This window comes from Hippoglossus stenolepis, chromosome 18, assembly GCF_022539355.2.
Source record: "Hippoglossus stenolepis isolate QCI-W04-F060 chromosome 18, HSTE1.2, whole genome shotgun sequence".
Lineage (NCBI taxonomy): Eukaryota > Metazoa > Chordata > Actinopteri > Pleuronectiformes > Pleuronectidae > Hippoglossus > Hippoglossus stenolepis.
In genome coordinates, this window is record NC_061500.1 from 9,865,297 (window position 1) to 10,009,475 (window position 144,179).

General features: G+C 42.7%; 2 protein-coding genes and 1 long non-coding RNA gene across 4 annotated transcripts; 1 reads left to right on the top strand and 2 right to left on the bottom strand.

Moving 5' to 3' along the window:
• Positions 1-24,668: 24,668 nt before the first annotated feature.
• tbx5a (T-box transcription factor 5a) lies at positions 24,669-44,555 on the bottom strand. Its single transcript, XM_035183913.2, has 9 exons — positions 44,040-44,555; positions 43,127-43,302; positions 42,249-42,343; positions 40,782-40,901; positions 39,676-39,823; positions 33,162-33,314; positions 30,004-30,095; positions 28,286-28,518; positions 24,669-27,786 (listed from the first exon to the last, which is right to left on the bottom strand). The coding sequence occupies exons 2-9, from the start codon at positions 43,268-43,270 to the stop codon at positions 27,194-27,196; spliced, it is 1,578 nt and encodes a 525-aa protein (XP_035039804.1). The 5' UTR covers positions 43,271-43,302; positions 44,040-44,555; the 3' UTR covers positions 24,669-27,193.
• Positions 44,556-52,291: 7,736 nt separating this feature from the next.
• On the top strand, positions 52,292-88,378 carry LOC118098192. The gene is made up of 3 exons (XR_004694130.1): positions 52,292-52,425; positions 84,314-84,535; positions 88,078-88,378. It is a non-coding gene; the product is annotated as an uncharacterized LOC118098192 (long non-coding RNA).
• tbx3a (T-box transcription factor 3a) lies at positions 61,725-70,984 on the bottom strand. 2 transcript variants are annotated; one of them, XM_035141793.2, is made up of 7 exons: positions 69,847-70,984; positions 68,508-68,775; positions 67,735-67,881; positions 66,622-66,698; positions 65,972-66,129; positions 64,772-65,415; positions 61,725-63,681 (listed from the first exon to the last, which is right to left on the bottom strand). In XM_035141793.2, the coding sequence occupies exons 1-7, from the start codon at positions 70,236-70,238 to the stop codon at positions 63,238-63,240; spliced, it is 2,130 nt and encodes a 709-aa protein (XP_034997684.1). In that variant the 5' UTR covers positions 70,239-70,984; the 3' UTR covers positions 61,725-63,237. The 2 variants fall into 2 exon arrangements, with proteins under 2 accessions (XP_034997684.1, XP_034997683.1); XM_035141792.2 differs by having other exon boundaries at positions 68,493-68,775.
• Positions 88,379-144,179: the final 55,801 nt, after the last annotated feature.

Consider the following 144,179-nt stretch of genomic DNA (forward strand, 5'->3'; position numbering starts at 1 on the left):
CTTTAAAAACATGACATTTTATAAGTCCTCGTTGTATCAGCGGAAACCTCTGACCCCCAGCGTGCCCCCTAACCTGGCTCACCAACCTACACGTGCACTCCCTCACGTGCCCTCCACCATGAACCTCCACCTCTCATTTGTTATCATTACGTTGTGATGTTCAGTTAAAAGGCTGGGATGCCAAGAGAACTCCACAGTAATGATCATTTTAATATGTCAGGCACATCCGGGACAATTTAGGATCTGAAACTCACAGATGTTTGTCATAAATACTCTTAGTGTCTCATTTTAATTCCCTCCTCTAATTCTCAAATCATCCAATCCAATGCTTGTGGATCGAACGGGGGGAGGGGGAACTAACCGCAACCTGCCAATTGTAATTAAAGGACATCCTTCAAGTCCTGAAAGCTGCGTCTCTGCTGTGATCTGTTGCTGCCGTCAAGCCATAAATCTGGATGCACCCTCGGAGAATGGAGAGGGGCTTTTCAGCAGGGACTGTTACGTGTAACGTCAAGCTGCAAGACAGTGTTTCCGCTGCTTGAAACACAGTCGGCACACAAAGATGCCTTTTTTCAGTTTTGCACCTATTTTTCTTCTCTTTTTTACTTCTCTACTCCCAGCATCTTCCTGACCACAAACAATGAAAGAAGAGGATGCTGGGATTGATGTGTGCATTGCGAAGTGGAAAAGTTGGTTAAATATACAACTAGAGGGCAGAGTTCAATAAAGTCTCTTGAAAATGGAAATTGTATCATTAAAAACACACGAAATGCTGTATTTGTAGAGTTCCAAATCAAAATTCATCCATTTTTAAATCCATATAATTAAGTAAATCGGCATTAAATGAGAGGATGTGTTTGTATGAATGGGTGAAGGTGCAGGAGGGACTGTGTGTTGTGCTGTTAGAGGGAAACGTGTTGGCCTACAGAGCCACAGCTCACTGGTTATTTCGGGGGATGTTCAGGTGCCCGGGGGCCGCAGCAGAAAGTCCTTATAAAGAGCTCCTCTCCGGGTTAGGGTGGAAAGTGGGTTATCAGCTCCACTGTCACTCCTCGAGGAGGCCGACTCGTTTGCATCTAGTCAACACCTTCCGCCCCCTTCGTGGCACACATCTGACCCCGGCTTCCTGAAGCGACCCTTGGCCTTATCCAGGCGCTTTCAATACTTTCTACCACGTTCTACCCGCTCATGCTCTCTTCTCCAAATCCATCTCTAATCATGTTCTCATCCACGGTTTGCCTGCTTTGTGGAGCTCCCCCGCCCCATCTCTGTACATTATTGATGAGCAGCAGGAGCCACGTGTTGTGTTTTGACCATTTCGTGACAACACATTGGGGTTAATGGGATTTCAGTGTAAAGCTGAACTGAAATCGTTGTGCTTATTTTATTATGCACGTGTAGAATAAGTGTGATTCTGTGCAACGTCAAACCGCTGATAGTTCATTTGTATTACATTTGTATTACAGCAGTGAAAGTGTTGCACCCAAAATCAAGTTGGAGTAAGATTCTATTCATTCATCTTTTTTCTTTGACTACTAATCTGGCCTTTACAATTTTTTGTTTGATATTGTACAAGTCTGGGCATATTGAAAAATGTCATTACCACATCTTTCCGTTCCTCCTCTTCTTTTTTTTTTTTTTTTCTTCGTTACCCTCTCTCCTTTCCTCGTCTAAGGAATGTTTTCCCAGACTCTCTCTTCACCCTGTGTGAGCGCTCTGTCTCTCTGTGGCCACGCACTTCATTTGTCTTCGGACGGATCAGAGGAACACAGAAAATCCAAATAATCACATGGACGCTGAAGTAGTAGAAGTCTTTAAGACAAACCCCGGATAACAAGATGACAAAGCTTGTTAAGACAGAGGCCTTGAAAGGTTATTTTATTTGGTCCTATTTAACCAGTATTAGGACACTTTAAGGACATTTCATTATTTTCACATTGGAGATGAGTTATGTTTGAGGTAGCAGAGCTTTGGAAAGATTTAATTATTTAGTTGTGAGCAGAATATTTAAGTAAAGTATTTTAGTTTTGTGCCATAATTTAATACTAAAATAGAGTATAACACATTGTTCATAAAACTTTTCATTTGTTCTAATATTGCCTGTAATTATCAACTTATCCCTTGTTGCAAAAATGTAACATAGAATGAATTAATAATTTCTTTAAATATAAGTATTTTATAGCCCTATATATACATATATACAAATAGCTGTAATCATCTTATTTCCTCCTTCTGATATAAAGTTTTATTGCTGTGGCCACATAATCCAATCTAATATCTTTTTATGAATAATTCCAGTATGTTTTATAGTATTTCTCCAAACGCTTATCTAAAAGACTTTAAGGTTTTGTTTGAGTTTAGGCCTAAAGAAAAAGCAGCTTCACACATCTGTCACATCATTTACTGCTGCACTTACCTTACTTACCAGAAGATGGCGCTGCAGCCATTGTCCAAGGTCAGACATAAGACGCCTGAAGGCCGGAGAGCTCTTCCGGGCCTCTCATCGAGGTTTGAGCTCTGGAAGCTTGTAATGTCACAAGTGGCCGTCGCAGAAATGTTTGTATTTAGAACCACTGATCAAAAATATGCCGCAGCTTCGGAAATTGGCTGCAAACTTTCAGAAACATTTTGTAGGGTCAAGGTGGTTTTAGGAATTTGGTGAACGCCTTCTGCTTGGACTTAGTAGATAAACCATATACACATAGAGAGCCAGGTGCAGCTATGCTATACATCTGGTGTGTTGAGTAATATAGATGTGAAAGGCAGAATGACCCAAAATTACAGTTAAAGTGACTGGGGGGGGGACGGGGGAGACGGGGTGTCGTAACCTTTTCCATAAGGAGAATTGAGGGTTGTGATTGGTTGAAGACTATTTTCCCATCTCTCTCCCTCCTGCTTCCTGCCGTCCCCCCCTCTCACGCCAGACCCTGAATGGCACGCAAGGCCCTGACCACCACCGCAGCGTGGCGCCAAGGGGGCACAGAGTTTGTGTGTGTGTGTGTGTGTGTGTGTGTGTGCGTGTGTGCGTGTGTGTGTGTGTGGTGTGTGCGTGCCAGCCAGTTTGCAGGGCCGAGACCCCGGATATGTTGTGGGAATGTGCAGTGGACAGGGGCCAGACAGGACGTGACCTTCTGGAGGAAGCTCAGCCGGCCCTATAGGCCAAGCGGCTATCAATCAACACCCTTGTCCCGCCCCCGACTGACCACTTCAAACACACGGGAGGATTAGAGCCATGACCAGCGCTTTTAATTTTATATAAATTAGCAAATAAATTAAGAGACACTCACCGTGAAACGAAACCAATTCAACCAATTAATTCATTCCTCTATGATAAAATAAATAACAAACACATTTTTTGCTAAAACCTTCAAAAGAAATGCTTCTTTCTCAAGTTGGCTCAAACATTTCCCCCCAGTTTAAAGCAGTGCAAGTATTAATTTAATAATATCATCAGTAATCTCTGCTGTCTAATTACAGAATGTGACCTAGATCTGTACCGGTCACCTGTAACTGGTGGACATGATTATTTATTAGTCTTTTGAACCCCACTGTAATTTAGCAGGGGCACTTTCATTACTCCCTATGCCCGGTATCAGCAGATCAAAGCTCCATGTTGATTTTTCTCCCCTGCAGGCTGTCCAGGGCCCAACCTGCACCTCGGACAAATGACCAACAGGTCAGGAACTCAGTTCCGCTGGGGGTAGAGGCCGAGGGCCCCGGACTGACCCTGGACTGATGCCACTTCGTGTCTTGCGGCTTTCAGTTTCAGACGAAGCAGATTTAACATCTTTTTTTTGGTGTGGTGGTGCAGCACAGATGGAGGAAGTGGCGATCACAATGATGAGATGATGGATTTCTAATGACCATGTTTCAGCTTATTATTGTCTGTATCGTGTCAGTGTAAGTATCTACTGCTCTTTAATCATATCATTGTTAATAATGACAATAAAGGGCTCAAAATGAAAAATGCTGCCATGGGTTTGTCAATGTTCCCCTTCACTGTGGGAATTGCAGCAAACATCTGGACGCAATGGAGAGTTCAATTCAAGTTTGTTACGAAACTAATTTGCACAAGTGTTTCTGTGTGTTGTGAGAGGAAGGAAAGCTTTTTTTATCATCAACAAAGAGAAAATCATCAGTTCCGTAACTCAAACAGATTTCCTTATTTGTAATTATACACTTAAGTCGCACATGAGGATTTTTTATTATATTCCTCTTTAATTCTGACCAGGAACTACAAACAAGACAGTTATTGACTGAGGGGAAAAGTCTTTTCAGATTTCCTCTAATCAGGCATTTTTTCACAGAACAGAAAATCAAAGAAAATCCAAAACGGATCAACCAGATAAAGATGCAAGACGAGAATTAAGAGACAAATGAACGTGTTGTCCGTGTCTGGGAGAAAATGGCTAAAGGTGCTAATTAACAGAGCTGTCAGTGGTTCCTTGAAGTGAAGTGAACTTGCCGATAAGCAGAGTGGCTGGTGGGGTGGGGGTGTTGACGGTGGAGGGGCCCCCCCCAAGCCATCTGGACCTTGTTCTCCCAGAGAGCGGGGCCGTGGCACAAAAAAAACATGGTGTCGTTGGCGAAGACTGGAGAAGAACGTTTTTAAAGGAAAATATGGTTTGAATGTGTTTTTTAAGAAAACCGGTGTTGACAGGTGCTGATGGTAAACAGGTTGTAAAGTTTGGTAAAGTAAAGATGGCTGTAGGATTAACAGGTTCAGGCAAAATGTGAGTTTTTGAAAAAAAACCAGAATTAGCTTGATAAAACTATATCTGGTTGTGAATGTTTCCGTCTTTAAAAAAGCAGTTTATGCATTTTTGGTGATGTGATGTCATTAGGTTTAGTCAGAAATCAAATATGCACAGAAAGTAAATCTGAAAACGCAAACATTTTGTTTAAATCCAATTAGAATCCCAACAGGTATAAGACACCAGACATATTGGAGCTCATTAAATGCGTGAGGTCTTGTTTTCCGGACGCCTCTCGCAACAAATGGACGGATCTTCTCCTTCCCGCTTCCTCCGTCACCTTCGGGCGGCGCAGCTAAAGTGCTGCCCTGTGACCGCGTATATAGCTCATCTCCTGCAGGTAATCAACCATCATTCTTTCATGAGGCTGTGAGTGTTCAGGAGAGACTCTGGATCTCCCCTGCTGCTTCTGCCAGCAATACATCCTGCTACACGTCAGGGAACATGACAAGCGCACTCCCTCCCAGCTCATTGCACCTGAACACACTCCTCCGTCCCATGACATGATAGGTCAAATCGGATCTCTCACGGCTCCGCTTTTGGTAAGTCGGGCCGCGTCGAAAACGAGGGAGCTGAGGTAGGATTTATAGAGATGATTAATTTCTAACACATTCTAACCCGTTATTCTTCAGTGTGTTTGGTTCATGGTTTTTCACACAGAACAAAATTGATTACTTTGCGTAGTGGTTTGTGTAAAATAGTTGTAAAAATACATTAAGGTTATAATTTAATGTATCTAAATATAAATGCTGGGCCGATTAAAATGCTGCACAAGTTTTGGAAATGGTTGTTTTGTTCGACTTCCCAAATTTTACAACAAAAGGTAAAGAAATTTCCACCACCAGAGGGCAACTGGATAACTTTCCTTCCTCCATCAACAAAGAGAAAGTCAGTGTTTCTTCCCCAGATTTAGCAGAGACCTCTGTAAATCCACACATTTATCTTTATGGAGCTCTGAAGATGCCACAGTTATAATATTGGGTTGCTGCTTATGACACGATTCCTGGTGTTGTGGCTATAACTGTGTCTTTTCCTCTGATTTGGAAACTCCAACACTATTGGCTGTCTTAAGATCAGAGCAAATGCAACACTCGCTATATTAGCAATACTCACATGGCATATTAAACTGTTTCTGCCCACAAAATGTCATCTGGCTGGTACTTCAGTGAGTCCAAAGAGTACGGTACAAGAGAGATGACAAAAAACATGTTATTATAATGGCAGTCAAAGCACAACCGTCCCCTTGAATTGAATAAAGCTGCACCAAATTTCACACACTCATAGATTTTAGTTTCCTAATTATGCTGATTTTTTTTTACCTCAAGATCCATTAACTTGTCCCTGGGAAATTTGTGGAAATGTCAAAAAGCTGAATGTTTGGTCCAGATGTGTTTCAAGATTTAAAGGTGTTTTTCTAAGCTCATACCCCCCCCCCCCTTCCTCCTAGTTTCAGTAGTTTGTTTCCTGATCCTAACAGACATTAAACTTTAATAAACTCAGATAAAAATTATTGCTAGAAATAATTGCATCTTAAAGTGTCTGGCACACTTGATGCTCTATACACCTGAAAGATTAACAGGTAGGACAAACCTGATGTAAATGATCTTCTCTTATATCTGTAGTATAATCAATTAAACATGTTTGTTGTAATGAAAACTGTGAAACCCCGTTATCACATTAGTTTTATCCTTTTTCTTTGGAAAATGTCTCAAATTACTGAAAGTTGTCGTCGGTCTTTCACTGAAATTAATTTATTAAGATTAAAAATACTGCAGATTAGTTTTACTGTATTTTTGGGAGAATTTGTGCACATTTCTCCAACCGCGGGACTTTACTCACTGGAGGTTTCTCGAGCAGGTGAAGAAATTCTAAGCGTTGGTCGCAGGAGGTTATTGGACTGCTGAAGTGCCTTTGAGCAGTGCTCTATCAATGAGAGTTTTATGAAAATGAGCCATTGCTGAATTTTTTGTGAGATCCTAATTTCTAAGTCAACACTGGAATAACTGAAACAGAAACTTTCTTAGTCTGACGTTCAGATGTGGTGAAATGAGACTAAACTGAACCACGGCCCACTGATCAAAATGGCGTCCCTCCCTTCCCGTCACATCTTCCTTTCATGTAATGACATCGCTTTCTTTACAAAGTTGGCGTTTTACCATTACATGGTTTAAATTTTTTATCTGCTCAGTATTATTTCTCTGTTTGTGCTTTACAGAGCAGAGGACATTTGACACGTCGTCCACAGTTTTCAGGCCTTCTGTGTATGAAGAATTACTGCAGTCTCCTTTTCTTTTCCACATCATCCCTCTGTCTCAACGTATTTTTTATATATGTGCAGTTTGTGTGTGTGTGTGTGTGTGTGTCAACATTTGTGCGTGTGCATGCACCCGTCATTTGCACGCCTGCGTTCCGTGAGACATGGTATTATCAGTGCGGTTCACTGGTTCAACGAAAAATGGCTGAAATGATATCCAGAGCTCAGACATCAAACACCAGAGGCCACGTGAGTTATGGTGCATCGATCGACTGCGAGAACAAAGGGAGCGATGGTTAAAGGGATGGAAATCGTGGAAAAGAGAGAGAAAAAAAAAGAAGAGATAGATGAAGCAGACAGAAGACAAGCAGCCCGGGGTCTGCAGCAGATTCTGTTCGGGGGTCTGAGCCTCTGGGGTTTATGTCAGTCAGGATCTGGAGGAGAAGTTGCTCCCTTGAGAAAAACAGTGGAGAGGAAAGGAGAGCGAAGGATGCAAGGGGATGTGTGGGGCACCGAGAGGCTGGATGATAGGTGACGTTAACCAGGTGCCCTCGTGGCCCAGCTGCCAATCCATCGCTTTCCCTTCTGCTCCTCTACAGTAAAACTCTACAGTGAGTGCTTCTTTTTTTTTTTTCTAACAGGGCTCAAAGTCAGGTGCTGCTTTGGAGCATGCATGGCTGGTGAGTTTCCGTCCGACTGCGTCTGTTTCTCTAAGTTGTTACAGTTGTGTACGGGCACATGTCTGGATGTTGATGAATAACCAGGCCCTCCTTGGTTATCTCCACTTCCTTTAGAGTTTCAAGTGAGAGCCAGATGTAGCTATCCATCTTAATCTTTCCTCTCATTTAGTCTGCTGGATGCAGTCGGAGCCTGTTTTACTTTTCATTACGTTATCAAACACTGGACGGACGACTTGTTACGGGGGGGGGGGTAATCTGGATGTGTTGAGTATATTGTCAGCGTCGCATATCAAATCTGTGCAGTAATAACTCTAAACCGAAGCAATCTAGACACTGTCTGACAAAAGATGTGTGACCCCAGGAAGCCTCTTCATGTACCCATAAAGATTTAATTTCCTCTAGTCATATTAATGCTAATGCATTTGAGATGTACTGGAGTAAAAAGCTTTTGAGGAAAAAGACTCCCTGAGTGTTGAGTCAGTGGAGATGGGGCTCCTCACACCAGTGTACATGTCATGCTGGGATTTCTATTAAGTGACTATACGTTACATGATAAAATATTCAACACAGTCTACGTCCCACTGATCTATGGTCTTCTGGACTGGACCAACAAAAACCTGCCTGTAAATCTAAAACCTCAACCTATGATGAGTCTAACAAAACCTTGTTAAAATGTTTGTTTTACCACAAGTGGAAAGAAAAATGTAATTATGGACCAGAAATGTATTTTCACGGTGGGGCAGCCGAGGCCCAACAAGCGCCACTTCCTGCCAGAGGTCATTAATTTGCCTCCTGCACCGCAGATTGACAGCGTGCGCCCTTGTGTGTTCGCAATTAACGGATTTCAAACAGTGTCTTCCCCGTCGATGACAGACCACGAGCTGCGAAGCTTCTGTCAAACTGTGGTAAATACAACACGCGGCCTCGGATACAGAGATGGACACACACACTCGTGCCAGCTGTTTGTGTTGCTACAAGATAATCCGAACCATGCTTTAATTAAAGAGGGAAGTGATGAAGGGTCCAAACTGATCGAGTCACCCGTGTCGTCTCTGACCGTGAGCTTGTGAGATTCAGTCGCTACCTCAGGACTGACCCAACATGAAAACAGCAACACCAAAGAAACTGTCGCTCTCTGACTCTTGTCGTGCAGTTTTTCCATTTTCCATTTTGATAGCTACAGGAACGTCTTTGCATGAATGTGCAGGTATTTAAACGATATAAGTTTGACATATCTAAATGTTGAAATGTAATTATGAAGCGAAACCATCATAATTTGATGAATTGTATGATTCCGTCGCCAACACAGCTTTGCCCATTTGGATCATTCCTCTCCTGTCATTGATCCTTTCTTCCAAACTGATAATTAAAACAAAGGCGTCCTGTACCTAACACTGCCATGTTTCCCGTCGCATTACACATCGAGTGTCGTGTCCGAGAGCTTTGCAGAAAAGCACAGAGGTGTGTCCAGACAGCAGTAATGAAGCGGGCGAGTGAAGGACTCTGTGCACTGGGCATGTGCACATGCCAAGCGGCCTCTGCAGAGACAGGCACACGGCTGCGGTGCATGTGCGCATGTTCACAGGGCAGCATGCATTGCGCTGCAGTAATTGATAATAAACAGGTCTCGTAGCAGGGATTTTTTTTATTGCTTTTCCAGTCTTGTTAATTCAGAGAAGAAATGCATTGGTTCTTTCCTCCCTGACTCAACTGGTGCTTTCATTGGCTCGTTCCATGAACATACCTTTTGTTATGGGCACCGGCGGCCAGGGGGCTTTGAGCTGTGTCAATAGCAGAGACGGAAATCAGGTGGCTGCCATGTCAGGCCCAACACTGGACGGAGTGTTCGATTGGGAACGGCCCAGTCACAGAGCCGAGCCGTAATTTTCTCTTTCAACAGCCAGTTTCTGTTGAAATAATGTTCTGAAATATAGAAATGAAAATATACGTCGCTGCAGTTAAAGCCATGACATCAACTAATGACAGCTCTTTAGTTTGGTATGACACGGAACATATTCTTCACGTGACACAGTGTGAATCAAACAATATTTCTAATTAAATATTTTTGTCCTGTGTCATGCAACTGTATAAATGCAGTTCTGTTTTCCCTCAATTAGGCATGTAGCAGTCATTATCATATACTCTGCAGCTTGAATGGCTTGAGTTGCATGCATGAATAATTTCAAACAATTCCGTGCAATCACATGAATTTTCACACGCCGAAAATCCGAGCCCCGCGTGGTTACCTTACGCGGTTGCGCTGTTAAAAAACCCCGACATTTTGAAACATATACAGTCGTAGCCAGCCAGCAGGGGGCATTTGTTCTTTGCGGTAGCCAACTATTTTGTGTGAAATGAACCATCCAGATCACAGCCTAACCTGGCCCTTTGTGTAGGGGAGAGAGGTTGAACAGTGGTGAGTGGGGCGGCAGGAGGAGGGAGGGCTGGGAGTGAATTCTTGTCCAAACATTCTGCACGCGGATTTGTATTCATTGCACCCCTGCTGCTATTGATATCATTACGCAGGGTGCTCATGCTGCGCGGAGGGGGCAGGGACTGGCAACGGGGAGGTCATGGAGCTGCAGGCCCTAACGAGAAGTGACACTGGCTCCAGGTCGGCCAAGCATCCACCGGATTTCAATGGGAGCCGCACTTTCCCAGTCAGCGCATTAGATCAAAGATCATTACCTGCTAATCAAAACACATGGACGTAAAGGGGCTTCCCTTCTTCCCCTCCGCTTTTTCGTTAGTCTTTGCTGAGCCGAGGGCGTTTGAGGAGATGGAAGGGGGAAAACAAAAGAGGGGATGGCACCAGCCACGGGACGGGATGGACCCCGTGAAAATGGAAGAACCCCCATCACTTCCTGGGACTCTCTCACTAAATAAGTTTGAGATGAAATGGTCTGAAGCAGTAGATCAATCAAATCAGGTCACACAATCTGGTGCTAAACTATAATTATGCAAAAAGTTGAACACAAAACTCTTTGGTCCCATTCTCGAAACATTATCAGGATCTTCCACCGTGCTTGTGGCTGGAAAGTGTATCCGATGGGACCTTTGGGGGTGCACCTCTGTGTGGACTCTGCTCTGGATCTTTTCCCAGGCCCTGTTGTCTCACTTGCTGCTGCGTCACCCTTGTTAGGTCACTCTCTCCAGTTGGAGGCCGGACAAGGCTGAGCCGCTCTCTACCAGAAGACATGATCACAGGACTGTTGTTCTCCAGATAAGGACAGAACCCCTCGTCTCCTGCTCCTTGAAACCCAGCTTATGATAAGTTGGATGTTTTGCCTTCCATGGCAGTTAAAAAGTTCTTCGGTGTGAAGCTTAAAACACAGAATAGCAACCGATTGAAGACATGAAACAGCCGTGAAGGGGTTTCACCGGCTGCTAAATCGCTCTTCTCCTGACATGCTAACGATTCTGATGCTCTGTTGTTCACTTGCTTCTCAGTAGAATTGGGGTAAGGGGGTGGCAGAAACATGTCGCCTCGGGGTAGAGGCCTGGGTCTTGAAATGTCCGACCCCCTCGGCCAACATGGGACAGAGCGAGAGCGAGGGAGCGCAGAGAGGGGGAGCAGTGGAGCGTATTTTGCTGCTGCACTGAAGGCTCCATGGCCCATTAATCGTTTGTTTGAGTTTCCGCCCCAGCGAGCATGTCATGTCTCCATTAGAGAGGGTTTGTTTCTTCTTCCTGTCCGTCTCTTGGCAGCAGGGGGCTCTCACACATCTCATTTGGCCGTGCACTGCTGTCTGGTGCCAGGCAGACTGTCCTGCGTTTGTGCGTGTGCACACATGTGTGTGTGTGTGTGTGTGTGTGTGTGTGTGTGTGTGTGTGCGTGCATGTGCAAATGGCTACTCATCTCCTGGAGGTGAACGTTAATGCTAATCAAGTTAGGAGGGTGCTGATTCCAATGTGATCTGTTGTACAAACCAAATCCCTCCTAAAGACTGTTGTCAGTTAGTTAAGCCCTCCGACAACAGCGATTCGTGGATTACTCATAATTGGATTACTTTAGTTATTTTTGTAGTCCTTTCCTCGTAATGCAGGAAACAAAGAATCACCATGTCTTACTGACTCAAGTCACAATTATGTTTTTATCGTGTATTAAAATCTAATGTTTGGTATAACATTAGTGAAACAGAGCAGTACACAAGTTATCAGCTGCCTGCCTCCTGCAGAGATACTGTTACTTGTAGATCTTATGTGTTTAGCTAATAAAAAGCACAAAACACTGATGAACTCTTTGTCTTAATTAATACTTAAGCTTCGGTGATAAAACCTGGGACAGAAAATGATCTTTAGGCTGCTTATAAACAACAGGTGACATTATATTGTGTCAAATTTCTGTTAAAATAACAAGATTATGATTTTCAGTATTTAAGGATCGTGATGATTTCGTCCTTTCAAGGTCATGAATTCAATAATCAGATATAATGTACATTAAAGGCAATGGGCAGGACTTTTCAGAAAAGTTCAAACCTGTAAAGTTTCAATTTGTCAGTTTCAAAACTTCATGGAGCCCATCTGAAACCAAATGAGTCAGGATGGTGGTTCACACTGAGCAGTTTTTAGGTACAACATTCCAGTCCGTCTGCTGACTTACTTACTGGGCTCTCTGGTGTAGGAGCTGACCCACACTGCCACGGCCTATCTTGATGTTAGTTTGACCTTTGACCCAAGACTACGCTGTAGACATCAGCCTGCTGACCTGTCAAATGGGTCTCTTTATTCCCGTGACCCATGGAGCCTTCTCCTTTAAACTGAAATATGGCCGCCAAGCCTACAGAAGCCAGCCAATTAGGAAGTAGAAAGAAATCAGAGTGGCACAATGAGCCGAGACTAATAGAGTCGTCTTTATCTGCCGCCCGTCCGTCTGCTCGCGGCGGTGTCTTAATGCCCTCACCGCTGCCGCTGCCGCCGTCCGGCTGCTTATGATGGCGCAGCACTGAAACAATGACGATCATGTCTGTGACTTATGATGACAATAACACTTGAGGGAAAATGAATTTAGGGCTGAAGAAACCAAACAACAATTACAAGCGCTATTGTTTTTATCTGTGGTTTCAGCAGTGGTATTTTCTGATGTGAGTTTTCAGGGTTGAGATTGGGATGATGTATGTAAACACAATGTTAAACAAAGTGGTCAAATTGTTTAACTTAAGTAGAAATGACATTGATGACCTAACATGGCCTCTCTTTGTTGCACCGGTTGCAAAGGTGATTGGGTTACTTACTTTAAAGTTCCTCTTCAATAATCAGTCAATTATTGATTATGACGTTTTTGTCCATTTTCTGGTGTTACACTTGTTACTGATGAATAACTGTTGTCAGTTTTAGTATGGAAGCCCATTTCTGCCAGTAATAGAAATAAAAGGAGAATGCTAAATCAGTAGTAGATCATTTTGAGATACTTAGTCATTATTACGAGTTAGTATGTAATTATTTTGAGTTAGTGAGTCATTATTTTGAGATAGTTTCCGTCTATAATAATTTACAGGATTACTTTTTCAAAAAGTGGCAGGAATGGGCTTCCATAGTTTTGACATTTAGGAAACATTCTGGTACCTTTGCTTTCTCTGTAAAGAAAAAAAAAAGAAAACGAAGCCAGAAGGACATATTGCAATATGAAGAAGGGCTTATAAAGAACCACACAACAGGACAACAACATAAAACTATAAAATTGTGTTACTCCTGCAGTTGTAGTGTGTTATTCTATTATGGTGACGACACCTGTGCGTGCACGTCTGTCCTGTTTATTCACTGACTCAAGGATGATACACTTAAATACTCTAAAAGTACTTACATATCCAGGTATCTGAGGTGCTTCTGGTCACAGAAAGTTCTTTGCATGTCACCGACTCTACCTCACATGTGTGTTGCACTTATTGCGTTTTTCATTTTTCCTCCCTCCCGCCCCATCTGTTTTCCGGTCCTTGTCTCTTTCTCTTTGCACTTGACCGACTCAAAGCAAGTGTTCACATCCCCGAGCAGCTCAGAGACGGCGCAGAAAAACAAAGAGGACCATTGTCTCAGTTTAAAAACAAGGACAGCCATCTCTGGAGGTGTTTCCCTGAACGATTTGCCACACATTTGAGTTACTTGTTCAGTGGCGGCGTCCTCTCATCCCGCGTCCCAGAGGAGGACGAGAGAGTGGCACCGAGGGCCGCAGAGTGTCCCGAGCCCTCGGAAAACTGGGGACAAAATCAATAGCTCACCAGAGTGGAACTATTGTCGACTGCGAGCTGCAATTTCTCACTTTGTCATCCTGAAACACAGCTAATGTTCCCGCTTGTCCTCTGCCTGTGCTGGATTGATATCTGTTGCGCTTTCGAAGATGGAGATGGTTGCTCCTATGAATACTTTCACTTTGTCTGACAGTCAGAGGAATAAACTTTACTTAGTTTCGTCAAAATGTTTTTCAACGAAGTGAAAAACACATAAAAACGACTTTCTTTGTTGAAACAAATCCCAAATTTAAAACATTTTAACACCATCATCAAATAATGCTTGGGTATGTGAAGCATTTTTATTTGATTTAGATGTGATTAAATCGTCTCTAGCTATTTCAGCTGAAAATATTAAATTTCCTGTCTTCTTTGAGTCACTTTCGTATAGACAACAAAACCCAAATTGTTAATTCCTGTAATTGCATTATAATTTGTAATGTCAACAAACTTAACATTCTTTGTCATCCTGCATGTGGCACCTCTAAAATCCAAATTCTCTGTCTGTAGCTTCCCCGGTGTTTAAAAACTTTGATTACAAATAAAGTACAACACACAAAATGTGTATAAAAACAAGTTCTATAATTAGTCAGTTGCTTCAGTAAAATATCTGAGGAATTTAAAACATATTTCCAGGTATTTTGAGTGAGTATAAAAATCAAATTCAAGAGGCATTGTAGAAAGATTTGAGCTTGAAAACAGCCTGAGATCTATTTACACGTACACCATGTATGAATTCAGTAGACACGTCCCAGCCGTGGCTCCATTCATCATGCGCCCGCTCATCCTGCTGAATGTATTTCAGATGTCAGATAAGAGCATCACTCTGATGAGAAGCAGGCTCGGGTATTTTTACTCCAGGATCCACTTCTATCCATTGACCAAGATAATAAAGATGGACTCAAGCGAAGATTACCAACAGCTCCTGCCCCCGACCCGCCCCCATTATATTTCACTGAGCACTCTCGCCGAGCAGAAGGTACTTTGTTAAGTACTTGTTAAGTGTGTTATCCTTTGTACACACAAACATCACCTTGGTAATAACACACCACTGGATGATTTGTATTCTGCACATTTGTGCCTCAAGGTGTTTCGGACACTTTTATCCAGACGTCGTGCTCATTCGGGTTTACATGTCAAATAATGATTTCATAATATCTAAGTATTCTCATTTATTTCACACTTGGCCACCACCTGGGTCCGAGCCAATTGACAGAGGTATAGAGGGTTTTCCACTATCCAGAAGGTCGCCGGTCCGATTCCTGGCTCCTCCAGTCTGCATTCCGAAGTGTCCTTGGGCAAGATACTGAACCTCAAGTTGCCCCCGACAGCCGTGCATGTGACGACAGTGTATGAATGGCGTGGTAGAAAAAGCGCTTTGTGTAGCAGCGCTGTATGAATGTATGCGTGAATGCGGCTGATGCTGTAAAGTGCTTTGAGAGGTCAAGACGACTGGAAAAGCTCAACTTATTTACACTCCATTTACCCTTAACGATTGTCCCTTTAAAGCTGACCTATGCTCTTACTGCTTCTGGAGGTAGAGCGGGTTGTCCACTCTATGAGACTGAACACCAAATTAGCCCTGATATCTGTGTCAGCCAGTGTGTGAATGGTTGAATGCCAGCTCTGAGTGGTCAGTAAGACTAGAAAAGGTGTTATATACTATTTACCTTTACGCCATTTTTTACTGAATCACAAATTAGAGTGAGTTCTTTATCTTTGCAGTTCTTTAGAAGACTTTGGATCATTTTGACCCTAATTCGTGGTCAGTTATCTCCCTCCTGATCTTTTAATCTTCTCATGTTATCAAAAAACTACCAACGTCAGCCCTCAAACTTGCAAAGCTGTAAAAAGAAATGTTTGGTTTGTTTTTGTTTGCCCGTAAGCTCAATTTTAATTTGTGCTAAAGGCCCCACTCCGTCTGTGCTCCACTTGCTACCTGCAGTGTCCTGTGAAGAGTGCATGGCTGGTATTCTACAGCAGGATTCACCTTGTGAACTGTGATTTTTGAAAAACTGTTACACCAACCCTGGAAAAATGAACGTTTTAATTTTGATTCTAAAAATAATTTTAGAAATGATGCCCCAGTAAAAACGTAATCATCAACAATCCTGCTGCACAAAAATAAATTAGATGAATCCACCTCATTTCCTCTCCTAATCCACCTGCAGCTAAAACACATATTTATTGATCTTCAAGCTCCTAATACCTGTTCACCTCCTAATACCTTTTTTTGTGTCATATAGTGCCAGCGGTTCCACATGTTCTATTGCCCTTTCCACTTTCTCTCTGTTTTACTTTTCGGCAGAGTGGCCCCTGTTTCAGCGCCTAAACTTCAGAACAGATCCAACCGCGAGACGGAGGGTCAAGAGGGAAAGTGAGCTTTGAAAGAGTGTACCGCTTAACCTTGACCTTGAGTTTGCATTTCTCTAAATGTGTGTGTGTCTGTGTGTGTGTGTGAGAGAGTGTGTGTGTGCGTCTACAGCTGCCCTGCTCGCCACTTCAGAGAATGTTTACATTTTAGGAGAGGTCTTTATCTCCCCCAAGCCTGGAGTCCCTCTGGGTGAGTTTATACAGCCAGCCACACACACACACACACACACACACACACACACACACACACACACACACACACACACACACACACACACACACACACACACACACACACACACACACACACACACACACACACACACACACACACACACACACACACACACACACACACACACACACACACACACACACACACACACTGCAGCTCAGTGCGAGCCTCCCATAGAGAGAGTAAAGGGAGAGTGCTGTCACACACTCATCAATCTCAGCTACGTTCTGGACCGACGCCGGGAGCAGCAGTTCTCTCCCTGAGAGCTCAAACACTGCAGAAGTAGGTTACCTTCCTTCAGTGTGGATCTTGGAAGGAGAGGACCAAAAAGATTGTATAAACTACAGCAGCAAAGGTATACATAGACATAGAGGTGACCATGATGGAAACTTGTGTAACATCATACCTTAACCTAGACTTTAATGGCGGTAACTGAATCACCGAATTCCACATTTGCGGCACTCAATTTTTCACGTTTCTTCCAAGAGTCTCCAGCGGTTACTTCTTTGGTCACTTGCAGCGTGAAAACCAGTGGCTCATGTATCACCGAGCCCAGTCTAGATTATACTGTAAATGACACTTGGAGATTGCAGCTATGTGTGTGTGTGTGCAGTATTTTTAAAGACCTGGCTATCATGGCTGGTGTCTGTCTGTTGTCCTATCAGTCAGTTTAGCCATTTAGTGTCCTTTCAGACTCATCCGTCGTGATACAGCGCTCCGTTAAGATATGAGACCACGGGGTGTCTTCCATACTGTTACTGTCACCTGTCAAGTGTTAGCTTCACACTGCTGACCACTGAGCAAAGCTTTCAACCTGGAAATTAACCGACAAAAGAGGTGATTGTTTTCCCCCCCAATTTTGATTTGTATCTATACTCTAAACCCTGGCCTCATATGGCCTTTAATAACAAAAGACATTTTTGTAGGTGGCAACTTGATGCTTGATCCTGTAAAAGTGCTGTGAACAACGTTTTTTCATTGACTAAGGTCGGATCCAAAGACGTGGCGTGTTAGTTTGTTTTTCAAGTGTGAGAAAGAAGAAGACCACCTACATGATATCACAGCCTCTCTCCCTCTCTTTTTGACACACGCACGCACGCACGCACGCACGCACGCACGCACGCACGCACGCACGCACGCACACACACACACACACCTTAAACATCACAACTAAATGTCCAACCCCAACCTTAACCCAACCCCAACTTAACCATAACCCTGAAACTAAATCTTGACCCTCAAACATCTTTTTAAAAAAGTGAGAACCGCTCAAAATGTTCTCACTTTCCCAAAATGTCCTCACAGCCTAAGGTTTATATGCTCAAAATTGTCCTCACAAAGATGTAAGTACACCCACCCACCCACACACACACACACACACACACAGACACACACACACTCAAAAGTGTGACCTTTTGTCACGTGTGTAGATAATAAGCTGTTACACAAACCAAACAACCTGTCAGGAGAAAGATAAAAACAGAACAGCTGATTCACAGACACAAACGTCTGCAGCCAAGTCTCAGTCTTCCTGCACTGCACCTTTTACAGCTCTAAACTTCCCTAACGCTCTAACAAACTCCATCTAGCTGTTCCACTTTTCAGACATTCCTCAAAGCAACAACTTCTGGGTCCACGTTTTATTCCACTTTAGAATAAGTCATCTCTGCGTGACTTTTACCTGTCATTCATCCACGGCTCACTTTTAACCTCAGTCATTTTCAAACCCGCTCTGCCCTTTTGTGGTGAGTGCTGCTGCTGACTAACCCAGAGCCCCAAAGACCTAGAGTACAAAGCAGAAGGGGGAAAAAAACAAAAAAACTGAAAGAAAAGCAGAAACATGAACTGGTATGGATCTGAGGAAACCTACTGGTGAGATATTGAGTGTTTGTCTCCTCGAGGGCCTGCCTCTATCAAGGTGATTCATTGCAGAGGGCCTGGGTAACTGTGCGGGGCGCGATGGAAGTCCATCTCGGATGATGGTTTTATTGATGGCATCAAGTCACACATCGGCCTCTGCGGAGGCGCTACGCTGGCTGCTTAGCCTGGGTGGCGAGAAAGAGAGAGAGGGAGACGGGGAGTGAAAGCTTAGGGCAAAGGGGTGGGGGTGGGGGTGTGGTGGGGGGGGGGGGCTACTTACTGGCACACAGACAGGCCACAGTGTCTCTCCAAGAGCAACATGCAGACACCTGCATTTAGGGAGATCGATACCCTGCCAAACCGCTAAGAGTGCCTCAGGAGAGTAACGTTTATTGATCTGGAACTGGTGTTAATAGAAAGAGCCGATATCTCTGATAGTCTCTGCTAAAGTCAGCTCTCTTTACGTTTCCAAAGCAAAACTGTTGTAATCCCATAAGAGACTCCGCCATCGCTGTCACCTTGTCATGTAATAGTTACGCTGTTGACGCCATTAAAGACAATATAATCAAGTTGATGCATTTAAATCAATGGAATTTTAATGGCATGTCATTTTAATAATAGAGAAAAATGTCTCTGTAACTATATTCAAAGCACAAACTACTTTTTCTAAATTTCATTTAAGTTATAATTAAGGATCTGAGAGATTTGACACGATTAAAAGTTTCCGAATCACCAGGAGACTGTCTGTGGCACGCATGATAGGTCAACTTGCTGTCCCAAAATGTGATGGCCCCATACTGCTGCCTCTAGACGTATTGACCTGCTGTGTTGGCACATCGTCTCCGAAGGCACAGAGGGGTCAGGGGGGGGGCTGTTGCCTCGCTACCCCTGGGCTCAGTTACTCTGTAGGTATGGTATCGATCCCCCCAGCAGTTACAGAGCTCCCTGCTGAGTATTCCTATAGAGCCACGGCTGCGATCGTGGGCAGAGGTATCCCATAGCTGCCGCATATACGTGCAGCACGGTTTTTGCACGAGAGGGTGTGGTACACTCCTGTCGCTGCGCTGCTCAATCGACAGCTTTGTACGACCAGGTTATTCGCGCCCACTGACGTCCTGCTGGTATCGGATTAGGTGTGATCAGTGTTCACGCGACCTTGTTTCACCAAGATCGCAAAATCAATTTGAAAATGTACAATGTGGCCGTGGGCTTGGTCTAAATTAACCCAGTAACTGAAAAATAAACTGGAATATTTGTAATAATTTGGCAGAACATTAAACCGTCCAAGCTTATATATATGTGTGTTTATTTCTTCATCATCTTTAATTCCTATTAGCAGACTCTCCTCCTCTTGTGCATAACAAACTAGACATTAAAGAAACAACTGTTTCTGATAAGAAAATAAAAATAAAAAAAAGCTGGAAAGACCATTTATGGCCAAACATACAGATAGATAGATGAATGGATGGATGGATGGATGGATGGAACATTGCAACACAAATGTGGTCAACAATATAAGAGATTATAAACAGCAGTCTTGTGAGCGACAACTTCATGAATACGAACATGAATACAAATACTTATATTATGTGAAGTCTTGATACAATCATTTACTATTTGTAGGCATAGCTATGGAAAGTATGGTAGGTCAAAGGTGAACGATCAAATAATAAAATGCACAAATAATTGTTTGCACCTCCAGAAAAACCTGCCAGGGGTTGTATAATATCTGTCTGATCATTTGCAGCTTTTCCAGGTTCTAGTAATTACTTCAATGAAAGCGATGGTCAAACCTATGAAAAAAGGAGGTTGTGATTAATTTCAATCAAATTCATTTAAGGTAATTTTATGGTATTTTTTAATTAAAAAAATGTATCATTAAACTGTTCAGATTTCTTCATTATCAGCTACAGTAAGAGTTTTGGTCTTTTATTTCCCGTTGAGTGTGTAACATCTCTTGGGTTTTGTGTGAATACAGTGTAACCTGTGACTGCGCCGTGGAGATCTTCCCAGGTCAAAGCGGATAGAGATGTTTATAGTGAAACAAACCAGCAGGATCTCAAAGGACTGACACGAGTCCAAATGTGTTCCATATGGGGAAACTACCCAGGTGGAAGAGAGGAAGGATTGCTTTCTACTGACAGTCTGTACCTGTAATTCCCACAGACTGAGTGAGGAATGGAGAGAGCCTGGCCGCGGTGCCTTATCAGCTCTAATGATGAGGAGGCCATTTTGCAGCTGGGCCCGGCTCTGACATTGAAACGCTTATGGTCTACCCTGCCCAGTCTCCCCGTGACAAGGATGGATGGCACTTCTTAACCATCCGTTCAAATCTGATACGATGGTTTTACTGAGCAAATGCTATAATTTCCCTCAGTCTTGGTTATCTTCCGCGCAGAGCTACACTTGAGAGCAGCCTTTGGGTTAAAAATGGTCTGTCATTGCGGCAGAGTGAATCCTTTTTTTATCTGATGAAAATATAATGTTCAAATCAAATCCTGATTAATGTGGGCTATGATTAAAAAGTGTCTCTATACCGAGATGCATTTGTGTAATTGATGAATACATGTGTGTTCTTTGCACTAAACTGGATAGCATGGTTGGTACGGCACGATTCTTCACTCTACTGAACAGGCTTTTGGGATAAGAACTGCTCAACAGTCATAATTTACCTGTCAGGGAAAGACTTTTCTCCCATTGCTGAAAATTGTTTTGGCTCACAATCACATAGAAATTCTAAATACTTTCACGAGATGAAAAACTATTTTTCTCATCGTTCCCATCTGTTTCTTGTCAAATGTCAGTGAATTGAGACTCTGTCCCTTTTCTTCTCTTTCATTTCTGTCTTCATAACTCTGTCATGCAGTTACTTACTTCAACTTTACCAATTCAGGGATCTTGATCATTCAGATTAAGATCAGGCATTGAAAAGAAATCGCTCAATATCACTCACTAAATCACCGATATAATTAAAAATATCGGCAAACAGAACAGAATTATTGGCTCTCGTGTAAATCCATTTTGCAGTTCAGTTCTGTTGAAGGGTGCTGTAACAAGATCAATCTGTTATCCCCATTAGTATGTGGAACTTTGAAGGTGTCATGGCCATTCCCGGCAACAGATTAAAACATAGTGAGTGCTGATTCCTTTTAGATGATGACGTCCATCCAACCTTTCAGATCATTTACAGTGGTTTATTGTGTGGTAAATTGAATGGCATTATATCAAATATCCTCCAGGGCTTAAAGAATAATGAAAATAGCATGAGTTTAGAGGTTAGGTCATTAAATCTAACTTTTTCTCTGTTAAAAAGAGAAACAACATAAATAATTTGCTAACATCATAAATGATTCTTGCTTCTTTGAAATTTATACATTTTGTCTTGTCATTCTTAAGATCAAGCTTAACCTTGAGAAGAGAGGTGTAGCAGTCATGAAAAAAAATCTCACACACAAAATGGTATCATCAGCATAAAGATGGAGATTTCAATATTCTGTTTGAAATGGATATTATTTTAATACATTTATAAATGTAATTTCTGTTGTAAATAGCAGGGAGCCTGATATTGATCCATGAGGAACACCTTGAGTGACCGTAGCTGAAGGATATTATCCTCTGGCAAAAGGTTGTTGTGAGTCGACCATTGGTTTTAAGATTTTACATCGAGTACAAATATTTAACTCAGACATGTAGATACAGTATGTACAAAAATGCACAGGCAGCAGTTCCTGTTCAAACTCACACAGCTTTTCCAGCTTTGCTCTGAGACTCTCTCCCGTTCGCACCCTATCAACACTGCCCCATCCCTCTCTGCCTCTTCCCCAAGACGCTTGTTGGCCTCCCCCTTCTCCTCCCACTCTCTTTTAAAAGACTCTGGCCAGGAGTGGTGCTGAAAGACCGACTGGTGGGAGATGGAAAGGTCTGTGCTCCCATTTCAGCGCTCCTGTCCCAAGCCGTGGAGGTAAAAACTGTCCGCCGTGCACAGGCGCAGATTTCACATCACGGTGATGCATGCCTCCGTTGATGTGGTGGGCAGTTTTACATGAACCAGAAAATGTGTTATCTGATGGAGGACTCCCCTAATTCCAGACCGTCCTCCACTACCATCCCTCAACAAGCGTACGGCCGGGAATCAAACATCTGTCCTGGGAACGTGTCAAGAAACGACTTTATTTTATCTCCCAGCAAGAGCAATATTAGCGTTTGCCTCCTCGTGAGGACGTTCCAGATGTTCTGTCGATTGAGGCCAAGAATGACACCTTCTCTATTAGAAGTGCGTGGAGAATCACAATCTGTGGTTATAAGAAGAAATCACCTCATTGTCCGTTACAATCTTTTGTCCTTTCAAGCCAAGACGGACTCCTCTGACATTGATGCCTTATCCTGTTATCTAAAGGTTTTCAAAAGGGGGCTCCCAGTTTCTAATGAAAGACCTACAGTTGTAGTTACTTTGACTTTTCAAACAGATGTTTGTAACTCCTGCATGAGATGGATTTGATTTTGTGAAACCCCTCTTTGTGCGAGGCGCTCATCCATCTGTGGTGATCTGTGTTTCAGTACATCTTAATAAAGTAATCCCCTCCCTCGTTTTTCTACCCCTAGGAATGCTCTTGTTCTTGCACTCTTCTCCTTCGTCATGTGGGGCACCCAGACTATGATTTGTTTAGGTTTCCGATTTAAGGTTGACTGAGATCATGACTCATCATTACTCTGCGATGACTTGTTTTAATTTTCTTTCTGCTAATCTATATATAAAACAAAAACAATTTGCAGAAAGATTCTCGATGTCGTTGGAAGGAATTCAGTGTTGTTCAGTTTGCATTTAAACGTCAACATGTTGTAGCAATCAGTTTCCTAACATGCATATCTTCCCTCCATTTTATCAAATTCAATCACTTAGTAGAAAAATAAACATGGTTTCTTTTCATCCTATCTGTGCCTATCGTTCCAAGTATGGCAAAGATATACACTCATAATCCAAATAAACCAAAAATGTACCTGTGTCAAGTTTCATTCATCATCCAGGCTTTCCCCTCATTGGACATTCATTTGTTTTCCTTCTGACATATCACCAGACTTTCAACCGCTGACTATGATAACTGAAGCGGTGGCCAAAGGTTCCCGCTCCTCCCTTTGAAAAGCTGACCCGTTCTTTAAATGTTTAAAGGGCCTATTGCATCATCGGCCCCTCGCCCACGCATGCATGTTTGGGTGAATCCGAGGGAGATGCATGGGGGTGGGTGTTGTGATACATCATGTGTTTAAGCAGTGGATGGGAGGCCCGGGTTGTATGGGGTTAATGACCGGCCCTCTCTGTGGGCTGTGCCGGCTCTCGGAGAGGATAAGACTGGCGGTGTAGGGGCATCTGGAGCGCAGGGGTCACATCACTCACATCAAAGCAGGCTGGGGAGTCTAGGTCAGTGTGTTTGGGCCACGGGGTGCTAGAGAGAGAGAGAGTGGAGGAGTTGATGGAGGGATCGGGAGAAGGATGGGTGCAGAGTAAAAGGAGCTGATGAAGCAGAGGGGATGGGTAGAACAGTGAAAGACAAACAGAAGAAGAAACCAAGAAAAACTGTACAGGTCAAGTCAGGGGGGGAAGGGAAACGGACACTTTTCTGAGATGAACCATATTGTTCAAGCAAAAATGTCCATAAACAGACCTAAGATATAGGAGCTGATAAAAGATTGTAATGCACGCTCACATTTTGTCTTCTACTATAGTACTTTAAATGACACTGTGACATGTTATGCTGTGAAAACCTTCCATCATACCTCTCACTACATTCATACATGTCCCTTGTGTGTTAAAGGGATAGTTCACCCGAAAGTGAAAATTCGCTCATTATCTACTCACCACCACTAAAGATGAATCGGCTGGGAGCTCTCGAGGAGGACAAGGTTTACCCCAGAGACGGTTGCGATGCCAAAGTGTAACCATACTTGCTGCCAATTACTGCATTTAACTGATGTGAACGTGTGTCTATTACATACAAACTCATTTACTACAAACTGCACCATTTAAAAAGGGTCCTGCTGTTTATCCAGTTTTTCTGATTCAACCTCTGCTCCGGCTGAGGGTAGATAATGTGAGGTCACCACCTTCAATGCATCAACTCGACAGATGAAGATATGATTTTACTTGCACGAGAGTCAGTGAAATATTAGCGAAGCTCATTCGTGGAATTGCCAGCACTACACACGTGTGGTCCAAGTGTGTCAGAGATAATAAATTCACCCGATTTCATAACAGCAATGCCTCTGGACAAAAAGACAAAAAAGAACAATGTGTTATTGTTTTTGAATTTATTGCAGGTATTCTGTTATGTACATGTTTATTTACAAAGTTTATTCATGTGTTTTAATCTTATTTTGATACCTGTTGATGGCCGTCTAACAATCTCCTGTTTTCTATATAAGTATGATTAGAAAATCCTATAAACAATCATAAAAAAAAGAGCTATAAAAAAAAAAGAAAGAAAGAAAGAAATTGGACCTTCCATCTTTGATACATGCAGAAGCAGGCTGATGTACATGGTTGGAAAATAAATACTATTGACAAATAACATTCTATTGACTACAAACCTTTAAAAAATGTTGCCTTTGTCCACATGTAAAAACGTACCTCTAACATACACTCATTTGTACGGTGAAACCGACCTCTGCTTTAACGTGTAGAGTAAAATTTAGTTTGAGTTTTCCGATTTACATTCTACGTTGTATCCAACTGCTACTTTACATGTCGATTGAGTTAGATTGTCAGAGAAGTGCCACTTTGAGGGTTAATACTTAAAATGTGAGAGCACACACATTCACTGGGTACAACATGAGACTGCATGAAACACACAATCAGAGCTTACGCAAAGATAGGAAAAAAAAAAAATCTCCTTCACAAAATTGCAGGGCTGAAACACGGCAAAAATATTTGTGGTGTTTTAGATGAACAGTGATGCAATATTTATGTCTACATATCAAAATAAGATGTGGATGATCCAGAGCAACTAACAGACATTTCCCTACGAGGGACGACCAATGTTTCTCTGTCAGGTATGTGGAGTGTGTTACAGGAGACAATCCCAATAAATAACAAGCAGTTATTTTACAGTTTAAACCACATTTTCCTTGTGATCACAACATAACAATTGGTAGAAAGTTGATTTTGTAATATTTCAATTTTTATACAAGACTGTTTCCGCTTTAAATGTTTTTCAACAAAGCTTTTTTTGCAGATTAGAAAACCAGAACAGGTCCAGGACTTAACCAATTTATTCTCAACTAATATTGATTAGGGGGCATTGAATATTGATAATAAAGCTTTAGGTAAATTTAGTTGGGTTCACACTGTGAATTATGGCAATGTGATGTTTCGCCATTAGGACCTGGATGGTGTAGGCTACACGTAACTGCCGAGATGTTGTGAGTGAAATGATGGAAGATTAACCTATTTTCAAAGTAGTTAAAATGGTGGACGATGGTCGTAACGGCCAACACATACATCCGTCCATCACCTTGACCACTTATACTTTGAGGGTGGAGCCCATTCCACTTTTTGGCGGGATAATGGTGAACACGGCACCAAACAATTTCAAGTTATAAATGTCTAAACACAACTTTTTTTCCACTTCATACCACTGTACTGTTGTTGTGGTTGTATTGAAGCCATCAGTATATTTAGTGGGTTAGTTTAGCAGTCTATGATTATTTGGTACCATGAATGATAATGCAAATACTTAACAGCTATTTCGTGATTTGAGGTGTGCACAACGGCCATGTTTCAAGATTCACATACTACACAAGTCCATAGTGAAGAGTGTACGATGTGGAAGTACCTAAAATTGGACACTGCAAAGATTTTGTATTAATTTTGCTGCAACGTCAAAAAAGGATTCATTATATTTACGTTAATAGAGAGAGCTGGATGTAGGGTCAAAAAACTAAAATCACTTTGGCTCTTGACTGGACTAATTTAAATGCAACGCACCCTGCAAACTTATATATTAGTTAATTATGGTAATTCTTGCATGAGGAAAATATATGGGAAATAAGGTCCAGTTTACAGATCTGGGTTTTCTCTCCTTTAGTGTCATGTTAATGATATTGTCTATGCAGTTGCACGTCATGATCTTATATATCTATGTTTCTGTTTTGCAGCATTAAGATGAATTTATTTGACGTGCAGGTACATGTACCCTGCAGCAGGAAACCAAATAACCGCTCTTACAGATTTAAGAGCGCGCAAATTCACCAAAGAGCCACAACGAAAGCTCCCATTTGCTTATTCATATAAAAACAAAAACAAAAAAACAACTCATAGCAATGTTACTACAAAGTAAGTTGTAAACTACAAACACTTTAAAGAAATTGAGAACTCAAGCTAATGTGACAGAAGACAATGTTCTTTTAAAAAAATGATAAAACATATTCCCTTGTCTCTGAAGAAAAACTCCACTGCATGAAGACACACTCTACCAGACGCCTGGAAAAGCATCTGAAGCGTTTCCCTCTTCTGATCAGTGTCTGCATTTGTCTGCACTCGAGAAGTCTTTCGTGTTCGTTCTGGTCCGGCTCCTCTTTCTTCATGTTTCTGTCATTTTCTTAAGTGCAGACGCTGTCACAACAAAGTTAAGTAAGAAGATGCTTGCTCTCCTATAGTCAACACCTCATCTCACAAATATCCACGGCCGTCAGTGAACCAACACTGATCTCAATACGATGGACAGCATCTCTAAAGAGTATAAATATAAATTCATCTAAAACCTTCCGGATTTTGGTCCTTTTTTTTTTTCCTTTCACCTGTAGAGGGTAAATAAGCTCTTTTAGCTGTTCTCGTTCCACTCTGGCATGATGCTGACACTATGTACAGTGTGGTACTGGTGTGGGGATAATGTACGTGGGATGCCGTGTGTATAGAGGTACTCGTTTCCCTGTAGGCCGGACGTTGGCGACTGGATCCCAGCACCTGGGCTGCACTGGCGGCCCAGAGTCGGGTGGGCCATGGAGCTCTGGTACATGGCCGCGTGGTGGCCGTCGCCCAGCTGCGGTGAGGCGTGGCCCCCGACTCCGCCAAGTCTGGACACCAGAGACCCTGAGGTGAAGTGAGCGGAGAAGTGCTGGTAGGGCAGCCTCTCCATCGGCTGCATGGTGGTGACGGAGCAACTCCCATAGGGTGACACACTTGCCCAGGTGTTGCAGCTGATATCCTCCAAACTGGGAACGGGCTCGGCCCCCTGCGATGCGCTGGCGTACATGCAGGCCTGCCGTTGGCTGGATTCGCTGCGGTAGGGCCCCCCGGCCAGGCCGAGGCTCTGGGCGTAGCCGACAGGACGGTAGTAATGGTCCTCCTCACTGGACGAGCTCTCCGGGTAGGCTTTCTTATAGCTGTGCTCACTGGAGTGACAGTCATCCTCCACTGCAGGTAGAAGGACACAGTGAAAGAACAGTGTCACTCACTTGTTCTCTCTCAGTTATAGAGAGTAAAACATTTGCAGTCACAAAACCTTTTTAGAATAATGTAATAGTTTTATTTTGTTCATTAACACCAAAACAAATGATGATTTCTATTATTCTACTAATAATTAATGAATATCATGAAGACAAACATAAATATACATTTTGTGTATAAACAGACAATGTTTGACATGATATTTTGCATTGATGATTATTGTCCCTTTTATGCACATATGTATATATATCTGTTTTTTGTTTGACTTGTAAAAAACATGATAAAAACTTTCCAGCAAGAGACCAAAGATTCAATTTGTCATTTGGCAAATTCGGGCACATGTACAGTTTAAAAATTATTGTCAGATCTCTCATGTTCTTGGTGAATCTGTGTTTCCCATATCAAACAAAACCCCTCACACACAGTCACGTTTTCATTTCCATCTTTCAGAGTAGAGTCTCCTTACCTTTCCTCTTGATGCAGTGGAACTCCTGGCCGTGCTCGTGTGGCAGGGGATAGGAGCCCGACTGGGGCTGCAAGTCCTGTGAGGTGCTGGTGACCCCGTTCTCACACTGGGAGTACTGGGAGCTCAGGGTGCTCGGGGTGCCCAGGCCCTGGACCTCCCCTCTGAACGGACTCTGGCTGGAGCCCACCCTCTGTCGCACTGTGCTGCGAGGCACGACTGGATACTCCTTGGTGCTGTGGATGTGCAGACAGACAGACAGACAGACGTAAGCCAATATTTGGAACTCACCGGAAATATTATTGCATGTTATAAATAGTGCATATTAAAGATTTCCGGAAATTCTAAAATCCATTTTCAGAGACAACTGCGTTCACCATGAGTGAATCGCACAGACTCAGGACACACAGGGTGCGATGCTCCTCTGGGGAAAACCCTCTTCAGTGAAAATGCCATGCATGCTTTTCACTCCCATTAATCCACCGCATCCATCAATAGATCACTTTGCTACTTTTGGGTCTTTGATTTCAGGGATCGCTTCAGTCGGAACAGTGACCTGGTTTCGCAATAAGCTCTCCCTTCGAAAAACTGTAACCAAGAGCAGACGTGCATGGCTTACTGTACTTTGGCAGGAGCGGACAATGGCGTGTAAGACTGATAGTGCGGTTTGGCCTCCCACCAACCTCCATCTATTTGCGAGTTTTGATAGGTGAAATTCGTTTCACTTAAAATGTCGTATTATCTTGTGGCACGCACCTACTTAAAGTAACTTAACGTGCGTCGGATACAATCAAGCGCGCAATTTTTGAAAGAATTGCAGCGACAGAACAATCGTCCAGGGATTCTTCTTTGCAGCATAAATCATGACGTTAATCTGAAATGCTTAATTACGGAAAGCCCTTTATTCTGACTGTGGCTCAGAATGAAAGGTTATGGGAAGGAAGCAGGATTTTCGCACCTTGTGGACACGCCAAGCAGCTTTTCCAGTATGGTACGATATGGGATTTCTGTATTTGAATACACGCACACACACAACGTCTGTATTGGCTGCCCAAAGGCGGGGAGGTGGGTGGGCTGTATAAGTTAAGAAACCAGATTTTGTCCTTTGAAAAAGTGTTTTCCGAGCAGTATGGACTCCATCCCTCATCTGGACTGAATAACAGAGAGAGAGAGAGCAATGTGGTCGTGTACTGACTTGGCTGCTGGACCAAACGATACCACCGGTTCAGCACACACGCAAACACACACACACACACAGCAGACGCATGAGCTGTTGGAACATCCTGGTATAGAAGGAGTGCGGAAAGGAGATGTTGCAGCCGTGTGTCAGAGGTTCTTCCAAATGGACCATAAAAGTCTTCGGCATGAAAACTGGCCGAGGATCAAGAACTACATTCACATCTTTCAACCCACAACTGGGCTTGACAATGGGCTGACATGAAACGGGGCTCAGTGGGACCATGCATTTAGTGGGACCATGGATGTCAGTTAATGCCCGTCTAATTGTGGCGACATTTATCTACTCATTTGACATCATTGAGTTTGTTTCAGCGTCTCCATTTATCACAGGCCAGCATCAATTAGATCAAAGGTTCTCAAACATTAAAGAACCAAAATCTTGGGGTTCCATGGTCAAGTTTCCTTAAAAACTCCTAAAAAACTTATGAAAACTGCAGAGTTAAAGACAGAATTTCCAAATGCATCGAAAATGCTGTAGCTACCTTTGCATCCTGGACATCCTGTGCAGCTCCATGTCGTCACTTCCACGAAAACCTTTTGCAAACGGGTTGTTCTCAATCTTCAGCTGAGTTATCTGCAAAACACAAAAACACACTCGACATTAGTGACACATCCTCTGCAATGAAAACCATTCGTTACGAGATCTTACACTAAAAGTAGTGTTTTAAAAAAAGCTCTACACACACAAAAGTAGCAGCTATTTAAAAGGCAACATTTCTGTCTTCCTCCTACTAGACTATCAACAGTCAGGTCCTCTTCAGCTTGAGATTTATATGATGGCCTTGTGACAAGATGTTTGTGTGGAGCTTAGTTTTGAAGTTTCTTTGGAAGCACCTAGCTGCTTTACAAGTCACTGGAGGGAACCAAACAATAGATCACGTTTCCAGAAACCTAAGAGTCCTTTAGGGATCCTGAGCTAAACAATTCAATAAAAGCAATAAGACATATTTTTCTTTCACAATTTATTATGTCACATTTGATGCTCTCTGGCTCGGCAGATAGTTGGCAAGCGCCTGACAGACGCGAATAATGTGATCCATTATATGATTTGGTGTTTTTCAGAATAAAACAAATAAGCAGAAGTCTTTTTTTTTTGAGAGCCACCCCGAAGCAGTGAGTGAATCCCAAAGAGGTAATAAGTACAATCCAGGGATATCCCTCTCATGAGCGGGGGTTTCTGGCAGGTAATTAGTTGGCAGCTCTCGTGTGCTCGGAGTTCTCCGACTAGAGTGGAGGTTTGTCTGCAAGCTGGCTGACACTTTTACCAAAACTTGTAAAAATCTCTCATCACGTGACACTCTTGCTTCAGCTTCTCCTCCTAATGCAGCCTGGCAGAGCATTTGCATATTGTTTTTGTCTTTGGAATAAAAACTTCAGGGTCTTGTTGTGCTCTCTTGTAACCTTTCCAAGAAGAAATACCAATGACCCGCTCCAGAGTGATAGCCTGAGCTCAGTTTACAGAAAAAGAAAAGTAACATATTTTGCAAAACACATGTGTTATCTCCTGCTGACATGGGCCCAGAGGATGGAAATAATAAGAATGGAAAATATAAAAAACTGTTAAATATAATTTGGGAGTATGGACTCAAGACAATCAGGCAAAGTTCACTCACAACTTCAAAGACTAGACTGTGTCCAAACTATGCTCATTAAAAATAACCAAGGCCTCCAGATGTACTCAAATTATTTTATTATGTTTAAATTGGATATAAGCAAATTAGTTTTTTTTTCCCAGTTTGACCAAAATCTGTAGAAAACATTATTATTTCAGAAATCACAGAATAGAAGAAAATGCTTTGATTAAAGCTGTGACAGGAAACGTTGAGCGTTTTCATGAGCTGAGAGTGAAACAGGTGAATTGGACGCAGGCCCGCAGCTCATATTGTTCCAGCAGATGTTTGGACTGTTTGATTAGACAGTCGTGCCAAAGCGCCAGGAAATCAGAAATGCTGTGTTTTTCCTGCAGCCCTGCAAAGCCCCAATAATTAGCCCCGAGGTTACGATCTCAGTCCCCCAATAACATGTTTGAAAATAATGAATGGTTCCTTCAGAATGTCGGTCATTTGCGCTTCCTGTTCCCAGAAAGCGCGGGGGCCTCTGATTGGCTCCGGGGACATTATGAGCGCTCGCCCCCTTTTTCTGCCATATCCTCCCCAAACTAAAAACATGTAGGCCAACATGGTTAAATGATGTTAAACAGACGCTGTTTACAGATATCTGGGATCCCGAGGTTTTTCTTTCCTCTGCAGAAATTTTGGACACAGAGTAAATACCGAGTTTTATTTCTGCTTCTTTCCCCAGAGTCTTAAAAAGCAAAATCCAACTAAAGATATAAACAACTGGGAGGCTGCACGGCCTCGAGAAATCACTCATAGGCTTAGACATTTAACTTTAATTCTGTGTTATTATAGTTAATACCCGTTTCTAAATCATTGTGTGAAAAGAACAACAACCAACCCGTCCAGAATTTCAGCTTTTACGCACACATTACGCGCAGAAGTTAACGTTCTACTAATGAAAATAACACGTTACGCCTGCAAGAAACTAAACAAACAAACCAGCCCCCGACAAAGAATAAGTGAAATAATATTATTATTGCTTTATCAATTATATTTAATACATAATTAGCCTGAACTTTCGTTTTCTTTTAAATCTTTTTCACCAACCAGAACCGGTAATAACCTGTAGTTCTATGTTGCGCATCCATCACCAGCACACTAACGGCTATTCTGAGGAATAAACAAGATCAATAAAAGACTGAAAATAACCCATCGATCTGATAATAAACTAAATACAACCTGCACAGTTGTCCTGCTACTTTGCAAGTATAAGACTAAACAATTAAGTGGCACAAACTTTTCAGTGTTTTCAAATTAAATTCAAGATTTTTTTTGCAGATTCGTATGATAAGCAAAGGTGTTTCTATTCATTGTTATTATTTATTTAGATCCATAATAACAACCTAGTATTAAAAATACAGTATTATTATATCACAACTTATCATATAAGTATTATTATTATTAGTAGTAGTAATAGTAGTTTGCCTTTTAATATTAGAAGTAGGCTATAGTTTTTATTATTATCTTTACAAATAATTGTAGAAGTATATTATTATTATTATTTGGTGGCAGTAGTACTAGTAATAATAGTTGTAGTATCACTCTAAGTATTAGTAGTAGTTGGGGTCTGTCTGTTTATGCTGCAGTGTTTTACCCGCAGCTTGTCCCTGTCCACAAAGCGCTGCAGGACTGTGACTGGGACAAAGTCTCCTGAGGTCAGACGTGGTCTCGTCGAGTACCTGCAGCTTTGTCTCGTCTGCCAGAGACTTCACGTGAAATCAGACGTTTCCAGCCGACAGCGACAAGGCTTCACCGCTGCACCTCACAAACAATCCGGTTTACCGTCAGCAAAATGGGCTTAATTCAAACGAAGTCTTGTGTGAATGATATAATTAACCATAGGTGATTTAGTTTAGCTGGAAAAAGAAATTAGATATTTATCCAATCTGCGTTTCTTCTGTTTTTAAAATGTGCAACAGGACTCTGTTTGTACTTGGATTTAATGAATGTTCCTCATAAAACGCGCTTTGAATTAAAAACTAAAACTAAATCCAAAAGTGGCCCATGCACGAAGCACGTACCTTATGGTTCTGATAGGACGTGACCGCGATGAAGGCAGTCTCCGGGAAGACGTGCGTGCAGAAGGCCGTGTTTTTGGAGCCAAAGCCGTTGTTTTCATCCGCCTTCACGATGTGGATCCGGGGCTGGTACTTGTGCATCGAATTTAAGATGATCTGCAAGAAAGACAACGTGGAGCTTATAGTCACACATTTAGTTGAAGAAATTGAATTAAAATGAAATATACAAGTATAAAATAAAACTTCTCTTCAGGTCTGTTTGAAGGAAGAAATTAGGAAGTGAAGTCCAGATGCTTTGACAGCATTCTCGAGTAGTGTAAGAATTTAATGAAGAAAAAAATATAACCACCATTTCCCCAGAAGTCCTTATTTTGGCAAAATGTGCAATAACTTTAATAAATTGTTTGTTGTTTTATTGGTTTGGTTTTTGATGCTGTTTTGTTGCCCTGGCAAATGTTCTAGATTTTCATTTCAGATGAAGACACACTGGTGAAACGCCCATAGGGTAAAAATACTGAAAATGTTCCTTAATATAAGCAGAATGATGATATGCACCACTAAGATAAAACGATGTGAGTCATTCATTGCAGCAAAGTGACATTTTACAGCCATATTTCCTTTTTGCATGACAAGAAGAACGGGCTTGACAGCCCCTTATTAAAAATATATAATTCTTCAATCTCAAAGAACCTTAATAAATCAACTTGAATGGGACATTTTCAATCGAAAACTGAGTAACTAGTTATTTTTTGAAAAAAAATACATGTTTGACCAAAGGTAAAACTTTTATCGTTTCATAGAAAAATTCCTCATTTGAACTTTCTACTCATTTACAGAAGTGAAAAGCTCTGACTAGTTCTCATTCAGCCTGAAAACTAAATTAAATCTTATACGTTATAATTATTACAGGGGTGTTCCCATGGTAACGGGGATGCCTGAGGAGTCAAGCAGAAGAGTAACAGGCTGACAGGAGCATGTCCTCTCTCTAGTTGCCTGTAACCTGACTAACCCAGTCCGCTCTAAGTGATGACTGCTACCAGTGGCGACATGGAGACGCGGTCCACACAGCTGAACTTGAGCCTTGAACTTCTCTTTTGAGGCCCTCTCATCCGTGGGTCTTAAGTCTAATTGTTTTGACGGAACAGGGGGTCATGGTTGTCGGCCCTGTGGAAATCTAATGGTTTATATTTTCACCAGATCCACTTACGTTTCCAGATTAAAAAAAAGAGGTTTTTTTCTCCTTCTCCTCCTCTTAACTCCCCCTCCTCTTTACACCCAGCCCCCTCACGTCTCTTCTCCCATAGGCATTCCTCTTATCTGTTATCTCAAAGCTTGTTTTTGTACCTGCCTTTCACTGCCAGCCCGAGAAGAGACAAGGGTTTCGCCCTGACCCCCGAGTACCTGTGGGGGCATCCTGCGTTATTGCACAGCCATAACCCCAGAGTGCTTTTTTTTGGAGCCAAGTGAACCATAGAGGCCTACACAGATGATACAATGGTCATCCATTATTAATTTCCAGTCGAACTTGATCTAATTACATGGTGCAGTAGGTTTTTGTGATGGGTAAAAATGTGTGTCAACTGCCCGCCATGCACCACGTAGATGCAAGGATGATTTAATGGTGCAGAACATATCAGTGAGGATTTGCTGGGTGTATCTCTGCGGATACGCAGGCTGTTGAGGAGCGGGTGACTTGCAGATGGAAAACAAACTTTTGCAAATTTTACAACCTGCCAAAAATGAAATATTTGCAGCAAACTCGGATCTGAGGTGAGGATAGTTTCTAGACTGAGAAAAATTCCATCTTGCAGCAGTGTTCCTGTTAAATGTTTCCTGATTTTCATAATAACATGTGGCATAAGATTAGATCCTGTGTTGTAAAGCTGTGCCAGTGTGCAAATGAAAGCTATTCTTCTATATATACAGCACTTCCATCCTGTTTGGATGCACATAAGAGGCTTTAACTTCCTATTAGAGGACTTCTCGGAACACAGTGCAGTTAAAAAGTAGGTTAAACTGGAGATTTCCCCATGCATGCATTCATTTCTGACTTATTTGAGGCCTGCAGCCGTGCGTCCGAGATTTGGACAAACCACAACAACAGGCCCATCAATGCAAACTCATCACTCGGCACATTACAAGGTTTTAGAGGTTAAAGATGTCGGTCGCTATGTGACACAGCACAAGTTGCATGGGAATTTTCAAGGCCCACTGACTGTGGGTTCCCAAAGTCCAGTGTTAGTAGAGGGGTTGTGTGTGTGTGTGTGTGTGTGTGTGTGTGTGTGTGTGTGTGTGTGTGTGTGTGTGTGTGTGTGTGTGGGGGGGTAGTGGTGGAGCTGCAGACCACCCACTGGGGCCCCAGCACACGCCTCGTCTCCCCAGCCCAGCCGCTGCCCTGCCTGGGTCTCAGTATCTCTGCGCCCCCCCCCCACCCTGCCTCTAGATGATAGTATTTAATGATAGTGAGGGATCACTTTGGGTCTCGTGCCGCTGCCCTTTGCTTTCAAGTTCCACCACATCAGAGAGTTTCCACCGAGCCTCGGGATTAGCAGGCTTTGTACACCATCATCTATTGCTCATCGCACACTGCCATTCGAATATAAACAGTGCGATCCTCACACTCCACCCTCCTGGCCAAAACATGTGTGGGAAGACAGGGAGACGAGTGCGGGAGCAGAGTGAGGGAGGAGGAGGGGGGGGGGAGAGATGAATAACACGGACAAATATTCCTGGAGTTGAGGGGAAGATCAAAGTAGGAGCTACAGCTTGGTATGAAACCTGAGACAAAAACAAATGATTTTTGAGGAATTTAAGAAAACAACACCAATTTGCTTATCTAGGCCCATAACGATGAGACTGGAGGTTCTGCACAGTGGTATTTATATAGGAGTACAAATGGATTCACAGGAAATGTAGTTAAGTTTCAAAAGTAGGACTAGTTATTAAGCAGAATGTCCCCCTCCAGAGTATTGTTATCATATATGATGTACTACTACCATTACTTTTAGCAATGCATTAAGCAGCCAGTTGTATGAAACTCACTCAAACCACACATTTTATCACGATACTTTAATCGAGAAGGAAATCATATTTTACTATATTATTACCCGTTTTGTAAAGCGCTTTGTTTGTTAAAAACTACAAAATTTAAATGTAATGCAATGGAAGAAAAAGTATTAAGTGGAAATACTAAAGTACAAATAGCCCAGTAGTTGAGTAAATGTACTGAGTTACTTCCCACAACTGTTGTAGTGTTTTTTTACGAACATGCACGAACATTACAATGTCACATGAAAGCATTTTTCTCTATAAAACCAGATCAACTATCAGTGAATTCAACTGTGCGGAGAAATTGACAATCACCTCAAAACTACAATATGATCAATATGTAAAATACTGGCAAAAACAGACTATGTGCATCTATACATGCAATAATGAAACATGTGTTGTGCAGAAGTACATCTGAGATGTAGCTGATGTGTGTATGTGTATGTAAACTCTGTCTGCCTGAAAATATCAATAAAAAAGAAGTTACAAAAAACAAACAAAGCGCTTGAAGAAAATATAATTTGTGTTTCTTCCAATAAGCTTCTGCAAATATAAATATTTTTCAGGGGACTGTTGCACCTGAACCTGAACCTCTTCATCTGAATTTTTAAAAACGTTTGCACAATCAACCCTGTACACAAACACTCAGGCCTCATGTGGCGTCGCCTCCCTCGCTTCCTATTAGACGCTGGCCTCCAGTGCTGAGCTGTGAGCTCGGCCCGGCTCACTCCGCTGACATGTGTCTAATTACCAGACATTTCTGGAGAACAGCGTCTGCTATACAGGCCCCTGTCCCGAGCGGTTCCAATCTGCATCAGCAATATGTTTCGCTCTCATGTCTCACTCCTGGTAATTATAAATCATCTACAAGTTATTTCAACCAGCTGCACCAACAAGCTGATGGAGGAGGTTTCTGGCCGGCCACCAGCATTTCATTTATGAATCCCCTGGTGCTGTCTCCCAGCACAAAAGGGGGCGAGCCAGGAACCACTGCAGCCAATCAAAAATGCACTCTAACCCAAAATTTACAATTGTGCGCACATTCCGACCGAGCTCCACTTTTATTTCACCAGCTGGGCCTTGGCAGGGCAACAAGCATTAAAGGTGCCATGTGGGTAGATAAAGGCTTTAGTGTGTGTGTGTGTGTGTGTGTGTGTAAAAGAATGCACACTCATTTTTGTGTTTTGGGATTGAATCAAAAATGTGACCTCTTCGTATTAAGCATCCAAACTCCTGCTTATGTTACAAATTGGTGATAAACGACATTATCTCGATTAATTGTATGTTAATAATTGATCTTCTGTGTCCAGTGGGCATGATAACTGTAATGCATTTAATATTTAATGACTATAAAACTGAAACAGAACCAGGTTTTCTTTTTAAGTATGAGCGCTGCCTCTTGATTACACAAATTTACAGAAAACAACCTAAATAATCATCCTTTTTCTTAACCATATTTAGTTAAATGCCTCTAATCATCATTAGCTGCACACTCTTAATAAAAACAATCACATTTCTTGTGTTTTCCTTGTAATTACACATCTGCCCATTAGACAGGGCAGCGACTGATCCTGCGCCTGTAGCAGATCTCATGTTGTTTCCTTTCATGACTGGGCCCATCGGTGAAAGCAAATAGTCGGACTGTTCAGTTTCTAGATCTAATTAGGCCTCGATGTGCTCCAAAATTTTATAAAAACCTGCCTGGGCCTCATTTGTAACCGGAAAAAAACAGGTGATGAAGTAAGTGATGCTTGTGTTTTCTGTTTTGGGGGTTAAGATGGGAATAACGAAAACCTGGGGCCAGTTATTGAGTTCAGAATAATGAGGAGGCAAAGTTCGGGAAATGGGTACCATGCTGTCCCTCACTGGTGCTGAGGGAGGTGATGGGAAGGATACAACGGCCTCTGTCAGTTTTTTGCTAAAAAAAGTGCCCAAATACTTCCTTTTACTTATGAGAGCAGACTTCCAGGAGGTCTGCAACTTGAATGCATCCAGGCGGGTTGGTGTAATAAGCCCCAAGAACAAAACGTACCAAAGAGGCTCCAACATGCCGGTACAACAAACATGTTATTCAATGTTGGCAGGAAGGAAAGAGTCCAAATTCAAATCATACTTTTAAATGGAGTTTGCTCCAGCTTGAAGTAATGGAGGCACAGTTTCTTGCTTTTACTGGATCATATATTATGTAATTTGTACATTTTTTTAAGGAATTCAACAGCATATAAATGCACATTTAAAACTAATTAACTTTGCCAGGGCAACTATTCACTGAGCAATTCCCTTTAAACAAAACGTTATGTGTGCAAAAAAATAAATAACATGCTGTTTTCAATATCAGAAATTATAAGGGAAATATTATTTGGAATTATTTAAGTTTTGTTTTGCAGTGTTTTCCCTTTTTGATCCCTGTTGTTTAAAATATTATATAACTTAATATATAAAACATGATTCCTTTAAGAGAAAAATAGTTAGATCATAGTTTATCCAACATTTGAAAAGTTATGACTTTTTTCTGACAAAAAAAGCAAACAAATTGATTCGACCAATAATTTCAAATGCATTTTTGGAAGGCAAACGCTTTCTACTAAATCAATCTACTAGCAACCAGACTTTCATTTCAACTCCATAACCTGGATTCTTATGTCTGAATATTTTCAAAACCAAACCTCTCTTTCTCAAAATCCCACTGCAGAAATTTTAAAACAGAAAGATAAAAAAGAATAATCAGGAAAAAAATGTAGACGGTAAACAGCAACCGAACAAAACATTTTTTTCCATGGGATTTTAGTACCTGATGCATTATTTGCATCATGTATTCAGAAGAGTCACCAGTGGTTGAATAGAGCAACAATAACACATCAAAACTGAAAAATGCAGGAGGACCTGAAATTGTCCTGTTGAAGTTTTAAAGTAAATTTAAAAGACTAAATTCTGCATTGATGGTGCTCAATGCTGCAAAGTTACATAACTTTCAAACCAAGTGTAATTCAATGTTTTCAATGTTTGTGAATAATAATTTAATTCTAATGTACAAGAGGATTAATAAGATTTTGTTTTTACGTGGGCCCCCAATATTTAAAGTTTAATGTTCTATCGAGCCTATAATCTAAATGTATTGCTTTCAGTTTAAACATTATTTAAATTGTTTGTTAATAATAATAATAATAATAATAATAATAATAATAATAATAATAATAATAATAATAATAATATAGAGTTTGAAACTAAACGACCAAAAAAATATCATTATCAATTATCAGCTATGAAAACCAGCGTTTGTTCTGTACAGGATTTGTATAGAGGCCTATAGATGAGTAGAAGAGGAGCCCACGCTGCTTAAGTGCTGCTGAGCAACAAACCATGAGAAAAACAACACTTCTGGATCAACGCAGTGTCATGTTATCATTACATCCACAGCGACACGGGGCTGTGACACTTCAGAATAGATGATATAGGCCTAGGCACCTACGTGTCCGAACGGGTCCAGGTGGTTGTTGGTCAGTTTCAGCTTCTGGAAGGAGACGAGCTGCCTCATCCAGTGCGCGCCCGTGGCTGGAGAGTCCGGGTGCACGTAGAGCCTCCCGGGCATGGCGGGCTCTGCCTTCCCGGTCACGGACCTGGATCACAGCAGCACAGTCGCACCGTCACACTTCGCAATGACACCCACAAACTATCAACCGTGCATGCGCAAAAACACTGGGAGAGGTGGACCGTGTCCGTGGAGCGAAAAGTTAATTACGCTACAAGTTTCATTGTATTTAGACTCTTATATTAAAATTGAGCAAATGAATCACAGGAATTTATGAAAAATAACAAAAAAGCACAGTGTTACCAAATTACAAAGGCAAGGTTTACTTCCATTTCTATACAGGCACTTTTGTTTAGCTCTTTTTAAAACTTTGCATTAAATGAAATAGATTATTGATTATGATGAACCTGCAGTGCCGTCGTGTTTAACGTTTCATGAGGTTGGTTTTGGATTGTCAGTGGTCAGATTAGAAACCATCTTCCAACACTTGGATCAAGAGAAGTATTAGTTCCAGGAGAGGCTTTGGACAGGTCATTATCGGCAGTATTGGCATGCAGTCATCCTCTCTAAGTATCTCCTCATTAAAACGCACTGACCCAAACAAGGCATTCCTGACCAAGGTTAGACAGATCGACATGACACTAAATAAATATGTTTGTGCTCCGTCATGAAAGAGAGCCTTGTTGCACTGCGCATATAGAACTGCTATAGTTTTAGGGAAAAGTCATCAAACATCTATTCAACACCGGAACGTCAGCTCCGGCACGAACGTCTCTCTCTGCTGACCACACTTCTTGGCAACCATTAAAAAACACACAGTTCATAATTCTCGGGGAATGAATACGTTTCACTTCCGATTCTCGTCCATCCTCATCCCTCCTCTCGTCCTGAGAGAGAATTGCGACCTCCCAAACCATAACCGCCACATTTTACTGAAACTTACTGTGCGTAAAAGTGCGTAATTGTGCGTAATTGTGCGTAAAAGGTTTCTGGAAGGAATATAAAAGTCCTTAAGAATTGTAGAAACGTATAATAACTTTACTTACCATTTATTATCAGCGAATTTGTATCGATGATCATCTGCAGGAACAACATCCATCAGGAGGATATATTTAGTTTTGGGGTTTAGTCCCGTGACCTTCACTTTGAAGCTGGGGAACATTCGCCTGTGAAGGACAGAATACGGTTTATAAAGCGCGGTGTGGTATTTCTGTCTCATGTCTGGAAAAATATACAAGCAAAAATAGACTGTGGTGTTTTTCAATGGTTTTGTGCTCTGTATAAAAAATCACTAGTTTTTACAGAGTTTGGCCATTTTCCAAACGTTTGCAGGGCGCAAGCATCCGTGGCACACTTTAATATTTTTTTTAGAATAAAACGCATGCCATTTTATTGATTCAAAATTGCGAACTAAACTAAAGTCAGCTCACGTGTGGTGTTTTTATACGTCTTACATCAGGTCTGGAAATGTATTTTCTGTGCCCTGCGTTAGGTCTGAGTGGGGCCTGGGCATTATAAAACGTTTTGACACTGTGAGCCAGATGTGTGCTGGATCCTTTTAGTAAATCATTTGGACATTTGGTATCTGTCATACGACAGAAAACACACATATATGAAAACACGCGCACACACGCACACGCACACACACACACACACACACACACACACACACACACACACACACACACACACACACACACACACACACACACACACACACACACACACACACACACACACATGATGTGAATAAGTCTCATGAGTCAGGGGGGAGGGCAGCAGACGAGGGACGGATACTGTGTTAATATCGTTCCACGGCAAAGACATGAGCGAAATGAGTGACGGGAATATAATGGAGACTTTGTGCAGCTGTGAGAAAACAACTGCCTTACACCCGCACAATGAAATGTAGCTGTGCTGAATTATAAATGTTCATCGTTCAGCGATGAGCCACGGGGCATGTGTGTGTGTGTGAGTGTGTGTGCTCGCAGACACCAGCGGTCATGATGCATATAGGCAAGTCACACTCGAGTCGACGTGCGTTATTTTGACTGGATGCAGTCAGAGGGCAAACGTGGAGCTGACAGCGGGACACATGTACGGTAACATGTTGCAGGCAAATGTGTTGCTGGCTGGCAGGACGGACACACACACAATTATGTTTTTTAACACCAACAATTATGTCCATTCTCTGCAGGCTGATTGATAAATCCATATATTTCCCCACAGGCCCACCCTGCAGACTTAAATGCAGCCTATGTGCACTTTTGCTGCTCTAGAGCGTTAAAGCGTCCACCAGATGCTCTGTGTTTTCTCTGCAGCTCCCCACACTGTGCATTTCCAAATCCCCCACGCAAGGAACAAAAAAATCCAATCCAGTCTATGGTCTACACATTTTAACTCACAAATGGGTCCAGATAAAATGAATACACACTGATTCACGGCCAATAAGTAGGCATGCAAACTCTTGTTGTGATGCGTTCACAAAACTTTTTTTTAGTTTGGCATCTTACCTTCCGGCTTTGGTGATGATCATCTCCGTCCCCACCTCGTGAAACTTCATCCACAGTTCCCTCTCGTGCAGGTAGACTTTTATGCCCTCCATTCCCTTCAAAATAAAACACCTCAGTGTCCACAGTGCTCATGTATTTTACATTAAAAAGAGCCTACCCACATTTTACGCAGAGGTGTCATACAATACTCTAGAAGTTTTGAGGCCTTTGGAGTTGGTGAAATAGAACAGCATGTCCTCGAAATGAAATTATAAACGACTGTAGTTTGAAATTAAACATTCATTTTGAATTTAAGGAAACGTTGTAGCAATGGGACGCTGCAAAGTCCAATCAATAAATAATATAGGATTTGTAGTGACAACGAAACCCTCATGTAACCTCTTAGAAACTTTATTTCAACATCAGGCAATAAATCATTCTGCACTTGTTGGGCCACAGCATAAACATTTAAACTAAATACGGACCATAATAAGGCACAGTTGATGTCTGAGGAGGAGCATATTCTACAATGCAGAATACAAATATAGTCTCATGTTCAGCCACAAAATATTGGTTACTATTATGTTTCCAAAATTGGCTAATGTGTAATGTCAGTTTCTTGGAGACACTCTCTATTTTTTATTTATAAGTCAGACTTAACATACATGGGGTATAAAAAGTCTACATGTTTTAATAAAGATATAGTTTGGAAACCAGTAGAATTGATCCACCCCCATAAGCTGACACACTATTTTCTCGTTTTGAGACAGTTATTGATATTTTAGTATCCACAGCAACAACATAACACCCGTAGGGATATTTATTTAGTGTGGATGTGACCTCGGTGTGCAGCCAGGAGCAGAGAGAGTGAGGCCTAACACGCACGCAGCGCTACTGACCTGCTGGATGTAAGTCGTCTGGGACGATGGGGATTTGCTCGAGGTCCCGTTCGGCTTCTCTGATTTACTATCGCTCTGTGCTTCCCTTGAATCCGAGCCACCGGGAGAGTTTTGGAGGCCAAAAGTCTCCTCCTGGTCCGCCATGATGAGGATCACCGAAAACGTTACCGCCCAAGCTGCACGGAAGACCCAGAACAGACATGTCAGAGCGCATGGATGGAGCCGTTTAGCAACATTATTACACAGTGCTACTTATTTTTAAGATGTTTAGGAGCATGTATACTGACAGACACGGGTTCAGTTCTTTGCTGTGTGACCACAAAGTTTTCCCATTTTCAGAAGTGCGGTGTGACTACAGGATATTGCCCACGCTACAGGCATAGACATCAAAATACTGTTAGATTTAAAAGAGAAGCACAAACCCACCTACACATCAACCCGATTCAAAATTAGACTAAATGTTTTTAGAGTAACATCAAAATGAGTGAATTTTATGTTGAATTTTTCACATAGGCTGAAGTTTTGGTGACTCATGCAAATATCACTGTAACAAATCTAGTCGATTATAAAGTCATGAACAAAGATATGATCTAAAAAAAAATATGGATGAGATGAAATATTTGGGGAGAATATTTCTGCACATTGAGGAAGAACCCTCGGTTTTGAGGAAACACAGTTTTTCTATTCATGATCCCAAAACAAAAGACACGAGCTTTGTTGTTACATCGCAACATAGTGAAGATCCAGGACAAAGTGAAACACACTGACCCCCCCCTAAAAAAAACACCTCTATTCACAGAAAGTGACTCTTACACAGAGAGAATCGATTCCTCCAGCGCAGAGTAACCTTTACTACCTTATGTGGATTACAACAATGAGCGCACGTAGCCGGATGAGAGCGGGATCATCTTACCTAAAAACACAAAAACACGCCGTACGGGCTGGAGTTGGACTCGGCGATGGTTCAGAAACACGGTCCCGTCTGTTTTAAAACTGTGCAGTAATGCCCCCCAGTCCAGAGTCAGTTAATCCAGGCGTTTTGCTCTGTGGAGCTGCACAGCCTCCATGAATCCTGCGTTCACCCTCCACCTCGTCTCACGGTTACTCCAGATTTCCCTACAAGCAGCGGCTGCGGAGATCCTCCTCCTCGGAGCTCAGTGACAGCCTCGACGCGCTCCTCGATCGGTGCCTTATTTTACGGCCGGGGACCGTTTTAGTGAGCCGAGCCCGCCGATAGCACCGAGCAGTAAAGCTGCAGCCGAATCCCAGAGGAGCAGGTCCGTCACCTCCTTCTTCCCTCCTCTCTCTCTCTCTTTCCTTCTCTCTCGCTCTCTCTCTCTCCCCTTCTCTCTCGCTCTCTCTCTCTCCCCAGCCTCTGCCTTGTCAATTCTACGTCTCCCAGTCTCTCTCAGGCGCGCTCCCTCCCTATCCAAAGCCTCCACTGCGCATCAATGACCAACCGTGCGAAGCGGAAGCATAGTCCAACGACGTAGATTTTTGGAGAAGGGGGAGGAAGTGGGGTGTTGAGGGGCAGCCTGCATAGAAATAGCATTGGATTATACCCTAAATAATAATTCCTTCCAGGTCCCCATCCCAGCTCTTCGGATTTTTGTCCTCTAAACTTCTCAATGAGTAGAAGGAACCTACTGGACCGTTTCGTGCGTAATTACGCACAGCTTCTTATTGTGGTATTCAGAAAATAAAGTTAATTAAGAAGAACACCAAGGCTATATTCGACATATAGATCAGTTGATACATGAAAGCCACCATGTTCTGTCTGCTTGTAGCGGAGGGAATGACAACAAATAAATTGATTAATCGACCATATGCGTTTGCCTGTAGTTCGATTACTGTCTGGGTAACCGTTTTCTCGAGCAGGTTATCTCCAAATGTTGTGGATGATCTTTAAATTATCCCGTTATTTAACCAAAAGAACAGAGGATCTTATGGAGTTCAGTGTATTAAGACCCAAACAGTTCATATATTCAAAGGAAAAAAACAACATTACACCAGTGGATGTAAAGAGCCTATTTTAAGGCCAATGGGTTCACACAGGTTTAGTCTGCACACGGCAGACCGTTGCAGACATTGACATAAAAAGGAACACAACAAACCACAAGAACATTGAGTACCAGAGGGTCTAAAACTGCATGGAGCCACGTTTACAATGAGTGCACGGTTAGATACAGACGCTCATGAATCCGACCTTATCACGCACTGCAAAAATAGCCACCTTTTAATTTTGCGCAAGAGGTCATCCGCTCTGATGGTGCACTCGTTGGACCTTTTACCTTTCCAAACTGAATTTGACGGAGAAAAACTCCAAATGCCACCCTCCTCTAAAACAAGCACAAAGTTGGAAACAATAGATTTAAGGCAGCAGCGAATATTTGATTCAGTCAGGCAGGAGCAGTAAACATCACAGGACTCGCCAATAGTTGTCATTTTTTGCAGTGTGCGCTCTAACATGTCTCATTTGCAGTTTGTGGCTGTTATCTCATTACGCAGGCATCCACATAGTCCCTTTCCCCTCCAGTCAGTGTGACGCAGAGACTGTATTCGCTGTTTGTTTGTCTATTAGCGAGGTGTCGGTATTAACACCTCTTATATCACAGAATGTAAAACGCTGTAATTTATTTGAACCGAAACGCAGATTAATCATAGATTAGTAGCACAAATTTGGTGGTGAAAATAAGGACCGAGAGTACAGCTGTTAAAATTAGAGTTGTTCCTATAACTGTTTGAGGTGAAAATGCCAGAATAATTTATTTAGAAAGAGGAAAACATTTCTTAAACTTCTGGAAACAAAGGAGGCCCACTACACTGATTATAATTGTTATTAACATATTTTGGGTTTTCAAACTTATATGGTTCTCTCTGAAGCTGCAGCTTTACTCTGTGGTATATCGTTTGCTTTTAAAAACTACATGTAATGAATAAGCTGTAAGAAGACGTCAAGATGTTTGCAGGGTACACACACGGACACACACAGACACACACACACACGCATGCACAGAGCTCTGAAAGGCTGCCTCTCCATTACTGTATCAACACAAGCAGGGTTTGCAGACTTTGGACATACAGAACTTATACTGCACCAATGTTTTCTTTTTCCAAAGCGGAAAAATGACTTGAATTTTGGGCTAAAAAACACAGAACATATATGATGAATAGATGCAATTAGTTTCACAGTGTTTTTACACGATAATACAGTGGATAACTAATTGAAACGCACCAGATAGAGCATAGCACTACACAACTAGCACAACATTTCAAAAGGGCAACAGAGCACAAATTAAGACAAAATAACTTATCAGATAAAAATGTATAAACATTATAAATGTATAGCCTAAACAGAAATAATAGAAATGAGATATAAACTCAGACAACGGGCCTCGCGCACTAAAAACTTCCCCCCATAACATTACACCTGTAGCACATTGATTGAGATTCGTCCAAGTGGATTTCCATAATCAAGTTTGAAATAAAATTCATATCAAGCATGAGTTGTTGATCGATGTACGCTCGATCCCGCACGCACCTTCTATGGCTCCGTCTAAATGCTGCAGTTTTGTAATGAAAACGTATTTACGGGAGAAAATGCGTTTTTGCCGAGTTTTACCTCGACGAATAATAAATGAAAATGTAAAGTGCAAAAATACCAAAACAAACTCTGCTCATTGGGTTTGATTAAATAAATTGTGAAAAGACTTTATTAGTGAAGCTCGGTCATTAAACGAGAAAAAAACCGTGCAAATGAGTGGAAGGCCTGAGGAGCTGAAGTAAAACAAAAAGAACAAGTTCAAGAGCTGGAAACCCAAAGTTTGGATCTTTTTAAACCTTGAGGAGCAGATGACGTGCTGGGTGGAGGGGAGCAGGACGAGAGCTTCACTCACACTATAATTAACGTTCAGCCTCCAACAGGAGCTGACGGTGCGTCACGGTGAAGAGACCGAAAATACAAATCAGACAGCTGGACCAAAGTTGTATTCAAGCAAAAAAGAAATCTGTCATTTCAGCAGCAAAACAAAGCGAATAATCTGAGTTCGTATTGAGACGTTTTCGTTAAAATGTTCCCAGTGATGATTAATAATTTCTAACCATACACCTTTATTTGATGCCAACAGAGATATTTAATAACGGGATTAGAAAGCACGCTTTATTATAGTTGCTGCCCAGTGATTCATACATAATAAAAGACTGAAAGCAAAGTGTGTTTAAGTGGACTGAAATAAATCAGATTAAAGTTCAGATTATGAAGCCGTTCCATACCAGTCCAGTGAACTAACAACATCACACAGCATATTCAAACTTTAAAACACAAAATGCGTTATGATAGAAAATATAACACCAGCTGAATTCAGTAGTTATATGTACCAAGCTAAATAAAATGTAATTAAAAGCCAATAATTACAATATTAAACTGATCAGAGTTTTATATCTTTACTTTAAAATCTCTCATTATCATTATTATTATTTGCACATGAGCTGTTTAACGGCTATTTGGAGAAACTAGAAGAGGCAGCATGATGTAAATATAATTCTACACATTTCAATGCATGGAAATAATGTACAATTTCGTTTATTACAAAGTCTGTGAAGTAAAACTAAATACATGAAACAAAATTAAAACAAAATGTGGTCCATGTGTTGGAAATTGACAAAAGGCAACATAATTTAAACATAAACCTTAAAGATTCTAGTTGTTTTTTTACAGCTAAATTTAGAATCTATATTTTTTAAATATAATATTGAGTATTTTTGAGCTCATAGCTTAAAAAGTGATACAATAGACATAATAATATACTATTCAAATCACAAAGAGCAGCTGAGACAATGTCAAAAGTTATTGCCGCTCAAGCAAGATCAAATTATTTTTGGTAATAAATAGTAAGAGAAAGACTTTGAGCGGTTGATGATGTAAAGCAAAACAACTGAACTGATTACAACACGCTGTAGATGCAAGGAAAAGCTGCATCTGTGGATTATCTTCTCTACATTTTAAATTAAAATCCTTTTTTATGATAGAATATAGTGAGTCTGTTTGTGGTAAGTTCATAAAACTGCGTTATCACTTCTGAAATAATACATGCTGTGTGACCAGGCTATAGCTAACGGGTATTTACTCTGAAACATAAAGGCTAAATGTAGCCTGGAGGACAAACAATGCATCAACCACCCAAGTCAGTATGAACAGCTGTGCACTGAACACACTGACCAGACTCAATCTGCAGCATTCAAATCAAACTGCTGGGTGTAAACAATAGAAAGAAACTACAAGAACTACAAATCTTACTCATCAAGGTGCAAATGACAAAGTGGTACAAAGCATCAGGTAAAAGAAAGTGAATAAATATGAATACAGACTCACACACACACACACACACACACACACAGGGAGGGGTAAATACGTGCTCCCTATACCTCCTGGCTGTCCAGCACTATTGAGTGTGTGGTCTGATGTTACACCGCTTGTTTAGAAAAGTCTGGCGAGACTTCAGCAGACAGGCAGGTGAAAGCGCTGGTGTGGCTAACCGCCACCAGTGCAGCCAGGACTCCTGGATCAGAGCAGGGAGGCTGCCCAGATGCTCTGCCCCAAAGACCAGCTGTGAGGTTTGTGGCCGAACAAACCCATCCATGGTTTTGACTCTCAGGAGCAGAGCCAGCACAGAGGAGAGAGGCGAGAGGAGAGGAGAACAAAAGCTGCAGAGACGGCAGTTCTATAGGGCCAAACCTTTTCCAGGTGGCACTAGGAAAGGCTAATACCCTAATTTGGTTTTTTTTAAAAAATGAGCGTGACTCTGATGTTAATATTACCAATTAGGCTTCTTCAGGTTATGTTCAGATTCAAGACTCCTTCCTGCTTGCAATGCATTTCCATGCGGGCTGTAAATGTAATGGGTACAACACCCATAGAGTGGATTTTATGACCAATTTCTAAAAGCATAATGACTTTTCTGATTGTGTGGATGAAGTTGCCTGCGTGTGCATATTCAGCAAATGAGCACATACATTTGTTAGAGAAGTAAAAGCTAAAAGCCACAGGGTGCACAATAAAACTCATTAATCTAAAGTATATCCAAAAAGCCAGAAGTATAGGATACCAAATATACAGCTTTGCATTTGACGAGCCCTTCTTATAGGAACTGACGTGTATCTTTGAACAAGGTCGTCACACTGACTGGAAAGTGATGTGCACCGATTGATGCCTCATTTGTTGGTAAGTACAGTAATGCACACTCCCACTCAGCCACCACCACCACCACCACCCTCCTCTGTCTTTCAGTTTCTCTATATAAAGATGGAGAGGTATAAACGGCCTCCTAATCCAGTATGGTTTCACCCTCCATGGCCACACATGGGCCTGTGGTCTGACGTCCACCCACAGCGTTTGGCCGTCTTTTTCTACTTCACCCCCACCACCCTCATGTGGCTTCTCCTCATCCCCGACCTCACGAGTGAGTTTACCCCGTGTTCCACTAGAAAAGCCGGTGATAAGGTATCTGGGTCTCCATGGCGATGCTTGGCTAAGAGGTACTGTACATCCTGTGTACACAAATACACACGCACACATATTCACGTTGTACAGAGCTCTGCTTTACAACCTGAGCAGGGGGCCGCGGGCTCAGGGGTGGTGGTGGTGGGCTTGGGGCTGACACGTTTCTGCTAACAATCACATCACACACAGGGAACCACATTCCAACTTCCTGATCAACTCACCCCACCACCACCACCCCACCGCCCCACCAGCCTGTTTCCCTGCTACCTCCATAATCGTCCCCCCACAAAGGCCTTGGTGGAACTCGTGCAGCTACAGCGTCAACCTCAGTGGTCAGAGTTAAGAGTAACATGGGATTTTCCATGGACATATTTTGCAGAAATATGAAGTGACTAAGAGATGAATTTTGGGAAAAGAATATTTTAAATCGGTTTGATCCTGAGTGCTAAAAACTGCCCAAATACAAGATCACATTTTGCTAGACTGGAGAATTAGGTGATTAAAATGAATACTATTGTAGCACATCTGGATCCAGTTCATCCTGACGTGATGGCAAGTCATGGAAGTGAAGCTGAACCTGTGAGTGGATGGGTTTTGTACTGATGTCATGTACTCTGGTGCCCTCTAGTGATCTTTTTCAATGGTACACAACAGAGTTACATTACAGGGCATGAGTCACAAGGCTATATACTCTCACTGATATGTTTTTTTTAAATAGTTTAATACTAAAAATGTGACTTGAGGATCCACCTAAATTACAATTAAATTCAATTAATAATGTGCAATTAATAAGAATGCAATCCCTTTGACAGATTCCAGTGCGTTAGGACTCTAGCAGGAAAGATTTTGCAATTAAATCTTTTCTGAAAAGATATAAATTTGATGATGATTATGATGATGTGATTTTTATTGTGGTCTGTTCCAAAGAAGCATATTCTTTCATGTCTGCAGAACATGATGAATGGCAGCCCGGGTCAATGCTGTAGCACAACAGTTCTTCATTAGTTATTACAAGTTTTAGCATTGTCAGTAAACAAATAAATAAATAATCAAACAATCAATAATTTTCAATAATTTTCTGATCATCCTTCAATAAATACAAATAAAAACCTGAACAAAGCTAAACAAAACAGTCAGTAAGCTCCTGTAAGTATAAGACCATCCTCAGATGTGATCGCTTATATGCACTGGATTCCTCCCCACTCACCATCCTCGCACGATATAGAGAGGAAGAAAACATCACGAGCCTCCAGAGCACAAACACATGTATTCCAACAGTCACTGGCATCCACCCCAGCACAGACACAGACACTCGGCCACCTACCAAGCTGAGGTAATGAGCCCGAGTGTGGTCTGCTCCTGCCACGGCCACATTCACAGACCCTGTGGGCCTGCGGGCCTGCGGGCCGTCACGTCTCACTTCACTGAGGTCAAAACACCTTCAACTCTGACATATTCAAATGCACAATTTATGATGCTGTCGAATCCAGAAATTATGAATGAGGTATTTCCTTCGCCTCATTTTGCACCTCTGGTATGTCCAGGACTTTGGACTTGAATCCTGGGAAGTTACACTTGCACTGACAAAAGGGATGAAACGCAGCGTAGATAAAAGCTGAGCCCCGCTAATCCCAGAATCAACTGGGAAACTTAGGAGTCGTAACAGGACATCTGTCTTTGGGCTTCCTCAATACATCCAGGGGGCAGAACAGGGTGGAGAACTGAGCCAAATCTGTCCCCATATGAGACATCACTGTCTTGTATGATATGAAATACTGTATAACTCGAATGTACAGCATATACATTTGTTAATAGAAAGGGATATTTCTGATATATGAAACAGCTCAAAGTTAATCAAAGTTAAACCTATGATAATCCTCACCACAGTTCTTACGCACCATATAAACCAAAATGTAACTTTGTTGGAATTAGTTATTGACTTCACCACTGAATGACTTTTACGAAAACATGGGACTGAGTTGATCCCTGAAAATGATTGAGGGAATAAACTTTAAAACATAAAATGGAAGAAATTAAGTCAACATGGAAACAAAAGGGAATAAATTGTATTCAACTCCAAATAGAATTACGTAGGAAGTTGAGGAAGAAATGGGAAATATTATGTATGTATTGTACACCATATTGCATGTTACGTATAGAGGCTGGTCACAATGACAAGTTCACATAACACTAAGTTAGTTATACCTTTTATACCTGGGCCTGTTGACAGTGATGTTTACTGAGGCACTGTTAAAAAAAACTTCACACACATTTTGGATTTTACTTTCCTCTTCCTCTTGATCTAATCAGTGTTTCTTACCTTTTGTCTCTGCTGCACATCATCTTCACTGTTATTCACAGGAACTGTCAAACCATAGACAGTCTCTCTGACTGCCAATTATACTGGAGTTCCTGGAATGTACCAACTGTTGGACAGGTGGGGGAGTTGTGATGTCTTTTAAGAAAACTAAAGCTTTTAAAGACAGTTTTGGGGTTAAATCAATATGTTTGAAATGTCTAATGAGATTATTTACTGTTATATGAAGGTGTTTATGTGTTTAGGAATAGATACACGACTTCTAAGACGTCGTTGATGCACAAAGTGGTTTCTCCTGTTGTAGGAGGAGCTGTGGATTTCTGGGCACCTCAGAGAGGCCATTACAGGTGCAGGGGGAAGAGCTGCCATTTTGTCTGTTTGAGAAAATTTGTTTGCTTAAACTCATTTCACCAGATTTACAGTTTTTAAAGCCCACTGCTGAGAGGAGCTTTCACCAACTGACCAACCAGACACCTGCTGCAGGTAATTTAACAGGAAATAACATATAGGTCAAATGCAGATAACACCATATATATATAACCACAGGTGTTGCGTTTTAATGTTGGTGAAGTTGCCCTTCACATGGCATGGCTTTCTGGAGGTTTCCCCCCAACAGGATTGTTGAAAAATAGTAAAGTTCCTGAGAATTCAAGTGTTCACTATCGGGGCACCTGCTGGTCAAGACCATTTACAGTGGGGAAATGTGGGATGGCTGTAGTGGGAGGAAATGGGAGTGTTTCTGTAAAAACCCACTACATGAAATTAAACTGCAAGAATACAAATATCCTGTCTGTTCTGTCAGTGTTAAAGTACCAATTCTTAAATGAGTACACAAGATCGTTCTGTATAATACTCGAAGGGGAGTATTGGTTTTGATGCACTTTTCAAACTTTTCATTACTGCTCTCCGGCCATTATGAATCTCTAGTAGTGTCGTTGTTGTCTGTATCATTTGTGATTTGTGATATTTGAAAGAAATGATGGAACCAGGTTTGTTCTTAAATTTGGAAAATATTGGCTCCATTTGACCAAATAACACAAGGGATGCTGATAACACCGTTTAAGATATTATGTCCTGAAGCTCTTGAATTGCTTTGGCTATTAATACTTTCTATGCTTTTCTGGAAGTGACTCTAAACTAGACGTGACACTTGTGTTGTATTTGGCTCATTAAATAGGCCTCACCACCAGCTTTAAATGGCTAGTGTGCATCTTTTGAGCAGACCAGCTGTTTCTGCACAAAAACGCTTGCATATGGAGTTTAGTTTAACACGGTCTTGTGGAAAAGATATTGTATATCTTGCTAAAGTCAGAAAGTTTATAATGTTACCAGTACAAGAAGTGTTGGGTCTTTCTCTCTCTTTTTTAAATATCCTTGATGACGTGTGTGAGGTTTGTTATTGTCCTTTATATGAAGTGTGTTTATGTGTGTGTTTGGTGGTTGCAATTCGTATTTGATAGTGATTTGAATGCAACCTTAAATTCTCAGTGTTGTGTGTGTGTGTGTGTGTGTGTGTGTGTGTGCGTATGTGTGTGAGAGCAAATGTAAAGTAAGCACAATGGCTTCTGATTCAAAGTCCTCATTTAAAATTTGGGAAATGATCTTGGATCGCTCAAAAAGTTGATTTCAGTTCCAGGAGAAATCAACTTGGAGGAAAATCTGGTCGAACCAGCAGTGGCTGTATGATTGGAGGAAGCGCTCAGTTTTTTGGTTTAATCCTAAGAAAATAGAAATGAAAAGTACATGGCCTATAGAGAAATGGCTCAGAGTGCTTCAGACAGGTTTATGGTGCCATTCCAGAAATGCACAGAACAAGTATTTTTTTTAATTCATGTGACAACTTGAACCATCAAACCTGGATTCCCTGAGACAGCAGGAAGCAGCTCCAGACCGGTGCCTTAATTCCTGTGACGCCTGCACTCACCACGAAATGAAAGATCTCATTTTACTGACGCCGTTTTATAGTTGCCATATCGCGCTAGAATGAGCATGAAATGTGCAGCCAGGTTTTGACGTGGTTCATGGCGGCAGGAACGGTGAAGCGGTTGTAAATAAGAGGCCAGAGGATGAAAGCAGTGAGAACAGAGGCTCGTGTACACGGCCTGATTGGAGGAGATTTTATATTCTCTACAGAGCCGGTGAGACGCTTCCAGTTCTACTGTTGGAGCTAAAAAGGGCAGCTGCCCAAAGTACACTTGGATTACAGGAGCAGTCTAACTAAACCAGTTGGACGTAGCTTTGGGCCCCAACCACCCAGTCGACTGAGCTGTGCTGCAGAGTGATCAGTTGAGTGGCAGAGGAAATCTGGGGTTCAATTCAAAATTCGAGATCTTTATTGTCCTCACAGTCGGGTGAAGCCTGAAGCTTTTCCTCATGTTGTTATTCACCTGAATGCATGAAGCATATATGGTGAGCCCTGTTAGTAGCTGCTATATAACCACCTCTGACCGACTCTACCTGTGTTCTGAGTGGATCTCCGATTAATCAGATGGCATCCTATAATGTTTATCAGCATTTAGGAAGGTGATACAGCGAAACTACATGCTTAGGAACTCAAAAAACAAAACATTTGTGCAAAGAAAACACAGGTTTCTCATTTAGTTCAGCCAAGATTTGTTCATTTGTCATTCATCTTGACACTGAAGTGTATACGTATGTTTTCCATTAGCAAAACAAAGCTTCATAAAATCTCAAAACTGACTTGATTCCAAAGCTTGAAGTGTTTAAGCTTTAAAATGTTTTTCTCTACTTTAGTAGCATGAACTGGTGTGTGATCTCATTTACTCTGAGTTTAAATGATCTAATCTGGCCCTGACTATACCTCAGCCCTTTTAGCAACTGTAAACTTGAGTAGTTGCTGTTTTTACTCAAGATCTTGCATTGAATCACATGCATACTAGAAGGTTCAGGCTGGAGGCATGCAGCTAAAGGGAAAACAAATGTACAAGGTAACAGCAATGCCAAGTCCTTTTAATGCTGCAAGGTAACAGAGAACATGGCAGCCCACACACAAACACTGCCATCTACAGTATATACTGAGGCGGACACTGGTGACGAATGAAGGGTTAAACGATGTTCAACACAACACTCGCCCGAAAACCAGCTGGGATGGCAGTTTAGTTTTATTCTTCTGGCTCAGAGGAACGCTGAAAATCTGCATCATGATATTGGTATTTCAAATATCAGGTCTGTAAATCATCAAATACTGTGGGGTGGGTTTCAGTGATGAGCCATTCTTTCCATTCATTATGCATGTAATTTCTTTACCAACACAACTACAGTGCAGTATTAGGATTAAACCTTTTGGTAGTATGTTAAAACTGCTGCCTCGTCGTTCATGGCCGAGGTTCGGTCCAAGTGGCAACCCTCCGTCACCCGTTGCTTTGTGAGAGTTCGTCATTTTTTCCTGTCCCAACGTTTTTAGTTTTATTTATATCAGAAGTAACTATATCTGAAGGAGCAGGAATGAGCCTGACTCAGAGCTGGAGAACACTGTACGCCCACCTCCACCTGTGACCTGCACCTACTGGACAGGACTAGCTCTCAATTATCTAGCTCCTTTATCGTCTGTTTGACTGTAAAAGGGACCATGGGTTACAAAATGAACATCATGTATTGAAGAAGAATTGAAACAAATAATCGAGACCATCAACTCCTCATGAATTTACATTTAGTGATGTTATAAATCAAGTGTCATTTTCTCATAGATTTCTATAGAAACTGACTTCTTGTCACAACCGGTAGAGTCGCCCTCTGCTGGTCAATCGAGAGACACAATGTTCAGGCACTTCAGCATTGTTCCCGCTTTCCAGAACCAGAGTCTACGTCCATTTTTTAAATATATACTCTATCATTTGGTCCATTGTACCTTTATGATTGTGTTTGCCCCCCCTTCTGTTGAGGCTTTGTACTGACTACTTAACCAATGGTCGTGTGGCCCTAGGGTTTGTCCCTTGTAATTCACTGCAGTTATAGAAGAGGGTGATGAAGCCTATATAGCGCCACCTGTGTTCATATATGATACTATACATAATGTCTGATTTAGCTGCTTTAAGAGCTTGTGCATTTATGTCTTTAACAGAATGACTGTAGTGTGACCACAGCAGAGTCGTCAACACAAAGCGCTCTGTGTGTTGTTGCGTTACTCATAATAAGATTACTGTGGGTCTGTGTTATAATCTGTGCTATACCTCTGTATACTTTGCACAGAGGCACGTGAATATAGGGGTTTGAATCCACCAGCATGTCCACTGGTGCGTGCTTCTCTGTGTTTGCGGTGAGCTTTCCTTCTAATCTGCCAGCCAGGGGTTGTGTATGACGTGCCGCTGATGGTGGAGACTATTAGGCCTGTGAGGGGAGAGCTGCTGTCTTCTCCTATTCCCCACAGCTCGTTTAAACCTCCAGCTGATGGCTGAGATTAAACGTCTTCTCTTAGAAGGGGAGATCCTGTGGCGAGGCCTGGGCTGCAATTTGAGAAACATGAATGACTGAAAAGCATGTAAAGAACCCATTTAGCACGAGGCAGCAGGGCATCAGTGGGTCCGCGCGTTCAAACAATGTAATATGCCTCACACGACATGCTACACATGTGGCCTGGTCCTCTTCTACATCTGGCAATCTGCTCTTTAGGGTTTGCAAAGGCCAGGAAAACATACTGAACAAGTTGTGTTAAAATCAATGAGAATTTTCTCTTCTTCACATTATTCCTAAATCAGTTTTGGAATATCTTTGTAATAATCTTTTTGAAATTTCTAATATTGATATGGAAACATCTTCTTAAAGAATTTAATCATCTTGCAATCAACAGGACATGACACAAACATTTGTCGTCTTTGTAATATTTCTAAATCATGTTTGTTGCCGTGTTGAGACTCTATTTCAAATTTTATTGTGGCGTTTAATGGAAAGATTCTGGAGAAATTCTCCTAAAGATCCCTGGTGGTTTGGTGGTTTGGTGGTTTGAGTTGTTTTGATGTTCAGTGTGTCAGTGTGCTACTGCAGACTCTGTAAATGGGATAAAAAAATAAAGGGGACAACAATTATCTTTGCAACTGATCGATTTATTCAAGTTTTTCTGCATCAAATGTGAAGAGGAAACGTCCTGGAATTTAGAAAGCTCTCATAGAGACATACTGTAAAAGCTCCTGAAAAATAAATCATATCGCACTTAACAAAACGTGTCATGAAGCTACAGGTTTTACTTTGGTCGTTTGTTCAGGTGACAATAATCACATTGAAATATTTAATATCAGATTAAACCATTAATAAGTACAATACTTATTTGAATGCTCCCAATAGGTGATCATATTGATGTGGCTAAAATGCAAGGTGCCATTTATCTATATTAGTGAGGAACTTTATTGTCCATGTTGCACATGAAATATATGCAGGTTTTGATGAGCTTTTTCAGTTTAGTCTGAAACTACTGCACTTTGAAGTTCATCTGGGGAAGAATCCATGTTTTTGCCAGTGTACATTAGTAGAAGGCCTTGGACTGAGGACCGACAGATTATTATTCACAGAAAAGCTGCATGAATGCGTCTAAGAGCTTTTACGAAACACATGAAGTGCCTTTATGGAGAAATGGTCTAAATCCTTGGACAGGCTATCCACAAATCATTTTTCATGTAATTCCAATTTTTTTGGCAGAAGTGGCATCATGTGGCACAGCTGAAAAAATGCCCCCCACTACATTTTGTAATCTCATGCTGACAACTGATTCGACAACAGATTACTGTGCTATCATGTCTGTGGCAAGCCGTGACACACCTCGACAGCTGCAGGGCGGCTCATTATGACTGAGGGGAATTAGGGCGGACAGCCACAGAAATGGAGAACATTTCGCTGACTGACAGGTCGGCGTGTTCGTGAGCTGCAGACGCCTCAGAACAAAGTCACTTTTACCCTCAGAAGTGATATTTTAAGCTTCACCTTTTCACAACAACACCAGTCCAAGGGGCTGCTCCCGGGCTTGTTCCTTTCTGAAACCAACAGTCGCTCAGGCAGAAATCAGCCTTCGACTCCACAGCTTCTGCAGACTTTCATTATCACCTTCTGTTTGATGTAGTTTTAGTTCCGGCACTCTGGCCTCTCCTTTTTTTTTCCTTCAGGCAAAATCTTGCATAACCACACATTGAAAACCCCCGACCATCACATATGGCTCAGCTGTCATTCTACACTGTTGGATATCATATTCTTATTTTGCATATTTGGAAAGGCCATATCAAAATTAAACCACATAAGTTGTTGCTATTGTCTACGGATTCAGGTGATTTACAAATGAAACGATTGAAGCCACCCCCCAATCTCACAAAGTTAAATGAAAATCACACTTAAGAGTCATTGACAACAATTTCAACAATGAAAGTAATTATATTGACAATAATAATGTGAAATAACTGAGAATATTAACTTAATTACCAGAAATATTTACATGACTTCATTTCATGTCATAAATTGATTTGTATATTTGGATTTGCAATTAAAAAAAAAAACTTTGCTCCTAAATGTATTGTCATATCTTTAGACATGTTTGCATACAGTATTTTTTTAAATAGTGTCATTAATATTGACTGTAAATCAGCATTTATCATTTACACGATGGATCACTACCCGGCAGTAATGAACTTAAAATGTTCCACTGTCAGAGGATCCTGACTCTTCAGTGGAAACAAAACAAGATAAAGAAAATATAAGACCACTGCTGTAAAACTGTGTGGTCACTTTCTGTAGTGATGTTCTTTGGACACTAGAGTGCGCTGCCACACCATAAAATAACAAGCTGCTGTGGTCATGAAATGATTCTCAGAACCTTAAAGCAGATTGAAATATAAAACGCACTGATGGCTCCATGTGAGTGAAAACTATTATATTTAATAACATGACTGGTCTTGACTCTGTTGTCCACTTCTTCCTCTTTTGATCAGTATCATCTGTAAGATATTTCCTTTTTTTTCTCCTGCCTGGAGCATCCACATAATGTTTCATACTGTTTCTTTCGCCCAGTGTTTTTGAGATGCACGATTAAAGGACACAAAGCCACTGAGAGGATGGTGGTCACTGATAATGGAGCCCTACAATAGCAGTAATTGTTGTTTTTATGTCAGGATTGTTCATTCAGGCAGAAATCAAGTGCGGCCTGCTACTTAAACTGACTTTGGGTTTAGTTTGGCATCACAGTTCCCCTCAGAGGACCCTGTTCTGATTGTCTTATATCTACAGCATCGATTAAGAATAAATCCTGTGGGACCATTTAAAATATTTTGTGGTTTGGATCAAATAACAGACATTTAACGTCAATGCATTTACTTCCGATTGTTTGACTGTTTTTCTACAAAGAAAAGTGCATTTATTTATCATCGTAAATGCAGTTTTTTCCTGAAGCAGATTTTTTTGTTCTTTGTTGTGTTTATGTAAATTATAACTACCCTGGCAGCAATATCATAAACTCCCCACATTCACAAACAGGCAAACCTACCAGCCCCAATTTAATTTGTGATCTACTCCGCAGCGTCTCAAATCATTTTCAAATATTAATGGAACTTGATGAGGTAGAAAACATCTATAACATTAATGCAAGTATTCACTCTACATGCATTTACTCCAATTGAAAATCCAATGAAGGCTGTGAACAAGATACAATAAACTGTCAGCAAATCTCGGACAGCGTCTTCTTTTCTTGTTTTATTCTGTTCAGTTGCTTATTTTATAGAACAAAACAGACACTTTTTTATTTTTCAGATGCAAAATACTGAAACGTTTTTATTTACAGATTATTACAGATACTTTTTTAAACAATCACTTCAAAGTAAAAATGAATCAGGTGAAATGCCCTTTATTTACACAAGGGTTTTACATTGAATGTTCATATTTGACCCATTTTCATTCGGTAAAATCAGATGTCAGAGCCTGTTTAGAAAAGTTGAGCCAATAACTGACCTTCTGGAATTGCACGTGAGACAGTGAAGCTTGACAGAGGAACAGGAGCACCAGAGGGATTTTTTTCTTCACCCGTTCATCCATGTTTCACTGCCACTAGATGGCGCAACTGGCCCGTGACCCACACTGCAGTGAAGTAACCTGTTGGGCGGATTGGACAACCCAACATTTAAAAATATCTTCTCTCCTGAGTGCAGCCCAAAGGCAGGAAACACTGACAAACATCCCCAGAGCTGTCATATAGTTAAAGACTTCACATTTGAAAAAATATAAAATTCTCTCGAGATAACTGCTGAGTCAATATCCAACAGAAGAAAGGTGCAGGGAAGAGGAGGCCACAATAAACATCATAGCAGGTGCACTGATAGCATTCATAATAACAGGTTTAGTGATTTATGTTCTTTTTTTGATTAATTGCTATACATATAATAATAACATTAGAAATGTTTATAATGAATTATCTGCACACTGGATATGATATGGTCCTTTATTAGGGGAGTTGTCGTAACGCAGATTGGATGTGGTTCTTCATGGCTGAGTGGTGCCATCGAGTTTCTTCTCCTTTGTCTTCTCTCTCATATTATTTCTGGGCCTTAGGTCACAGCTTCTCTCAGGCAAATCTGCGGTTTGGCCCCTGGTATCAGGAGGTGAAGCTCCGAGCTGTTGACGCGCCTGCACGCTGCTTCTCATTTACATAATGTTTGCAGGCTGTTTGTTGAGGCTTGTTGTGCACAGAGCAGATTCGTCTCTCGCGTCTTCCAGTGTGTTCCAGCACATGAGGAGAGTTTACAGTAGCTGATATGTGACCAAGTCAGCCACTCTTTATCTCTGGCCCCCTCCTCCTCCTCCTCCTCCTCCTCCTCCTCCTCAGTGAGTTGTCACCCCCTGATCTGTCCCTTTTTACTTTTTTGTTTGCTGCACTGTGCTTAATAAACCGCTTGGGGGCGTCCCACCTCGGTGCGATTACAGACGCATTGTCGCCTCCCGTGCAATAAACCAGGGAGATATGCCCGTGGAAGGCGCCAGGTGAGCAATAAGACGGAGCAATCGAGACAGCGTGTGTCATGTTTACACCTATTCACCAGCGCCGGGCTCGCTACACATTAACCAGACTATACACAAATAAAGATATGCTCTTGATAAACTCATGACTGGAGGTGCAATGTGGGGAGGGTCATCAGGGACTGGCACGCGGCCTGTCCAAGTTGTTTCACTCCGGGCGGAGAGACGCACCCATCAGGAGCGTCACATTCATCCATGTGGCCACTTTTCTTTCAAACTTAAAACCATTTATGCGTAATACTTTTATGGAAATATTACTTTTGGTGACTTCAAATGGCCACGTCAACATCTTAGAAATAAAGTTGCACCAAAAGGAAATATAGTCCAGATCACCTCAGGTAGGTTGGACTGCTTGGGATTAAATTCCAAATAGCTTTTTTTTTAGGATTTTAAAAGGTTATTTTCCACATTTCACCATCTCAAAATATCAACTTTAACCCAAATATTAAAGAGAGGGGTCTTTGCAACAGACGCCAGCAGGACTAATAATAAAACTCTCAATTACAGTGCAGGGCTTCGTGAATCCCAGGTATATATCACCTGTGTGGCTAAGGGGGTCTCGGGGGTCTGTCCCTCTCTGATCAGGCAGACATGGTTTTGCTGAGTTTGGGTACATAGGCCTGGAAAGACTCTCCTCTCGCTCTCATAGAAACCGTCTATTTGCTGGATGGTCCTAAATCAGCCAATTTAAAGTGGCGCATGCAGGCGACAGCTTCTGCAGCCAGCAATTAGTCCCCACATTTTATTATGGGATCAAGCGAGGAACACACACTAAAGAACCGGCATTTCAATATTATTTTATTGAAACTTTCAAGAACACGATGTTGATGTTGTAAACTAGACATAACTCCAATACAACATAACCCACTGACAAACTTAAGAAACACAAAAAGAAACCTTCATATTTTTTTCGATTATGCGGCACTTTCACGACCAGGTTCGCAAAGTAATTCTTTTTTTTCAATTTTTAATAGCAGAAAAATAGTCCACTTTTGTCACACTCCAACGACGCCTCCTTGTTTTTTTTTGTTTTTTTTGTCTTCTAAAAAAAAATTATAATAAGAATATTTTTTTTCAAGCCATTGGTGCAGTGCGTCGTCGCTTTTCCCATTCGTTTTGAAACAGTAGCACTTCACACACGGGGACAACAAGTGAAAATACAATGGCACATGAGTGTGAGTAACTATCAGTGGATATTTTTTTGAGGGGGGGGGGGAATAAAGTCCATATTTTTTAAGGTGGGTGGAGGGGGTGGGGGGTATAAATGCAGATGGCAACAAAGGATAATAGCCCACAAACTATCTTTACACAGGTATAACGACAATAAATTAAGAACAGATCCCTAGAAACAAACTACTCCGTTGTATTTACACGCAATAACAATATGAAATAATTACATAAATATTTTATATATCCCTATGTACACCTATAATCAATACTACCTTTCACTTCTTTTTTTTTTTGTATTTAAATTTCTGCTTCCCTTTGACATTTGGCGTAAATTCCGCATACCTGGGTCATGGATCTGTCCCAGAACAGCATGTCAATAGGCCTATTCTGATAATGAAATGGCATCTAGGAAAAAATAAGTCTTTTTTTTAAATCCTTAACCAAATTAAATGTGGTGAGTTACTTGTTTTTCGTTTTAATTTATTTAGTTTTTAAAAGTAACATTCGTTGGGGTTTTTGGGGGCATGCAACATTTGGCCAATATATCAATGAATAGTGTACAACAAAATACAGCAGTCTTTTCTATTTTTTTTTTTCTTAAAAAAAAAAAAAGGTAGATTAATCGATAGAGAATTCAAACAAGTCAAATCAATTCAGAGTGCATATTAAAAACACGTTTCTCCTCGTGTACAATAAAGTTGGGAGACGGGACACAGCAGCAACTTCTCCCAAATCTGTTAAGTCACACCCATGCCAACTTTTTCAGTTTCAATACTTGTACGGTATTCAAATGACAGGATAGAAGTGTTTAATTTAACAAAGAGAAAACAAAATAAGAGAAAAAGAGGGAAAAAATAGGAAACATGTACATATCGGATGTGTATTAACCAAAGTGCATTTCAGAAACTAAAACGTCCATCAGTTCAGATTTTTTTTCTTAGTTTTCTTAGTCATGAGAGTTTCAAGAGTGTCTCCCTACAGTTTGTCTTCTTCACCGTCAACACTTGTCATGAGAGAACAACAAAACGAGAAGAAGCAGGTGGTGATGGTGGTGGTGTGTGTGTGTGTGTGTGTGTTTTAAAAAATAATGATGACGATAATAATAATAAAAAGGGAAATCAAATCCTAGGGGGATCCGCTCCGTGGCCTGTCCTGATTCGAGTCCAGTCCACTGACCAGGCGCTGGATGCTCTGCAGCTCGTTGGCCGCGTCTTTCTCCGAACAAGTTTTTGGGGACATGGACACCGAGGATATGTTGGAGTGGCTGGTCACCTCCGATGTGGAATCCAGGGTGACAGCAGACACCGGGCTGGCCGGGACCATGCCGTCCCCTTTCAGGTCGCTCCCGCCGCCGGCCATGGAGGGCATGGCGGTGGTGAGCAGCGTGCTGTCCGGTACCGTCATGGGGAGGGAGTAGGGGCTGTACCTGAGTCGGGGGCGCACCGCGTTCAGGAAGGGGTGTCGGTGCACAGAGGAGGCGGCGGCGGCGGCGGACGAGGCCGCTGCGGCCGCTGCCATGTACGTGTAGGGGTAGTGGAACAAACTGCCGAAGGGGGACATGGCGAGGCCCTGTGGAGACAAGGAGAAAGAGAGTGAGCCTCTGAGTGGGAGCTGGCGTTAACACACAATACTAACACACAGGTCAGAGTAGGTTACACACGTTAAGCACAAAAAATGGTGGAAATGGAGCGGTTCTGCGTGGGGAGCAGCAGTTTCACCAGGCGCATGTATCGTGGAACAAATGCGTAAAAAAGTAAAGCTCCGGAGTGCTGCGGGCCTTACTTCCACTGTCCCATGTAAAGATTTTCGTCATGCATAATAACGTTAGTAATGCATCGTTACAAAGCCAGTGGCACCGTCTGACACTTGGCTAATGGACTCCAAAAGTTGGTCCAAAACGCAGATCTGATATGGGAAGTACAGACCCAGGCTCAGTGCTTCCATTCACACAGGCTTTTTCTCACAAATCTGCCCCAAACTAAACATATTCTGCAGATAAAGCTCACCCGGCGTGTAAACAGCTTTTGGTGCCCGTTCAAGAATTTTCTAAAATCTCATGCTGCAATCAAACACCGGGAGTTGCACTTGTGGGAACTATTCTGAAAAAAAAGGGGGCTAAACGGAAAAAACGACAAATTTGTTGTCCATAAAACATAATGTTGTTTCCCTCTCTGAGCCAATGAGGCAATTTAATACGCTAAAACACACCTAATGAGGTCCACATCAAAAAAGGAAAATATTGCCCAACACCTTGTTGTTGCAATGTGATCTCTGTTTGTGTTTAGGTAATGTTTCTCAGGCTAATATCTAAAACAACAGTGTAGAGAGAGGTGATCCAACTCGGTCTTTAACAGTCAAAATATAATCACCTAACTTAACTCTGAAACTCTTTGGCTAAATAAACAAACGCGCACAAAGACGCACATGCGCAAACTGACCCGCACACTCATTATCTCTGTCTTTCTCACACTCGTGTTTGAACGCACACAAACATGATGAGGAGGACATTAAAGGCATTTATATCTCAGACGTAGCCCATTAAATCTGGCATACAGTCTGCACGGGCCTCCGAGGCTTCAGTCTGCTGTGCTATACCACGCAACATGTGTTTAACGCAAAGCTGTGAGTACAGTCAGGAGCACAAGAAAACAGGTTTTACCTGCGATGCCAAGACATGTTGTTGCAGATGAAAGGGCAGGCCCGGCGCTCCCGTCAAGCTCTGCTGCGACGATGCCATGCTCGCCGTGTCCATGGCGCTCACCCCTCCCGTGGACACCGCTGCCAGTAGTGGCCCCATGCCCGCGGCCATGTTTGAGAACGCACCTCCCATGTTGAACTGACTGGGGTGCAAAAGAAACGGATGCGCTCCCCCTAAGTGGTTGAAGAACTGCTGTCCTGTTAGGCCTGTTGGAAATCCGAAATTATGCATGTGGCTGTGGCCCATGTGCGGACTGTCCGTCTGCACGCTCAAAGGCATAAAGCTGTCCTTGCTTATCGACCTGCACTCGTCCGTTTTGGGCTGCTCCAGGCTGGGGCTCTTGAGGTCTTCTCCGGAGCGGGTGGTGCTCGAGATGACGGTGATGGGGCTCTGCCGAGAGTCCGCCTGGCTTTTCTCAGTCCTGGGGCCGCTGTCCCTCACCCTGCTGCTAGAGTCACTGCTGCCAAAGGCATGTCCCTTTGCTGGGCTCGCCTCGTGGTCCTTCCCGTCCTCCGTGGTCGTGGAGATCTTGCTGGAGTCCGGACCATCCTTGGTGTGTCCATCTTTGCTCTCGTCGTCGCTGTCCTCGTCGCTGTCACAGAAATCTGCACGAAGCAGGAGAGGGGAGAAGAATATCAGTTGCCTGTATGCACATTGGTGAATCATGAAAATAATATCTCCCACTATCACACATATGCAGCTGTAGAATAAGAAATAGAGCTGCAGGACATTTATTTAGTGGCCAAACAGTCTGAGTCAGCTAAACAATACAACATTTAACCTTAAACGTCCATTACTTTCCCTAATATTTGAATATCTAGTAAAAAATTATGCACGTAGACGTTCATAACATCTTTTTTATTATGTGCTTTTGCAAATAAAATATTTTTTAGCCAACTGATATCTTGCTACTGTACATATAATATTCTCAATATTTAATGAGCATATTTATTTCTACAGCAAGGCAGCCAATGCAATTTACACACTGCACATGGGCAAAATATCAGCTCATATTAGAAGTGGTTCATTGGCCATAACTACTTTACATTCATAAAGTTTACTCTCACTCTGCATACCTCGTAAAAAAAATCTTGGCACAAAGGAAAATGTTACGACTTTACACACAACCTCTGTGACCAACTGTGGGGTCCGCCAGCCTACCTTTCAGGTGTGGGGGCCCCACGGTGGACACGGCGGGGGACGAGGCCTGGCCGAAGCACTTAAAGGACGCCTGCTCTCCGGAGGAGTCGTCTGAAGCCCCGTTCTCCTTTTTCTGCTGCTCCTCGTATGAGCGCATGGATTGCAGGGCCAGCTGTTTCCTGTGCGGGAGTAGTACTCATGTTAGCCCTATTACAGGAGGTGGCCACAGCTCGCAGGTCAGAAACAGTATCAGCAGCAGGGGGAATGGTGGAGGCTTATTTAGGCTGGAGACCTATAGGACTGGCTCACCTTTGCAGCAGGTGAGAATAAAAAAACTATTACAGTCCTATTGCTTTAGCTGGAGGCTATTCACAGTAGTTTGGCACATAACCCAAGATGTATATATCTTACAGTGTCAGGGTTTTGAGGGAAGGTATAATTCAAAATATTAACTGGAAACTGAAGCTTCCAGTTTCTGCTATATGACTTAAAGAATCACAAAGAACTCCAGCCTATTAAGGTTTTTTGATTAGAAACGGTGAAGAGCCAGACTCCCTGTGGGTTAATGTAAAGGCTATGACGCCAGAACACGCTGTCTGCACGTATAAATCTGAAGACATCTGGATTTTTTTTCTTCTTTTTTCTCTTCACATGCACTTTCACTGTCTTACCTCTTTTCCCGTCTCCCGTTGCCCGTGTCACGGAATCCTTTGGCGAAGGGATTATGGTCAATTTTCAGCTGGGTTATCTGCAAAGGACAGAATTGGGTGTAAATACCAACAACTTGGAATTTCACTTTCTGACACTGTTCTCATTCGGTCTCATTATTTTTTACAGCCTCAAGCTCTAAAGCTGTGGATAATTCCTGCAAGTTTATCGGTATTATTGTCTTCTGCAGGCTAAAGCTACTTCAGCATGCTTTTACAGGTAAAACACAAAAACAACAAAACGCACCAGAGCGCATGACTCCTCATTTTATCCTGTGAGTGAAATATACCCTTTTGGTTTTTTGTTTTCTTTAAAAAGTTTGCTAAACTTTACTCCCACACTTCCTCTCTCCCACCACTGGCAGTTTTTAACCAACTGCGCTTTGGAGGAGGTGGGGGGAGGTTTGTGCCATCGTTTCCCAACAATATCAAAGACTGGAGGAGATGATTTTCATTATTTTTATGTCTTACAGGGAATAAAACGTTACCATGCAGCCCAGCCTGACGCAACCAAACGTCCCTCCACCCCTTCCCTTCCCACACCACCCCCTTTTTTTTCATTTTCTCCATTCAACCGCACATTGTTGCCCCTCTTCTTTTTCTTCATCTCACAACCCCCAACCCTTTTAGCTTTATACACACACACACACACACACACACACACACACACACACACACACACACACACACACACACACACACACACACACACACACACACAGAAGCAGAGAGTGAGTGTGGGTCTGTGCCAAATCTTTTCCACGTGATTAAATAAAAGGAAGATAACCTGTATTACATTCCTCCGGAATTATTAATTTCCTACCGGAGGCAGCAACATCATTGCCCCCTCCTCATCCTCCTCTTCCTCCCACACCCCCCATTAAGACCCTCCACTCTCACACAGGCTCCAACAAATATGACATCTTTCATATTTTATGACAACAAAATGGTGCAGTGCAAAGGAAAGAGGGGAGCAGGCATGGCACGGACCAATACGCACGAAGCGTGCACATATTGGAGAACGAAACCAGCCCATGACGTTTAGCTGATGTGGGGGGCAACAGTCATTGTGCTTACCTTGTCGTTTTGATACGCAGTCACGGCAATGAAATCCGTCTCAGGGAAAACATACGTCCTGAAGGTGCTGTACGGGAGCTTGAGGATGTCGTTGGCGCGCACAATGTGAAACCGAGGCTGGTATTTGTGCATGGAGTTCAGAATGGTCTGCAACACACAACCAGGAAGAAGGAAAAAAGAAAAACAACAATAAAAAAAAACATTAGCGTTTTATTTATGTCGCACTGACATTTCAGTGCGGTCGTTATTATTCGCCCTTAGGCTGCATTACACATTTTCTTCAAATGTTAACTTAAATCATGCAGCAGGAGTTAAATCATTAGCAGGAAATAAATCTGATAAATGATTATATGCTATCAAATAAATGCAAATATATATATATATATATATAAATATAAATAAACATCCAGGGAATTATTTTGTGTTGAATGTACAAACATTTCTATAAAAGGTTTAAACAGTTTTAGCAGTGTGTAATTATATACAGGGTTTATATAGATCTACAGACCTACTTAATTGGGATAAGTAGGCCATAATAATTTAACATGCAGCTCTAAAAAATATCTTACAATAATGACATTTCAAATATTTTTTAAATGGTAAAATGTCCCTAATTAATAAATATCAAATCAACAAATATCATGGTACTTTACATGCTTCAGATAAAAATACACATGCGAATAAATACATCATGGACGTGCAACACATTTGGGTCTATGCTAAAAGGGTATTTTGATAAATAGGAAAATTTGACATACATTGGTTGAACTTACAAATCCATGCTTGTCCGAGATGTTGTTCGTCAGCTTGAGTTTGTGAAAATTGACGACTTTTGACATCCACTGTTCGCCAGTAGCCGGACTGTCCGGGTGAATGTACATCCTCTTTGGCATTTCGGGGTCGGCCTTGCCCGCCACCATCCAGCGGGAGTTGTGAAACTTGTACCTGCAGTCGTCGGCTGCAACTATATCCATCAAGAGAATGTATTTGGCCTTCTTGTCCAGGCCAGTGCACCTCACTTTGAAAGGGGGGAACATCCGCCTGTGGCAGAAGGAAGAGCAAATACACATGATGTGGTGGCAAAAATAAAACAATTCACCAATATGAACCAAAACATGGATAAATATATAAATGCATGTTTTTGTAATCTTAAAACCATCTTAAATCATGTAGTAATAGTTTAATAAATTCTGTGTTGCAGCCTTACTTGCCCTTAAATTGTCTCCTAAATATAAGTCAGCTGAAAAGGTGTTTACCATTCTGCATAAAATAATTAGACCCAACTCCCCAGCAGCGAGTTCTTCCTCCACTAAATCCCCAATTAGTATATAAGACCTGATTTTAAGGCTGTGTGGATGGTGTCTTGATTTTTAATCCCCTGAGAGGCTGACGCACAGACACAGCAGCCATCTTTGTATGAGCCATACTGTCACTGTGGTGATGGCGACAATAATCTAGTCAGAGCTGCACACACTCACAGTTGACATTTCACTGCATTAATCCGTCAACGTAAAGTTTTGACAAACCGGGCATGAAAATGAACAATGGGATTAAACAAAGCTTTAGCAAGCGAGGAAAAGAAAAAAACATCAGGACATTTGTATAGATCCACGAAGTTGGAGGCTATACTGTGATTTCAGGCTTATATACCCTTATAAATACTTTTAATAAAAATATATATATTATCAGAGCTAAGAGTTTATTTCCAATCATTTGAGCAGGTTATCTCTGATTTTGCAGGATGTGAACACAATCTCTATTTGTCACCTACATGTGAATAGTCAGTTTTTGTGATTTGTTTTTATGCTGTGGTGCAAACATATAATAGTGTAATTAAACCCATATCTTCATGACATATTTGGGACAAGTAAGTAGCAATAAAAGGGTAATTTAGCCTATTCAAATAAAGGTTTGAGAGCATTAAATGAAAAGAAGCTATTATCCAGAGATTCATACATTTAACTCCAAGTGGCACGTGTTCAAATAAATACCTATGCATGTCTATAAAAAATAAATGCATCCATAACTAGTTGTCAATATATAAACTACAACAGGCTTTTGCATATTAGATTTGTTTTTGTTTCTTGATGCAGACACAAAAAGTCTATTCACCTTCCGGATTTCGTGATCACCATCTCGGTGCCTCTCTTGTGGAAGAGCTCCCAAAGCTCCTTGGCTTCCAGGTGAACTTTGGGATCGTCCTCCACCTCCTCCTCAGGCTCCAGGGTCTTGAGAGGCCTGAGGTGGGCGGCCGCGGCTTGGTGCCCCAGCGAGGAGAAGTGGAGGCCGGTCTCCGCGGCTCCCATCAGCTGGTCCATGATCGGCTTCCCCAGGGCGCCCGGCAGGGACAGGGAGCCGCCGTGAGGGAGAGCCAGGGCCGGGAAGAACGGAGGCTGGTGGCCCAGCATAGCGTTCATGGCAAATTCCGGTCCCCGGTGATGTATAAACGGATGATATGCCATACTCGATCCTTGTATGATTGGATCTCTCATCAGGAAGTTCATCCAAGTGCAGGCAACAGATGTAGAGGAGTGCTGGATGTGGAGCACTACTTCTAACAGCAGGGACGGTTGCGCGCAAGGGGAAAATAAAAAAAAAGGAGGAGAAACTCAAATCTGAAGTTTTTTGGAAATTCCTCCTTCAGCTCTGCAGAAATAAGTATCCACTCTTTTTCTCTGACAAGTTGCCGTGGGAGTCTCTGCAGTCCTTTTGTGGAACTGTTGGTCAAAACTCTGCCCGGAGAAAGGCGAGAATGTTCTCCATTAATCTTCAGGAGTGCTGCGAGACCGATTTTCTTCAGAGGCTGACGCGCACCGGACACCTCTGCGCGTCTCGCTGGCTCTCGGACATTAGTCGAATTAAACCAACTCGGGTGAGTCACTTAATTGACCGAGGCGCATTCTTTGCTCTCCTGCTGCCGTTTTACAATATCGGCATTCCTGTTAAAACGCGTTCCCTCTTATTGGCGTCCGTCCTGCAGCGGCGAGGGCGACGTGTTGAAATATTTCGATAGCGCCGAATAATCCCGCTGCCTCCACTCGCTCCGGACATGCACCCTCACACGCACACACACACTTTATTCCTCCGCTCCCCTCCGCGCACACACACATTTCAGAGAAGGACGTGTGCAGAGAAAGGAGTCCGCTGACGGCCAGAGAGAGCGAGGGAGAGAGAGAGAGAGAAAGAGAGAGAGAGAGAGAGAGAGGTGGTAAGGTCCCAGCTCCGTGATTTTCCTAGCGCCTCTGTGGCCCATAGGGTTTCATACTGTATGGATGTGCTGCATGTTACGAGTGGCAGCGCCCCGTTTGATTGGCTCTTTGACGCTTTCGGACCAATTGTGTGGCTGCGTGGGCGTGGTTTTGACAGGTCGGGTGGAGGGGACAGACTTCAGACTTATAAAAAGGTGTTTGGGGAAACTCAAAGGAGCTTTGCCGTGAAAACACCACCGCTGCCTGAGCCAGTGTTGTGTGAATATGTCAACATCGTTACAGAAGTTGCGCTCTCGGTCGATCCCGTGCGCACTGGGGAGGGAGAGAGCGCGCAGGCGAGCCACAGCCACGCCGGGGAGCCGCGGAGCTCTGTCGGCGAGATGTTGTGATTCTTGTCGGGCTGTTGACTTCCTTGTCCCGTGGTCTTATTGACACACTTTTAATGTTGCGAGTGCATGTTTTTAAAATAATCATTCATAATAATAACATATATGGTTGAACCCTGGTGATATATATATATATATATATTTATTTTTTTATCGCCGTTGAAAATCAGCCAACATTTCCTGTAACATCCTCGTCTGAAATCACAGCTCAGAGAAATCTGATCGCAGGACTGGACGAGCCGCTCGATGATATAAATTCATGTAATGTTAACAACAATGTTACGACGCTCGATAATTATGATACCGACACTTTTATTTAATTATTTTCAGAATGATCATGAGTTGTGTGTTTATACATTTTCTTACATTGTCATCTTGGACATTTGCGCATATTCTGCTGCAAATCTTCACTCCCACTTTTTCCTCTGCTGTGATTCTATCCGTGTGAGTGAAGTCCGCTGAAAACACTGTGTGGAAATGTTGTTATCGATGAAACATGAAGCACTGATGAAGCCTTTTGGACGAGATGTGGATATATTATCATTTTGCCCCTGAAACTATGGCGTGAAATAAAGCCTGATCATCACACACCACAACTTCGCACGCAGAGGGCAGAGACTAAGAGGATGCGTGCACTGGTGCCTTTTCCACATCAAGACTCCTATTAAAAACTACATGTTCAGTATCATGCCCGTCAGATAAATACACCACGCTCTCCTTGCACAACTGCCTCTGGGAAACAATTCAATTTCACTCCCAGTCTGCAAAGTGACAGCTGCATACCCTGGGCCAAGTGTGCGTTATTGATAATACAAGGCTCATTTTTATTATTTCTGTCCGAGCAGTAGATTTTCGTATTTCTGTCATAACATCAAAGCACCTCCAGGTCTGCAAACAGTCGCGTTTTATCACCGCGAATCCGTAAGAAAAAGACGCACAGATCTGCCGAAACAGAAAGTAGAAGCGTGCAAGTGGCTCACTTGCACTATTTGGCTGAAATAATATTGCTTTTGTGCAAAGCTGTGCGCCCCTTTACGCACAGAGTCGGGCTGCAGGGCTCCTCAGAATGCTATTTAACCACAAATTCACAAGTAAACACGAGAGTCGTGTCCAGTCAGCCACCTTGGACAAACATTGACCATCAATTCTCAGTCAATTGTCTGTCTCCGTGGATTCAGGCGGGGACCAGAGCCGCCGTGGTGGATCTCAAAGTCCTGGAGGGCGTCCCTGCAGGGCGGGTCGTCACTAAAGAAGCAGTATAAGGCCCCATACACTGAGTTGTGACAATATGCTCTCCTCCTCCAACATTAATGCGTCTGCCAAGTGGTCAAATCTGTTTCTATCCTTCCAATGGTGTGTTTGTAACATTTAAAAATTGTGATGGACTTGTTGGTCACTGTTTACGGAAGCCTGTGTCAAGTGTGTGTGTGTGTGTGTGTGTGTTTTGGAGCTTGGAATAATCAGTGAATGCCTTAGGGCTCGTATTGGGAGCCTCTGTAAGCATTAACCTCAAATGAATTCTCATGCATGCAAGTATTAGTGAGGAGCCACTGCTGACATGTTGGGCAGGTTTCGCTCACTGCAGTTCAATTGTGGTCTATCATGATGTGAGTTATAGTATCACGGTGCCCTGTTCACCTTAGATTTGGACGGATGACAAGGTTTTGTCTTAGAAAAGCTACTCTAACACCTGTGGGTGTCAAAATATGTGTATATGTACCCACTAGTGTTTTTTCCATGCGGGGAAGATGCACAATTATATTCAACGTATGTGTTGCATGTTATTGATTTCCTAGAGAAAACCTAATGTGATATTTGTTGATCAGCTACTGCAACATCTGACTGAATGACATATAGCTAACCCTTTACGTGCATAAGCTCCAGAAATTGCACGGTGCTTCTTTCCACCAGCCTCCGCGGGGCCTTCCATCCCTCTCTTTGTGTGACTGAGGTCAGGCCTGTGTCAATTACTGGGGCTTATTCTTCTTTAAACACTCGGCCCCATTAGCAGCACATTTCAATTTAGCAGAAGGTGTCATCAAATAGGAAGCAGTGTTGACACGGCGGCAGCCTCTCAGTCTCTGCGGCCGGGCCGGCTTCATTAGCTAAGCAAGTAGAGAATGGTCAATACACTATATAAACTTTTACAGGGTTAGGGCTCTCAGGGAGTCCGAGAGGCTATAAAAAGGTCTGAGCCGAGCTGACACCGCTGATTGATGAAGCCAACTTTGTCAGCGCTTCCCTTTTATACATCGACAGAGATCACGCATATCAAAATCAAAAGGGGCAGCGTATGTGACGGGACAGGCTCTAAAACGTCTCCCCTCCACGCGTGTGGGTGGCTGGCTTCTGACAGTTCAGGGTGACGGCTTGTGTTTTAAACTTGTCTAATATGTGAAAGCATCATGCTGTAAACACTCCACACAATCTCCTCCTGCAGATTGTGTGGAGTGAAGTAAAATAACGTGTTTTGAGACATTAGCTTAAAAACAGCTCTTTTCATTTGGTGAAAAAATAACTTGCAACCCCCCTGTGATTTTATGTCTTTTGTTTTGACTATTCACTCCCTTTGCAAAACTTCAAATATTATCAATGCAGAAAACTGCTTTAAGGTCATGGGTTATAAAGCCCCAATGCCCCAACTCCACACAACAGCTATGCTGTGTAGGTTCATTAAGCAAAGCTTCAAAGACATTCCTGGAATTGATCACGGAGCTGCAAGTGATGTAATGTATGCTGTCCTGTTTATTTGCAGATTGTTAATGATAAGCAAGGACAGACTTGGTGGCACCGCTCCTGAATGGAGGAGATTGTCTGGTGAGAGTCGTCAGCCCTAACACGACGTGATAGGGAAAGGAAACATCACAAGATTCGTATATTCAACTAATGACTCCGGACTTCATTATGGACATCTCCACAGAAGGGGGAGATGTTCAATAACGACTTTCTAAATGCAAACCGTTTACCTCAAAGACTTAGGTGGGGCTAAAAGTGATCGGCTACATTTATATTGCCCCAAAAAGGGTGCGGATTTTAAAATGCACTTTTCAGAATAACACGCATGTTTTTAGTCAATTGGCTGCAGGAATGATAAAAGTCTTTACCTGTTGATGAATTGTCCCTGTCAGGCATTCGTAGTCAAGTCAACCCTTGCTCTCATCAATTCCTGCTGCGGCAAGTTATAGGTATTGATGAAAAACAATTTTAGTTAATTAGGGGATGTGCTTATTGATGGCGGCCCATTGACTACAGATTGACAAGGAAAATGGCAGCGTGCTGGGGGGACATTTGCTCCCGTGGTTGAGGTTGTTCATCAGCAGTGATGCAAGCTCATGGCTTTTAACTTAGTAGTTAAAGGAAGAGGGAATTGAAAGGTGAAGAATGGCATCTTTAGCTTTTGATCCATTATCTAAATAAGGAAATATAAGAGGCTCTGATCTTTATCTCTATGAACAACACACAGAGACATGACACAAAGTTTAAAAAAACAAGCTGATTCATTCATAAAATTATAGTAGAAATGAGTGTCACAGATATAAACTCATAAAATATTTAGTAAATGTACCATGATCATAAATTAGACCTGACCTAAAATGTAATAAGACAATTATTTTATACATGCACAATATTATATACATATAGGTATTTTACAAAAAACACATTTTGTAAATCGTAAGAGTTGTTTATAAATGAAGTTGTTTTGCACTGTCAGGAGCAGAGGCCCAGTAAACACCTGCCTAATCGTCCCTCTTCACGTAAAACAGGCTCTGCTCATTATCGCCTGTTACTGTAGAATAGACTGAGGGCCAAACAGCTGCTTTTCAAAGGTAGATTTGCACTTCTAGACCAGTGTACAGGCATGCATCACCTGTAGAGCACAATGCAGAGGATTTGTCTGCTCGGCCCCGTAAACAGCCGCCCGGCTTTCTCGGCAGCTCCAAGCTGTGCGATCAAGATGCTGGTGGTAAACGCCTCAGATGTGCACCATGTGTCAGAGGTCTTTAGCTTGCCTTACGTGCCACCACTCAGCAACACGAGAGATAAGCATCTCTCCCCTTTTCTATTCTGAGCACTTGAGAATCTTCCAGAGGCCCGTTTTGCATGCAAAAAAAGCAAACAACAGAAAATGGGAAGCAGAAGAATCCTCAGGTTATTTGTCATCAAGTTAGCGCAGTATAAATACGTTCCTGCTCTGGTTGGAAGAGGCACTGGTGAGGGATAATTTTGGGTTTGAACCAAAAATGGGTTTGGGTTTACACAGTGCAGTGGGCATACAGGGAGGCGCCCTAATGTGGGTATCTGCTGTCCATTTAGCTTCCCCGCCATTGGCACCGGCTTTGCACTGCTTTGACTTTACGGTCTCGCAAAGTAACAAGGTTTTGCAACTGAGCCCAAACTCAAGACCCAGTGCTTTTAAGAGGAGCATGGTATAAAGCGGTGCATTCCTCCACCGAGGGAATCTTGGGCTAAGGGGTTAGGGTGGCTTCTCTCTAGAGGTTAAGTGGGATAAGTGTGTGGCTCATGTCAACCCCACTACCCCCCCAATAGTTTCTGGAAAATTTGCAATGGGGTCAGATTGGATTACTTGTGTTTTGGTATTTACATGGAGACAGAGGGCTTTGAAATGGAAAACCATAGGCGGAAAAGCAAGTGCCATGCAGTCTGAGAGGCTGGGTAAGAGAAACCAGTGCTGATTTCCACTGATGGGACGGTTGAATACATGTCTTTTATGTCTCTCGGCCCCCACAATCACAGTTTGTACCGGGGAGTGGTGATTGGGGTAAATGGATCAAGTGCAATGCCAATCTTTAAAAGTAAATCCACGCTAAGAGCCGTGATAGACATTCAGTAGGAAATAAGGAGGTTTCAAGGCTTTGTGCTTATATGCTCACAGATCTTGGCCTGTGGGGACTGTGGCTTCAAGGGAGCTCCTTAAATGCAGTTAAGGAATTTTGCAGCACAGTTATGCTACATAAACAGCAGTACACCCATCCCTAAATGACCTTGTAAAAACTCACTGAGGTGTCAGATCCCCTCGAGGTATAGCAGCCAGGTCCTCCTGGATTAGTGCCTCGGGTAGGCCGTCATTTTTCCTGTTGGACCTCATTGCCGACCTGCTGGGAGAAGTGTTTTCAGCAGGATACTCCAGCCACTCCCTACAGGTGCTGTGTGCAGGTCTGATCCCATAATCCACCTATTTCAGTGCGGATTTCACTGAACCTCGTCCCAGTAGGTTTTTGTTTGACTGTGTTCAGGTTAAGGATTGGATGAATAAATAAAGTAGTAAAGCCTAATGAAACAAGAATTTATCTTTTTTTTTACACATTTCATCACCTATTAAAATAGCTTTAAACATGTGGTGGACTTTATTAAGAGGTACCTAATAATTTGAGCCCCTTCAGAAAACTTTGGGGAATAAAATTCTTCTTTGCTAATTAAACATTTGATGAAAAATCCAATTTACTTATAAATGCATCAAACCCAGTATTTGCTCTATATGAGGGAGTGTAGGTGAATGTTTATTCTGCATGGGGAAAAAATCCTTCAAACTTTATTCACATAATTGTCATATTCTTCTCACCGTTTCTGTTAAAACAGAAAGTGTGTTTTCTGGTTCTTTCTGATGGACTCCAAACATTTTAGATATTATTTGTCTCACTTTACTCAGATGCTGCTTAAAGCTCAAAGTCTGAATTTCATGCACACTAATAAATACGTGCAACAGGTGTTAAATGTTTATGGAAGCTCTTCATGTGCGTAAAACCTTTGCGCTCTGTCACAAATGTTTCTGTAACTTCTCCGGGCTCCTGTTTCTCCCCCCCCTCTCTCTGCTCCTGCTGAAACTTGACCTCCAGTTTCTGGGTGAATTAACGGTTTTGTCAGTAGCGAGAACAACAATTTGAAGTGTATGCGGCAGGCTCAAGCGGCGGCAAAGTTGAGTGCGGTCAATTGAATCTCCCACATGCTTCTCTGTCTGCGCAAAGGATGGACCCCTCTATTAAGAGTTAAAGCCATTACGCCTTGTAAATGTTTGCGCAGAACTCCTCTGGGTAGGAGTCCTACGTGAACATGATATTGGAATTAATGCTGTACTTGTATTAGTATTTGGAAATACTTTTACACATTTAAGAATAATTCATTAACTTGTTTCTTTGCAGCCACTTTGTCAGTTACAAAATAAAAGTATAATTTTATTTTGCAACTTTGAGGAAAAATATATTTTAATCCATGCCTTTGTTGCAGAACTGTACATTTCAATGTTGGACTTAAATCTGAATTTGATCCAGCAAATTAATAATGTTTGAATTGACTGTGTGTTTACACTGGAGGCAGATTAACTTGAAGTTAAGTCTCTTTGCTTTGTGTTGTGCGTCAACAGGTTTATGTGGCTTGGTGCACACACATATGAATGGGGTGTGTTCATTTAAAAAAATAATACTCTACTGTATTTCCAGTTCGCCTAATAGTCTATTATGTTTGACATAAAACTACCAGTTCGCCATTTTATACTCTGCACTCAGCTATATCCGCAGAAGTGGAATAAAAAACCTCTTTCTTTAGATCCATTATGAGTTAAAGACAGATTTGGACCCACCTTTTTTCCTTTCATTTTTTATTAACTGTTTGCCCTCTCTGGGTTTTTTAATGTTTAAATTGCAAGTCGTCGGAGACTTGTGACATTTTGAAATACGAGTGCATGGTCGCATTTACTAAGTCAGACAATACACGAAAACCACATGAAAATCAAAATAAGTATGATGCGGTTAGGAGCCGTGCTTTCATTTGCTGAAGTACAGATGTTTTGCATAAAAGACATTTTTGGAAGGGGGTAATGATGGGGAGTATTTGAACGTAAGTTGAACCTGGTTGGCTTAACTCAGCCTATAGGATTCTACAGTAAACTGGAATAAAGCACGAAAGAGGCGGAATCTGTGCAACAGTTGCATGAAGTAGTCCACGCATGTTTTCCGACGAAAAAAAGAGGCCTGTGTCCCGTTGAAGGTCATATATGTTTATAGGCGCCTTCTTAACTTCATTTTAATCCGGTGTAACATTTAAAAGTGGATTAAGCAGGTTATTTCCACAGTAGTCGTGTGAGGATGTAGTTAAAACTGTGCGTAAAATTGCGTAAAATGAGGATTTATTTTTCAAACCTGCAGTAGATGCTGTTAACACCTGTTGAGTTTACCTTTATATGTTAATTCAATATGGACTTTAAAGTTTGTTAATTGTGACTCATTATAAATGTTCCATTTGTGTGAGTGCGCGCTGAAATCCAAACACATCCCTGCAGTGCACACACCGAGTGGACACAAGCACCCACCACGCAACCAACCAATTAAAATACGATTAGGAAACATCTTAGTGTTCCAACCGAGGGCAGTGAAAAAGCCTGTAACCTTTCCTCGCTGAGGTCATCCACCTAATAAGATCCATTGCCTATAGTGAAGCCGCAGACCTTCACAAATGCTCCTGGCGACCGAGTGTGGCCCCGGAGACCTTTGGCATACATGGCGGTTTAATTGGTCACTGTATTTATGAATAAGGTGGGATTCCAGTTAATTAGTGGAGAAGTGAATATGATTGAACATTATACGATTTGCTCCCGGCCCCCAGTTTGTTAGCGCGGATTTGGGATGGATCAGCTTTTGTGCGCGACAAATGAGAAGTGAGTAGCGTGGTGCCGATGCACAGTGTCGTTTTGTGGACTGGCGACAGTCTCGATTCATGGGAAAAACTTAAAGGAGACCCGCGTTATCACAGGACCTCATTATCTCATGTCTGCAACCATCCTTTGGGAGCAATCCCTAATCAAGAGTGGCACAGACCTACTTTGTGGAACTTTGGTATAATAGCCCCTCTCTCTCCCTCGCTCGCTCTCTCACTACAAACACACACACTTTGCGTGACGTGGGGTGCCGCATGACAATGTGGCAATGTGATCGTGGAATAGGTCTATACTCGAATCACCTTTGGGCATGAAAAAAATGTTTGCAATAATTGCACCCGCGAGTTTTCACACATGGATGCCCAAACACTTCCACAGCTCATAGACCTGCACATGAAGCGGGATTAATATGGTTATTTATTATTAATAGTAACGCTAAATGCTGTATGTTCTTCATTGGAATAAGGAGTTTTCCAAAAGCCATTATTTATTTTAATTGTAATAGGTTTTTTAAGTTTCTTGGAAATAAGTTAAATTACTGGTTAAGTAATACAAATAGATTTTTCATTTTACCCACGGGGCTTCATTTCTTGCTTTTCTTATTTAGTTAAATCAAATTGGTTTTTTTACTCCCCAAACCGTCACTTTTATATTGTCTGTTGTCTTTTCCCTGCACAATTTAAGTGCATGACAGTGACAACACTCACACACACACTCACACACACCTCCGGGGGGAGTTCCCTTGCCGCGCGCACACAGCCCACGAGACGAGAGAAATGGTTCATTTACTTGACCATAAACCATTTATTTACCTTCAGGTGAGTGTCGCGGTGAGTGCGCGAGTAAAGATCGCAAGAGAGATTTACACCTGTCTCTCGTGCTCAAATAGAAGCTGCAGCCTGCAGAGATGGCCGCTGGAGCCAGCTTGTCTGGGGCTCTGCTAGACACCCCCACCTCCTCCACCCCCCAACCACCCCCTCCTCCTCCTCGTCCTCCACCACCACCACCACCACCACTGTGGATTAAAACAACATCATAAAAAATGACCATCAACGTGCGCACTGTAAACAGATTATTCTCCTCGGCGCCTGGCGCACACACTCAACGCTGCAAGGGCAAGACGCGCGTCCTGCAGCAGCAGCAGCAGCAGCCATGTGTTTCCAGCAGCTACACGGTGGCTGCAGTGCTCTGTCATCCCCCCACCCAGACATTTACGCACACACACACACACACACTTCTCAGGACACTTCCCGGTCATGTAAATACTGACTTCTTACAGGGAGGCTGCACGGGGAGAAGAGGAGTCACAGTCCCCACAGAGCGTATGCGTCAGGGAAGTTTTTGTACTCTGATACTTTAGAAAACTTAATTGGTACAAAATCTCACATGCAAGCGTGAACTTGAAAACGACGAATGTATTCCATCGCGTGACCTACATTATAAATAAACTGCACACGCACATATGGACGAGACCAACTTCACGTGACCCCTATTTTACCTGCCGCTGCGTTCCTTGATGAGCGTTGTCCATTAGAAACTCTGCGTTTATGACTGTCGTTACAGTTAAGTAGGCCCATGGCTGTTTCAACATGTTGAAGTGGCCTCGAAACACTGTTGTCTCTCATTTTTCCCCGGAGTAAGGTGCGTGCGTGAAGTCAGCTCCACAGCCTCTCAACCTGGTGAAATCAATTCATCACATTGGGAGCAGAGACGCGTGTCATCATTTCTTCATTGCTCCATGATAATCAGCCCGGAGATCTCAGGTTTTCAGTCTTGTCCTGCAGCATTCTCCACCGCGCTCCAGGCCCCCCTCTCCTAACGTGGATGTGTCTGTACTTTCTCCTGCGTTTAAAGAGCCTGGTGGCTTTGTTCACATGCAGATAGCAGCAGGTATTAAAGCCTGTAAGGTTTCAACAAGTTACACTTTAATTAAAATGGTTTTCATGATTTTAATCTGAGGTCATCAAGGTCACTTTTAAATGATCTGATTTATTAATGGTGGATTCATTAAAGTTTTGCCCACTTATATTTACACACAGTAGTATAGTAGTTAAAATACTCCCTTCTACCTATGTTGAGATAAAAATAACTCAAATACAAAATAATACAAAGATTTCAGGGACAAAATGTTTGGGGGGAAGAAAATCAACAGGACACCAACAAGAACAACAGCACACAATTAAAAATGTCTACTCAAAATAGAAACTCTACAAAAGCCCATGTCAGTTGCAAGGACACACACACACACACACACACACACACACACACACACACACACACACACACACACACACACACACACACACACACACACTGGTTACTCTGTTGGCCTGAGAACAGTCAGGGTGTCTAGTGGTCAGCCAGTGAATTTCATGCCCTATTGATGAGAGTAAGCCCCCCGAGGGAGTTCACTCTCACACTGTTACATCGGCAGTGTGGAGGGTTCTGCCTGATTCCTACAAATTAAAGGCTGTCAACGTCCACATTAAGCTCGGCTCTTCCGCCACTATCACGGATTTTATGCAGAGTTTTCTAGTTTGTCCACTTGTCTTGTAGCAAATCTGTGTAACCTCTTTTTCTGGCCTGTCTTTTCTTGTTTTATGTGGTGACTGCTCGGACTCACAGATAGAAACGTTTGCCCCCAATTCTTTATTTTTAAAATATGGGCCTAGACACAAAATGGGTCACGGGCCCCCTTTTTAGTGGCTCTTTGTGTGACAGCGTTTGGATGAGCCTGGGTCACGGAGGCCAGAGTCATTTCATTCAAATTTGGTCTGAAGTTTACAATCGTGATTTAGTGTGTCCCATACAATCGTTTATTTCACTTAATGTCATTTAGATAATTTAGGTTTGGATTGTGCCCCTCAAACGTAAGACAATGGTTTGCTTTGCTTTCCATTGAATCCAAAGAAAAAACTCCCGGGTTCAAACACACTGAATAAGCATGATTGATTATTTGCTGAGTGAGCAGGCATAGGTCACGATTATTAGTCTCCTCTGGTAATGGAGGAGCTTTTAGCTTAAATACCGATATGTGGACGTCGCAAACTGTAAATTATCCTGGGAGATTCAAACTTGGGTTTTGTTGTGAAATCTTCAATAACGGTTTAATAGTTCTATCAATACAAATGCATCCCTCTGTCTACTGACAGCTAATGGATAAATTCAAAAAGTACGCCCCTTCTCATTTTCTATTTTACTTCTATCAGTGACTCATTCAATCATGCAACTCAGCCTTTGACATGTGTATGTTATTCTGAGAGGGGGGAGGTTGGTGGCCCTCGTGCAGCTCAGAAATTGTAAAAGGAAGCCTCCCATCTAGTGCGGCCATAAGGGAATACAGAGAGGGAGGCGGCAGGAGCAAATCGAGAGCGGTGATTTCCAAAATGGCTCGGCCATTGAATGACAATAGCCAGGCCCCTCGGCTTGTCTCTTTTTTTTCTTTCACTGCTGCAGACTACAAAAAACTAACATAATAAAGGGGGCAGAGAAAATTACCAAATGTGATTTATTCTGATTTGAACAAATCACTTGTGATGTAAATATGGCAGGAGGGGGATATCAATAGTAACCATATTTTCTAGTTGTCTGAAATTGGTGCCTTCTTTGTTCTTTGCGTTTCCTTGTGGCCAAAAACAGGGGTTTGGGGGGGGGGGTGTTCCCCATCAGTGAATATTTTGCAACTGCTGCTTCTTCCCTGTGGAATCCCTGACATTTTTTGTCAGTGAGCGTATCTACACTGAAGTTCATATTTATTCTGGTAGATAGTATTTGTTAAAATGCATCATTCAAGCATTTTAAAGGAGGAACTGACAGAATGACACAGCTTTGGGAGAGTTTTGAAGTAATGAGCTGTGTGAAATGGTGCAGAAGATGACATATAAAGAGCTGGGTAATTATTGTATAATTGAATATTAGTCAATCTAAATTATTTAAACACATGTCTTAACATTGATTATTGTCACTGAATTAGAATAATATGCTAAAACATTTATAGCAGAAGAGATACCTTTCTCCAGGTCATGTAATTTCTTCACTCGCAGTATTTTTTGAATTGTTATACGAGATTTGGTCCAATTTCTTATTTTCGGTGAATCCAGTGCCGGTGTTTCCAGTTCAACAATGTTTTCATCATTCCTCTAATATACGGCAGAGTCGGTGAGCAGCCCTACATACTCTCTCATCCGTCAAGGAAGATGGGGGGGGGGGATTTTTTCAATAAATAATTCACCACTGATAGCCAGCCCTAATGCTTACATGAACAAATCTCTCAGTTACAGCCATCTTGGGAGTAAGCCAGTCCGAGAGCATACTTAATAAACAAATACAGGGCCTGACAAGCTCTGGTTTCACCGATGTCTCTGTGAGAGGAGAGTATTTGAAGACAGTCGGTGAAACGACATCCTTTCCGCGGGTGAAGGTTTAGGGGTCAGGTGTGGGTTATTGCTGCAATGGTCTCGTTGTATTGTTACCGCTGATCCTCTGGATGGATTTATTGTCTGATTTACACAAGGCATAATTTCAATCCCAAAATTTGTTTACGATCTGTCACCATTTAGCAGGAGTTAAATTACAAAGGATTGTATCGAAACATTGCATAAAATACTAATGAAGAAATAATCTCATTCATGGACACGGGTATATCTCATCTGTGCAGAGGAATCAGCTCTTTGATCATGTTGCCCTTTGTGTCCACTGCTCGGACCAGGGCTGAGTCAGTATATCACAGCCTTATATCGACCACATGTTTGCTGGGACTAGAAACACGATCCAGACATGACTCCTCCAACCCAGCCCTTTGGGTAATGTGTGTGTGTGTGTGTGTGTGTGTGTGTGTGTGTGTGTGTGTGTGTGTGTGTGTGTGTGTCTGTGCAACATCTTCTCACGGAAGTGTTCTTGTCATACACTACAAGCAGACACCACCTTATTTTTTTTTGTAGCACTACAATGGATTTGTTTTTCAGTATTTGGGGCTTATGGTTATCATCATTTTTTTTTTTCTGTGGGCCATGGGTTAATTTCCGCTGCATCCTGCTTGAGCCAACATGGTCCACAACAATTTGTTCATTAGGTATAGATAGAAAACATGTCATTTATTTATTTTTTACAAATAGGTACAAATTTGCTGTGTATGTGTGTGTGCACATCAGGTCTGTGAAGGGACATGGTCGTTGGCCAGCTATGTTGCTTCTCTGTGCGTCTGCTTCAAGAGTATCTACATGAAATATTCAAGGTCCAGTGAAAATTGATCTGCTCATCCGAAGTCTGTTTCTCTTTCTCTCTCTCTCTCCCTCGTTCTCTCTCTCTCTGACCAGATCCCCGTGGAGCTGCCTCGAAGAAGGATGCTAATATCACATATCAGTTAGATGACCAAGTTCAGGGCCTGCACAACTGCTGCAGCTACAGCGCCGGAGCTTGGATCAATGGAATACTGCTGGGGATACACTGGACCACACCCACTTACTGATTAGACCCTCTGATTGGATATCACATGGATGTCTTGACCACTGCCATGGCTTTCATGCAAATTGATAAAGGTAATTTAAGTCCCTTAAAGTGAAATTTGATTTGCGTTAAGAGGTTCTGCTACTTTTCCCTTAATGTATAATGGTTGTGATTAATAGCCTGGGAGAAATATTATCAAGTGTAACGGTTTAATGTATCTCCTCAACTCAATTAGTGGTGCTGCTGTTTGTCATCTGAGTTTATTGAAAGTATTTTAGGCAAGGGAAAGCTGATTTCTTCCATATACCCTCCACTCCACTCCAAATTGAAAGCTGTCCTTGACTTTAGCCCATTACCATGAATCTGAAAATACAGCCACAAAAAACACAAAAACAGAAACTAAAATGTTATCAGCAAACAATCCCCGCTATACCATTGTATCCACCTACCCTGGCTGTGGCTGTTACGTGCTCCCCTAAATGTCTGCGACACTCCACCTCACCTTCTCTAGAGCGGCACAGCTCTGCAACCTGACTAAATGAAAAACAATCTGCGGAAGCCGGGAACAATCCTAGTCAGGCTCCAGCAGGCTGCCATAAAAAAGAAGGGCTGCCTCTCCAGCCTCTCCCTCATGCCTTCAGCTCTAAGTCTATGGGCTGATGAAAGATCAATGGGCCGACCGGGCAGCCGCTGCTGTGCCTGCTGTCCGCCACTGCACCGGGAAGCAAGCCAATTACAAAACACCAGAGGAAAAAAAAGGGAAAAACCTCAGTCTTTATGAATGCAAACTGACTGATTAGTGAAATTGTTGTGTGTGTGTGTGTGTGTGTGTGTGTGTGTGTGTGTTTTCCCTTTATCTCATCTGTGCTGAGTCCAGCCTCGTTGCAGCAGCTAGACTTACTTTTTGAGAAATGTTGAACGTTTCCAGCCCGTGGATCATATTCCAAACTCATTTTAACCCCGATCTCTCCCTACATCCCCCCACCTTCCCTATACCTCACCCTCTTAAACACCCCTTTAACCCTTCGCCCCCCGCCTCCAGGAGCCTCACTCCAGATCTGTACCAGCTAACCAGCCCTCTGGATCTCCAGCCGGAGTAATGGGGGTTGGCGCTGGGGCTTGGTGCAAACACGCAGCAGCAGACAAACAAATCATGTTAAGTCTCTGCTGCCACGGCTGGCAACACACTCAAAGGGGAGCCGGTGCCCTGCCAGGGAGGAGGGTGCACCCATTTTCCCAGGGAGGGGGTGAGGGCGAGGGTGAACACGAGGGAGGGCGGCGTGGAGGGGGAGGCCTGGTCCTTATCGAGCCCGGATCACAGACACCTCTGCCCCTCCTGGCAGGAATGCACACGGGCCCTGTGGGAGGAGAGAGGGAGAAGAGAGAAGGAGGAGGAAACGAGCAGACATGAAGAGGGGAAGTAAAAAAAGGGGAAGAAAAGGAAAGAGACGGAAGCCTAGAGAGAGAGCGAGGGAGAGAAAGACCTGCCCAGCTTAACAGAGCACACAGACAAAAACACAGCAATCGCAGCACTCAACACACTCTCACTGGGTTGAGAGCACCAGTGGGAGAGCACATAGGAAAACAAAACTGGGGCATTAGGCCGCTCACCATCCTCACCATGCTGCTGTGGTTCTCATTACCTCGGCTCAATCACAGCTCTAATGCAACGTGCGTCACTGATGACAGACGACTAGACATCAGCAAGCCAGCGATGTGGTCACACGTTACAGAGGTGTTAAACTCCAGAGTCATTCAGACGTCCTTGTTCTTAGGTTGATCTTTTTGTGCTTTATGTCGTTTTTTCAAAATTAAACACTAGCTCCGTTTCAAATCATCTACGCTTACAGAGGAGGCCTTAGTGTGTGTTTCAGGTATCACGGTTGCAAATGTTCCCTCTTTCCCCCCCAAGACAATCATAGAAAGCGGGATGATAAAATACCGAGATCCTCAATTATTGGATTGTGTGATATTTCCGCGGCCTCTCCTGGGATGGAGACATTTCCCCTTAAAGCCCATGGAGAGTTACTGTAATTGTGATCTTAACGTGACATTCCTTCCTGCTGGCTGCAAGCTTTCTGCGGTCGTGTGTCGGAGGCAAAGAACAGCTCTTGTCAGGTGCAGATTGGGGTTTAGGGGTTCATTCGCAGTTCACGCCATAGCATTCCATGCAATCTTTACATTTCCATACACCCTCACTCTCGTCCCCTCCTTTGCTTATCGTACAGTTCTGAAATATCTACAAACAGTTGTTCCTTCCCTGTTGACATAATTTGCCCTTCAGTTAGAAATGTGGGGAGCTTTGACATGCTGTATACTCTGCATGCTTTGCTGAGCACCCGGGAGCCATGACGGAGATCTGAGTCACAGCACAATGTATGCACTGTAACTCCTGTGTGCTGATCCCCAAGTGTCTCTGAAATGCTGCAATGTGCAAAAAAAACATACAAACACAAACTCCTCCAGCAAACGTGACACCAGAGCAGCTCAGAAATCTGCCCTTTCCGACTTGAGTGAGTTGAACGTTTGCAGAAAGCCTGGTTTCATGAACAGGTTTTTTACAAAGAGACGAGACAGACAGACAGACAAGTCCTTTATTCATCCAGCCAGAAAGTCAATTAAGGGATCAGCACAATAATGGAATTGAAGTCTGTCACATAAAGGTGCAACTCATGAATGACAGGAAAATTAGCCTATGACAATGGGTAGTTGTATCAACAAGATTAGATATAGAATGAGAGGATTACGTTAATGGTATATTAAAAACATAGAATACTCTGCTGGAGTGATATAAAATATTTGTTACGGCGGCACCTTTTTAGTCAAATAGCATAATTCATTTTGAATCTGCATAATGTTCATGACAATAGCTTTATGGTTTAATATGCTCTCCTTAGCAAACGGTAAATATTAAATATGATAGATTTCCAATAGTCTGTATTATTCTCTGAATTATATTGAATTAAACAAGATAAATTAATGACTGTAGAATTCTATACATATGTTTTATATATATTGTATGTGTGTGTGTGTGTGAATATGTATATATATTGGAAATATTAAATTATTCTAATCCTCTTGTTAAAACTGTAGCATTTTAAAAACTGAATATATCCATAAGTTTGTGTGTGTATTATAGTAACAAGTTACAATTGTTTTGGAACAACCTATAACAATGCTTTTACTTGTTTAAGTTTGATATCCATTGAAATCTGCTCTGTTGCTGATAGACTTATAAAAAAGTATCTCAGTGTAATCCAATAGCAGCATTTCACTCGAAAATGTTTCTTTTCTCAGGCTTTTTATTCTATTCCCCGTCTAAGCTAAAGTGCCCGAGCCCAGTTCCATGTGTTTGTCTGATCGGAGTAGCAGCGAGGCTAACTTATTGCTAGCACATGTGACCGGGTGAGTGTGTGTTTGGGCCACGGCCTATCACACAGTATCCCCTTGCCTATCACGGTCGCCCCCCTCAGATGGATCTCAACCTTCATTAATGCAGGCCCACGGCAAACGCTTGTCTCCACATGTTAGCACACATCTGGCCTATTTTGAATGTTGTTGTTCCCCTTTCCTCTCTTAAACCTTCTCTTCTCCTACCTTTTTTTTTTCTTTCTTTCTCCTGGTTTCCGAAAAGGGGCGACTCAACATCGAGTCTTTTCTGGAGGAAGTGGTGCTGGTGTTGTTGTGGCGAGGGGACTTCAAAGAGGCTGGGACATCAGTCACGAGCGAGCAGAGGGCAGAACCTGGTCAACGGCAGGGATTTGTCGTCTAATAACCCCTCTGGGGGACTTCAGGTCTAATTTCAGAGGCGCTGAAAGTAGGATTTTATGAACTATGCCATATCCTCAAGTCTTTGCTTTCACATGTTTTTTCCATTACACAGAAGCTAATTGTGATGATAATGGGCGAGTGAATAAATTCATGTTTTTTTTAAAGTTGTCATTTTCTCCAGATTTGAATCTCCCTGAACATTAGCGGATTCTGATATGCTGTAAGTAAACATTGTTCAGTCACGTCCTTACTTTCATAAATTAAACCGCATGACTTAGTCTAACCTGGTGATGATGTCATCCAGGGATAACCTATCGGGTAATACAGCTGGGCAGTAACTCCAGTTCACTTACATATTGATGTTTCCCTCTCCTTGTCTCTCCATCAGCAATATATTTAATGGTCACATTCGGTGCTTATTCAGCACAAGAAAAAGGAGAGCAAGGTAAACATGCCAACTTGAGAGCACAAGACATTAGTCTCGTAGCTTGAAATAACTGGCCTGCATTTAATGAGACGTACGTAAGTTGAGAGGGGGGGGGGACATTTGTTTTGTTCCTGACTGCATGTGCCGAATTAACTGAAAAAACGGTGAAGTTCTCTGACGTCGGGGCGGCGCAGTGTTCCAACAGCCATCGATACAAGCTTGTGATCTGTAGTCGTTGTCAGTCAGGAGGTCGTTAAAAGAAAATGCACATTTAATGGCTTGATCCATTGTGATTGGAGTGGTTAACTGATGATCTGGTTGTAAATTTCTGTCTCATGGCTGTCACTGTCCCTCCTCCCCTCCTTTCATCGTGCTCTCCGTTTATCCTCTTTGCTCTTGCTCAACCCTTCCCTCTTCCTATTCTCTAACTAGAATTTGTATCTCTCGCTCCCATGATCTGTCCCTTCTCTTATCGATTGGAAAGTGAAATGCAGTGGCGATCTTGAAACATTCACAGTTGAAACCCATCTAATTGCCCAGTTGAAATCCATCTCATGAAATTATTCACAGTTATTTGGGGGGAACCGTTTGTACTGGCTGCCAACCAACACCCAGCTCGGAGAATGCCAGATTGACGTGATGCTGGGATGCCGCCGCTGGTGCAGATGTGCCGCCTAATTGCAGCTCCCGCCATGCGGAAACTATTCTTTTCAAACCATTTCAAAGCATCTGTGATAGGTGTCAGTGCGAGGTTAAACCAACTTCGAAATGCAAGTCCTGCTTCCAGTCCTCCCCGCTGAATGGATTGCAGAGGGCAGTGTGCCCCTCGGAAGAGAGGAGGAGAAGAGGTGAAAAGTATCAAGAGTATCACGAGCATGGTCATGGCTCACAATGGTCCGCTAGTGTCTGCTTCACCTTGTACCTTTGACATGTGGGAAAGAATTAAGAAAACTAGGTTGTATTCCAAATTGTGAAAATCATTTTGACCTCAGTGGTTCTTGTTAAAAGATTTTAGCTTGAAACCATATGCCAGTAGTTCATTTTTTAAATTGCAAAATGGGTCTAATCCTGTTAACGGTTAAACGTAAGCGAGGATCGAAAACAGAGAACAGAGCGTATTACTTTGTCTTGAGCCGATTTGAATGCTTTCTGGGAAGGTATTGATTTAGTCAATTGCAGTAGTTAATGGTGTCTGTAGATGCTAATTGAAACCTAGAAAAGAAAGTATAAGGTTTCATGCAGCAATAACAGTGTAAACTAAACAGCGGTGAATGATGTGCTTCTAATAAAACAGCAGCTGCAGTTTAAAGGCTGAAATCAATGGTGTCTTCACAGAGACACCGAAGCGGGTGAGTGGTGAGGAAAAGACCACAGGGGCCTCATCAGTGGACAGACCTGATTGTCCATTTCTGGAAAGTTTTCTTTCTCTGGCTACATTACATGTTCCTTTTAGCAGCTTTAAGCTTATTAAGATAAGAGCCTTGTCTTGCATGTGTGGTGAAAACAAGCTGCACAGTAAGTTGGTAAACAATCTCTTCAGTCCCTAAATCTGTCTGTAATGATCTCTAATGAACTGTGAGAATTTTGTTTTGGACAACTGAAGCAGCTTTGGCTCAGGTCCTGCTGAATTTCTTGCCTAATCAAATGTAAGTATACTGCGACCATGTTGGTCATCTTTGATTTGGACTTGTTTCCTCCACCAAGGAGGTAATGTTGTCACCCTTGTTTGACTGTAAGCAAGATTACGTATTAACTTTTGGATGGATGGAAGCTTGGCGAAGGGGTGAGATGTGCGTCAGGGAAGAACCCATTTCATTTTGGAGAGGATCTGGATCAGGGGGCTTTTTTTCTTCAGTCTTTAACGTTGTGAGATAGTGTGATCTTCAACATTTTCCTCAATTCCGCAGAGAACAATGTATCTTGATGAATATAATCAGGGGGACTGATATTTATGAGTGTGTACAATTTGGTGTGGATCCAAATACCCAAAAAATGTGGATCTACTGAATTTAAACTCCATTCTAGTCTTTGTCTTTTTCAATATGTTTGTTCTATCCTGTCACAGTTTGTTTTCCATAGTTTGTCATAATTAATACGACAATATTATTTATGCTTATTTAACCCAATCATTGTTTTGTTGCGTTTTGTGCAAAGACCCATAAGACTCATACTTGCATTGAGTGTTGTCCTTTTTTTGTCTGTATGTGTATTCATACATATACTGTATAGGTGTATGTGTGTGTGTGTGAGGCAGCGTGCAGCCCTGTCTGGCCGGCCATGGCCACATCTGTTTGTCATGTTAGCACTTAAGCGCCTGCTGGAGCCACGATCCTAAGTGGAGACAGAGTCCTCTCTCCCACTCTCTCCATCCTCCCTTTCTCCTAATTACATTTGTTCATTAATCCATTTTCTGCCCACTTCTCTTTCTTGTTTATGTTCTTGCTCCGCTGGGCTTTTGCCTCCTCGGACCGGCAGACAGTGACCTTTAAGGAGATGCCAAAAGACTCTGTAAGACAATGTTACCCCTTCACCCTTTCACCACACATGCACATAGACACACACGCACACACACATGCACACACACCCACCCACGCACCCAGTCCCGTCTTGGCCCCTCAGTATCCCCTCAGGCCATCTCCTTCGGAGAGGCTAATGGAGTTAGCCTAATGTCTGCACAGCGCCAGTCATAAAACTGATTTGAGGCTAAAGGCTTGGTGCCGAGACCACCACTCTGCCTACAAAAAAGAGAGATGTGAGTGAGATGTTAAAAGAGAGCGAGTGTATCTTTAGAGGCAAAGAGGTTGGGGTGGCGGTGGCGGCAGTGCGGGGCAGGCTGGCGTAACTAAGGCAACTGCAGACAATCTAATTGGTATTGACATCCTTGTCTCGGAGGAAATTTGACATCTAAGGGCAAATCATTCTATTTAGTCTATTTAGTCGCCTGAATAGTCTCCAAGGCGGGGCCTGAGGAGCACAATCACGCTGGAGCGTTGTTCTGGTCCTCATATCTGGGCCAGCTCTGCCACGCAGCAATCGATCCTAATCTGATCGGGGGAGGGGAGCAGGATAAGCGGCACGGGGAGAAAAAAATGAAAATAAAATCAAAAGCTCTGTTGGGGTAATATTTAACAAGAGGGAGTACAATTGGTCTCTGCCGGGGCGGCAGGCTGTAATGCACTTGTGCTGCTGTAGCATGGTTAATGTATAGAAAAGCTCGGGAGTAATGGCTCTTCAGCCAAGGTGGCCGGGCTTCAAAGAAATCTGCTTGTTTAGCTAAAAGACTGGCAGGCTGGGCCGCCAAAGACCTTCATTCTGTTAGAGCATCAAATATGGCCCCCGCTCAGGACACACAGACACCCTGATTTTATTATCCTCACTCCCCTGAGAAACTCATCTCATCCCTCTTTTTGTTTGTGTGACTGACCATCAACGTGAGAGGGTGAAGTGGTGCTGTCCATCAGAAGGCACACACACTGCCTTTTCCCGGGTCAAAGAGGAGAAAGGGTATCTGTGGTGTCTTCACACTCCGACAGTAGTGGCAGTGTTGGTTCAGGCAACATTTCTCATGCACCAAACTCACAAGACAAGTTATATAATAGCTTATTTAAAAAAAAAATAAGCCTGGAGATATTTGTTTTTATTTAGTTGTTTTCATTTTTACATCTGTCACGTGTTAGAAGCATCATCAATCCCCTGCTCTGTTGTCACATCGGATTCTACGGTCTTTATGCAGACGCTTTACTAAAGGGCCAGGCGGAGAAAGTCTGCAGGTAATTCGGAGCCTCTCACTCAGACATTTGCGTCCACACATGCACCTCCTCTGGAGAATGTGTGGAGACTCTTAGTTCAGTGCATTTCTGAAAGCAGCTTTATTGTGTTCTGTCCTGTCTGTATCCCTAAAAGCAAAGCCTTTTCTAAAATAACATTCATACAATAAACTCCACATCAGAATTGTGTACAAGATGAAAGTATAGGTTCAGGCTTATCTTTATGGCAGCTGAAGTACAAAGTCCTTCCCCCCCCCCAAATACAGTCCCCATATAATCTTTACATTCTCACTTTATTCTTTGGCCTTGTTGCATGCGTATGTGCCATTATGTGTTGGTGTATGGACCAAGGAGGACCCGTACATCCAGGTAATGCATCTTTTTCATCATCTTCCGATCACATCAAGATGCTTTTCCTCTCAGCAGAGGCTCAAATGAAGGTCGACACATTGCTAATAAGTTCCGCACATGTTCACCGAAGAAGCCCATGGTTGATATAGACTGAAAAATCTGGTAAATGGACCTTGAGGTTTGAATATTTTATGACTTCACATTTTCTTATATTGACAAATGTATGAGTTAGGTTTAGGGTTACTGGGTTTAAATTTATTAAAGATCTACTATAACAGTTGGTCAGAGTTTAAGTGAGGTTGATAATTTAATTTAAACAATATGGTTAGGTTTAAGTGGGTAATTTAGCAGTTTGGGACTAATGAAGTACAAGTTGCCTGAAGATTAAATTCATTCAAAGAATGTAGAAGTTAAGTTGTGCATGTGCGTGTCCTGGTCAGCCTAAACAGTAATGGAGGTTAGGCTGCAGTTGGAGTAAGTCTGTGTCCACGTGCACGTGTGTATGTGTGTTTTAGTGAGACAGAGAGTGTCTGAGTGTCTGTGTAAGTATGTGATGAGGGCGTATTGAGCTGATGGCTCCAGATATCAGTCCCAGATACTTAAGTCATAAAAGTGTGTCTCTGAGCCCCGTGGCTGTGCAGACCCTGGTGCCTGATGTTATCAGAGTGAAACAGTGGCCACTCTATCAGGACAGAGGAGTACAGAGGCATTCCTGTATTACTGCAGCTTTTGTCGGCCCCGCCGCTGTGATTGGGGGCTGGAATGGAGCGCGCTGCAGGAGTGCACTTATAGGGGAGTCGGGGAGTGGTGTGGGAAGTTGCCACATTACAGGAACGGGTGCTGGATTATTTACAGCGGGGTGTTTTTTAGGGCTTTGCCTTGCTGGCTTGTCAATAGCTTAACTAGACCGACGGGGTAACCAAAGGAAGCACAGGAGTCCAAATTAAGTTTTGTATTTCGATACAGCCTGATAAATCTGCAGGACCATAACAAAGGCATCATTCACTTCTTGCAAGCTCTATATTTCATTAATCACTGCACACCATTGGGGTTATTCATATTATGTTGCACAAATCAAATGATATTTCTTTCCCTTGGTTCCATTTTCTGTGCAGGGCTTGGAGAAATCTGAATTATGTGTGTGAATTGGTGGAAGACATTTATATTCTTCAAGCAAGTGAAGCTAAATCCTCATCACTTAGAGTAGCCCTTGTCAGTGTAATTCTATTGTATATATTACATTATTGGATGGACATCTGCAATAAAGCAAGGTTAGGTGGAGGTCATTGTAACAACTTTATTTAAGGTTATTTCATTGGAAATTTAATAGATCATATTTTTGTGTTAATAATCCTTATTAGAAAAGTAACTAAAAACAATAAGATTATAATAAATAAAGTGAAATGTAGTAAAAAGTACAATATCTCCTGAAATTAGGTGGAGAGGCAGAAAGTCATGTTGGACAGAAATACTAAAGTGTACTCCAGTGTGTGTGTGTAGGGAAGGGGAAAATGACAAAAAGCTAAATAAATAGTTTTGTAACGTTTCCATTATACCTGACAGACTGAGGGCCGGGGCGTTGACAAGTTCCTAGACACAGATGACGAGACAAACAGTGAAGGGCGACTCGACATCTTATGTCGTCATCACCTCCTTTCCCTCGTGTCCTCACTTATTCCCACTGTCTGTCTCCTCTCTGACCAGTAGCACCTTGCAGGCCTGTGTCGCTTCAGCGCCGGAGTCAAAGGTCTCGTGACAGAGACGGCGTATCGTTACAGGGGGGTATCAGCACCTCCGGGGCCTCTGTATGCCAGCAATTGTCTGTGGCCTGGATTAGTTTTTGTATCCAGTTACGGACTTTTATTCCCGTGGAGTCAAGTTCAGAATGGCACTGAGGGCCAGCAGTGCTGCTGAGAGCCCAGTGATTTATGTGTTGCTGAGTGAGAGCAGCAGGTTCAAGTCAGAGGTCTCCGGGCAGGGTAACGTGCTGTATATGTTTGTCTGTGTGTGTTTGGATTTGTGCATGAGAAAGTGTGTATGAGTCACCGCTGCCCTCTCTCAAACATAAATGGGTGTGTATGACTGAGAGGCTGCGTGAGGGCCAACCCCAAACTCTCGGCAGGGTGCCTTGGTGTGTTTGCCTTGGACAGGTTCCATTGGTTTGACTGCGAGCGTGCCGGGGAGGGTTTGGGTTCTGTAAAAATAATGACTGGCACTGAGAGGTGGGATCATCTGTGGACTGACTGCACTGGTTGGTCGAAGGGGGACACCGAATAAGGAATTTTGATGATTGACTAACTTTGAGAAATTTGGAAAAATTATCACAAATTACTAGTTTAAATTTCAGTTTTTAAGGCAACCGGCCCACTTTTTAATCATGTGTTTGACTATCATGTGACTTATTCACACAAATAGTGGAAGAATCAATTTCTGAAGTGAGGTCACCTCCTCCTGGTGAGGTCAGCGTTTGTTGTCTTTTTCTGAACATGGACGGGGGTCTTGTGCCAACAACAACAACCTGGTCTAATTAGTCCCATTTCAACAGTGCTACAGTATTATGTCCAACATTTGTTCATTGTTTGATGACCTCAGTAAAGTTGAGACATCGATTATTGTGCTTTGATTCTTACTTTAGGTTTATTCCTGTAAAAACACTTTGGAACATGTCACACTTTTTTCTTAGTTGTGTTTCAAACTTAATGAATTTCCACTTGTTGCAGGGTTCCTCATATCTATTCTTTAGAAAAGTGAATGAAATCAAATGGTTAAAGCACAATCTGTGAGGAGGAAGCTGTTGCAACTGGACCATGAATCAATTAAGGCATGCTTAACACAGCCTGGGCTTATGCACCCTCCGCCCTCCACCCCCCATATCCATATTCCTTTGAAATATGATGTCCCAAAGATGGAGCCATATTTATTCTCGATGGTGCGTTTTGGATCCCTGAGATATTTTAAAATGGGGGGCATCTGTCCCGTGGCCTGCTCCGCCATCTGGATAAGACAGGACAGGGAGAAGATGTTAATGCACTTCATGATGAGAAAGGAGGATGACACCTTTGACCTTCCCTAGCCTTTGACCTCTGCACCCGATATGGAGCCACTGACGCTATGGGTTTCCTATATCTAGCATATGTTGGCCAGGCCGATATGTTAAAAGAAATTCCTCATTTGCCACACAGTGTTTATATAGCCGCTCCCTCATGTTGTAAACAGCCAGGCTGCAAGAAAATAGATATTTACTTCACAGGCTTTCTATTTGATTAGAGAAAGAAAAAATTGATATGCATATTGGATATGTTGCTGTGCTTATTGCCACAAATGCTAATGAAGAACGAGCTGTAGATACCTGAAGTGTACGCAGTGTATACAACATAGGCTCAGAGTTGATATTTGTATGTATACAGTAGTAACTTCTGTAGTCATTCCCTTGCATGCGTGCAGCAGAGATTGGGTGTGCACATTTTCTCAACCCAAAAGAGTTTCAGTTACATATCGCAGAAGCTCAGGTCCATTGCTATGTAAGAAGAGCTTGCCCTAAATCACTGCTGCATTTCCAGGAACCACCACTAGAGTTAGATGGAGGGGAAACCAGCTGCAGCGGTCACCCCATCTTGTATGATGGTGGCTGTGACTCCTTCAGTAGTAGTTTCTCAGTACGCTGACATTTATATAGTGTTTCCCCTGGGGTGCAGCCAGGGAGCCCAAGGTGGCTGGAGTCCAGGGGCAGTGACTGCTAGAGAAGTTGGGGTTGGGCGGGGGGGGGTCGATCCCTTTTACGTGTGAAGCCAGTGTAGCTGAGCCCTTGTCAGGGGAGGACTGTGGTCAATGACAGATCACTTTTCCACACTGTGATTTAATTAGAAATTAGAGTGCACGTCACCTCTGACCTCTAATCCCGCGACGCTCTTGTCATGGGAAGGAATTCTTAGCATATTTATTTGTGAATTGGGACCCGGCAGTCCCCATCTAATGTAAAATAATAATACTCCAATGAAGCTTGTTGTTTTGATGAGAAAATCCATGGGAATGTCAAAGAGTGGTAAGAATCGATCAATTCTGGGTGCAGTGGAGTTTATGCACAATGTCGTTAAAAGTTTAATTAAAAAAAACAAACTATAAATGGCATAACTTTAATGAGTTACACAGTAAGACTGAATCAAGGTCACAAGACAATTGTAAAGTGCCTGTATTTTAAAAAAAGAACCCCACTTAATTATGTCTTGAATCAAATGGGAAAAGTGAAATAACAAGACACTGTAGACGACTGTAGTGGACACAAACAGATTGGAGTGGGCAGCTGAAGCCTGTGAGGAGTATTCGTCATTATTTACTGTGTCGATGACTCAATTCAGATGAGCTGTTTAGACAAAGATGTAATAAAAGGTAGCTGTCAATCAACAACAGTAGCTCCTTCACTTCCTGCACACGTCCATCCATCGTAGAACTGATCCAGGATGCATTTTCAGTCATCTGGCCGGTCCTGCGTGCTAAACATTGACCTTGTGACCTCTGCTCATGACCCCTGACCTGTGATGTTGACCCCTTGTCCAGGGGGATGGGTCTCTTATATATCTCAACTGGCTGTCTCCATTGACTACCTGCCAGGCACCTGCTCTGAGAAATGAAGCCAAGGCGAATGTCTCTCTTGGGAGCCTTTTGGGCTCAGCAGACAACAAGGCCTGGCCTCAGCCCTGCATTTGAATAGGCTTTGAGTGGCCCTGGTAAACCAATCTCCCTAATTATCTATTGAAAGAACATTCTTTTTCCTTGCCCAGTCATTACCTTGATTTCAATTGCTGAAAAGTAACATGGAGGAGCTAAAAACGCAGAGAGAGGGAGGGAGAGGATGTGGAAAAACATACATGCATGCTCAAGAGACGTATAGAATCACAAAAGAAGATGTCTTCCCGATTTCATTAAGGTTAATTGTAGGTCAGAGGGAGCAGATTCCGGATGTAAGTCCACAGTACGGGTGCAGGTCAAGGCAATAAAGAGAAATTAAACATGAAAATATGACCTTATGATGCAGCAACAAAAACTGCAGTGAGGACAGGCTCCTGTGATTGGTTTGCCCCCAAATTAATCACCATTTCTCACTGTCCCCCCACTGCAAAATCTTGTTTTTGTAAACAATTTATTAAATCACTCGCTTGAAACTAACTCATCATTAGCTTGGGAAATGACGAATAACTTCTGTGATACAACCATGCAACAGGACAATGTTCTATAGTGTGACTGGGGATAATCAGGCTACAATTAAAGACAAAAGACTTTGAGCTTTTGGCCGAGCAGGAAGGGGTCAAATGCGTTGCTTGAGGACACCTCAGTGGCGATCACGTCATCATTGACCTTGGGGAAAGCAGATGATGCAAAAATAAAGAAAAAAAAAATACATATGGACAATGGATTCAATGTTTGTATACGTGCGTGAAAGAGAAACTGTGATATTCTTGATGCGTCAGACGGGGTCATGATCCTCCTGTTTCCTCACACTGAGTTACAGGGTTGAAGTATCCTCCATAGTTCATGCATCATCCGCGTATCATGTGATCCTTGAATGATTCATGAACCTCGCAAGATGCACATGATTGGCATGTTTTCAGCAGAGAGTTGGGTTTCCTGGTGTTATGCACCCCTGAAATGACATAGTGGAATCATTGGCGATACACACAGAGAGCCTGATGCCAGCGGTGTTTAATAGAGTCCTGTTATCATGGAGAGTCGCACTGGCCATGTCACAGTGGAGGGCAGGATCTAAATATAAGGGTTATTCCAGGATATACTGTATCTGATCATTGACGGCAACGCGAGATGAATTTTGAGCCGCACATATTGTGCTACCTCCTTATTTAATCGATCTAAATATTGGCAGAAGCCAAAACAAACCACTTGAAATGAAAAAAGATCCATTCACACTGCTCTGTGAAGAGTTTTTTTTTAAAACAATGAATTAAGTGTCTTTGCATCAGTTACCATAGTTAAGGCTATCTACATGCTGTACCACTGGGTCAAGAGCACGGAGATAGTCAGTCAAGAGTGGGCTCTTGGGGCTCTAGGGCTGTTCTCAGAAAGCACTCAAGACTTGCATGCAGTCACCATGTAGTGGAGGAGATAAGAGGGGACAGAGTTTCCCTTTGAATCTAAATTTAGGTCATGACAAGCCGCATTTATGTTCTCACCCAGCCCCTAACGTATATATGTTTCCTGTTTTACCTATAATTCTTCTAGTGTTTGAGTAACCTGCCGTATGACGCTATGTTGGTTGAAGTGTTTTTAACGTCTACTTTTGAACACAACAAGATGAAGAGGTACAACAGTTTGACCCCTGTAGCTTCAGAGAGTCAGGAACAGACGGAACGTGATATTTACCGCAGTAACTTTCATCTTGTTTGTCGAATGCGAGTTTTCCTTTTCGTAATTATCGCATTATTTCAGTAAAATTTATATATTTACCTTACAAAGTATAAAGTCTTACGGCTTCTTTACTGAGCCGTACATGTCATGACGAGCTTGTGCTGCGGCGGTTGGCAATCTCCACAAATCCTCTCAGGAAAGTCTTTGAACTCCTCGGGATGTCGGTCCATCTTAAGTTCTTTAATCTCCACTGGTCTGTCTGCTCCAGCCGCAGCACCTCTAAATCTCCTCCCATCCTCAGACTCTGACTGGAGCCTCGACTGTCCGCACTCTGTGATCTCACCACACACACACACACACACACACACACACACACACACACACACACACACACACACACCACACACACACACACAACACACATCAAGTGCATTTTATAAGCATACGTGTCCTCTTCCGAAAAAAAACTCTGAGGTTAAACTCCGATCTTTTCTTTGTGCATGTGATTGTTTGGCTTGATGAACAAAAATCTTTGTTTGTATGTTAGAATTCATCACGTTACATGAACTCCGGAAAATGTCCAGAAAATTGGGCCCGGACATTTTCCAGAATTTACATATAACCAATGCAGCAGGAGATTGTCTGTCCGGGTCAGACGCGTTCACAACAACAGGAAGTTTTTGGGAGTAAATTATCTTCATCTGCATTTTCTATGTGTAACGAACTTTATTACGATATTTGATTAAAATTGACCTTTTAACACTATACATGGAAATAATAAGAGTTTGGACTGTAAATTGGGACTAATGGTCTGCACACACTCATCTGGTGCTGCTCAGAGTTTACAGATTAGATTTTAATCTTCATCCTACCGCTCTTATCTGAGCTCCTGTGATCTTACTGTATCAAACACCTGGTCCCACAGTGTGAATTTTAGAGGATTACAGAATCGGACCAATACTGGGAACCATCAGCAGTCAGTGAGTAACACGTTCTTACTGTGGTGAGGCCTGATGGATGTTTTAATGTTCCTGGATTATTGAAATCTTTATGGAATTTTCATCATATGTATACTATGTATTAATCCACTAAGGTCCGTATACCCTGTTTCATTGTGTATCCGTTATATCTTCCATTCTCTGTAGACGTATCACAGATGCAGGCACATGTTTTTCCTAGATCTTCTTCCCTGACGCTCACACTTGAACGCGTCGCTTCGTCTCTCCTCCAAGCAAAGCTGTTGCCATATTCATATGACCACGAATCTTTTATGAACGCCTACAGTCACAGTTGATCCATAGTTACCTTTGACACCCGGTCAAGGCCTCTGACCCCCACAAGGAAAAGGCTGCCGGGCTTCACCAGCTGGTTGCAGTGGTCAAAATAACGAAAGCCCATCGCGACGTGGCAACGTTCTCGGCAGCTGTGACCATACTCACAGCCCCAGTGTGGCTGCTGTCAGGAACAATAAGCACTGTGGGTTTCAGCTCTTTGCCCCTCACAGCTTCCTCTTATGGAGCCTCTGGGCTGCTGTCCTCTTCACCAACACCACTCGGCTGACATCAAACCGCTAAGGCCCGAGCACACCCACCCCTGCACATATACATATTTCCTCACATTTGTACGAGCATACTTTTCTGTGTAAAATACTCATATATGCATGCACGCATTTGGTGGTTCCAGCCGTCTCGTACTTGAGAGTGCTTTGACTCTACACCAGCTCCAGTAAATTCTCTGTGCAGCTTCTTCAGTCACATCATTTATCTTCCAGACCAGAACCACTTCAAGGCCCTGAGAGGGGCATGGTGCTGAGGTCAGCGGTGGGGGTGGGTTTGTGGACACGAGGGTAAAGATGAAGAGACGTGAGAGAGTGATGCGCTCACGGCCTCGCAGTTAACAGCACAGGAGCGTTTCAAGGGACTTTGGGGGCCCGAGGAAAAACGGAAAAAAATTAAGTATCAAAGTAATAAACACACTACATATTGATGAAAGAAAAGTTCAAAACTTAGACTTTTACTTTAAAGGACACGAAAACAAAGTTGCTATAGTTCTAACTGATTCATAATTAGTGGCTTGACACTGTGAGAACTCTTTCCATTGGCAGTATGACATGATTAAATACAGTGGTGGGATCTAAGAAAGTATATTAACTTAGTTACTGTACTTAAGTAAATCCTTAATGTATCTGTGCTTTACTGAAGTACATTTATTTCCAGGTACTTTTAACGTTTACTCCCCTACATATATCAGCAAATAGACATCTTCACATTGGTCTTTACATATTTTAAAAGTAATAAATACAGAGCGGGGAATTGGTCCACTGATCTAATCACAGCGGGCAACATTAGACTCCGCCTCCTGCAGCAATATCACTGGTGAAGAAACACATGAAATGGATTTGACTCAGCCATAATGATGTATTATTGTATTAGAAAATAGGGTACACTTTTACTTTCCATACTTTAGGTATATTTAAAAGCAAGTACTTTTACTCAAGTAGAAAAGTTAATGTGGAACTTGAACTTTTACTTGAGTACATTTTTGTCTATTAATTCGCACTTATACTTTATTAAAATGCTTGAGAACTTCCTCCACCACTAGTTCGGTTTGATAATTAATCATATGATTCATTTTGTTTTGGTTATGTGTAAACCTGTGAATCTTTTGAATGTCTTAAAAATATAGCCATGTGTCTTGGTTAGTTTGCTTTTGACAGCTTGGAGACTTGAATCCTGTTTTTACAAAATAATGAAATGATCCTGTGTCATTCAGGGAGGAAGTGTTTGGTTTAGTTGGATCTAGGAACGGACCATGTAGGCGTTTGGTTTGGTGAATTTGGATCCTTTCATTCATGAACTCGACTCCCCTCCTTCATGCCAGACTCCATCCTCCCAGAGGAATAAAAAAAAACCGCTTCATCTTTTCCATGCTTTGTCAGAGCTGTAAGGAAATTTACTCCACCCTGGCAATATTTCAAACTGATCCACCAGGAAAAAAAAGCCACAGAAAATCTACAAATCTAGATTAAGATTAACTTTCATGAAGCAATAAGTCAGCATTCGCCGGCTAAACACTTCCACGTACATCACATTCCAGCAGCTGCCTCATAATAAATACATTCCAGCGGTCCCTTCAGGAACCTGGTGTGCGAGTGTGCATGTTTCCTCTTCTCTTTCTGTGGTTTGTTCATGTTTTGGAATTGATGTGATTTATGCGAAGGAAAAGTTTCGATCGAAAGACTTCTTGAGGAATCTGTGATCGTGAGATTTCCATGCTCGGTATATTTTCATACAAGTCACCTTTCATGAAATATAGGGTAATTTAACTGTGGCATCACATCAGTCACTGATGATCCTTGGACGTCTTGTAACTGTGTGGACTGTTGAGAGCGCTGTGAAACTTTTCTTACTCTCTCCCTCTCTGTGTGTGTGTGTGTGTGTGTGGGTGTACTATAAGTATGTATGGATGGAGGTGGGGCTGTGGGGTGAGTGATGACACTGGCGGTGTAATCCCACCAACATCTGCTTCTAATCTGCAACATGAAAAAGACACTCTTGTGACCCCATACCTGCCCCCAACCATCCTCCTACCCCCACCCCACTCCCTCTGCCCGATGTTGCTCTCTCTCATTTGAGCCCAAATCAAACGGCGTGTCGGGTTACGAGAGATTTCCACCACAACTCGCAATCAAACATACAGAAAGCGGGAGTATTTATTCGTTTTATGTGCTCTCATTCATCCCTCCGAAGCTCGGAGATCTCACTCGGTATGGAACAAAACCGCATGTTTTGCTGTGGCTTCTCCCCCCCCTTTTCCTTTTGAAAGACGAGCTGCAGATAATTCAAACCAACCTGTTGGTTTCTCAAGCTGCACAATGATGACAAAAATTAAAGAAAATCAAAAGTGCCAACAGCTTCTCACAACAGCTTCCATTTCCTCTTTGCGTCAGTCCGGGTCCAGGATCGAGTTGACCTGAGAGGAAGAGAAGGGAGCGGGGAGAGAGAGAGAGAGGGAGCACTCGGGGCTGGGGAGAGTGTGGGTGGATGTATGTGCAGCGTGTGGGGACTTTCCAATGGATGAAGATTTCCTCACTGGAGGAAAGTATTTGTTCAGGAGTAATTGAGAGAGGAATAACACAGCAGCCAAGAGCCCGGTCGGGGCGGATGAGCAAGAAGAGGATGTGGGCGATTGAAACATGGCTGCAATTTGTTTTAACTGGCTGTAGAAATAAGCATGGCAGAGCTCTCAGGGCTTGGTAGCTGTAAATCTGGAGCCTTTGCAGGAGTATTGTTGGTTCATAACCTCTCTCTGTTTCTTGCTCTGTCTCCCTCCCTTACGCCTCCCAGGGGTACATTTAGCTGCGGAAATGGAGCCTTTCTTCCCTTTATTTGACTTCCTTGTCACTGGCAAACTCCCTCTCTCCCCTCCCTCTCTCTCTTTCTTATTGTCTCACACACACACACACACACTCGCACACTCGCCTTGACCCCTGTTTTGCAGGACCCCTAACTGGTTGGTGTGCAGGCCAGCCGTGGGAGGACAAAGACACAACACAGAGATACATTAGAGAAAATCACTTCCCCCCTTCGGCCAACAGTGGTTCTGGGAAGTCGGGTAATTCTTCCGTGATCTGCGTGCTCTCTGGCTTCCGATAAATGCTTATTTAAATACATTATGCTGGGTTCAGTCTGCGCGTATAGAATACGTATGTTGTACTGTTTGTGTGTGTGTGTGTGTGTGTGTGTGTGTGTGTGTGTGTGTCCGCTTCTATTTGAGATCCACATTTTAGATGCCAAATTACAAACCCTGCAAAGTTACAGTTAAAATCCATGCAGATTTTTTTATTATTATTTGGGAGGTTTTAATATCTCTATATCATGTTTTTTTTATCATCGTGCTTTTATTTTATTTTAAAAATAAACCAACAGTTTGAATCATCACTCTTTAGTAAAAACCATCTCCAAATTAGATGATTTATAATGTGTATGATTAAATATTTTTTATGGGTGAAATTCTCATGTTCCCTCAGCGTAATAAACCTTTCACAGAGCTGGAAACTGCTGATTTTCTAAGTTCAAACAGAAATCTCCAATGAAAACGTGTACACCAGTTATCCCAGGACTCTGTTACTGCTGGTTTTTCATTTTATTTATTTTGTAACTGCAGCACAGACAACTGTGTTAATCTAAACTGTTCTGAGATGGCGCCAGATATCTCATGAACAAAGATCTAAAAAAGTGGGAGAATAAAACCAAGTAAGTCACGTGCCAAATGTGTCGGTGGATTCCTCTGTTCACACCTCTGGTTCAAGGCCTCTGCTCGACGGCCTCCTGCCCTGGTATCCCCTTCCCCGATTCCTTCCTTCCTACCCAGCTTTGACCAGAAAGCGCTGCCCTGGCGGTGCACTCAAATTTGCGCCGAGGCCCGTGGGTGACACGCCGCCGCATCCCAAAGAGCTGTGTACTTCTCACTCTCCGCCGTGGATCAGTGCTCAGGGTTTACACAGGGGGCGGAGGTGTTAATGCTACATGCTTTAAAGAAGTACAAGATGTCTTCACTTCAGCTCTAACAGGCACCCTGGGTAAAAGCTGGAACTAATCTGAGGTGTGTGTGTGTGAGTGTGTGTGTGTAAAAGAGAGAGGGAGAGAGAGAGAGAACCAAGACGGAAAGCAGGGACATGAATTTGTTCAGATCGACGTTGGGAGGTGCACTCACAGCTTGACAATAGTAAATATGGCTGACATTATTCCTGTAGTGAGGAGGTTTCTGGCTGTGTTTACAGAAGAGAGGAGCCTCCACTTCCTCGCTTTCTCTGTGATTCTATTTGGTGCCTCCATACTATAAATAAAACCGATTCTTCTGCATCGTCTGCTTCCAGGGACACTGAAATAGCTCAGGTTGATATTCAGCTGCTGTTCCACGTTTTAATCGACGCAGCAGATATTCCCGCGGATGCATGAATTTCAGATTTAAATTGTGAGTAATGTGTTAATGTGTACCTTGATTCTCATAGTATAGTTTTTATTTAACATACTTAACATTCACTCTGCTCCACTGAACTTTATTACTTGCACGAACAGAGCTGTCTCATTGTTTCCAAGTGGACTCATTTTTCAAAGCCTAATTGATTATATGCTCGTGATCAGCTGCTGTGAATGTGGGGGTTTGTCGGGATGTATAGAAAACAGTTATTTTATTTATTTAAATTTTTTCGGGGCATTAATATAAACCACCCAAAGTAAAACTGGTCCTACAGTTCGTTCAGCAAAACTTGGCTGAGGTCACAGCATTGGTAATGAATGAAAACACATTTGTGAGCAAATCAATTTTTATAACCTTTGTGTGTTTATTAGATATTCTGAGGCAAACGCAATAAAACGGCCAAAGCCAATATTGTACGCCACGAAGGCTGGTGGAACAGCTCCAAACAGTAATGTCACCTCCACAGACCCAGCAGCAAATATTATACACGGCAGGAGGTTTGAAATCAAAGTGGTGTGTTTACGAGTGAATATGTTTGATTAAACCCACACAGTACTGACAAAACGGCCATTTTTTTCTGTGCGGTGCATTTTTTTTCATTTTCTTGCAGGGATGGAAGCAGACGCAGACATGCAGCCTCTAGTACAAACATACATGCCCACAAACACGGTCGCACACCCGTCGTCCTCCCCTTTCTACAGCCAAGGGAAGTAATGAAAACAAATGGCAGAGTTCTATTCCCGCCGGGACCCGAGGAGGAACTTAGTCATCAAGCTAATTTTATTCTTGTCTGGCCCAGAGACTCCATTTCCTCTGGGTGTTTTTACAAACGCCGGGCTGCACCACGCCATCGGCCAGTGATGGATATGAGGGCCTGATGGCCGGATGGCAGATGCTGGCCCTGTAACTCAAGCTCCAAACACTCGCTGATGACCCCCCTTGCACCCCGTGCGTCTCTCACTCAACGTAATGTCACCGCTTTGGCGTGCATATGCAAACTTGTACTTTCCAAGCATATTGTACTTTCATTTTCTAGATATAAAAATGCACAAACGTGCTTATTATTAAGTGATGCAGTGTTGGTATGGTGAGCAATAGCAAAAAAAAACATACAATACAGAACAAATACATAATTCAGATAAGTGCCATCATTTATTATAAAATATTATTCTCTCATCTGTTATGTTTGGTAATTTTTAAGACTTCTTTTTTTCACCAATTGCAGCAGATTTTTTTTTTTTTTTTTAAATCAATATGCTTTGTCTTTTAAAAAAAATCACTTTCTCTGTTTTGGAAAAATAAAGATTAAAGTAATATACGGCCCAGTCAGGGTTTTGAATTTCATTATATCAAAGACACGCTTGCAGCCAGTAGGAGCCAACTACACCCTAAACAAATCACAGATATAGTTGAATGTGTAATGTCATTAGTTACAGTAAGCCTGCTAATCACGCACTTATAGGCTGTGACCTCCTCCGTATTACAAAATTGTGAGTACGTCTGATTACCTCCGCCTTCGCTTCCCTTCGTATGTTGTGAGCCAGAATCATGTTACCAGCGGTGGCAAATTGTAGGTTATAGCAGCTTAAGCAGCGAGAGCTCTTGTTTCTGCTGCAGGCTACCGAGCAGACATTTCAAACGGCCCGCTTGAGCCTGCAACAAATTAATCTATCACATCATTTGTTGCTAAACTTTTTTTTGTAATCACGACCCTGTGAGGCAGACATACTTTAGTTTCCCAGCAAGCAGATCACAATCATTAAAAAAAATAAACAATTAAATCCAATCGCACTTTATTTCACTTTGTACATAGCTGCTAAACTTATTCAGAAAACTTCAACTTTATTATTTTATTTCTTGAAGTGTTAAGTGTTTGTGGTTGAGCAGTAAACATTTCTCCTCTTCCTCTTTAAAATGTAATGTTCAACAACATATGGCACGATTTGCCCTATTTCCCCGAGATTCTGCCGTAATGGATTGTTACACTTCATCTAAAAGGCAGTGCAGAACAGAGGGCCTCCTCTTTATAACCGTGTAGATTAATAATGAATGCTAAAAACTCTAATTTTGCCCGAAGTTGTGGCTCAAGAGGGAGAGGGCATGTCACAATGCGTAATTGGGTTAGCTGGATCAGTTGGATCAGTGTTACATCTTCCCATCCTCGCTTGCACCGGAGTCCCATTCTGCAACATGTGCACAGCTGGGAGCAGAGGACACTTGGGAAAAAAGCTGAAAGAAGCCAAATGGGCTCCCGCTGCAACTCCTCTGTTACCAGCTTGAATCCTTCGTTCCAGTGCACCCTGCATGGATTATTCAGTGACTGCACCCTTTTAGTCTTGGCCGTGGCCCGCAACAGCGAAAAAAGAACCTTATTGTTGTTGATTTGTTAGTATGCAACAACTTTCAGGAAAGAAGGGAAACATTAAAAAGCAATTAATATACGGGAGTGTGAAGGGAGAGAGGAGTCGCCCGGGCCTCCAGTGGGACCGGCGCCATCCGCGGCACGACCTGAAAACGCAGGAAACATGGAAAAGATGGCTTTTAGTGTGACTTCTGCTCGTCCCCACAGACGGATGACTGACAGGAGGGAGCGAGGGACAAACAAAGGCAGTTTACGATCAGCATAATCAATGTGACATCAGCACAGCCACATAATGCGCAGGGGGTTGGAGCGGAGCAGGGCTGGAGCACAAGATGCTCTTTTTTATTAAAACTACAACATGTTCCTTTGCGATTACACCGTCCCCATCTTTTCCAAAAAGACATTTTTTTCTCTCAGGCTTTTACCACCCATCAAAAAAGCCTTAAAGTAATGGCAGGGTATTGGTGGCACCCACTTAAAAAGCAATCAAGTATGCTCACAGGCTCAGCACAGGTTTTGTTATTTGCGGTTATTTATTGTGAAGAAAGTGCAGCTCTCTATGTTTCTCCGCTTTTGTATTACCCACAACTCCACATAAAACAGTGAGATTAAAGGTTTCTTGCTTCACTTGAAGATGGAGCAGCTGATAAAGCTGAATTATGTTTTTTCTGTAAAGAGCACATGAGCATCTTTACATTCATTACCTTTTTTTTTTTTTTTTTTTACATGTACGGCCTCATTTAGATTTACCCACTTTCAACTCTTGTTCAATAGGTGGGTGATCAGCTGTATGAAGCACTTGCGACATGTTTTCAAATTTTACATAGTAACCCCCTTGTTATTTGCAATCCTTCGACATGATGAGGTTTTTCCAGTATTTTTTCTTATTTGTCATTGAAACGGTCTATGACCACCACCACTCCATCTGACACACGCACATGTTCGCACACGCAGACAGACGGAGATGTTTACGAAACAAGCCCCCCCCCACCCCCCCACCCTGCCTCTCAGCATTCATTTGGTCCAAGGATAAAAAGAGGACGAGGGCGTCACTTTTAGTGGGAACCACTCAAACCTTGTATACTTCTGCCATCGCAATAAAGGAAAAGGAAATCAATTTTGTCTGTCTCTTTCTGTAGTGGTTGTGGATTATTTGAGAACAACCATGGTAAATGTGCCCGGCAACAGTGTAGGGCCCGAAAAAAAAGGCACATTGTGAGAAACAGAATGGTTAACCTTGGTCTGAACACCATGGTAACAGGGCACATAGAGCTGATAGCAATATTTTAAGTCCAATCTGGAGAAGAAACACCCGGAAAAATTGATAATTATGAAAATTGGTAACTGAATGAGTGAAGTCAAACAAAGTTGTGTTGCAAAATACCAATAAACACAAATCCTACAGCGAATATACATTTCAGTACACTCGATACTTGTACAAGCTACACGATATCCACCAGTGCTTTAATCCAAACATCCAACTAAGCTGCACGACTCGTTTCTTTTCTTCCTGGTCGAGCTACACGATGAGACATGTGTTGGGCCTGTGCACCAAAGCCGAGGTGTCATGGTAGCTACACGATGGCTTTTTTTTTGCCTGCTACAAAAACTCGTTCATCATCCAAGGGGCCTGTTGGGTTTTATCTCTGCCCGGCTTACTTTGAAGCACTTGATCCTCCGTCATGTCTGGCATTTGGGGCTCATTGTGTCATGGACGAGGTCACGGCGGGGGCAGCGTCACTGGCTGCTCTTCCTCCTCCAATCCATTCATCTTAGTCTGTCTAGACTCCTTATTCCCTGTGATATTAGATAGATGGAGAGATAGGGAAACGGAACGATGGATAGAAATATGGATAGATGGAGGGAGAAAGGGGGAGGGTGGCGGTGGTGGTGGTGGGGGGGGGTGCATGCAGGCAGACAGACAGTGCGAGGCAGAGCTGAATCAATTAAGGCACATCAAATCAAGAATTCATGCACGCTGAAAGTGACAAATATTGGCTGAGGCGGTCAAAGCTGTCAGGGCCTTGACATAGCTTACCCCCCATCATCATCATCACGACTGTCATCATCGTCTCTCTTTCTCTCTCCTTCCTACTCAGCCCCTCTCCTGCTGGAAACATGTTTGTGTTGTCGCTTTCCCCAATAAACGTACATATTCACAGATATATATATAAACGCATGCATTTGCACAATATGCTGCTAGCCGGACCTAAAACTCAGATCTAAACCCAAATAGCAATTCAAAATTTGAGCTCCAAATGCGACCCAAGACTTGAAGCTATATTACTATATTATATATTGACAGTAAACTTGTAAAACCTAATTCAACAAATTTGCTTTATTCTTGTCTCTTCTTATCTCTGCGGATGAGAATTGTACTAATTTATGACACATGCAGTCAGAATGAAGGAAATATAAGGAACTCATTACTTAAGTCTATCCATACACTCACTTTCCCACACAAAATCCTGCAGACCACACCTCTTGCTTTATTAAAAAAATAAAATGTAAATCTGTTTATTATTCGTATAAAGATTTTCTATTTGGCATCTTATGAGCTTAAATGACATTAAATACACAGGATTTGGAGAAATGGGAGATCCTTAAAATACTTTGCCCTATAATTTACATAGTTTTGACTCAGTCCAGCAAGTCAAGCCCTTGTCCCTTTCTATAAAAGCTGCTTTTACAGTGGCTCCTCTAAAAGCCTTCCTCGACACTTGTTGGATCGCTCAGCACTGAATCAAAAGAGCATGTAAAGAGAAGATTTCGTGTAAAAAGGAAAGGATACAATAAATCAGCGCAGACGCTCAGATCCCGGCAAACTGTTGAACTCGGAGTATCACCCATTACAACATTTGTGGGAGTTATCAACTCCTCTCTGCCCCCGATCTCCCCTTACTCCTCCGGGTCATCCCAGTGTCGTCAGCTGGCGCGAGCATATGTCTTACATCTCTGTCCGTCCGTCTGTCTGCTTCTCTCTTCCTTGCCCTCCTTGTCTTCGCCCGCAAACCCCAACCCCCGACACTCGTGTCACCGTCCCTGTCACTTCTGTCGGCCGTGGTCCGCGTAAACATGTAGTGTCCACTTGATATGTTTGTATGGGGATTTGGGGATGAGCGTTACCGTGTTTTGAGAGGGGAACATCTGGCGGGGGGAAAAGGTTACAGTATAGGGATACCACCAGAGCCAGAGCCCTGTGCAGAATTCCTTCCATCAGATAAATCAAGCCAGCAAGTCACTGCGAAACGGGAGGGGCAGGGGAGGGATGAGAGGGCGAGCAGGAGGGAGGGACGTTAACTCAATCCTGCCTGAGAGGAATCGAGTGCTTCGTAAAAGATGAGCTTCTGTAAAATGGCCATCTCGCTCTTTTGGCGTGCTCATGTCTCCGTCTCTCACCCTCTTCTCTTTTTTAAAAAGTTCAACGATTTCCAAAAACTAACAAAAAAATATAATAAGACAATATTTTCCTGTTTGTGTGTGATCAGTTTTCCTTTAATCGAATGTGTGGACAATCCTGTTTCACTCATCATCTATCCCTGCTCTTCATTCACTTTCAGTTTTTTACTACGGGAAGGAATTGGACACATTAGGAACATTTTTAACTCATTTATACAAATATAATGTTTGGTTTACCTGCTTGTATTCTCTTCATTATGTTTACTGTGTCTTCTTATTGCTTCATCATCATTCATTTTTTTCTTTCTCGGGCCGATGACAAGTGTTTCCGCCGACTCCTCTTCTTTGATCGCTGATACCAACAAGCACTGGCCATCATAAAAATCCCTCCATCCATCTCCCTCCCACCATCCCTCTCTTTCCCGTCATGTTGAGGCAACGGCGAAGCGGGGCAGGCATGAGTAAAGCACATGTCAGGAGACGTAAGGGCCTCTGTGGTGGCCGACGAGATGAAGCTGTCAGAGGAAATGCTGTCAGCGCCGACACCCAAGTATCAAGGGCATCTTTCTGTCTTCTCCTCCTCTGTGCCTGTCCTCTGTTGCCTTGCTTAATTACGCCGCATGTGCACTACTACCGCTATTGTCAGGGGCTTGACGTGGCCGCACTGTTGGCATGCATGGAGCCAAGTTTTGACACAGTGCCCTGCAGACTGTGCTGTGTTGTTGTGATGTGCTGTTGAAGGCTTGTGTGCAGAGGCAAGCCGAGTGGAGATCAAGAAAGGGGGGTCGTGTGGTCTCTTTGTGATCGGAAGATACTTAAAGATTGGTGTGTTTTTTTTATGCGTGTGCATGAATTTATTTTTATGTTTTTTGCATGTCAAAGTATTTGCTTTTCCCAGCATGCTTGTGCACACAGTTGTAAGATTAAGATACAGACGCTTGGTGTTTACTCACTCCTAAATCAAGACGTTCTGCTTGAGTTTCAGATTGGACGAGTCGGTTTGTGCTCAGGTTTCGCGGTCATGTAATTCTGTAAATGCGCGCGTCGTGCTCAATGCAAAAAAACCCCTGCTATGAATGTGTGTATGCTATTTTCAAACGTGTGCATGCCTTTGTGCAAATCTGCACCAGCGCGCGCGGTACACGGGGGCTGGCAGTGGGCGCATACTTCACACCCCAGATTGACCAGGAAGTAGTTGACAGCTCTCAGTGCCCTGGCCTGCCGCTAAACTCTCCACTTCCTTCCCGCTAGCCTAGCTTAGCATCAATCACCTCTCTGTACTCGCAGCGCTGGCGCAAACCAATTTCCTTAATGCTGATTGCACTGTAAACTAACTCTCCTCACCCGCTCTGGCTCTCGTTCCGCTCTGCTCCTTCATTCTTTCTGTCTTTCTTTCCTTCCCCGGCTTCCTCTCAACTTGACAAAGCAATGATTCAAGCCCTAAAAGCTCGCTTAGCTGAATGGATGAATGAAAATGTCTTCCACCATAGACATTTATAAATTACACATATTGCTCAGCATCTGTCAATGTCACATAATGTTCAGCTAAAGGCTATAAACATTTAGGACACGTTTTAATCAACCTCCTCTTAAATCCCGCGTACACTCCGCGATATCTAAATCCGAGATCCTTAAGATTTTCATTGGCAGAACACGACTTCTAAAATGATCTGCGTGGAATGGACAGGGTTCAGCGAGCGAGTGCTGCGGGGATCCGTGCTTCCCACCGAGGCATGAGAAATTCCCTGCATGTTTCTCAAGTTTTGGAGTCATCATCAACACAAGGGGAGGCTCGCTATTTCTCACCTTCGCAGAATCTGTACACCGGGCCCCCGTTTGAGGTCAGGACCTGTGCCAGAGCATGTGCATTTAGCATTTGCCTGCGTGTGTGTCCCTGTTTCCTTTTAACTCTGTCTCCAAGGCAAAGGCAGAGCAAAGTCCCCCGGCGCTGAGGCCGACCGGATTCCTTTTCGGCTGCAGCAAAACAAGCGATGACAAGGAAACCAGACCACATTTTAAATGTCTCTTAATCCTTTTTAATTTATTGTGTTAGCATCGTGTGGGCTGTGACCGCTATGATCGTGACAGGGTTTTTGTTTTTTTTGTCAGTGCTGCAAGAAGGCAAACATATATTTTGCCGTGAGAAGAGTGGAGTCTGAAAACAGCAGCGATCACCTCTCACCTCATCATTGTCATTCCAACCAATTATGGGATCCAGTGCCAGATTCTCTAACCACACCCTCGCTCATAGCGTGGCCTCTCCGACCGACTGCGGGAGAATTAACACCACATCAGTCCATAAAAAAATAAATCAGCAATTTGAGGATTTCCTTCATGTTCTTCTTTTTAAATCTTTAGAGAGGGCTAACAGCAGTGTAATCCTAAATCAGGGAAAGAGTACTCATGTGGTAATCTTTAACTTTTTTTTCCAAAGTGATATATCTAACATGAGAACGTGTACCTTGTAGTGTCTGTCAACTGTCACTCATGAGGAGATTATTGGCTCCCTTGCCTTAAGGAAGATTTGTTTTTAACAAATTCTTCACTAATGTGTACAAATCACAGCGTGTTCTTTCCACTGTGACTAAAAAACGGTTTTCAAAGGAAATGGAGGAAAACTAAAAGTCTAAATGTAAAACTATTAAGAGCTCTGGTACACAGCAGAGCACGTACCTCTGCCAAGGCTCAACAGTTTCCTTAAATTCAATCAAGCTGCACCAAATGTCACACACAGTATACATATCAGTTCCCTAAATGTGCCAGATTTTATTTCACCAAGATTAATAAATTATTCCCTGGGAAAATTGTGAAAAACGCCTAACTCGCATTGTTAAAGTAGGTGAAAACAAATTCCTTCTTTCCTAACCCATACTTGGCAGAGATAATAAAAGGCTAAATATTGCAATTAAGAATTTAAATAAGCTCTACAACTTTCAGGTAACTCAGTAACTACATGCTGATGAGATGATACCTCGATGATCGTTGCTTTGAACAACCTCTGAATGGAAAAAAAACAAATGTTAAGCTAAATTTCCTAAACACTCCATCATATCCCTCAGATTATGTATACTTCAGTTGGTCTGGTTTTCCTTCCTCTCTCTGAGCGAATGCAATCGTGTGTGTGTGTGTGTGTGAAACTCCTGCGATCCAGTAGCGGGCCTTTCCCAGTGGAGAGATTGATGAAGTGCAGTGGCCTCGGGGCCAAGGGAGAAGTAGTCCCCTGCTGGGACTTCTCTCTGGCCCACTGTGCACACCACAGCCACACAGGATACATCACTCAATCTGCTGCTGGCACCAGTGCATACACACACGCACACACACACACACACACACACACACACTGCACTGGGCAACATAAGGGCTGGATGGCTAAGAAGAAATCGTAGCTGCGTTTACTCTTGTCCTAATGGCTGGTACAGAGTGGTTCATGTTTCAGCCTTGCTCCAGGGCCCACCACTGACATGCTGCTACATTATGTTAGCCTGTGTTTTATTTGGCTGTGTTTGGTAAAGTGTAGTGGAATAGGAAGTGGGGTGTGGGGGGGGGGGTTGTTACAATTGGAGGCCCAGCAGGAGGGCCACTCCAAGACAAGCAGTAGGAGGCTGAGGCCTGGTGTGTTCTGCTGCACTCAAACTGCTGTGTTACGTGCGGTCCCGGCTGCAGACGGAGCAGTTCTGTCACTGTGATTCCGTGCGTGGTAGCATTTGCATTGGAAATGTCAACAGGTTCCGCTTCCAAAATCATCCGGGGTGGTACACTCTCCATTGTATACTTTGTGCATGAAATGTATAAGGGTTTGGCGGAGGGGAGAACAAATGCTGCGTGGTGTTGGGTGGCATGCGCGTCACATAGGGCTGACGGATGGCTCGGAATGCCGTGACCAGGATGCCCCAGCTTCCAACGTGCGGCCACTAGCGTGAGCACTGCTTATGTATCCACTGACTTGTCTGGGACCGCCTGGACTGGCGACAAAGTCTAAGAGATTCGTGGAGAAAGCCCCTCGTGCATACTTGCCTGATGACACACACAAGCACGGAAAAGAGGGGGTTGCGTTGCCCTGTCAAATTACCCACATCCCCGGCACTCCGGTGTCTCAGCATGGGGGAAACTCGATGGCCTGGTAGGAGGTGGGTGGATAAGTGGAAGGTCAGGGAATTGAGTGGTGAGGGCGCCCAAAGCCCAGGGTTTCTCTGCGTAAGGAAGAGGAGGAGGACTTGGGGCCGGGAGGCATGCATTTATTTTAAGTCTCTTTATCCAATCTATCACCACAACCTGTGCTCATTGGTGCATGAGGGACACAGACTCAGTATGTGAGAGTTGTACATGTCTGTGTGTGTGTGTGTGTGTGTGTGTGTGTGTGTGTGTGTGTGTGTGTGTGTGTGTGTGTGTGTGTGTGTGTGTGTGTGTGTGTGTGTGTGTGTGTGTGTGTGTGTGTGTGTGTGTGTGTGAGAGAGTGTGTGTGGGCATGCATGTATGAAGCAGTGAAGGCCGGCGTTCCAGACTGCAGGGAGAGGATTAGGAGTCTGGAATGCAAGACACTCCTTGACCCCAGCGCGACCTTTCAGGCTAAATCCCTTGCCCATATCTGTCCCTCATGGGTCATGATCCGATTGGTCGCCCCTTTAGAATGCTGACCTCTTGTGCACCTTGTCACTCAGTCTGCTCGAAACATCTCCATTCACAGACAGCGGTCCCTCGGCCGTCCCGCCAGGATAACAACTGGGGGACATTCTAGTTGTGGACGAGTTCCTCAAGGTACGGCAGTGACATTTCAAAGCTGAAATCCAGAGACATTTCCGTTAATGCAAGCCTACTTAAGGAAATAAAAAAAAGATATGACTCTTGTTCTGCCTTTCGAGTGTCCATGTACACCTAAAACATAAATGAAGTGTTTTTCCTTTCCCCCCCTATTTTGGAGGCCTGTACAGCTTTCCATTTGCGAGCGTGTCGACCGAGAGTGACGTTAATGGAGGTGGAGAGGAACGAACACATCAGAATGGCGAGTGAGTGGCAGTGACACTGAGCAGCAGCAAAGAGCTGGGTGGCGGGCAATCAGAGGGGGCTCTCTTTCACTTCAGTCCCACATGACATGGCTGACTAGAGAGATGAGAGACAGATGGGTGCCCCGCTCGCTACTGAGGGCCCCTGAATAAAATATCACACTTCTGATTAATTCATATTTCATCTGCATCGAGAAAAGCAGTATTGTCTTTAGACGCTATTCAGATGCCGGCTCTTGTTTACGCAGCTTCTTTCAATGCATTGTGTGCGTTTCTTTTGAATGAGTACCCTTTAGAAAGTAAATGTATTGGTTTACTAATCAATTCAAGTGAGGCATTGTGATGAGCCTCTCAAAGCAGGCCTCTCTCTGCTTGATTTAATAATTGGTGGAGGCTTCCTTCAGACTCAAGTTTAAGTAATTTATGTTAAGTTAAATTATGGTTCATCAGTCAATATCACACTTTTTTTTTTAAACCAATTGCATCTCTACTTACTTTTCTGTCACTCTGTCTTTCTTTCCACCATGCTAATTTGTATTCCACACAATTTGTGCTTTTATCCTTAACCTAATAGAGGTCGCCCACAGTTATTTCAATCTGTTTTTCTCTGTTGTAGGAGCCATGAATGTATTCAATGTTTTTGTAATATCATAATGTTTGTTATAGTTTGGTTTTGTTATTTGTTAGAATTTGCTAATTTATTATTGTGTGATCACCATTGATAAAGTTTATGTCTCGTGGATATGGGTGATAATTAAAGCACCAGGATTGGCTTGCCACATTTTTTGTTGATCCCCACTTGTTTTGACTGTTTATTTTGATTAAAAGTTGCGTTCCTTGAAATAATTTTGAAGGATGCCACTTAAAGAAAACCAGGCCTGAATTCAGCCTCTCAGCTTCCTGTAAGTTTCCTAAAGTCTCTACATCTGTGGTACATTTTCTGTCTCAAATTTTAATTTAGTTAAAATTGACCAGACAAACACTTCTTGAGCCATAGGAAATAACTTATCTTCAAAGCATCACAGAAATTCCTTATCTTCACTATTTGCTGGCTCCTCATAAGTCAGAAGCAGGATGGTGGCTCGCATCCACTGCTAACGTTAGGGGTTATCTGGGGTTAAATGAATTCAAATCAAATTAATAACAATGGGTATAGAAGGATGAGAAGATGGACGTCTAGAAAGGAAGGAGAGTGTGACACTGATGGAAGGTGCATCAGTCTCCTGGTATGGAGTTCTGGCAGCAAGGGTTGAAGTACGTTGGAGGTTAAGGAAGAAAAACGGTGGAAGACGCTGATCGATAGCCTTTGAATTTAGTTGAATCTGAAATAGACATTTTCCACCGTGACAGCAGCTAAATGAATGTCCTGGCCTCCAGTGGTTGTGTTGTATTAAGAAATGAATTATTCAGTTACTGAAGAACAATCAGAAAAGCTAGAATTAAACTTTCGCTCTGACTCGTCTTGGCCATGAGTGTGAGCATGATTGCGCAAATGAACACACATGATTGCGTCCGGAGCGTGCGGACGGCGTCTCTGGGCATCTGTCCGACACGGGCAGAGAAGCAGCTGTGAGGAGCCTGGAAGGTGCCACAACTCTGCCCTTCACCTGTGTCACATCTGCCTGCCAGTGCCATCAAGGTGCGTCAATCTTCCACCCTGGCATCTCTTTACCTGTGGCACTACGCTTCACCTCGCCCGCTAACGCGCCTCTGCTGCCCCCCCCTTTCATCCCTCCCGCTTCTTCAACCTCAAGGCGCCTGTCACTCACCTGTCATTTCTTTCATCAACTCCTGTGGTGCTGTAGCTTCTTGCGCCGGGCCTCGGCGAAAGCGGGAAGGGAACCATCGGAGCGAAAATGGTGACCACTTTGTCCTAGTTTTGGGTTTAGCTGCTGTGAGGAATGACGCACCAGTGAGGTGTTGACTGACGGCAGCATCACACTAAAGCAGGTTACGGAAACACTGGAGTTTGCATCCTTGAAATGTTTGGTCCCCTTGAGGAAATAAATTCTTATATATAAAAGAAATTCACAGCTTTGTTTTGCATTAGAATATTGAGGGATAAAGGTTAAAAAGTTTGCATTTTTGTTAGAGTCCCAAATTCAGTCCTGAGATCAACAGTATGCAATCAATGCAATCTCGGAATAAAAAATAAGAACAATAAATGATCAAGGTTGAGGAATTGTTATTGTTACACACACATTCATAAAACTTTATTCCTCATCCTTGTGGCAGCTGAAGACAAACACCGTTTTCTGAAATTTGTTGGTGGCCTGAGGCTCTTTGACCCGTCTTACTACTCTGAGGAAACTGATCAAAGCAGTGCTGCTCCTCAAAGGTTAAAAAGCATCACCAGCAACAAATTTGCCTTTGCTAAGCTTACAGCCAAGTCAATTCTACATCTATTGACATCCTCACTGGAATTCCTTGTCCTCGTGCTGTTTGGACAGACCCCACAGACTAAACCTATCTTGAGGCAAATAGAAGGAGGTGATTACTTCCTCACATATAGTTTTTTTCTTTTTGAAGTCTCCTCTGTCGTGTGAATCTCACATGAGCTGGGGGGAGAGGCTATGTCAGCGATCAGCGGCTTCCACGGGCCTATCGTCAGTACTTTGTGAAATATTGCATAAATAACGATCAAAGCTCCCTGCATTGGCTGGGCCCATGACAGTAAATCCAGCCTGGTGAGGGCCAGACAGTGATTCTGTTTCACATTTCTGCTTAAGACACAGGCACATGCAAGGAAGAAGAGAATAAAATAGATTTTTTTAAAAGAGCCCTTGGCTGTGGCCCAAACTCCGGCCATATCAGTTAGGCTTTGCTGCCACGTGGCATATGGTACAAGACAAACTGTCAGCCTTTTTCCCTCCTGTCTGTGCTTGCTTAGAGATGACAGGAGCAAGAGCACGTTTGTGTCCCGGCAGCAGGCATCAGGCAGGCTTAGCGGTGATTTGGGGGGAAAAGGGGAGAAAGGCAGAGCATCTTGCTGTGGCGAGCGGTGATGCGTCTGCATGGCTGGGCGTGGGGGGCTACACAGTAGCTGGGGGGGACAGCGCGGTGGCTGCGATTGTGAGGAAACTGCAAATTGATCAAATTGTGGAGGCAAGACTTTGGGCCTATTATCTGGGTCATGTCAATGTCTCTCTGGTCTCCAGTTGGTCACAGGGGCAAATAAAGTGTGTGTGTTTGTGTGCGAAGAGTCGGAGATTTAAGAGCCAAAACTGGATTTTTAGGTGTGTGTATGTGTGTGTGTGTTTGTGTGTCTGTGTGTGTTTAGTCACAACCTTCATGCACGTGTTATTTACACCAGGCCTCTGCAATAGAGCTCACAAACACCAACACACAGTCTCCATTAACACCAGTGTGACACTGACCAACACTTTCCGGTGAAGGTGAATCTGAGGTCAAATCCTGCAGAGCACCGACACCAAACCGTGACTGCTCCTTTTCATTTGATCTCACTGGGGAGTTTTTTAACATTTCTTTTCAAGTTTTCATCGCCTGGCACAGAAACCGTCCGCTAGACAAGTGAAGTTGCCATTTCCTCATATGCAGTCCGACATCTCCGAGTCACATTGTTCGCCTATCAGCAGTGATCACACAGCCAGCTCTCTATCGGAGTTGACTTCAGCCGAGCATATCGTGGCTATTAGCCTAGCATGGTGCGTGATCTCCGTCTTGTCTTGTTGCTGAGGGTGCTGTCCTGTGCAGTGTGGGGGAAACATGCATGAGGGAGGGCATTGTCGTCACTTGTCACCACGCTTCTGTCATAGTCCCCGGAGTTTCGATGGCTCCCTCCGGTCCCTTGTCACTCTGCCTGGCTGCAAACAGCTGGTTACCAGAGTCAGTGCCATGCTTCTTAACATGCAGGAGCGTATGGTACATGCTGGTATGAAATCTGGTATCTGGAACAGATTATTCCTTTTTTCTACCACTTTATTATCATAATATTATTTGGTAAAGTACATGTGTATTTATATTGATGTTTTGTGCTGGATGTTCGTACCAGCTAATGTCAAACAGGTTTGATAAAAGCAGCTCCACAGTCCACAGACCAAACAGCCTGAATCCTTGTAAATCAGCAGTGCAGATATTAGCTGTTGAAGGCTAAATGGCCATTATGCATCCTCAACACTCTGACACGTTGTGACCTGCCTCCTCTGGCGAGGTATGTAGCGCTGTGTGTGGGACACGCATACGCACACATATACATGCATAGCTGCTCACCGCTCCGTGTGTGGGCCATGTTTGCCACCACTTAGTGACAGGTCAGACTCCCATGGTGTGATCAAACAGCAGCCACAACTCTCTGGAGTTCCCACAACACTCTGCATGGTGGAGAGTGGACAATAAAAACAAGAGTGGTGGGCTTTCATCACAGGCTTTACCAAAGCCCGGCCTATTCTTGCTCACTCGTCTGGCCTAGGTTTGTCAAGGTCGGCTAAAAAATGTAACTACATTTTACTTTGCACTGGGAGGGGCTCTAAACAGAATGTACAATATATATTCATGCATTAAAGTAAATAAATGAGGAAAACTATGACTTGTTACAACAGGCAAAACCAAAAGTGGGAACTGCTGAGTTAGAAATAATAATCCACAGAATAAAACGGTCTCAACACTGAGGTAAATACCAGTTTAAAGGTGAACCAAAGAGTCAGGTGTTAATTTAACTGTTTGCTTGTGTGCTGTTTTTTTAAAGATGGGATCCTGCTTATCTGCTCACCAGTGACTATTCTGCCCTCCCAGATCTCAGCTACTGACTTGACTCTGAAAACAAGACCAGGAGCCAGGTATTTACCTCATGATGACAAAACACTGTCGCAGGTCTATCCCTCAGGTGCACAGGGCCCCATTTATTCCGACTTGTGCAAACAGCGCTGATTAGCTCTAATAAACTTCAGGATAAACAGGCTGAGGTATTGTAGTAAGGGAGAGGGGTCTATCTGTAGTGCTATCAGCCCCAGCCCCTGTCCTCCACTAATGGAATTGTCCTCCACCCCAGGTTGTGTATTACCATAGATCTGTGGGATAGTCTCACTCCAGCAAGGGAGCCCAGTGATTTAATAAAGGGCCCCTTTCTGACTCACTTACAACACGACAGCATCAAGGCCGGCAAGTTCAGACATATAGCAAATAAATAAACGGAGGCTTCCTTCGGACATGGGATGTGCAACTCAATCACCGTGTGTGTATGTGTGTGTGTGTGTGTGTGTCAGTCAGTCAGTGACTACGCGGATTATTCAAACGAGCTGTACCTTTTAGTCCACAGAAGAAAGCAGAATCGACAAGCAGCTCATTGTTGAATGGGCCGCGTCAGTGCTCGATCTACAATGAACGTTCATTTGCATTAGCGGCTCACGCTTTACATACGATATGATGAAGCACTTTGAATTCAATTAGAGTTTCACTTGTTCTAAAGCAGTTTTGGAAGTTCTGGTTTCTTGGAATTAAATGAAACAAAACAACAAGTTAGGGAAATTGTGATGTTTCAAAAGGGCAGAATCATTTGAATAAACCACAATTGCAATCATTGGAGCAACAAGGGCCCTCCCTCGCAATTTTAAAGAAAATGATACAAAACCTCTGGATACACTTCTTGTCCAGTTTCAAGCCAAAATTACAGGCAAAATGAATCCTACCCCTCTATGTACCCACAGTTAAATCCACTATCTAGATGTTAATTTGGATCTGCACCAAGTTGCTCATAGTCAATCTCCTAAACATGCCAAGATCTATATATATTTTATAGAAAAAAGGTATTTTGGACATTTTCACCTATTTGTCAATGTAAAAGAAAGTAGAAAAAATCTCAGCGAGCTCCTATAGACCAGATCCACGTCAGAATCCTATAGGTCCTCCCTTGACCCATCCTTCCACCAAGTTTCATGGAAATCCTTTCAGGAAATTTTGTGTAATCCTGCTGCCATACAAGCAAACAAATGGACAGAAGTAGAAACAAAAGAAAAGTGAAACACCTTCATAACTGTATTTTCTGCAGTGTATCTGTAAATTAGCATCTCGGATTGTAGGAACTCTTTCTTCTTCTTCTCTGACTTTGTGTTCAGCTGGCTGGCTGCCAAGGGTGAGTGACAACCAACCAAACAATGGGCTACAGACAATGACATAATGCAATTTAATCCTTTCCACTTGGAATCGATTGTTACACCTTAGGGTGCAACATTTTAAGATTATGTTGCTTTATCCTGGAGTTTAATATATTATTTCTGAAGAACCAGCATTATTTTTGCTGCAGTCTCTCATTGACTCCACCGAAGAAGTAACCACAATCAGGTTGTCAGCAGAATTTGGACTGTGTTTGGACCGGCTTTATTACATCAGTGGTGTGAAAGATATGGATCGTCGAGAAGTGAAGAATCAATTACTTGTTTTTCTGTCTACATTTGCTCTAAGTCTTTATTCACATTATTCATGTCTACTGGAAATTAATCTACTTATCTAATCCCCGTGTTGTTCAAGAATTCCACTCACTTCAAGTTATAAACACAGTGTCATATTAAGTTACAGTGGCGTCTCGCTAAACGCTAGTTCTGCCCATACAACCCAAGCGCTCACAGAGTATACAGTGCAGTATCTGTGTGGGCTGGGGTGGCGAGCAGCCGATGAGCCTCTGGCTCCATGTTACGAGCTCCTGGACCATGGTGCCATTACCTCCACACACACCTAATGAAGTTATAGCAGGACTGGGGCTATAGGGCAACGACTCCCCGTAGATTGCTGGGTCTGGGACCGCCATGGCCCACACACACAGACACATGCATACATAAGTATACACACATAGACACACACACACATTTTGTCAGTGGGTAGTTGAGGTGTGTGCAGCCGCAAAACCGCTGGTGGATGGTGCCAGCAACACTCATTCGTCAAGCAGCCCCTCCTCCACTTCCTCCATCTCTCCTTCCCTTCTTCCCTAAATTGGAGAGGTGGGGTGGATAGTTGTCTTATCTGCTGTCTAGTGGGCGGTTACACAGAGTCTCACTGTCTCTGTGTCATGGTAAACACACCTTTACACACATTAAGTCCCCTTGACCACCCTGGAGCACTCGTTGGCCGACTCTTAAAAAGCCCACACAACGCAGTTATCTTTTATGACCTGCCAGAAAACGCTGGCTGTGGGGAGGCCACAGTGGAGCCTCATGGAGGAGGGACACAAGTTGTCACCCGACTGCGTCTGTCCAGGGCCGACAAATTTACAGTAAAGTCTTAAACACAAACGACTTTAATTTAAAATCCTTGTTTCTCTTTCTTTTAGTCGCTTTGGTTTTTCTTTCATACATTTGGTTTTGATGAATATTTAATTTATTGTTTCATGCACCAAGTCAGCAGTGACTCTTGAACATAATGGATTCAATAGAACTTACTTATTTCCCCCAATTCTCAGATGTTTTACTACAGATGTTCTCATTCTCATCTTTGATTTTGGATTTTAACTGAATTTGGATTCACATGTTGGAATAAGTTAGGATCCATTTTTTCTTCTGACCAAACACTTAATATTGTGTTTGTCTGTTGCCCTGCCTGGTGGTGTGGAGGTATGTAATGGTAGGGGGCAGTAATATGCAGATACACAAGAGGGGGCAGAAGCAGCTCCCAGAATACATGTTTTTTTAATCAATATTTTAAGGCTGGTTATGCACTTATCGGAGAGTGGACAGTGGCGATAGGACGGGGAAGGATGGCACGTCTTCGGTCTTCAGCCTGATGCAAACTGGTGCAATTGTGGTACATGGACAGAGTTTTAACCCCTGAGCCACAAGAGGCTAAGACTATACTACTGTTTGTGTTACATAAAAAACTTCCATTCAGGTCCATTTTATGTAAGAAATGGGTTAATAAACATAGTATTAAGATATTCAGATATTTCACATGCACATTTTAAGACTTTCCTGCAGTTTTACTGATTTTGACCCTGTTTTGAATAAAAAAAAAAAAAGTGCAATAATGATTTGTTTTCTTTCTTTAACTAACTCAGTTTGATCAAATTTGTGTTAAGAAAGGACAATTCTCTTATCCACTCGTCGTCTTACAGCGATGACGACTTCATTGCCCCTAGAGGCTAGTGTCTCTGCAGTCAGGGCGTGCCGAGGGTCAGCACTGTAAATCAGTACGCTGGGGTTAGTCATTATATACGGCCTTCACCTCCCCTAACTGGTGTACAGAGGCAGGAGCAGGAGGCAACCTACAAGAATGTCAGCCATCAATTCCTGCAGCCCTCCCTCCTGCTCATCTCATTAAAGTGCAGATAGATGGAGCTGGCTCCAGCATGTCCATCACAGAAGGACCATCAGGAAACTACACAGACATACTGAGGGCTCAGGATGAGACGGAACAGTTTTAGGTTTAGTATTTGATGCTGATGTTGGATTGTTTTCAGGTTCAGTTAAACCAGTCGTTTGATCCCACACGATAAATCACGAAAGCATTACATCAGGTGTAAATTTCCACATGGACTCGAAGATGGTGATTTGATCTTCAAACGTCAAGATCACTAACACCTTACAAAAAAGTTGGTTGGGCATAACTCAAGAGCCCACTTGCTAATTATGAAATGATTTACAACCCAACATCCAATGGGATGAAACAATAAAATTGGGACATTATATATCCAAAAGGTCAAAGGTCAATCTCGCTGTGACATCATAATGATCTGCGAAAACATAACTATATGTGAACAGAAGTGACTCTGACCATATACAGTATATACAGAGCTATATAACGGCGAGATGCTGTCTCAGGGATTTGATTTGGGCTGTTTTTATAATTCACTCAAGGATGGCTCAGTTAAATCAGAAATTATGAATGTTATTTTTAATAGCTGTCATAATAATATTTTTAACATTATTTGAATATAAGATAAGGAAATCTGTCATTAAAGGTGTTCTCAGTTGTTGTTGATGTTGGTCGAGCAATGCCGAATAGTTGCTTTATATATCTCACGGTAATAAAAATAATATTAATACATTTTATATACATATTTTTTTTTTATATTGACATTGAGTTCTTTTGTGTTGCAACAAACGATTTCATTATATTTTTGTCCCGTATTGTATGGAATGTTTTTTTCAGGGCCCAGTTAGGAGTAAAAGCACTCGACACATTCTAGTTGATGAATGTACTGCATGTTTTCTATTTCATTATTGTACTACAAGGATCATTACTCAGAAACCCCCCTTACATGTTTAACAACAGATTTCTATTTTATAAATTTAAATGTTTCAATCATTATGTGACAAAGCACTTCTCGACCCACAAATCTTTTATTTTCCAGTATTTTTTTTTTATTTTGGCCGTGATTAGTGAATAGTCCTTTGACCTTTTTGATGCTTGTCCATTGGCAACAATCTTTCCAGATAATAACCCCGATATCCGTAAAGCTGGGGCCTTCACTGAAGGACCCTCATTGTAGTGATGTGTGCATATGGAGGCCGTACAACCGCGGGGAAGAGCGGAGTGCCTGTGTTGGTGTATCATATGGGACAGGCGGTGTCATACCAGGGCCTTAACAGGCTTTCTGATCGTCCCTGTAGAGAATAAGAATAAGGCGAAGGTCTGACTTCAACATGTCCCCAGGCCCTGAGTATAACTGGGAAGCCTGCTAGCAGAAGCTGGTGTGCCTGTTTACCATCTTACCAGGGGTCCCCGCGGTTGGCGGCAGCGCCTCGTCTGCACGGACTAGAAATGTCTTGTGAGTACGGGCAAACACGCTGTGAAGACAAGAATATGGAAGCTGACAGAAATAAACGCGGGTTGGGGGAGAGGCGAGAGGCAGAGAGGCGCAGGGAGAGGCAGCGAGCGACGGGGGTCCCAAAGTGCTGCAGAGATTGTGCTGGCATGGTGGCCAGAGGCCTTTCAGCGGAGTGGGCACCACTACCTCTCCCCTCTCCCTCTGAGGAGCTGCATGCTGGTGCTCAGTTGCCGGGAAGTGTGTTTGACACACAGATACACACAAACGCACAGGCAGACACTAGTGTGGCGTCATCGCCTGCATTCGCTCGCCATTGTGTTTGTATCCAGCTGCGTGTGCCAGTGTCTATGTGTATGTGTGCACTTTAAATCACAGAGAGGATTTTATGTATTTAGTGGTGTGCTTGTTTGTGTGTACAGTCACTTATTATTGTGTTACCTCAGATCGTGGGACCACAACATCACTTAACTGATGAGATTTCTGAAAGTACCAGCAGGGCAACCTGTGCAGGATACATAACAGACATGATGTATGTGTGTGTTGGTAAAGCTAGATGTGAACTGTATGTTGACGTAAACTAAATACAGGAGCACAGAGATACTGCAGCAAATACCAATGCTTTGTCCAGAGTCAAACTTTAATATGCTTGAGTATGGAGGATTATTTCTGTCTAATTATTTCAAACTTTAAAAACTGTATTTCTCTATAAATATGTGAAATTAATTGTGTTTGAGCAGATCAGCCTCAATTAGCCACGTTGTAAAATGTTTTCACTTCTGGGTGGAAATGTAAGTGTATCATGCAAAAGAATTGTCAGCACATCCAGGATTAACTAGTTTATTTTCCCCGGGGGCTAATCCATTCCAGTAGCATGGCGGCTCATTCTGGAAGAATTAAGGAGTTTGCTCCGTGTCTTTACAATTCAAGTCTTGTTTTGCTCTTTTGTTGTCTTTACTCTTGCACTTCAACTCATTCTTCATCCCTCCTAATTCTTTTTCTTCTGCCACTCCTTCTGTCTTGAAGAGCAACCTCGTTTGAACCTTAAACAGTAAGATAAATAAAGAGAAAATCTCTTGCAGATAAATAAAGGGAAACAAAGAAGTGTGAGACAAGTGCTGATTTAAAAAAGAGAGTTACATGGGGCAAACTGCGGAGAAGTTCAGGACACAATAAAACTCAGAAATGCATTTCCTCTGTACCTTGCATTCTGTTTCTTCCTCTTTCCTCCAACCTTGATTTTCCTCCCTGCTTCACCCTCAGTTTGGGGGGGATAGAATAGGTCAGAGGTTTGGGGCTAGGGTTATGGAGAGCGTAGCGGCGCCTGGGTGCTGCAGATGCAGTAAAGCGATTCTGATTTGTGCCCACAGCCATCAGCGTCACTCTGCTCGGCTTGTCAGTCTGTAGGAGCATCAAAGCGCACTGTCCGGGACTGCTGTCACTAGCAGTAATAGATATCATTTCAAAACCATTGGACCTGCCCATTGTGTCTGGCTCGAGCCAGTGGCTGGGGCCCACCTTGGCCACGGTTGGATGGGCCTACTCCGCATGCCGCACACAGAGGCCCCGGCGCCGGGCTTAACTGTTGGGTCACGGTCTGATATGTAGACATTCATGGATGGTTAACTCAGTAAATGTGTTGATATGGCCGGGGAGCTGCAGTGAGTGGATGGTTAAGAATATGGTCGGGCATAAGCACTGTCATGTGAGGTGGGTTTTACAAGTGTAGGAACGATTTAGGAAATTTGCGGATAAATGCACTGACGTTTGATTTGGCTTGTGTCTGGTCGGGTTGGGTCGCTGTTTCAACTGTGAAGGCGTCATTGGCGAGCGCACATTCCGGGTCACGTTGTCCTCCTGCACCAATCAGAGTCTCTGCACAGCCTCTAATGGCCATTAACTACCCAGCTGGTGGTGCAAATAATCTGACATCACAAATGTCACTCTGCATTAGACCCACTTTACGTCAAGACTCCCTCCAAGATAGTTAGACTCCCTGTCGCTATGTGTGTGCGTGTGAGTGAGAGAGTGCCTATGTGAGATTTAGTGCGTGTGCATTTTTGAACATGCATGTGTAGTCATGTGCCTCTGTGTGTATCAATGCTCTAATTTGAGCGAACCATGTTTTGCCATTGAGGATGTTCTGTACACGTGTGCAAATAGCCACTGCTTTTGTGCACCTGCACCTGCACAGTGTATACTTGTGTGTGTGTGTTTACATGTGTGTATTTGTATTTATTTAGATTGCATGTGAACCGTGTGCCTGTTCACTCTCATCTAGTCTTTGTCATTGGTAGCATTGTTCCGTCATTCACGTCCAGTGCGAGCACCTGTCAAGCATACATCCATTCATACAGCGGACGCAAAGATCCAACCCTTTGAGATGCCTGCTGTGGTCGCGTATGGTTCTTACCTTGATGGACTACAACACCATTAGCTTCATCTGCGCTGTTTGCACAACACAGTTACAATGGCCACCGTAGACTCCCAAAAGAACTAGGGCATCCAAACAGCACATGACACCGTCTGCTTACAGAACTGCCTAGTGGCAATATGCCCCAAGCAAATAACAGGGTCATTCCTTGCATTAGCCAACTTTATAATTAATGGAGCACTTACATGTTGATAAGCATTCTCGGATGTACAGAGTATCCAGTTTCACACTGGTGCTAGTGTGCACACCAACGCTGTCTATGAGAAGTGCTCTGAGGGCAACATATGTGCTGCCAGGACTTTGCTCTCCAGCTTTGATTCCAAGAAAAACTACATTCTTCAACTGCACAGAAGTCACAGAGAGCTGATGGATGATGAGCAGAGAAAGAGCTGAAATTCATACCAGCTTCGTTTGCTTTGTCTGGATATTATAGGATAGTAAAACTGACAAGTTGTCAAGAAATATTTTCAACAAGAGCTCATAGATCTCTATCAAAATATAAGGCCAAGCTCTAAACAGATCTGAGAACATTCATTTAAAAAAATGAATTAATGCACATTTCTATCCACTGCTGTTATGTGAATATTTGTTCACTATATTATATTTATTTTAAGACAATCAGCTGGTGATGCTGAATCTCTAGTTGTCTGCCATTAAAACCATTGCAGAAGAAGAAGGTGCAACAGTAAGATGTGATTCAAATGTCCTTTTTGTCATTGTCAGTATAGATACAGGTTTCGTGTACAGATTCACATAATTTTTTTAATGAAATATTATGCTAAATGCTAAATATTACAACATTTAAAAACAGAAAAGCCAAAATGTATAATCCAAATTGAATTAATAATTATATATTCAACATATAGCCTAATGCTTAAAAGGTGAGATTATTTAAGATTATCTAGGGCCCCGTTTTTATGAGGTCATTGGTTTTACATGAGGAGGACGTGTCTCATAGCTGGTCCCTGGAGAGAGATGTGAGAGATGTGTGAAGGAGTTCCATTGAAGGAGAGAATGACAACAAGACAGACAGAGAAAGGGATGGACGGATGAGGGAGAGAATAGCAGAGAGAGACTAGAGATCAACAGTAAGTTGACAGAAAGTGCTTACGACGCACTGCCACTTTGCCTCATCCCTCCCCCCCTCATCCCTCACCCCCCGCCCTCCTCACCCCCTCCCTCATGCTCTCGTCAGCTAATTATCAGGAATTAGAATCTTCGTTCACACCAGTGGTGTCAGGTTGCCTTAGCTTGAGCTGTCAAGGCCCCTCATGACTGGGTGCTAAACTCACGACAGTTGATGAGTGCGAAGCCCGCCACAGCTAATTGTAAGTGAAAAGCTGGACAGGACTGACAGTGCAGACGGAGAGAAAAAAACGAGAGGAGAGAAGATGGAGGGAGGGCTCTTTGTTTGAGGACAGATGAAGGAGGGAGGTTTTGTTTGTGTTTTGCAGGTGGGAAGAGGGTGGCATGGGGAGCTGGTGCCGGTGGTTGATGACCGGCTGGGGGTGTGCGGGAGAGAGGGGAGGGAGACACAGAGGGTCCTGAGGCACTGAAATATTTGCTCAGCAAAGGAGGAGGGGAAAAAAAGATGGACGAGAGGGAGGAAAAGAGTAGAATGAAGCCAAGTGTGAAAAAAACAGGTAGGTGTGATGGAGGAGGACAACAAATCCTTTCTTCCAGGGCATGTCGACCAAGATCTTGCTCATCAGCCCTCATGGCCTGTGACCACCATCGGTATGACAACATGGAGGTTGTGTGTGTGTGTGTGTGTGTGTGTGTGTGTGTGTGTGTGTGTGTGTGTGTGTGTGTGTGTGTGTGTGTGTGTGTGTACATATTATACAGTTACATTTTTCAGTATATGTAGGTACCACATGCTCCAGCAGAGAGGCCTGTGACATATGTCTGTGCATTTGCATTTTTTCTCTGCATGTGTCAAGGACATATTTAGCATTTTGGTGTGGGTGTGTGTCAAAGCATGTTTAAATCAATAAATTAATTTATTCTACAATATCAATATTACACCGCCTTATATTTAAAGAAATATATACATTATAAAGGTGCATCAGCAGCATATTTAGAAATTGTCATCATCCGTCGGACATCTTTTTTTTATTCCTTTAGTGCGTTTCTCTGCAGATGTGACGGTATGCAAGTGCATCCACGTCTTTGTGTGCCAGTTGGCCTGCTTTGCCTGCTTTGAATGTCTCCGAATGTAATCTTAGGTTAAATGCTTACTTGCCACGCCAAATTAAGTGTGTCACCAGCACAGAGAGGGCGTGATGTGGCATGATGGGAGGTTGTCACCTGTCTCTTCGGGGCATCTGAGTGTCTGACGGTGGCAGAATCCACTCTCATCCCACTGTCAGTCGACGCATAAATAAATAAATAGTTTTCTAAAAAAAAAACACAAATCCTGAAACGCAGACTTTGTTCAGGATTTTAATGTGAATATTACATCAATTATTTTCCATCCCTGAATTTAAGATAAGACAATAGATTACAATTTATCATTTAAATACTTTTTTTTTTCTTGTTTGTCATGAAACGTTTCAGTGAATTTTTGACATTTTAATTAAGTCAACATATTAGACTTTAAAAGTGTATTTATTTAAAAAATGCCTATTTTAATTTAGTTACTCTGCTTTCTGTTTTTAGATTTCAGAAATTTCTGATGCACAAGCTGGAAACTTACCTCATCCGAATAATTAGATTTCAGTGCATATAAGTTTCTTTATGTAATCAAAGAAACAGGTTTGTGTCCCTTAATTTCTTGATTTTTCTAGGAAAAAATATTTCCATCACTCTCTGTGAAGACACTTTGCTAAGTTTGTAAAAAATATTTGAGAATCACACAATCAAAAATCTAATATTTCTGATCAAAATCAACAATATTTCTTTTTTATTTGAAAAATTAATTTTAATCCTCCACAGAATTGAAGAGTGTTAATTGTTATGATAATTCATTGTTGTGTTAATGATTACACCCATTATCTTATGAATCCGGAGGAGCTGTTGACCTTCCGTTTATGTGTTTGCTCGAAAGCTAAACAGGCAGCCACCAGGATTCAGCAGTCAGCCAACAGCCTCCACTCCAACAGTGCTTTCACCCACTTGAAGGCTGGAAACAGCTTCTTTTTTTCCAGCTCGTGTAGATTTGTGTGGATTAGGCCGCAGCTCTACAGCTGAGGGGTTGGAGGGACTCTGCAGAATAGGCCAGGAAGCTGTTTGGAATTGGATGTTGTTCCTCCCCTCTCATCATTACCGTCAAACCCTCACAAAGGCCCCAAATCTCCCAGAACCTTTGAACCTGTGTTTGGAACTGAAAGACACGTCCACTGGAGGGTCTTTCCTTAGTCTCCTTTTTACTGAAAGGAGGAGAGAGAGAGGGAGAAACAGAGGGCGAAAGGAGCTTTAGAGCCTAATTTTCCTTCCAGCTCTCCCTCCTTGGTTTTCTTCCGGCCCTGAGCCACTTGTTGGGGGGAAAAGGCAAATTTCTGGAAAAATTCCTCGAGTTTCCCTCCCAATCAACCAGAGCCCTCATCCCCTATTTCATGGCAGAGAAGGAGAGAGCCAAAGAGCGGAGGGGACGCATGGTTAAAGGAGGGGACAAGAAAGAGGGGTCTCTGGAGACAGCTGCTGGAGAGGTTAGTTAGAGATTTCCAGCCATTAACTTCAGTCCGAGCCAGTTCGCCCACTTGAAGCAGACAAGGGCCGGGGGTAAGCCAGAGGCCCAGAATGAAAGGGGACGGGACCCAGCTTGATCTTGTGGGGAAATTGTTTACAAGTGGAACCCTCAAATCCACAATGGAGCGGAGTGCAAGAAAGAGGGACGGGAAGAGGAATGAAAAGAAAGGGTGGAGGGACAAAGGAAATAGTTTATTGAAAGAGTGAAACAAATCTGCCAAAGGACAGGAGCAAAAGTGAAAGAGCACGGAGCGAGAGTGATTAAGGATGGACCAATGAGGGCCTCAGACGGGCGTTGTCTGTGGTTGTGACACAATAAGTGGAGGACCTATGGAGGGCAGGATGGGGGGGGGGTCTCTTTCTCTTTTCAAAAGCAGGATAAACACGGAAATGAGTCTGTGATCATTTCCAGAAATTGCCTTCCTCTTCGCGTCTCCTTCTCCGGGGCCTTCGACTCGCCTCCGTTCATTAGCGGGCAATGGGCCTGATTAAAGATATTTCATTGTCCCATAGAGAGATACAGGCAGAGGATCTTCAGGTCAGTCTGCTGTGAAACCCGAGTGATACGTCGGGTATGGTTTGTGGTTTTACTGCCATCCCGGTTTACACGTGACAATCAGATGGTACAATTACACTGCACTGGAAGAGCACTAGTAAGATCCCCACGCAAAAAACTTATATGGCATTTATATGTTTTTTATTTAATGCAAATTTCCGATTAATATGATTATCCATTGAATAATTTCAGAAATCTCTGTATGTCACATATCATGAGAACAGTTCGTCTTATCTTATTTGCATAAATCATAAAAAGATGTCAACAACATACAGTACATGTTCTAAATGGTATCGTGACACTGAAATAGAGATACTGATATAACCTTGATCGCTTGTGTGTGCAGAACATTTCCATTCAAGCCTGACCTGACATTCGTGGAAACGAGGAACTCACCACACGGACGTCTGAATTGTATAATCCATTAATGAACTATCATATCCTTCCCTCCCTCTCTCTGTCCTGTAGCTGTGTAGCTATTCAGGCTTTAAGGATTCCAGTGCTCACTGCAAATCTCACTGAGTAAAACTTAATGAGCTTTTTGCTCAGTCAGACGTCCCAGTGGAGAATCTCTGACCTTGTCGAGATGAGCCAGATATTGTCTTTGCAGCGTTTAAGTGGTTTGTTTTTAATGGCGCATACAGTCAAGTGCAAATATGAATATATGTGTCCTCACATATAAGGGTGCACACCACTAATCACATTCAGAGGAGGCTTGGATGGTTTCAATTTCGTAAAAAGTCTTTTTAAATGCAGGGAATTTGAAAAATCGTTAGAAATTTAAATTGGTACCATCGAGAGTCTATTATTTACTTGCATCCCATTCTGGTAAAAGGTTGTTATGTTTTTCACACCATTATTGCTTGGACATATTATAGTTACATAATATAATTAAGATTTACAATGATCTTTGTAATAACCTTGTATCCTCCACATGCACTGTTTTTGGAATAATCTACATATGTCCTTATGTTTTTAAAAGGTTGCATTAAAGATCATTACGTGCCAAAGCTGCATTTTATTGTTAGGTGACCTAACCTAACCCTCAGAGTTAAGGTGACGATGACAGGGAACAAACAAGGAAGTCAGGCGACGTGATGCAAATCGTGAAAACGTCTTCATAGGAGGAGGATACATCAGATGGATCGATTGATAAAGAGACTGGTGTTCTAATTTTTTTTAAATCCAAGACCGTTCCACAACTTTAATGCCATGTTTATTATTGCAACCAAGATCATGACTTGTCCTCTAACCTTTAGGAAGTACTTATCTCAACTGAAACCACAATCTTTGCCCACGCCAGGTTTAGTGCGGCGACATAACCAAACTGTTCCGTGAGCTTTAACCACATGTTTATTAATGTAATGATACCCCTGGCGATGAAGGCACGGTTTCAGGAGACACTCCCATGGGTCGTGTCAGAGGGTAGAGACAAACACCCTACGTGGCTGCTCAGGTTGGAGGACTTGTTGATACAGAATCAGTGCACACGTCTAATCATGGGAACCAGTCGTGCAGGCTCTCTGATTGTATGCGTGAGCTCTAAGTGCTGATCAATGACATCATCTGAAAAAACAAAATGTTTGAAAAAGGGTAGGGAGTGAGTACAGAGGTCAGAGAACAGTAGCTCAGTCGCTTCTACGCGGTTTGTTTGTCTGGTTTCTTGCCGCCTCACGGTGTAATGAAGTGCATATTTGTCTCATTTTCGTCATTTATTTGAAGTCTTATGGAGTGCTGGCCATTCCTTACCGCTTAAAACCTGTAAAACCATGACTCTGCACCCATTTCCTATGGAAAGGGAGTGAAAAACTGCATTCAAAGCGTAGAAGAAAAGGTAGAAAGAGGAATAAATCAACTCCATGGTGAGAAATGGTGCCAAATACAAAAAAAAGATTAAAAAAGAATGAACGTGGCTTAAAAGCAAAAGTCTGGTCTGGTCTGGGCAGATGGTGAGTTGTGGTAGCCTTTCCATGCCCGGGGAGGAAGTGTTTGGGTTTTATTGGTTTCATATGACACGACAGAACCTTTTTAAGATGTTGTAGACGCGCTGGTAAAAGAGCAGTCTGCCCACCCCTGCATTAAGTGCCCCTGTGATCTCGGCCATATTTATAGGCACTGTCTTGTGTCACATGGCTTCCATTTCTTCACTTGTTGGGACCCCCTGTGGCTGCTTTTACAAGCACAGGTATGAAGAGGTCAAGAGCAGTGGCCTGGTCAGAGAGGAGAGGAGGGTGAAGTCCATTTCTTCCTCTTTTCTTTACTAAATATGTATGTCTGTGATTTTCCATGATAGGACATGTTGGTTTTAAATCTGCAAACTTTATTTAAGCTATTTTTTAAGTTAATTATTCCATAAGCTGAATGAAATGGGCATTACATTTCTCCAGATAAATGCTTTAAAGTCTTAAAAACGTTCATGTTGTTTGTTTTTCCATTTTCCAAAGAAGGGAAAACCTGCATCAAAATACGGACGTTGTTTCTCACTGTTGTGCCTCCATAACATCGCCGAAGGATGAACAGACGTGTGTGTAATTCTCTAACAGTAATTCTTCTTATGTCATAATGTTACTATAAGTGGTGTCAGGTAGCTACAGGTGTGGTTTACCTCCTGATCTGCAACACAATGGAAGCTTTCATCTTCAGATCAACTGACAGTTTGTTCAAAATGAATCGTTTTGACTTCTGGACGGAGAAAAAAGAGATTCAGTGAATTGACTGATGTTTTCTCACCTCTGCGGAGGAAGCCACACGTAGACGTGCTGGCGGGCGAGGGTGCCGACAGTTAAAAGCCATCAAAAGACGTGATGTGATTTACGACTTTCATTGTTCTATCAATAACATTCTGAGTCCATGATGTCACTAAATAGACAAAAGTCGCACCCTGAAATGCCTCTGTGGTCGGAGGCAGGAGCGTGAAGTTTATAGATATAATTACAGTGCAGTGAGGCGGAACTAAATACTTTCTTTATTCATGTCATTTAGTGATGACGAGGTAACAGCCCTGTTCAGTAAGGTGCACATTTAAGTAATTTCTTATTTACTGTTAGCTCTATCTTTGAGCAAAGCTGTCATTGATTTTTATTTTGAAAATTAGACTACTGATAGGACAGGGACACTTCAGGGGCCAATCAGATTTCAGCAGGGGCCACAGCCAAGAAAAAAATCTACCACAAATGGAGAGATTGATCAGTGACTGAGAAATCAACGTTGTCATTCTTGTTGTAAACCAAACAAATCCTCGTCTGCCCCTGCTCGTCTCTGTCTCTCTCCTCTCATCTTTCTCCCACTCTCTCGGATGCTGCATCTCTCTCCATCTTGGCCATGTGGCGCGGTGTGTTAGTTTTAGTGGGCACTAAAAACACACTGTTAAACACAGTTTTAAAAGTTCCTAAAAGCATTTTTCCCTCTCTGGGGTTGGCACTTTAATCTACTCTCAGGTTTCACATGCTGTACCGGCACACCTGGGGAGAGGAATGAAATAAACCGGCTTCGAACGCTCCCACGCATCGGAGACTCCTTGTAAAAAAACTAAGAAGGAGAAGACTAATCAGATTTATTGTTTTAATCATAGAGGGCGGTGTCTCTCTCTCTCTCTCTCTCTTTGTGCACATGACTTTATGACCTCTGAACTATCCTGGCTAAGAGTCCTTTGCAGCTCAGATCTGAGAGACAGAGATAAAATGGTTCATTTCAGTGGCTGCTGCTTGTTCTTCAGGTCATTGCTTCGTGATGATCAATACCCAACAGATAAAGAGAATTGGATGTTCTTTTGAAGTCACGTCATCGAATCCAGGTTGTTTCCTTGAGATGGTCATAATTTAATGGATGTGGTTCAGAGAGAAGAGGGTCCGAATGAGGTCGGATCCAAATGTGATGCGGCTCGCAGAGAGGAGGCTCTTTCCTCTTTCTACTGTCTCATAAAAACGACTTTTATTTGCACTTGTTCCACTTTTACAGTCCTGTGTGTGTTCTGGCAAACATTTGAAAGGAGGAGGAAGGAGTAAAAGATGCTCTCTCTCTCTCTCTCTCTCTCTCTCTCTCTCTCTCTCTCTTCAGAGGAGAGGACAGTGGTTCCAAGAGGATGAGGCTGTGGGTCAGTTCAAGGGAGTTCAGAGTCTCCATAAGGTCAAAGGTCACGCTCAGGAGGGATAGAGGTGAGTTGTGTGGAGTTTTAAGAACTTCTTTTTATCTGGTGTCACTGGTGAAGTGTTGGGTTGGGAGGGGGGGCGCAGTCCCTTTAAACTAAGGGGTCTCCCAACAGAGCAGCTGTGAAGAAATATACTCATCAATATTCATGGGGAGGGATGATTTCTTCAGTGAGAAAGCAGCAGGCTTTGAACTGCACTTGGCTGTGAAACTTCGGAGAGACTCTTCAGATGCTTTCAGACAAGCACTGAACTTTTTCTTATAATTTTCCACATGGGCTGTTGGTGACACTTCAGACTTTTTCTGTTACTTTTCCCATCAGCCCCCTTATAACGTTTTCGGGAAATGTCCTGGTGAGCTCATAAGAGAATACAGCAGGAAAATATTGGGAGAATTCAAATTTCTTTCACTCACCAGATGGATGCAGAACTGAAACAAACAAATATCTTTGGATGATAAGAGCCAGCGCCAGTGGAGCCAGCGCCATGCCTCCTTCATGATCTACCTTGGCACCACACCTCGCCTGAATGTTCGGGACATTTTCCTGTTGTTGTGAATGTATCTGACCTGGACAATCTCCTGCTGCATTCTTCATATGTGAAAGACAAACTCTCATTCTCCAAATTTCATGTCCGAAAACGGCTTTAGCAAAGTCTTGACTTGTTAACTCCCGATCAAAAATCCCCAACCCTTTGCCACACAAACCACGTTTTGCACTCGCCCTCTTTATGGCCTGATTAAGAGATGAAACATCAGTCATGAAAAGCCACAGACAATTTTAATTTCTGCTGCACAGATCTCCAGACAGGCTTGAATGGATTATAGATATATCTTGCTTGACATGTAAAAGTCCCTCATTGGTGCTATAGCAACAAAGATTTTTATTTACTGTTTTGGTAATTGTAATCGGGACCAATCCAATCAAAGCCATGAGCCATACCGCTGCTTTAATTTTCTTTTTTGGGGAGTTGATTGTCTTAAATTTCCGAGGACAGGTTGATCATCCCTGTGGCCGAGAATGGCAACATCTGTGTAATGAATAGCATTTCTGCTAAGCTTTTATGATTGGATCTGGGAATCAAAGAATGGGCACTTCACCAGTCGCTAGCAGCTGTGCATACTGTACCGCACAGTGAGGACAAGTCCTACAATTGGGGGAAAAAGGGGATTAGAACTCAAAATGATTATTTTGTAAGGCTGAATGAAAACGAGGCCAGGGAAGTGTTTTTTTTCTAAGCAACAACTTCTTCTGCCTTAAATATCTGAGAAAATGCTTTTATAAATGTGCATTATGCTACATCGGATTAGTGGGATGAATTCACCAAAAACTGCACAACTAGTTTCCAATGAAATGGTTCAACATTGGTGTTAGTGTTGCGGCCGATATATAAAAATTGTAGAGGTTACGTTTGGTGGTGACATGTCCAAGATGGCTGGATAAGAGATGAGGGCTAAGCAAATGTTTTCGATGTTTTTTACATAACATCCCTCTGTGAAAATAGAAGAATAATTTGTGTAACCTTTTCTGTGGAGCCAACAGACTGAACAGTTCTTCTTCAAGTCCTGGTACTGGCCTTTGTCGTAGAATCTCTGAGAATGGCACATCGTACATTTATCAATATACGATCCATATCTATCAAGCAGTTTTAGCATAAACTGTTTTGGGGGACAAAGGTTTTGATGTGATGGGAGATGGTGGATTCTGATCCTTCTGAAGGAATTTAAAAGATATCTCAGTAACAAAAACACTAATGTTTTGACTGACCCCGAGCTAAGCAGCAATGACGAAAATAATGTCCAAAGTGACCCTCCTCACCTCTCTGCAGTGTGCAGGGGTGGTGGTGACAGTGAGGGTGGGTGTGTAGAGAGGTGATCCCCCTGTCACTGATCACTGCAGATGGGATTAGTTCAGGATAGATCAGATTAGGGATTGTTTGGGAATAAACATTCAATATGAAACTAATCCTCGCACAAGATTCTGTGGACCTGTAACTTATTGGGAGGCTCGCTGAGGAGAGGAGAGGAGAGGAGAGGAGAGGAGAGGAGAGGAGAGGAGGGGAGGGGAGAGGAGAGGAGAGGAGAGGAGAGGAGAGGAGAGGAGAGGAGAGGAGAGGAGAGGAGATGCCATGCCATGCCATGTGTGGGTGACATGATAACTGTGTAAAGAGAGGAATACAGGTGCCATCCTTCATCAGTCCTTGAGTAACTATCTCAAGTATGAATTATGATCAAAAATACTGTACCTACAATTTCTTTCTTTTCTTTTCTTTTCTTTAATCATTTCTACAATTTATTTTTGATAAAAGAAATTGACAGTGAGGGTGGGTGTGTACCAGAAGGCCAGTACCAGAACTTGAAGAAGAACTGTTCAGTCTGTTTTTGATAAAAGAAATTGTAGGTATAGTATATTTTTCATACTTGAGACAGTGACTCATATGTCAGCAGATATGTGTCATCATCACCATCAATTTTCTGAAACAGTCTTGAATACCACACACACACACACACACAGACACAGGTAATGTCTACTGGAGACAGAAAAGATCTCCTCTTGGCCTGAGGTCCAGCATTTCATCCAGTTCTTCTATTGCTGGAGTACTAAACCTCTCAATCCCAGACAATTATTGAAACACTTGACAGAATAACATAAACAGTGGTCAAAGATTAAGATTATTACTGGAGAGGAAGAGTCGATAAACAAAAGGAAATCGTGCATGAAATGACAGAAACAACCTCTGAGAATAAACTAATGTGTACTTTGACTTTTTAGTTTGGTCCATGTCCAATCCACAAACATGGAGGAGGCAGAGGTCAAGATGCTTTGGCCTCACTTTTGGTGAGCCCACATGTCGTCCATCTTTATATGCAGTCTGTGGTTTGAACCAATTGGAAGATAATGAAAAGACGGAGGTGGTACAAGAGAGAAAAAGTCAAGACATGCACTCAGGACTAAAACATCAATTTTTATTTTATAAGTGGCATAAAACCATGGCAGCAGCAGTGTCCTTAGCTCCACAAGCTTTTCCAATGATTTGTCATTATTTGCACGAAAAGACGACACAAAAAGTGAAAAGATTGAAAAGTCGATTGAAAACTGTGATGTCATTTACAGTCTTTCATGGTCACACTTTATAAGCTGGCTGGGATCCAGGTCCAGCTCAATCAAAAAAAGTGTTGGCTCACAGGCTGTTGCAACCTTTCCCATCGGCCTCTGTAACCTAAACACTCGGAAATGAAATTTGTGACTTGCTGAATTAAAATGGACCGGCCGGCTCACGTTCTGAGGCTGCCGTCACATGCACGCACACACACACACACGCACGCACGCACGCACGCACACACACACACACACACACACACACACACACACACACACACACACACACACACACACACACACACACACACACACACACACACACACACACACCCTTTGAATCAATTCCTGTCTCCGCTATCAATCCATATCTCGATCGTTGGGCCTCCTGATGTGAATAAACTAGGATATAAGCCCAACAGCAACCCAATACTTTATATATTTCACCGATGTCAAAGTGTCAGAGAGAAGTGCTGCTCGCTGGCACTTGGCAAACCTCTCCTCTCCTTCCAGGCCAAGTCTGGCTCACGTTTCCTTTGCCTATCGATGTACGAATGTGTGAGGATGAAAAGTTTTGCGAGCTGTCAAACGCGATGCTATTTTCATTCCATGACCGTGCATTTTCCGCAAAATAAATTCCGACCAATTCCCTGGAAAGACAACTGAAACTCTCCGTTTCCCTGCAAATCCCCTTTTTCGGTGCCATCACAGCGGCGATGTGCTCAATCAGTGGGAAACGGAGCAGGGTTCTTGTTCAACATGCAACAGTAACGGTGGTATAGCGTCAGGTATCCAGCAAGTGTAATTACGAGTGCGTCTGATCTGTGTGAAAGCTCTTCCCGGCCACTTTCTCCCCCTGTACCGAAGGCTTTGGCACAAGTGGCAGAGCGGGTCACTGTTTAATAATGAACAGGTCGAGCCGGCTGTAACGGATACATGCACCTGCTTTATACATCAGTCAATTACCTAATTAGAACTCTCCCTCAGGGGAAAGCTAATACCTCATCCTAGAGTGGGAGGACAACCCCTTCCTTGTGAACAGAGGCGCTCGCAAGACGAACGGATACCTGAACATGTGTGCGTGCGTGTGCGTGCGTGTGCGTGCGAGTGTGCGCATTGGCATGTAGCGGTTAGGAACAATAGAGAGTGGGGTCCAGTATTTCTTAGCACAGATCAGGTACCAAGGACACTCATGGGAAATGGCGCTCTATGCGACTGTGATCCAGTAACAACCCATCCTCTGCCCAGCCCCTCGCACACGCTGCCCTCTGCCCCTCGCCATTCATCCCGCCATGAGAAAGTGATCTATGCAAAGTTTAGATTGTAAACCTGATGGGTCATTCCTTCTTCGTTCCAGAGGGCACAGATTAAATGGTAGGTTAATAGTCAGCACTTTTCATGACGACTACTTCTCCAGTAGCTGCAGAGAAGATGTTTCAATGGCAAGTCTATCGGTTATCCTCGATCGACCTGGACTCTGTTTATGGAGAATGATGCTGCTGATGAATTTTTCAAATGTAATTTTTCAACATTTTCCATCAGTGTGACTGATGTGGAGGCATAGCTTTGGATATTTCAAAACAAATACAACAGAAATGGGACTACTCTGAGGCTAACGGTGCAATGCATGTATCTTGCAATCAAAGAATCATGACATATTTCCCATTAAACAGTAATCATGTTACTCTACTCAGCAGCAAAAGTATGCAATTGTTGCTCATGGCGCAAATAAGACGGCTTTGGTTGGACCAGTCGGTGCATGTCTACGTGGCGGATCTGGGATTTTTCAAAATCAGAGAAAATAAAACAGGCACAATCACTGTTTACTGTTAGCTCTATAGTTTTGAGCAAAGTCACACGTCAATGAAAATCGTTAGATAGCTTAGAAATTAGAAATAGAAATAGAAATTCTTGACAAATGTCATATTCATTGTTCGTATTATTAGTAGGTGAATAGTTTATTAAAAAGGACTAAGAGGACAGGGGCATTTCATGGGCCAATCAGACTTCAGCTGGGGCCAGTGCCCCCTTAGCCCCACCCCTGGATCCGCCCCTTGCATATCTTCTCTTTTGGGAAAGAAGAACCATTTCAGACCACACCTCCAGCCCCTGCTTGCTACTGACATGCCCCTGGACCAATGTGTCCTGGTACAGGAAGCAAGTCGACCCCCAAAATGTTTTCAACTGTAATCTGTAGATTTGACATTGCAGCAAAAATAATCACATTACGTTCATGCTTTGCTTCTCAACTCTAAAGGTGACTGCACTACTGGAAGTTTGAAAAAAATCTTTCAAATGGATGTATTCACTAGTACACAATAGGTGCCATATCTGAGGTGTGGGTGTTTTCCTAATATGATCAAACCGTCTGCTTCCACGGACACTCGGTTTTGTGTCGGCCACCAGCAGCTCGGAGGCAATCAGGGACACTTCAGCTGTGATTAAGTCACATACTTAAGGCCCTGAAGGGGGGAGAGAAAGGAAAGAGGGAATGAGTGATGAAGCTCTCACTTCATGAAGAGGGAGTGTACAAGGGTTGACCGTTCAGGATCACTAATGTTAGTCTATACATCCTCATATAGGTTTCCCTCGTGACCTCTGCCCCACCCGTTCCTATCAATCAGGCAAATGTAAAACTTGCACCCACTTCCCCGTCCTATAGCCAACAGGGCTCCGTAACCAACACCAACCCGCCTTCTCACGTAATGTTCTTACTGCACAGAAAAATCAATCTTTGCTTATTAATAACAGCTACTGTGTAAATATCTGTTCTGCGAGGTAGATAGATGGAATTGAAAGAAGGAAAAGAGGACTGAGATTGTGATGGTGGTGGAGGGAGCAGTCGGGGTCATGGAACATGCTCCTAAAAATCAATTTTCACACAGGAGGACTATTAGGTTATTGAGAAGTGGGATGACTGGGTGTGTGCGTGCATGCTCACGTGTGTGCATGTCAGTGTATGTGCCTGCGTGTGTGTCATTACTGTAATTTACCTCACTGTGTGTGTGTGTGTGTGTGTGTGTGTGTGTGTGTGTGTGTGTGTGTGTGTGTGTGTGTGTGTGTGGGTGTGTACTTAGTGCAAATTACCTCACAAGTTTCAAGAAAAATGTGAGACTCAGGACCTTTGAGTTATTCTTCATACCAAAACTTGGCAAATGATTACTGTTACCTTGCAACCAATTTGTATTCAAGGCACCAATTACTTAAAATTCAAGTTTTAGACATAGAATACACATTAAATGAAATAAATGATCCTCTCTGTCCAGTTTGATTGTTCCTTCCTCCTCCTTCTGCTCTCTCTCTCTCTCTCTTTTTTGAGATACCATGCCCACTTCGGTGTGGTTGTACCAGAAGGGGAAAGCGCGGAATGTGTCCTGCCTCAGCAAGAAATTCCAAAGTGCTTGCCGACTCCATAGCTGCTAATACAACTAATGCAGTAATGTAAGGGCCAAGGCGATTAATGAGAGCGCTCTGCCCCTGACATCTCAGACACCCTAATGTTGCTGCAGTGTCTCCCTAGCCGTGCTTTAATCCATCACTGGTCCCTGTAACCCAATTATGGCCTGACACTTTACTTTTAGCTCCTCTGCCGGGTCCTTCACACACATCTATAAAAGGGCAAACACGGACACACACGCACACACACACACACACACACACACACACACACACGCACCTACACACGCACGCTTAGACAAGGGTGTTTGAGCATCATCATGCAAGCACATTTTACAAAAACAAAAAAAAATAGACCTGATGGGACTTGATGCCCCCTCCCACCGCCTCACATATTGACAAAGTTATACACTTGCGGCGTCAGGTGAGCTCACAGGACAGGACACTTTTGTATATTTAGCTTGAACTGTATTTTTATTACATTTGTACAAATAATTAACTTTCACCCTAGAAATCTGGACTTGCTCCTCTAAATACAACTTCACCCCATTTTCACACGTTTGATTCCCTGTTGCGTTCCGTGATGCTGTTCCGAGGCTTTCGGCTCCTCGTGATGAACTCTGATTACCGAGATTAACTAACTTCCTGTATTTCTGTTGTCATCTCCATAAAGCCCCTTTCTTGTTATGATTGTAATCGGAGCATGATGCTACACTAACATGCTCCGTTCCCAGAGGTCCATCAGTGCTCTGTTTTAGCTAAGGGGGCGTACATATTGAATTTTTCATGAGGTCCCCCGTGCAACATTTATGATTCACCCTCAAGGCTTTAAAACAACACTTAACTCCCTATCCCACTAGCATAAGCCCCAACATCTGGAACCTACTGTACATGAGGGCATCTTGATACGATACAGGAACTGGAAGAGCAGCGCTGGACCTCCCGAAACCCCTCCCTCCCTCCCTCCCTCCCTGCCTCCATGCTTTCTCCCTGTCTGTCAGTTATGTCACATGCAGAGTAACAGCTCTGTCAATCAAGAGATCTATGCGCTCGCTTCCTCTAAATCAGGTGGATTGACTCTTTAAGAGTTACTGGAGGAGCCTACTTCCATTAGCCACTCCCAACTGCAAATTAACTTAAATGTACCCGCTCAATAAAGTTCAAGACAATCATTTGCATGTCAGTGTCCTTTTTTTCTCTGAAGGCTTTTCCCAAACATACAGCTGACTCGTGCAAATCCCAAGATTGCTGTGATTCCGTTGCACTAATAACAATTAGCGAGAAAGCCAATCGCA

Excerpts from the sequence above, each read along its gene's own strand:
- tbx5a (XM_035183913.2), bottom strand. The coding sequence starts at position 43,270 with ATGGCGGACCAGGAGGAGACTTTTGGCCTCCAAAACTCTCCCGGTGGC. Across the intron at positions 33,315-39,675 it reads ACCTGGACCCGTTCGGACAC|ATCATCTTAAATTCGATGCA; the intron begins GTAGGTGCCTAG and ends TCTTTCTTGCAG. Across the intron at positions 30,096-33,161 it reads CGTCCTATCAGAACCATAAG|ATAACTCAGCTGAAGATTGA; the intron begins GTACGTGCTTCG and ends TGTGTTTTGCAG.
- tbx3a (XM_035141792.2), bottom strand. The coding sequence starts at position 70,238 with ATGAACTTCCTGATGAGAGATCCAATCATACAAGGATCGAGTATGGCA. Across the intron at positions 67,882-68,492 it reads GATTTGTAAGTTCAACCAAT|ACCATTCTGAACTCCATGCA; the intron begins GTATGTCAAATT and ends TGTGTGTTGCAG. Across the intron at positions 66,699-67,734 it reads CTGCGTATCAAAACGACAAG|ATAACCCAGCTGAAAATTGA; the intron begins GTAAGCACAATG and ends TGTCCTTTGCAG.